The sequence below is a fragment of the Carica papaya genome, chromosome 6, assembly GCF_054855325.1.
Source record: "Carica papaya isolate Zhongbai chromosome 6, ASM5485532v1, whole genome shotgun sequence".
Taxonomy (NCBI): domain Eukaryota; kingdom Viridiplantae; phylum Streptophyta; class Magnoliopsida; order Brassicales; family Caricaceae; genus Carica; species Carica papaya.
In genome coordinates, this window is record NC_142314.1 from 33,699,093 (window position 1) to 33,843,271 (window position 144,179).

General features: G+C 34.1%; 11 protein-coding genes, 1 long non-coding RNA gene, 2 other non-coding genes and 3 pseudogenes across 16 annotated transcripts; 6 read left to right on the plus strand and 11 right to left on the minus strand.

Moving 5' to 3' along the window:
• Positions 1–9,273: 9,273 nt before the first annotated feature.
• Positions 9,274–10,837, minus strand: LOC110814901 (transcription repressor MYB5-like). Its single transcript, XM_022042482.2, has 2 exons — positions 10,548–10,837; positions 9,274–10,104 (listed from the first exon to the last, which is right to left on the minus strand). Exons 1-2 carry the CDS (start codon positions 10,835–10,837, stop codon positions 9,537–9,539), a joined length of 858 nt encoding a protein of 285 aa, XP_021898174.1. The 3' UTR covers positions 9,274–9,536.
• A 10,325-nt stretch (positions 10,838–21,162) lies between these two features.
• On the minus strand, positions 21,163–22,493 carry LOC110814900 (transcription factor MYB8 pseudogene; annotated as a pseudogene).
• Positions 22,494–25,655: 3,162 nt separating this feature from the next.
• On the minus strand, positions 25,656–30,646 carry LOC110814951 (uncharacterized). The gene is made up of 3 exons (XM_022042547.2): positions 30,419–30,646; positions 27,645–27,756; positions 25,656–26,097 (listed from the first exon to the last, which is right to left on the minus strand). Exons 2-3 carry the CDS (start codon positions 27,739–27,741, stop codon positions 25,883–25,885), a joined length of 312 nt encoding a protein of 103 aa, XP_021898239.1. The 5' UTR covers positions 27,742–27,756; positions 30,419–30,646; the 3' UTR covers positions 25,656–25,882.
• A 1,335-nt stretch (positions 30,647–31,981) lies between these two features.
• Positions 31,982–33,322, plus strand: LOC110814898 (ethylene-responsive transcription factor ERN1). The gene has a single exon (XM_022042480.2). It carries the CDS (start codon positions 32,258–32,260, stop codon positions 33,098–33,100), a length of 843 nt encoding a protein of 280 aa, XP_021898172.1. The 5' UTR covers positions 31,982–32,257; the 3' UTR covers positions 33,101–33,322.
• Positions 33,323–34,186: 864 nt separating this feature from the next.
• On the minus strand, positions 34,187–37,611 carry LOC110814856 (tubulin alpha-5 chain-like). Its single transcript, XM_022042438.2, has 5 exons — positions 37,352–37,611; positions 36,402–36,616; positions 36,115–36,314; positions 35,207–35,715; positions 34,187–34,759 (listed from the first exon to the last, which is right to left on the minus strand). The coding sequence occupies exons 1-5, from the start codon at positions 37,462–37,464 to the stop codon at positions 34,450–34,452; spliced, it is 1,347 nt and encodes a 448-aa protein (XP_021898130.1). The 5' UTR covers positions 37,465–37,611; the 3' UTR covers positions 34,187–34,449.
• Positions 37,612–39,684: 2,073 nt separating this feature from the next.
• CSD3 (copper/zinc superoxide dismutase 3) lies at positions 39,685–42,347 on the plus strand. The gene is made up of 7 exons (XM_022042600.2): positions 39,685–39,869; positions 39,971–40,072; positions 40,215–40,310; positions 40,394–40,425; positions 40,698–40,773; positions 41,714–41,767; positions 42,054–42,347. Exons 1-7 carry the CDS (start codon positions 39,773–39,775, stop codon positions 42,080–42,082), a joined length of 486 nt encoding a protein of 161 aa, XP_021898292.2. The 5' UTR covers positions 39,685–39,772; the 3' UTR covers positions 42,083–42,347.
• A 730-nt stretch (positions 42,348–43,077) lies between these two features.
• NCBP (Putative cap-binding protein) lies at positions 43,078–48,623 on the minus strand. The gene is made up of 6 exons (XM_022042538.2): positions 48,361–48,623; positions 44,939–45,034; positions 44,727–44,831; positions 44,496–44,573; positions 43,445–43,564; positions 43,078–43,352 (listed from the first exon to the last, which is right to left on the minus strand). Exons 1-6 carry the CDS (start codon positions 48,520–48,522, stop codon positions 43,221–43,223), a joined length of 693 nt encoding a protein of 230 aa, XP_021898230.1. The 5' UTR covers positions 48,523–48,623; the 3' UTR covers positions 43,078–43,220.
• Positions 48,624–50,441: 1,818 nt separating this feature from the next.
• On the plus strand, positions 50,442–58,953 carry LOC110814962 (5'-adenylylsulfate reductase-like 5). The gene is made up of 4 exons (XM_022042560.2): positions 50,442–50,937; positions 56,994–57,172; positions 57,808–57,932; positions 58,181–58,953. The coding sequence occupies exons 1-4, from the start codon at positions 50,770–50,772 to the stop codon at positions 58,603–58,605; spliced, it is 897 nt and encodes a 298-aa protein (XP_021898252.1). The 5' UTR covers positions 50,442–50,769; the 3' UTR covers positions 58,606–58,953.
• Positions 58,954–59,211: 258 nt separating this feature from the next.
• LOC110814937 (uncharacterized) lies at positions 59,212–60,709 on the minus strand. Its single transcript, XR_015821438.1, has 2 exons — positions 59,665–60,709; positions 59,212–59,558 (listed from the first exon to the last, which is right to left on the minus strand). It is a non-coding gene; the product is annotated as an uncharacterized LOC110814937 (long non-coding RNA).
• A 1,330-nt stretch (positions 60,710–62,039) lies between these two features.
• LOC110814963 (uncharacterized) lies at positions 62,040–63,674 on the plus strand. 2 transcript variants are annotated; one of them, XM_022042561.2, is made up of 2 exons: positions 62,040–62,978; positions 63,338–63,674. In XM_022042561.2, the coding sequence occupies exons 1-2, from the start codon at positions 62,208–62,210 to the stop codon at positions 63,455–63,457; spliced, it is 891 nt and encodes a 296-aa protein (XP_021898253.1). In that variant the 5' UTR covers positions 62,040–62,207; the 3' UTR covers positions 63,458–63,674. The 2 variants fall into 2 exon arrangements, with proteins under 2 accessions (XP_021898253.1, XP_021898254.1); XM_022042562.2 differs by having other exon boundaries at positions 63,341–63,674.
• Positions 63,675–69,860: 6,186 nt separating this feature from the next.
• LOC148253551 (small nucleolar RNA snoR138) lies at positions 69,861–69,997 on the minus strand. The gene has a single exon (XR_015812984.1). It is a non-coding gene; the product is annotated as a small nucleolar RNA snoR138 (small nucleolar RNA).
• A 153-nt stretch (positions 69,998–70,150) lies between these two features.
• LOC148253552 (small nucleolar RNA U19) lies at positions 70,151–70,284 on the minus strand. The gene has a single exon (XR_015812954.1). It is a non-coding gene; the product is annotated as a small nucleolar RNA U19 (small nucleolar RNA).
• Positions 70,285–72,245: 1,961 nt separating this feature from the next.
• On the minus strand, positions 72,246–72,821 carry LOC110814932 (arabinogalactan protein 13 pseudogene; annotated as a pseudogene).
• Positions 72,822–77,322: 4,501 nt separating this feature from the next.
• Positions 77,323–80,004, plus strand: LOC110814982 (sterol O-acyltransferase, putative (DUF1639)). Its single transcript, XM_022042596.2, has 5 exons — positions 77,323–77,731; positions 78,463–78,670; positions 79,063–79,354; positions 79,488–79,565; positions 79,710–80,004. Exons 1-5 carry the CDS (start codon positions 77,713–77,715, stop codon positions 79,758–79,760), a joined length of 648 nt encoding a protein of 215 aa, XP_021898288.1. The 5' UTR covers positions 77,323–77,712; the 3' UTR covers positions 79,761–80,004.
• A 5,988-nt stretch (positions 80,005–85,992) lies between these two features.
• Positions 85,993–87,412, plus strand: LOC110814941 (uncharacterized). Its single transcript, XM_022042536.2, has one exon. It carries the CDS (start codon positions 86,098–86,100, stop codon positions 87,211–87,213), a length of 1,116 nt encoding a protein of 371 aa, XP_021898228.1. The 5' UTR covers positions 85,993–86,097; the 3' UTR covers positions 87,214–87,412.
• A 229-nt stretch (positions 87,413–87,641) lies between these two features.
• LOC110814942 (FMN binding protein) lies at positions 87,642–97,308 on the minus strand. Of its 2 annotated transcripts, none has more exons than XM_022042537.2 (13): positions 96,919–97,307; positions 96,778–96,840; positions 96,556–96,642; positions 95,904–96,002; positions 95,345–95,440; positions 95,155–95,220; positions 94,967–95,057; positions 94,678–94,745; positions 94,483–94,548; positions 90,869–90,919; positions 90,603–90,667; positions 89,957–90,036; positions 87,642–88,016 (listed from the first exon to the last, which is right to left on the minus strand). In XM_022042537.2, the coding sequence occupies exons 1-12, from the start codon at positions 97,111–97,113 to the stop codon at positions 89,979–89,981; spliced, it is 1,005 nt and encodes a 334-aa protein (XP_021898229.2). In that variant the 5' UTR covers positions 97,114–97,307; the 3' UTR covers positions 87,642–88,016; positions 89,957–89,978. The 2 variants fall into 2 exon arrangements, 1 of the variants encoding a protein (XP_021898229.2); XR_015812924.1 differs by lacking the exon at positions 87,642–88,016 and adding an exon at positions 94,155–94,195 and having other exon boundaries at positions 89,972–90,036; positions 96,919–97,308.
• A 3,996-nt stretch (positions 97,309–101,304) lies between these two features.
• On the minus strand, positions 101,305–101,973 carry LOC110814897 (agamous-like MADS-box protein AGL80 pseudogene; annotated as a pseudogene).
• Between the last annotated feature and the right edge of the window lie 42,206 nt (positions 101,974–144,179).

The following is a 144,179-nucleotide window of genomic DNA, read 5'->3' on the forward strand; positions in this document are numbered from 1 at the left end:
TGCCGTCCACAGCGGCAGTTTATATCGGACTGGCTATTTTTAGCTAGTTTTATACTCATCCCTGTGAGAAAATACGTTAAAAGGTCTTGATTGGCCGAAAAAAATCGAAAATCAAAAACTTATTGGCGGCTGAATTTTCTGGTGCGGTGGCTCTACCGGCTCACCTAAGCGGCTGGATATTTTTCTTCAGTCAACCTGTAGAAATCAGAATAGTAAACACAATGGTAGAAAAACTGCACGATATGAAAAACAGAAAATGGCTCATCGGAGGTAGTTTCAGATTTTTCTTATGGCGGCGCCACCGGGCTTTGCCTGCTATTTTCGGCTCATCTACTATTCTTTTTGCTCTAATTTAGCTATAGGGGTGCTCAAAATCAAATTTCGAGAGAGTAGGAGAATTTTTACCTTTTTTGGCAGTTGGAAGCGACTCCGGCGCGGCAGCAGGCGATGGTTGGCTCCTTTCTCTGGCGATTGGTTCTTCTCCTCCAGCAGGGGGCTGGAGGCTAGGGTTTGGGCTCGATGTGAAATGATATATTTGTACCCGTCTTCCTTAAATATGGACCATTCATCCCGTTTGATCTCAACTGTTCGATTATATTTAAAGAGGAAATGAATCTAAATCGTTCATCGTAATTTGATCTCGATCGTACGATCACATTTAAAGAGAGAACGAATCTGAATTGTTCATCGCGTTTAATCGTGACTTTCCGATCGTGCCTGAGGAGGAAACAGATTCGGACTGTCCATGCGCACAGGAACGCATCCGGGTCGTCCAATCGCAGGCACGCAGATAGCCAGCGTGGCCTCCTGCGTGGCACTGAGTCAGAGTGCCTTGCTACGCGATGCGCTCTGATTCGTCGGGACTGCTGGCTGGACGGTCCTATGTTGTGCATTTTTTTAATTACGTTTTGACCCCCAATTTCTTATTTTTCTTTCAAAAATATTCCCTGAACCCAAATATTCACTCCTTTTTTTCAAAATTATTTTCAATTTCATCCTCTAACTATTTTTTCCTAATTTTACATTAAATAAAAATTTATAAATTTAAAATCATATTTTTATATATATATTTTTAATTTTAAAATTAATCTTGAGCCAAATTTCGTGCTCGGGTATTACAACTCTCCCCCCTAAAAAAATTTGGTCCGTCAAATTTATCCCTCTCTCACTCAATCAAACAGTTGGGGATACTGGATTCTGAAGTCTGATTCTACCTCCCATGTAGCCTCTCTTTGTGTGTGATTCTGCCATAAGACCTTAAGGAATTGAATTTTTTTTATTGCGGAATACTCTGCTCTTTCTGTCCACAATACCCACCAGTACCTCCTCATAGGATAGATCCTCCTGGAGTGAAAGGAGCTCGTGGCCAAGACATGAGGGGGGTCCGGGTTGTACTTGCGTAGAATGAAAATACGAAACACATTATGGACCTTTGATAGTTCTGGAGGTAGTGCTAATATGTAGGCAGCGGTATCAATTCTATCTAAGATTTCAAATGGCCCAATAAATCGAGAATATAGTTTCCCCCTCTTGTCAATCCTACTGATTCCCTTAAAAGGAGTGACATTAAGGAACACTCGATCACCTTTCTCAAATTTCAAATCCCTCCTCCGGGTGTCTGAATAACTCTTCTACTTGCTCTGAGCAGTCTGGATATTCTTCTTGATCTTAACTATCTTAGCTGTAGTCTCCTCCACAAAATATGGACAGGACAATTTTTTATTACTCACCTTTTCCCAACAGATTGACAATCTACATAGGCGGCCATATAACACCTCATATGGAGCCATACTAATACTTTCTTGGTAGTTGTTACTGTAGGCGAACTCTATTAAGAGTAAATGATCATCCCAATGGCCTCCGAATTCAAGAACACAAGCTCAGAGCATATCCTCCACTGTGCGGATCATCCTTTCTGATTGTCCATCAGTCTGAGGGTGGAATGCGGTACTAAGGGACAGTTTCGTTCCTAGAGCTTGCTGAAAACTAGAACAGAATCGAGAAGTGAACCTGGGGTCCCTGTCGGATACTATTGTCACTGGCACTCCATGTAACCTTACTACCTCCTGGATATACATTCTTGCAGGTTTGTCTAATGGATCGATCATCTTGATGGCTAAGAAGTGGGAAGACTTGGTGAGCCGGTCAACAATTACCCAAATGACATCATGTCTCGAGCGTGCTCTAGGCAATCCTATCACGAAATCTATTGTCATATGTTCTCACTTCCACTCCAAAATTGATAATGGCTGAAATAGTCCAACTGGGCGTTGATGTTCTACCTTGACTTGCTAACAGACCAGATGCTTGAAAACAAAGTCGATCATCTCTCTTTCCATCCCGTTCCACCAAAATCATGGTTGCATACTTTGATATATCTTAGTACTTTCAGGATGCATGGTAAACTTTGAGCTATGAGCCTCTATCATGATGTCCCTTTTCAGCTTACTGTCATATAGAACACATATCTTATCTTGAAATCTGAGCAACCCCTCAAGAGAGACTCAAAATTCTGAATTTACTCTCTATTCTGTATCTTTCCTAAGGGATGCTAGGGTGGAATCGGCGGATTGAACTTCCTTTATTCTCTATATCAACTAAGGTTGAATAGTCAAGCGGACCAAACATGTAACTCTCTTCACGTACTAAAGTCGTACTTGTTGTGCGGCCTCTATTACCCTACGTTCTAAAACCATTAGGTGAGCTAATATACCTGCACTTTTTCTACTAAGTGCGTCAGCTACCATGTTGCCCTTACCCGGGTGATACAAGATGTTGCAATCGTAGTCATTGAGGAGTTTTATCCCTCGTCTGATGTATGTTTCAAGCTTTTATGGTCAGTATAGATCTGAAAAATCTCCCCATACAAGTAATTGCTCCAAGTCTTCAAGGCGTGGATAATCGCGGAAAGTTCTAAGTCATGGGTGGGGTAGTTTTTCTCATGATTCTTCAACTGCCTGGACCCATAGGCTATGACTTTCCTATGCTATATCAGAACATAACCCAACCCCAGGTATGAGGCATCACTATAAACTGTATATCCACCTGTCCCACTCGGTAAGGCCAACATAGGTGCAGTAGTCAACCACTTCTTTAGTTCTGAAAAACTCCTTTCACAGTTCCCGTTCCACTCAAACTTGACGTTCTTCTTTGTGAGTTAAGTCAAAGGAGCAGCTAGGTTAGAAAATCCTTCCATAAACCTGCGGTAATAATCTGTCATCCCCAGAAAGCTACGAATCTCGTTGACTGATGTCAAGTTTTTCCACCTGAGCACTGCCTCAACTTTTTCGAAATTCACTGACACTTTATCCCTTGATATGATGTGCCCTATAAAAGTAGTCTGCTCGAGTTAGAACCCACACTTACTCAACTTTGCATACAACTTCTTCTCTCTAAAAACCTATAAAACCTTAGTCAGATGGTGAGCGTGTTCCTCTTTTCTTTTTAAATAGACCAGCATATCATCGATAAATACAATGATGAACTGATTGTCTGAAAATCCTGTTCATCAAATCCATGAAGATGGCTGATACGTTATTTAGTTCAAATGGCATGACCAGAAACTCATAGTGTCCGTACCTGTTTCGAAAATGTGTTTTGGGAATGTCTTCTACCTTTATCTTTACCTGATGGTAACCTAAATGCATATCTATTTTAGAGAAGACCTGGGCACCCTGCAACTGATCAAAAAGGTCATCGATCCTGGGGAGGAGATATTTATTCTTGATTGTGACCCTGTTTAGTCATTTGTAGTCAATACATAACCTTAATATCTCATCCCCCTTCCTTACAAATGTGACTCTAGCATCCCAATGGGACACTATGTCAGATGAATCTACTATCCTGCAATTCATTGATCTGGTTCCTTAACTCATCCATCTCCACACGACTCATGCAGTAAGGGGCAACCGAAATAAGCTAGGTGCCTGGTTGAAGATCTATGGTGAATTCAACTTCTCTGTCTACTAACAGTTCGGGTAGTTCATCCGAAAAATACCCAAAAAGTCTCGGACTACCAGAGTCTCTCGAATATAAATTTCTTTCTTAGATTTGCATAGTTAGAGAAAACAGTCGAGTTAAAGCACTTAACAATAGGAAAAATTGCCATGAGATAATAATGTTTAAAGAATTTTATTAATTTGTAAATGACCCTTCATTATGAGGGTTTAATACAAGTTTCTTATGAAAATAATTTACGATGGTGTGATACACCGCTATATTTATAATACAGGCTCTGTATATAACCTCCCCAATAGTGTCATACTCCCAAAAGTAGATATAAACAACACATAATCAAGTTTTCTAGGTAATACATTCAAGTTTGGTGTAAAAACATGTAAAATAAATGAATGCGAGACACCAATATCAATTAAAACATGTACAACATGATTATATATAGTATACGTACCATGTACCATGTCTGGATTGGCTTCTGCATCTTACTGAGTGAGGTTGTAAGCCATGCCCTAAATAGGAGGTCTGGTCTGATTCTGATTTCTCGGGCACTCTCTCCCGCAATGTTGGGCACTCCCACATATACGGCAAGTATTATTAAGGCGATAGCAGGGTTGGTTCCCATGATCATTGCCGCAGTGCTAGCAAATCCTACCGCATCCTATTATCAGAATCTGAGGAAGAGCTTGAGTCACTAGCCTAGATCTCTTGTTCTGCTAAACAGGTGCAGTGGGTACTGGTCTGCGATGTGAAACCAAGAGTCTGAGGTTCCTTACTGCTAGAGAAAAAATACGAAGGTTTCTCTCCACTAATTATGTCTTGGCCTGAACGACCGAGTAAGTACTGAGTTTGAACACATACAGCTGCTGTCTAATATCAAGATGGAGGCCCCACTCGAACTTTCTTGCCTTTATCCCTTCATCCATCATGCTCTCAGGGGAATACCGGCCCAACTCTAGGAACTTTCGGGTATATTTTAATACAATCATATCACCCTGGACCAGGCGTGCAAACTCTATTTTTTTCAAATGTCAGAGATGCTTTGGGAGGTACTCTACATTGAAGGCCATCAAGAACTGTTTCCAAGTGACTGGAACGGGCAGGGTGGCCTACTTGAGTTTCCACCAGCGACCTACTTCTTCCACCAACATGTAGGTGGCAAGTATGACTCTCTGTTCGGAAATCACCCCAAGAGTCGTGAAGGCCTTTTCTGTCTCAACTAACCAGTATTCGGTCTCTTCAAAGGAGGATACCCCTATAAAAGTATATGAGTTTAGTCTTTTATACCTCTTAATGTAGCTTGAATCCATCATGGGAGGAACTGGGTCCCGTATATGAGGGATTGGATTATGCTGGAGATGGACCGGATGACCTTGTGGTGGTACTAGATGATACGGTGGGGGCATCAAATTGTACTGTAGTGGTATCAGGTAATGCAGTTGGGGCACCGGGCTATACTATGGTAGTGTCGGGTGATGCAGTTAGGGTACCAGACCATACTGTGATGGTGCCGGATGGTACTGTGGAAGAGCAAGGTCGTACTGAGGTGGCTCAAGATCCTCCCATTACAGGGGTGGCTCAACTTGTGGCAGTGGGGGAGGGTCAGGTAGCTCCCTCCTTTCCTCATGGGCTTGTTGGGTAATGATGAGTCTCTCCAGCATTTCAAATAGTCAGTCAACATCCTCTCGAAGTGAATCCTCCGGGGCTGCTCGGTTTAGTGGAGGTATTCATTTCCTCATCTATCTGTACCTACATTTCATTAAGAATAATTGAATGATAATTCATTTTTTTGGTGTTTCTTAAGGTTTTTGTGTAACGAATAGTTCCAAGGAACGCGACTCTGATATCAACTGTAATGCTCGGAACTGAAAATGAGATAAAGATATGAATTGAAGCAGAAGCGAAACAATAGAATTTATGGTTTACATTTCTTACACAATAATTTAGAATGCCCAATAGGGTTACGGGAATGTCCATTCCAAAAGAACAAATAAAAATTAAGAAATAAATGAAAAGTAAACAACTGAGCATCTTAGGACGACCTTTACTAACTTTTGAAGGAGTTCAGGTAGTGAACTATTCACAACCCTCTTGTTGATCAAAATTTAGGTCTTAATCCTCTTGATCTGAAATAGTTAATAAAGGAGTGAGCTACATTAACCCAGTAAAAATATCGCACTACTCACCAATATAAAAAATGAAGGTTAGTAAAAATCATAAAAATAACTAATGGAGCTCTTAATTTAAGTAAATTCATTTATTATAAATAAAATCATTTATTACATATTTACTGTTGCGAGATTTTCAAAACCGACCTATAGAGACAATAACTCAACAACATCATAATCTTATATTCAAGTAAACAAGAATAATAACTTTTCCTTTTTATTTGTCTACTAGTATCCATGGGGGATCTATAGGGATGTCACACTATGCGTGAACCAATATCTAACCTTATCAACTAACCGACCATCCCCATACCCCGTCCGGTATGAGTGCCAAGAATATCAATCCTCGATACCCCATCTGGTATGAGTCGACGTTCACGGTAGGGTTCTCTATGTACCTGGTTCATCCACCATCTCCTAGGATATCCAGTAAGACTACCATTCATTCATTCACTTAACCAATCAATTTTCTATTTACCTTTAATTTTCAGTTTTATAATTTAACCATAAATCAACGCAAGACAAACAATACATGTATCAAGAAAACACAACTGAATCATTTTACCAATTCTAGTATATTATCATGCATTTAAAGCTATAAAATCAAACAATCAGTTAAATAGGACAACAATAATAAATAATCAGTTCTGACACCATTAGTAACCTGTAACTAATTCTCGAAGCTTTCTAAATTACGCAAAATACTGTATTATTGATAATTAGACTTCAATTCTATAACAGAAAATAAAGTGAAAGATTCTTATCTAAATCGGTGTCCGAAATACTAACTTTCTATTGCACCTATTGGCGGTCTCCGAATTTCCTGAATTTTCATGTGGAGGTAAAAACGCGCTTCACGTATCTAAAAATACCCCAAAAAATCAAAAATCGATGTTAAAAATCTTTTATGGCTAATTTCAGAATTCCAGCACAGTGGCACCGCCATGCTTCGGCGACGGCACCACCACCCGTAGCGGTGGTTTGCCTCGGACTGGCCATTTTTGGTCAGTTTTGGCCGATTTTAGCCGGTTTTAGCCAGTTTTATACTCATCCCTACCAGAAAACACGTTAAGGGACCTCGTTTGGCAAAAAAAGTTAAAAAACAAAAACTTATCCGCGGCAGAATTTTTCGATGCGACGGCTCCACTAGATCACCTTTACGGCTGAGTATTTTTCTTCGGTCAATCTGTAGAAAATAGAATGGTGAACACAATGGTAGAAAAATCGCACGAAATGAGAAACGGAAAGAGGTTCATCAGAGGCGGTTTCAGATTTTTCCCGCGGCAGCGCCACCGGGCTTTGCCCCCAGTTTTTAGCTCATATGCTGTTCCTTTTGCTCCGATTGGGCCATGAGAGTGTTCAAAGTCAAATTCTGAGTGAATAGGAGAATGTTTACCCTTTTTTAGCCGTCAGAGGCAGCTCCGGCACAGCGGTGGGTGGTGGTTGGCTCCCTTCTCCAGCGACTGGTTCTTCTTCTCTGGCAAAAACTGGCGGCTAGAGTTTGGGTTTATTGTGAAGTGAGACATTTATACTCATCTCCCTTAAATTTGGACCGTTCATCGCATTTGATCTCGAACGTCCGATCGCGTTTAAAGAGAAAATGAATTTAGACCGTTCATCGCGATTTGATCTTGACCGTTTGATCACATTTAAAGATTAAATGAATTTGGACCGTTCATTCCGTTTAATCGCGACCATCCGATCGCACCTGAGGAGGGAACAGATCCGGACCGTCCACGCGCGTGGAAACGCATCCGAGCCGTCAGATCGCGGGCACGCGGATTGCAAGTGTGGCCTCCCGTGTGACACCGAGTGAGCATGCCTTGCCACGCAACACACTCCAGTACGTCAGGGCTATTGACTGGGCGGTCCTACATGGTGCATTTTTTTTTAATTACGTTTTAACCCCCAATTTCTGATTTTTCTTTCAAAAATACCCCCTCGAACCCAAATTTTCACCCTTTTTTTTCAAAATTATTTGTAATTTCATCATCCACCTATTTTTTCCTAATTTTACATTAAATAAAAATTTATACATTTAAAAATTATATTTTTATATACATATTTTTAATTTTAAAATTAATTCAATGCCAAATTTTGGGGCCGGATATTATATTTATCATCAGCTGAAGCTGAACAAGTAGTAGCAACTCGTGCTGTCGCACTAGCAATCTAGTAAGAAATTATTCTAGAATATATTAGTGAGAAACTAGAAGAATCAATAACAATATTTTGTAATAATAAGTCAGCATTTAGAAGTAGCAAGAATCCAATTAGCCATGATAGAATCAAACACATTGTCATCAAGTACCATTATATATGAGAAACATTCCAGGACCAAGATGTACAACTTAAATTTTGTACAACAAATCTTTAGCTAGTTGACATTTTTATAAAAATATTAATTGAAGAAAAATTCATCCACAATCGAAAAACTTATATGTGTTAAAGAAAATGAATTAAAGTGAGAGATGTTAGAATATTTAATTCATTTCCTTTAACGGCAAGCATAACGATGGAAAATAGAGAAATGAAGAAAGATTTTGAGAAGTCTTTTGAGGCGATAAGAAGATGATGATGATGAAGCTGAAAATAGAGGATTACAAGGATAGAGAAAGAAAGAACAAAAAATCTAGAATGGTGGTTGACGAAAAAGAGAAGAAGACTCGAGAATGGTGGTAAAGAGAGAAGAAGAATAAGAGAGAGAACAACAATAAAATGAGTCAAGAATGGGAGTTCTCGTCAAAGGCTTTCACACACACACACACCCCCATATATGTAATATACGCCATGTATAAGAACATTCATTACCTTTCTGTTTTATATCCTTGAAGAGTTCGAATTATTTTTTTATAAATTACCATTACACCTTTTATTTTCTAACAAATATACAATTGATATCATTTTAGCCTTATTTATAATATCTCCCTTCAAAATATGTAATTTACGTTTTAACCCTAGCAATAGTTTAAAGTTTTCAGTTTCGTCCCAACAAGTATCTAGTTCACAGCCACAAAGCTTTGCACAATGCATTAACATATGGATTAAAACCCAAATTATAGGATAAAACCCTTCATTATTTCTAGGTTGACAGCAAAAATTGTTAACCCTTCAATATATAATTCCTTTATAACTAACCGATATCTATATGCATACATATAATACTAGCTAGGACAATCACTAATATAAAATCAACTTAGACGTAAGATAACACACCAAAGGGAACCATTAACTAAACAATCAAAAGTACAAGTTGTAACACATGAATTTTCTTACAACCAACTTCGAATTAACACATACAAATAAATAACTACATGTATGTAGCTAGTAATATAACCTTTTGATGCTTTCCAGTTTGCATCATGAGAGGCTCCATACATACATATATACATATATACATATATATATATATATTCAAAGAGTTTTTTCATCTCCCAACAAGGCAACAATTGTAGATTCAACTTCAGGTTCCCGTACGTTGGCATGAAAGAAGGTGTTTTCGGCAGAAGCAATACCATCAGGCTGCTGCTGTTGCAGGTTCATAAATGAATTTTCATTATTGGTTATCAAAGAGTCCAAGAATGCAGAAAACGAATCCTCATTGCAGTTTTGTATGTTATCTTCGTCGTCGTTGTTGTATCCATGGCCGCTTGATGATAACGGATCCACCATAAAATCATCAAAGTGATTCTCCATAAGTACCCCGTCAATCATTTGCTGATTATAGAACTGATCACAATCCGTACGGTCTTGATCATGGTCATGAACTCTTTTAGGAATGGGTGTTGTAGGTAATTCATGCAGTTTCAAAGAATTTGGTTGAGGGTTTTGCTGTGAATCAGGATTAGGGTTTAAGTTGAAAGGCTTGTGGGTTCTTGGATCTATTCCTTGGCTAATGAGCTTCTTGCTGATATGAGTGTTCCAGTAGTTTTTTATCTCATTATCTGTACGGCCTGGAATTCTTCCAGCTATCAAAGACCACCTGAGAGAGTGCTTAATTACTCTATATATATATATATATATATATATATATATGTATGTTATAGAAAAGATATATAAGCCTAATAACGAAGAGTAAAGGAACCAGCAGGACAGACACCCAGCTAACTAGAATATAACTAAGTGATACCAAAAACAAAGAACTCAAGAGCCCTATATATATATATATATATATATATATATATATACATAATTCTTGATATGATGTATACACACACACACACATCTGGATGTATATAATTATTGAAATCAGTTCCAATGATCCAAAACTTAGATATCTAAGCATTCAGGAAGAAAGAAATTACTGTTTCACAGTGTTGAATACCCTAACAGACCAAAAAGACTCGATGTGTACATATGTATATATGTCTGTATTGACACGGGTATGCAGCAGATGATTGAATCCTTGGGAGTTTAGGAGAGTACCTGTTCCCCAGCAAGCGATGGAGACGAATAATGAGATCTTCTTCATCTGGAGCAATACGACCCCGTTTTATAGAGGGACGCAGGTAGTTCATCCACCGCAGTCGGCAGCTCTTGCCGCACCTCTGCAAGCCGGCCCGCGAAGGCAGAGTTCGCCACCGACCTTCCCCTTCTCTCTTGATGTAGGTGGCCAAGAGTACATCTTCCTCCGCCGTCCACGGCCCTTTCTTTATCCCCTCCGGCGTGCTTCTTGTAATCGACGCTGATGAAGAAGACGCAGATGGCTTCCTCATATCACCGATTATTAATTTCTTAATAGTTTTTAGGGCAGATGTCAGCGATGGTGTTCCTCAAATGGAGCAAGCAAAAAGAGAGCTGGTCGATCGGGACACCAAGTAGCGTTGTATGCGAAATATATATATATATATATATATATATATATATATATATATATGACAAAATTCTTTGCGGAAATTAATCAGGATTCTATGGGTGCATCAATTCATGATTTGGGTTTGTCTTATTAATCACTAATTAATACATATTTTGTGGTTACATACATAGCAATTTACATCTAGATTAATCAAATTCCCCAATTTGATTAAAGGTAAATATGAGATTTTGAGAAAACTAGACTCTCTCTAATGCATGAAAATATTCTTGTTTTTGGTTTTTTTTTTTTTTAAGTTTATATTTATTGATATATAAAATCATAATTGAGTTAGTGAAAAATGAAGATAATGACTACAAAAGTGAAGATAAAAATTAGAGAAAATTAATTAATTTATCTTTTCATTTTAAGGAAAAAAATAGGCTTCATTTAATTACATAAATATAAAGAAATTAAAAAAAATAATAGTAAAAAAAATGAAATACTCATATTATCAATTGTTTATCACATTCTATTTCAATGAACACATGAATTAAATGAATTAGATAATAAGCATGAAATCTTTAACTAGTAATTTGTAAAATTGAAGTGCATTATATAGGATTATTAGTTCATATAAATTGAACGAGCATCTTAAAATTAAATTATTTTGTGATATACAACTTAGTTTAGTAGTATATTGATGAAACTATGATAATCGAATTTGATTAAATCCCAACAAATTTATCACGTCTCTGAATAAAAAAAATATTATGTGAATTGTTTTGAAAAAAAAAATGTCGTATCTAATATTATCAATTGTTTATCACATTCTCATTTTAATGAACCCATGAATTAAATGAATTATCTTGGATAATAAACATGAAATTTTTAACTGGTAATTTGTAAAATTAAAGTGCATTGTATAGGATTTTTAGTTGATATTAATTCAACGAGAACCTTGAAATTAGATTATATTGTGATATATACTTTAGTTTAGTAATGTGTTAATAGAATTCTGATGATAAAGTTAGATTTAGTCACAATAAATTTATTATATTTCTGAATGAAAAGAACATTATATGACAATTAAATTACATTATTAACTAGGTTATTAGAAGGTTGAAAGAGTTCTTAATTTAAATAAAAATATTATGATATGATACCCAAGATTAACATGCAATCTGAACCTATGCATATACAATTAGCATTAAAACTTAAACCTAAATAAATTCTCTCCACTTAATCTATAATTAATTTGTAATTGGAAATAGGGTGATTGGGATTAAAAAAATGAATTATTTAAAATGCCACAAGAAATCTTTGATAAGTTGAAATCAATTCTTAATATATAAGAATATTTAAAAACCTTACAAATCGTAAAAGATAATCTTTGAGTGAAATTATTTTATTTCAATAGCATAATAAAAAAAACACACATAAAAGAGTGTTAAACAGAGAATGATATATCCTAAACTTTGAAGAAGTAGGAAATAATCTTAATCCTTAGATGTAATCTAATTCCAAAAGTAAGATCTAATCTAATGTTAAAACTCAATTATAATAGGAAAAAAGAATAATAAATCCTACATGGAAACCAATTTCTAATCATAATAGGAAAATAAACAATTATTCCATGTGGATGAGTCCTTCATGGAAACAAATTCATATCATAATAGGAAAGGAATATTGATCAATATGGATGAGTCCTACATGGAAACCAATTTCTAATCATAATAGGAAAATAAACAATTATTCCATGTGGATGAGTCCTTCATGGAAACAAATTCATATCATAATAGGAAAGGAATATTGATCAATATGGATGAGTCTTACATGGAAATCAGTTTCTCATCATAATAGGAAAAAAAAAATAACTATTCCATGTGGATGAGTCCTACATGGAAATCAATTCCTAACCATAATAGGAAAAGAAATAATTATTCCATGCGGATGAGTCCTAAATGGAGACAAATTCCTCACATGAAAGAAAATGAATAATTAATCTATGTGGATGAACCCGACACAAAAGCCAATTTCTAATTATAATAGAAAAATACATAGTTATTTCATTTGGATTACTCCTACATGGAAATCAATATCTAATCATAATAAGAAAAAGAATAGCAAATCCATGTGGCAGAAAGACTCATAATTAAAAATAATCTTATGTGGTATATATATTTTCTACATAAGATCATTTGTGCTTGTAAAATTTATAATAAATATATATGATAGAAAGAATTTGGAATATAAAAAACTATCTAGTTTCAAGCAATAATTGATTGAGAGAAAAAAGAAGAGGGAGATAGAGTCACTAGACTATTAGTGGCTCTAATGCCATAATAAAGTTAAAGAATGAAAGAAGAGAGTGAAATATTTTTCACTTTTTATATGTTATCTCTATAGTTTCATATGTGGTATTTATGCACAAAAACTAACAAAAATATAACTTTATTCTTTAAAGTCTTGTCACATTTTTAAAAAGCTTATTAGACCAAATGTTGAGTTCTCATTATCGGTCAATTTAACCTAATAGTCATAAGAATAAATTTATTATTTTCATAAACCTGTAAAAAAACTTAGTAGCTTTTTGAAATAAGGAAAATGAAAAACAAAGAGTTTGTACTTATGAGAAAGAATAGTTTGATCTCTCAATTCATCATCTTTAAAATCTTTCATGGAAAGAAATTTCAGTGCAAAAGGAATGTTTTCCATTTGTATGTGTTCATTAATGGTAAGTACTATTGAAATAGAGATATTAAAAATTCTAGATGAATAAGTTACGTGCGTGATTCCTACTTTTTATGGATTAAACAATTTTAATTTGTTAGTTGTTTGTTTTATGTCTATATGCATGAAAAAAAAAATTGAAGAAAGATAGAATATTAAAAAAATAAAATAACAGAGAGTGAAAAATAGTAGAATAAAAAAAAGAGAGAAATTAAGGTTTAATTCATCTCTAATTTACTAGGAAAAAAACATTTAGAATGCATACATTGTCCATGACAAGTTTTAACCTTATAAATCCTTAAATAACTATAGTTATTTCAAATATAGCTTATTCGTTAAGATAGTTTTTCACAATTTTATGTACAGACTAAAACATGAATTGTATAACATAACCCTATATTTTTTTTAGTTAACGAGAAAAACTGTTAACTCTTCAGAACTTTGCTAACAAAGCCAAATGTCCTCTTTAGAGCTTTAAGCTTGTTTTTAACTAGAGACTTAGTGAAGACATATGCTAGTTGTTCTTCTAACTCGAAATGGATTAAATTTACTTTTCTATTCATCTCGGCCTCTCTCATAAAGTAGTATTTGATTCTTGACACACTTTGTTTTCCATGACTTGATTTTTGGCAATAGCGATAGTCAATTAATTGTCACACAATATAGTTGTAATATCACTTTCTTTTGGTTAAGATCATCAAGTTACTTTTTAAGTAAAATAACTAATCCATTACACTTGTTGCAAAAATTTTCTTTCTCCATTGTGGACTGTTCCACATGATCTTGTTTTTTTGAATTCTAACTAATCATGACTAAATGGATTTTGACTAAATGGATTTCAAACACATAATCGAGGTATTCTCTATCTAATCATTGTTTATCTATCCCTACATATTCATTTTAACTTTTTTTAATATTTAATTTTATGCTAATTATTCTCTTAGTGTACCTCAAAACTCTTATCTCATGTTTGTAATATAACTCACTTAGAGATTGCATGAAAATTGAAAGTAAGTTTGTTGCAGACATAACATGTGACTTAGTTTTAATTCTCTGAACAAATTTCGCTATGATGTTTCTTGTGCATACTTCTCTTTATTAATAGATACGCCATCTTTAAATTAGTATACCTCTGTTACATGAAATTAAGTCATCTCTCTTTAAAATTGTCATCTTATCATTAGAATATCCTCCATTTTAGCATTAAATTTATCCACCAACTTTTTATTTCTTCTTATCACTAAAAGATCATCCATATAAAGTATGATAACTAAGACATCTTTGCCTATTTGTTGCACATGGCTTTATAATTTTACTAAGCTCAAATTATAATAACTTATTTCAATCTATATAATATTTTTTTAATTAAAGAATACTATATTCATTTCTTTTAATCTCAAATACAGGTGGTTGCTCAACAACTAGTTGATAGATTTTCTAGTTTCTTTGAGTTGACAAAGAAATGATTAGCCTTGTCACATGCGTAAAGTTGATTTGCAACTTTGACCACCTTATCTATGAAATTATTGGTTGTTTTTTATTCACTAATTTTAAAGATCTCAAATTCCCTCTTAACTTGAGTATTTATATTTGTTTCATCTTCTAATTTTCTTCAAATCTCTTTTTTTATTACGTTTAATCCTCATTCATATTGCTTCAAATATAGATAAGTTTAAAAAAATGACCTTATACTTTTTTATTATCTTCTCTACTCAGTGCTTCATTTGTGTTACGCTTGGGTTTGCTTTTGAGGAGGGAGGATCTTCACTAAATACTACAACTTTCCATATATCTAGATTCATCTTCTTTAAAAGAACTTTTATCCTTAGCCTAAAACTGGTAATTTCTTTTATTAAAAGTGGTAGAGAAACACTTTTTGAATTGTTTGAGGCCATGTTCAACAAGTTATGATTTTATGTTAGTTGGTTTTGGTAGTTCTATTTTTTTTTTATAATACTCGAACCCGAAATTTGATTCAGGATTAATTTTAAAATTAATAAAAATATAATTTTCAATTTTATAAATTTTTATTTAATATAAAATTAGGAAAAAAAATAGGTGGATGATGAAATTAAAAACAATTTTAGAAAAAAAAAAGGTGAAATTTTGGGTTCTGGGGGTATTTTAAAAGAAAAATCAAAAACTGTAAGTCAAAACGTAATTTAAAAAAATGCGCCATGTAGGATCGCCTAGTCAGTAGCCCCGATGAACCGGAGCACACCACGTGGCAGGGCACGCTGACTCGTTGCCACACAGGAGGCCACGCTGGCAATCCGTGTGCCTGTGATCGGACGGTCCAAATGCAATCCCACGCGTGTGGACGGTCCGGATCCGTTCCCTCCTCAAGCATGAACAGACGATAACGATTAAATATGATGAACGGTTCAGATTTGTTCTCTCTTTAAACGTGATCGTATGGTCCAGATCAAATCATAATGAACAGTTCAGATTCATTTTCTCTTTAAACGTGATCGGACGGTCGAGATAAAACGTGATGAATAGTCCAAATTTAAGGAAAACGAGTATAAATATCTCACTTCATACCGAACCCTAACCCTAACTGCCAGCCCCCTGCCAGAAAAGATCGCCGAAAAAAGGAGCCGACCGTCGCCTGCTGCCACGCTAGAGCCACCTCTGACCGCTAAAAAAGGTAAAATTTCTCATATTCACTTGGACTTTGACTTTGAACACCTCCATGGCCAAATCAGAGTAAAAGAAACAGCGAATGAGCCAAAAACTGCGAGTAAAGCCCGGCACTACCGCCGCGAAAAAAATAAAAAATCGCCTTCGACGAGTCCCTTCCCGATTCCTGTTTTGTGCGATTTTTTCACAATTGTGATCACCATTCTATTTTCTACAAGTTGCTCGAAGAGAAACGCTCAACCGCGAAGGTGATCTAGCGGAGCAGCTGCGCCAGAAAATTTCGCCTCCTGTAAGTTTTTATTTTTTGACTTTTTTCGGCCAACTGAGGCCCTCTAATGTGTTTTCTTGTATAGATGATAAAATCGACTGAAACCGGCCAAAACTGACCAAAAACGGTCAGTCCGAGGTAAACTGCCACTGAAGCACGGCAATGCCGCTATGCCGAAATACTGAAATTAGCTAGAAAAGATTTTTAACACCAATTTTAGATTTTTTGAAATATTTATAGGTACGTAAAGTGTGTTTTAATCTTCGCATAAATATTTAGGAAACCCGGGGACCGCTAGTAGGTGTAGCTGAAAGTTTAGTATTTCGGACACCGATTCGGGTAAGAATCTCTCACTTTATTTCCTGTTATGAAATTGAAGTTTAATTATCAATAATATGATATTTTGCATAATTTAAAAAATTTTGAGAATTAATTACATATTACTAATGGAGTCAGAACTGGTTATCTATTACTGCTGTCTTATTTAACTGATTGATTGATTTTACAACTTTAAATGCATGATAATATATCAAAATTGGTAAAATGATTCAGTTGTTTTTTCTTGATGTATATATTATTTGTTTTATGTTGATTTATGATTAAATTGTGAAACTGAAAATTAAATGTAAACAAAAAATTGATTAATTAAGTAAATGAATTAATGTTAGCCTTACTAGATATCCTGCGAGATGGTGGACAGACCAGGTACATAGGGAACCCTACCGTGAATGTCGTCTCATACCGGACAAGGTATCGAAAATTAGTATTTTGCCACTCATACCGGACGGGATATGGTAATTTTTCTATTACTAAATGCTTTAACTCTACTATTTTCTCTAACTATGCAAACCTATGAAAGAAATTTGTATTTGAGATATTCCAGTAGTCTGAGACTTTCCGAATGTGTCCCCGAATGAACTAGCTGGACTGCCAGTGGACAAAGAAGTTGAATTCACCATAGATCTTCAACAAGGCACCCAGCCTATTTCGATTGTTCCTTACCGTATGAGTCGTGTTAAGATGGAAGAGCTAAAAAAATATATCAATGAATTGCAAAATAATGGATTCATCCGACATAATGTATCCCCTTAGGGTGCTGGAGTCATATTTACAAGAAAGAGGGATGAGATGTTAAGATTATGTATTAGCTACAGAGAATTGAACATGGTCACGATCAAGAAAAAGTAACCCCTCCTCAGGATCGATGACCTTTTTAATCAGTTGCAGGGTGCACATAATAAATTATCTGAATTTGATGAACAGAATTTTCAGATAATTCCTGGATCAGTTCTTCATTGTATTTATCGATGATATTCTGGTCTATTCAAAAAGTAGAGAGGAACACGCTCACCATCTGTCAAGTTATACATGTTCTCAAAGAATTTGTATGCAAAGTTGAGTAAGTGTAGGTTCTGTGTCGAATAGACTACCTTTATATGGCACATCATATCAAAGAATGGAGTGTCAGTGAACCCTGAAAAAGTTGAGGCAATGCTCGGCTAAGAAACATTAACCTCGGTTAAGGAGATTCGTAATTTTATGGGGATGGCAGGTTATTACCGTAAGTTCATGAAAGGATTTTCTAACCTAGCTACTCTTTTGACTCGACTCACAAAGAAGAACGTCAGTTTGAGTGGAACGAGAAATGTGAAATGAGTTTTTCATAACTAAAGAAATTGTTGACTACTGCACCTATGTTGGCCTTACCGAGCAGTATAGGGGGATATACAGTTTATAATCATGTCTCCTACCTAGGGTTGGGTTGTGTTCTGATGCAACATTAGAAGGTCATAGCTCATGGGTCCAGACAATTGAAGAGTCATGAGAAAAACTACTCCACCCATGGCTTAGAACTTGTCGTGTTTATACACGCCTTGAAAACTTTGTGTCATTACTTGCATGGGGAGACCTTTCAGATCTATACCAATCATAAGAGTCTGAAACACATATTCACTCAAAAGGATCTCAACATGTGTCAGAGAAGATTGATAGAACTCCTCAAGAACTACACTTATAACATCTTGTATCACCCATGTAAAGGCAACGGAGTAGCCGATGCACTCAGCAAAAAAGGCGCAAGTATATTAACTCACCTAATGGTTCCAAAATGTAAGGCAATAGGGGCCGTACAACAGGTACGATTTCAGGACCTGAAAAGAGTTACATGTTTGGCCCACCTAACTGTTCAACCTGAGTTGATCTAAAGAATAAAGGAAGTTCAATCCATCGATTCCACCCAAGTACCCATCAAGAAAGATGTAAACAGGGAGTAAATTCTGAATTTTGAGTCTTTTCTAATGGGTTGCTTAGATTTCAGGACATGGTGTATGTTCCATGTGACAGTGAGCTAAAAATGGACATCATGACAGAGGCTCATACCTCAAAGTTTGTCATGCATCCTGGAAGCACTAAGATGTATCAAAGTATGTGACTCCGATTTTTGTGGAACGAAATGAAAAGAGATGTGGCCGACTTTATTTTTAAGTGTTTAGTATATCAGCAAATCAAGGCAGAGCATCAATGTCCAGGTGGACTATTTCAGCCATTACCAATTCTATAGTAGAAGTGAGAACACATCACAATAGATTTATGACAGGATTGCTTAGGATACACTCAGGACATGATGTTATTTAGATAATTATTGACTGGCTCACCAAGTCTTCCCATTTCTTGGCTATCAAGATCACCGACCTCTTAGACAAGCTAACAAGAATGTATATATGGGAGATAGTCAGGTTACATGGAATGCTAGTGTTTCTATATATGTGAAGCGTATTTTAATCTCTGCAATAAAATTAGGAAATCCGGGGACCGCCAGTAAGTACAGCTGAAAGTTTAGTATTTTGGACACCGATCTGGGTAAGAATCTCTCACCTTATTTTCTGTTATGGAATTGAAGTTTAATTATCAATAATACGGTATTTTGCATAATTTAGAAAATTTTGAGAATTAATTATATATTACTAATGAAAACAGAACCGGTTATCTATTATTGTTGTCATGTTTAACTGATTGATTGATTTTACAGCTTTAAATGCATGATAATATACCAAAATAGTAAAATAATTCAGTTGTGTTTCCTTAATGCATGTATTGTTTGTCTTGCATTGACTTACGGTTAAATTGTGAAATTGAAAATTAAATGTAAATAGAAAATTTATTAATTAAGTGAATGAATGAATGTTAGCTTTAATGGATAGCTTGGGAAATGGTGGACTGGGTACATAGAGAACTCTACCGTAAACGTCGCCTTATACCGGACGAGGTATTGAGAATTAGTATTTTGGCGCTCATAACAGACGATATATGAGAATAGCCCGTTTCACCCTCATACCGAACGGGGTATTAAAGGATAGCATTTTTAGCGTTAATACCAGATGAGGTGTGGGGACAGTCAGTTAGTTGACAATATTGAATAATGGTTCGGGTGTAGTAGAGACATCCCTATAGACTCCATGGATACTAGTAGACAAATAAAAAAGAAAAATTGTCATTCTTACTTACTTGAATATGAGATTATAATGTTGTTGAGCTATTATCTCTATTGGTCGATTTTGAAAATCTCGCCACGGTAAATATGCAATAAATTGTTTTACTTATGATAAATGAATTACTTAAATTAAAAACTTCTTAGTTATTTTTATGATTTTTACCAATCTTCATTTATGTATCAATGAGTAGTGTAATATTTTTACTACGCTAGTATACCTCACTCTTTATTTAACCATTTCATATCAAGATAATCAAGATTCAGACCTCGATCAATAAGAGTGTTGTAAATAATTCACTACCCGAACTCCTTCTAAAAACTAATAAAGATCGTCCTAAAATACCTAATTTTTTATTTTTTATTTGTTTCTTGATTTTTCTTCTATTCTTTTAGAAAGATTATTCTCGTAACCCTATTGGATATTCTAAATTATTGTGTAAGGAATGTAAACTCTAACTCTATTATTTCGCTTCCGCATTCAATTTATGATTTTATTTTCTTCAAAATTTCGGGTCGCTACATTTTTTATCCTTCAAAGAATGTGCATGAACTCTGATACTATTTATTAGTTTTTTTCAAAATGGTAATAATCATTTTTATCAAATAAATAATAACAAGTTACATCATATCATTGAAACTATGACAATCCAGGAACAAAGAAGAACCACAAAACTGAAAATCAAATAAAGAAATATAACCCAAAATAGCCCAAAATTTTTCAAAATTTTAACACAATAAAATCAGCTAGATATGGTGCCAAATGGTGCCCAAAGCTTTGTACACCGAAGGTTAGCAATCCCCGAATCCTCCTCGCACAAATAAAAGGCAGCCAGAAGACATGCATAGCTAGGACAATCACTAATTAAAAATCAACTTAGATGTAAGATAATAACACACCAAATGGAACCATTAATTAAACAATCTAAAGTACAAGTTTGGAACACATGAACTTTCTTACAACCAACTTCGAAGTAACACATACAAATAAATAACTACTTACACGCCTGTATGTAGCTAGCAATATAACGTTTTGATTCTTTCCAGTCTGCATCACGAGAGGCTCCATACATACAAGCATACAAACATATATATATATATATATATATATATATATTCAAAGAGTTTTTTCATCTATCAACAAGGAAACCATTGTAGATTCAACTTCAGCTTCCCATATGTTGGCATGAAAGAAGGTGTCTTCAGCAGAAGCATTACCAGCAGGCTGCTGCTGTTCCAGATTCATAAATGCATTTTCATTATTAATTATCAAAGAGTCCAAGAATGCAGAAAAAGTGTCCTCATTAGAGTTTTGTATATAATCTTCGTCATTATTGTTGTGTCCATGGCCGCTTGATGGTAACGGATCCACCATAAAACCATCAAAGTGATTCTCCATAAGTACCCCATCAATCATTTGCTGATTATAGAACTTATCACAATCTATACGGTCCTGGTCGTGATCATCAACTCTTCTAGGAATGGGTGTCGCAGGTAACTCATGCAGGTTCAAAGAATTTGGTGGAGGATTTTGCAGTGAATCAGGATTAGGGTTTAAGTTGAAGGGTTTGTGGGTTCTTGGATCTATTCCTTGGCTAATGAGCTTCTTGCTGATATGAATGTTCCAGTAATTTTTTATCTCATTATCTGTACGGCCTGGAATTCTTCCAGCTATCAAAGACCACCTGAGAAAGTGCTTAATTATTACATATATATATATATATTATAGAAAAGATATATAAGCCTAATAACGAAGAGCAAAGAAACTCGCAGGACAGACACCCAGCCAACTAGAATATAACTAAGTGATACCAAAAGCAAAGAACTCAAGAGCCTATATATACATATAATTCTTGATATATATGTATACACATATACATCTGGATGTATATAATTCTTGAAATCAGTTCCAGTGATCCAAAACTTAGATATTTAAGCATTCAGGAAGAAAGAAACTACCGTTTCTCAGTGTATAATACCCTAACAGACCAAACACTTTGTGTACATATATATGTATATATGTGTATAGACACACGGGTATGCAGCAGATGGTCGAATTCTTGGGAGTTTAGGAAGAGTACCTGTTACCCAGCAAGCGATGGAGACGAATAATGAGATCTTCTTCATCTGGAGCAATACGACCCCGTTTAATAGAAGGTCGCAGGTAGTTCATCCACCGGAGTCGGCAGCTCTTGCCGCACCTCTGCAAGCCGGCCCGCGAAGGCAGAGTTCGCCACCGACCTTCGCCTTCTCTCTTGATGTACGTTGCCAAGAGTTCATCTTCCTCCGCCGTCCACGGCCCTCTCTTTATCCCCTCCGGCGTCTTTCTTGTAATCGATGCTGATGAAGAAGACGCAGATGGTTTCCTCATATTATCAATTAATTATTTCTTAATGATTTTTATGGCAGGTTTTTAGGGCAGATCTCAGCGAAGGTGTTCTTTAAACTAAGCAAGCAAAAGTAGAGAGATCTGGTCGATCGCGAGACTTAGAGTGCTGTATGTGAATTTTATATATATATATATATATAATATGACAAAACTCTTTATGGATATCATCAGGTTTCTATAGGTGCATCAACTCATGACTTGGGTAGTGTCTTATTAATTACTAATTAGTATATAGATATATAAATATATATATATATATATATTTTTTTTTTTTTTTGTGGTTAACAGATATTGCAATTTACATTTGGATTAATCAAATTCTTCAATTTAATTGAAGGCAAAAAATGAGATTTTGAGAAAATTAGGCTCTCTCTGATGCATGAAAATGTTTTTATTTTTTGGTTTTTTCTTAAAGTTTATATATATATATTATTTACAAAATCATAATTGAGTTAGTGACAAATGAAGATAATTAGGATAAAAATGAAGATAAAAATATAAAATTTTAAAACAGTATTTTAAATTTTTATTTATCTTTTATTATTTCACAACTAATATATAAGTCTTACAAATTTTTATACACATGTAAATTTAGAAAATAAAAACTTAAAAAATATTTTCATGTGCAAAATGAGACCTTTATATATATATATATATATATATATATATATGTTCTTAATTATATCTTTTAATCATTTCTTTTGTTAATTAAATATAAGATCTTAGACACACACACACACACACATATATATATATCCTTCTTTTTTTCAAGGAAAAAATTACGCCTTATTTAAGAACAATCAATTTACCATTTAATGAATCCATGAATTATTTTGGATAATAAGCATGAAATTCTTAACTAGTAATTTGTAAAATTAAAGTGCATTACATAAGATATTTTTATTTATATAAATTCATTGAGCTCCATGAAATTAAATTACGTTGTGACGTACAATTCAATTTTGTAATATGTTGAAAAAACTGTGATGATTAAGTTTGATTTAGTTTTAATAAATTTATTGAAAGTTAGATTTAGTCTTCAAAAAAATTTTTTATATTTTTATGTAAAAAAAATGTTATATAATAATTAAAATACATTATTAAGAATTTGAAAAAGATTGGCAATTCATTAAAAAATCAGTGCCTTCAAATAATTCACATATAAAACAATATAAATATATATATATGTATTTTTTTTATATAATATCTTCTAAAAACAAAACTAATGTCATAGTTAAGCACAATTAACTTAATAAAACATAGAAACTTAATAATTAAACTTATCTGAAATGGTTCTATTAAATCAGTACTCTTTAATTTGTTGAATTGTAGGTAACCTTCATGATGGACAAAAGTGACTGAAGTTGCTTTCCTCATCCCATATAGTGGAACCATACTAGGCATAACTTCTGCCTCCCAAATTGCGGCATCCATGTTCAAATGAGTTCTAACGAGGGAATTATATTTAGATAATTTCTGATTATATAAGGATGTTCCAGCTGATTAAGAAGTTGTGCATTTTATTTATCAAAAAATCCAAGAACGAAGAGAACGTTTCATCATCCGAGTTTTTGATTGTATAATCTTTATCATTGTCGTGCATGCATCCACTTGGTAACTTCATAGTCAAGTCATCATGGTCATCAGCAATTCCATTATGTTGAAACTGATCATCATGATTTCAAGCGTTAGATGTCATAGAGCAGATGGGTTTGTAAAGGATTAGGATTAGGGTTTTGATGTAGAATGAAGCTTGAATCATGGAGGATAGGGTTATCAATGTTTAAGGGGTTGTGAGTTCTTGGATCAGATCCTTGACTAATAAGCATTAGATGTCAAAGACCACTTGAGAGATGGATTCTAACACTAGAGATTAAATTATTATATGTACAGTTCATATATGTATGAAACAGTGTCCCAAAAGAAAGAACCTAATTAATAATGGTTGTCGATTTTGGAATTAATTATTCAATATAATTTGAAAAATATTAATAAGAAATATCCCAAAAAAGAAAGCATAAAAACACGCAAACAGAGGATATCTTTAGGATATGTATATATGTATGTGCACATATACATAGTGTCTTTGAGAAAGGAAATAAGAACTTCATGATTCACGGTTAAACCCCAAAAAAGAAAACCAATGCTATATATATATATACATATAAGAAGCGAAATATAATAATACCAGTAGCCATACGTAACTATTACACAGTAAGCGATGGAGGCGGAGGATGAGATCTTCCTCCATCAGAAGCAATACGACCCCGTTTAAGAGAGGGGCGGAGGTAATCCATCCATCAGAGGTGGCAACTGTTTCCGCATCTCTGCAAGCCCGCCCGGGCAGGCAGCGTGGGCCACCAGCCTTCGCCCTCTCGCTTGAGATAGTTGACCAACAACTCATCCTCCTCCGCCGTCCATGGCCCTCTCTTTACCCCCACCTTCATGTAACAAGCCCTACTACTTCTGCTCCTTGACGCAGAAGATGATGATATGATGATGGCAGGTTCCTCAAATAATATATATATACACACACACACATATAATACTACAGGGTTTGACGGGTGGTTTTGTTGGTTGGTTTGAGGATTTTAATTAGTTATATGGAGACAGGTGAATAGAGAGTTAGATAATGTATAGGGGAGGTAGGCAGCGAACGTATACATATAGAGAGTTAGATAATGTATAGGGAAGGTAGGCAGCGAATATATACATATATATATATATATATGTATATGGAGTTAGACAGAATGTATATTCTTCAATGTTTTCATTTCTCACTAATTTTATGGAATTTTGCTTCTTTATTTCTTTCCCTCAAGTATTATATTAATTCATGGTTTTTTGGGTTCTCTCTTATTAATTAAATTCATGTATAGTATATCCAATAAGCATATATATAAATGGATCGTCAAATTTTACATTTTGTTCAATTTATTAAAAATTTCAACTTTCATTTTGAACAATTTAAATAGATTGTGTTCTTCCTAAAAAGAAAGTACATTATATTGATTACACCCACAAGCCTAACATTTCAACTAATTGTGTTTGAGTCCGGTATCAGATGACAATGTCATATGGTAAAAAATTTCATATCAACATTTTTAATTACTGAAACAAAAATGTTAAAAATAAAAATTATTTTATCTTGTTATATGATTTTAATAAACAATAAATTAGTATAACATCTTGCTACCAGTTATGGTCACAAAAAAATAATATTATCAATATTAACATAAATTATAGGCCATTAGCAGCCATTTCCAATTTGTTTCAGCTCGTATGAACAGAGAAGACAGATTACACCTTGGGAAAAAATTGGTGCACTTGACATCAACATCAAATTTCGGCTAAATTAAAACAAAAACAAAATATGGCAACACATAAGAACGTATTCTGTGATAAAATAAAGACTTCATCTAATTGGAAATTTTCGGAATTTGGAAGTCTACTCTTGTTTCTTGAGGGCTTGATTAGCTTCACCTGCAGCAGATTGGTTTATGCTGGCTTTTGCCTCTGCAAGGAATGCAGGATCCGGCTCATGTTTGTCTGAAGGTTCTTTCATCGCCATGCAAATGTAGAATGCAATCACAATATTCACTGATATTACAGCAAGGAATCCGCTCAACAGTGTCAGAGAATGAGGAGATAAGCTGTCTGAACCTGTTCCAAAACATTCAAGTTCCAAACATAATGAATAGCGTGAGATATGTGAGTAGCTGATGTGGAATTCAAAGTATTGTTAACATGCACCGGCTTTAGATTCAACTCAGGTTTGAGGCATCACCGACATTGTTTGCTTAACAAGCAAATGTTAAAAGTAATATAATGTTATGATGCCCTCCTATAAAAAACCACAAGGAAAAGACTAATTGAGTCAATAGCTAACACCCATTTGAATGAATAAAAACCCCACCGTGCCTTCTATTTTTATAAATGTCTCCAAATTGTAGTGTTCGAAACCACTTACATGATAAGAACACAAAAGAAACAATTTTTTTTTTAAATACACGAAAGAAACAATTTTAAAGATGAAAAGCTTCAATTAGTATTGCAATTTGTTATAAACCCTTTTTCTACAGACCATAACAGTTCTCAGTGAAAAATCAGAACCTTGCCAGTCATCACACCATACAACAAACCGAAGATGTCCCTGCACCGTATAAGTTCATATACACTAGCAGCTCCTTTTTAAACAATTGATGCTAGACTTGCTAACCAATTCTTTAGTTTCAAGTAGATATGATGTACCTTAAACAATAGAGGAACTTGGACTTGGAAGGAGAGGAAAAGGATTTTTCTTTTTGAAATAAAAATGTAATGTGTATATTAACAAGGTACCAAAAATGCGAGAAAAATGATACTAGGGGAACATAAAAGAAAGAGATGTGAAAGAATGCTAAAATATTCACTTATTCTGATTTTCAATTGAAAGAGAAGAGAGGGTGTCCTCCCGTTCCCATTGGAAAGTGGACACGAGAAAGAAATATAAATATTCTGTGTAAGCCCCAGGTTTCCAAAAGTTTTAAGGTAACCCATAAGTAAAGAAACAGAACTCATAAACTGGAAGATTTCATGTTTTCTTTAGCTTAGAGATTTCCAATGCTTTCACATGCCATTCGTCATACCTTTTTGTATCAGTTTGGTGAAGACAAGAAAATAAGTCAAGCAGTTATTTTTCTCAAATTTTAAATAGATGGCAGCTAACAATCATAGCAATGCTACTTTCACTAACAGGTTAGCCAATGTTGTCTCAGAATTGATATGAACATTTTTAATAACAACAAACTGCCAAGGAATTTGCTTATATGGAGCATGCTGCTAAAGATTATGTAACATGAAAGATAAATTTTTGGAGAGAAAGTGATCCATTTGTTACATGAGAATATTTTCTAACTTTCATTTCCTAAATTACTATAACTAAAAACATCTAGGTTAATAATAAAGAAAAAAGATAGTAAAAAAAGATGCTGATGATTGAAATTTTCAAAATACTGTTTTTAATCATTTTTGGTCCTTCATTCCTTCATAAACACATCATCCTCATGGATGATTCATGAAAAAACATATACATAGAGAAACTTAATAAAGATATAGCAAAAGAAGCCTACTTTTTATTGAGGGAAACAGCAACATTCGTCTTTCTAAAACAAAAATTTCCCAATATTAGAACTGCAGGACTTGAATATTTAACAACACAACAAACTTACCAGGAAGCATGTTATGGTTAAAACCATATAAAATCACAACAGGAAGCATCCACATGAACATCGATGCAATAAAGAACTTCTTAATGACTGCTGCCATTATTACCACAAAATCCTAACATGAAATAAAATGCAATGTCAATCGTCAACACAGTTAGCCAAAAAGAAAACCTTAAATCAAACATTAAAAAGAATGAGAAAAGGAGAAAGTAAAAGGATAACTAAATAATGAGATTTAACAATTAAGAAGAGAAACAGAATTGTTTTCATGTACACTTGAAACTTACAACTGAAAACACAAAAAAACGGTATAAGAGGACTCGCAGGTTTTATGACCTATGGCATGATAACCTGGAGTCTGACCCAAGCAGATCTTGGGTTTGATCACACTGGTGTTTTTAAGGACATCTTTCCAACATGTGATTCTTTACTCTCATGTAGAAGGTTAATAATATATCTTTTCACATGTATAGGAATAGAAATCAAGTACTAAAGTTGAAACACAAAGCTTCTTTCTACTTTCTTCATTGAACGAAAAAGTTACCAATTTTTGTTCTTAATTTCTGATCAATCAAATGCAAGAGAGAGAGAGAGAGAGCACTTTCTTCTTAATCAATTAAACTCAAACCACCAACAAAAATACTTCCTATTTTTTCAGCCCTTGTATCTCATAGAAGTCATAGTGAAAAAATTAACGCCTTTTATCAGACAGATAATAGAATAGCAAACTCTCTGCTTATAACTTTTGTTTTGCAACTCTTCCTTAAAAGCAAATGCTATAGTACACGTCAGTGTCTAAATATTCTAGAGAGACCAATTCAAAGAAGGATTGCTAATGATGTTAAACATATAAACACCAAAAATTAACTGAAGGAACGGCAAAGAAATATTGGAGAACAAGTATAAGAAGTCAAGAACCATTAGGTCTCTCATCCAGATAAACAAATTTTGACCATCAACGAGTGATGTTAAACATATAAACTCCAAAAATTAACTGAAGGAATGGCAGAGAAATATTGGAGAACAGGTATAAGAAGTCAAGAACCATTAGGTCTTTCATCCAGATAAACAAATTTCGATCATCAACGAGGAAAGATGGTCAAAAACCTAATGGTTAAATCTTTAATATATTTGTTTTTTTCTAAAAAAGAACATATAGATTCAAATATGAGTTTGGGAACTTAACTAAATGTGAAAAGTGTTGAGCATCTCCCTGTAATGCTTAGTGATTGAAATTAGGACATTGTAAAAATTATAGACCTATCTAAATGCATGTGCAAAAGTGAATAAAAAATCAAAACTTACTTTATGGCCTAAATAAATCTCACCGTCACTTCACTCAAAGAAAAATTAACTAATTAAAGGGAAAATTTCTGAACAAAAATAAAATAGAGATTGAATATTCTTCTATTGCTTAAATCTCTGAGTTGGCTACTCTTGCATAATAACAATTAGTATGATCTCAAAAAATAACAAAAGAAAAGAGACGACACTACATTTGCAAATATAAAATGTTAACTTCATACAAGCACAAAAAACAAACAATGATGACAGAGAATGTTTGACAATAGGAAAGTCTCAACTCCTAAATATCAAAAAACTTGCACATAAAATAAAAATTTGCCGAAGTGTAAAACAGACATTATATACACATATATAAGCCATGACAAGCTGAGTCTAACAAGCGCAAAACGAACTTGTCAGTGGCTAGCTTAAAAATACTTGAAGAGAGAATCCTTAAGAATGTGTCCCCCAAAAGGAACAATTCCTTCTTCTGGAAAGGATTTTAGAAATAAGAAAACTACTAAATAGAGATTTTTGAAGGCTAAATTGGGAAGGAAAAAAATACAAGTATGATGCTTGATTCCCCTTTCAGAGGCACTCAATCCAAGTTGTAACATTGTTCCAGGCCTTACCATGTAAACCAAGTTGTAACATTGAGTTACTCCATGTTCTAAATCAAAATTTTCCTAGAAATACTGTTGAATGCATTTCAAAAATAAAAACTTTTCCAATTCCCCTTGTGAATGCAACGGGGTTGGATCTCAAACTCTAAGGAAGTTTTTGACACTAAATCTGCATATCAGTTCTGCTGCAGTAACTCTAATGCTTTAATCCCTTCTCCAAGGCTTGATTCTGATTCCAGAAGATTGAACGGAAAGATACAAGTTATTATAGTAGCGAAGTTTGCACAAAAGCCTCCCAGGTTTATGTACTCAATCTATGCAAAATCCTAATTGTTGCTATCTATGTGGCTGTGGTGATGATATATATGAGCATATCTTCCTTAAATGTCACTTAGCCAGAATATTGTGGCCAGAATCTGAATGAAGTATTTTTATTGATCCTCCTAGGTTTGTGTATTCAATCTATGCAAAGTCCTAATTGTTGCTATCTCTGTGGCTGTGGTGACGATACATACGAGCATGTCTTCCCTAACTGTCACTGAGCCAGAATATTGTGGCTACAATCTGAATGGAGTAATTTTATTGACTCTTGGACCAATGGAAGATTGATTTAACTACTTAATCAATCAAAAGCTCTCACTACAGACTGCGTTCACGGTATCGGAAGAATCCTCCTATATGCTTCTACTACAGTAGACATAATCTATTACCGAAAGAACAAAGCTACGCACGAAGGTTTCATTATCAATCCAACAACATGCATCACAACAATCAAATGTATCTACAGAAGAAAACAATCATCATCCTCATTTCCACATCCAAAAAGACGCAAATAACCATGAATATGAATAAAGGAAGACCGAGACTCACTCGCGATGCGGCAGTAAAGGAAAATGAAGCCTCCACAGCAGCGTTGTCGTCCGATTCCTACAGTTATCCGGCTCTTGCGTAGGTGAGACAAGTAGAAGATCCTAGTTTCCTTCAAGATGAGACTGAAGCTCTCCTTCTGGCAGCAAAACCGGCGGTAGATCCGGGATCGCCGAACGCACTACTGATCTGCAGTGATCCATTTCTCTCCTCTTCATCTAAACAATATTATCCTCAATCGGCGAATTGAACCAGCCGAGAATGGCATCCGACGGCTGGGCTCAATGTTGATGGACCTGGATTGCTACAGTTTAGTTGAGCCTAGTGGGCTGCAAGATATAATTCTAAGTCATTTCTATTTATAAATTATTAAAAATTAAAATTAAAATTAAAATTTTTAAGATTTAAATTAAAATAATTTTCTTACCTTTTTTAAAAAAAAAAATTAAGAGCAAAAGTCAAACTCAAATTTAGATACATGAATGTGTTAAATATTTAAATAAAATATGATGTAAATAAAAAATAAAAATTCATTTATTTAAAAAAATTAATTCCAAATAAATTAGGCATATAAATACAAACCAACACTTTTTTCTTATAAAATAATTTCATACACCAAATAGTCTCTTTCCAATACTTGAACCACCAAGATTAAAACATTATTATAATCTAATAATCAAATCAATAATATGTACATATAAATAATATTTTTTTTTTAAATTATATTTGTATTTATTTTATTATAAAAATATAATAATTTTTTTTATATTTAATCCAATTTATGTACCCACTTGGTGATAGAATTTTGTTATATATATATATATATATATTTTTATAATATAATATAAAGAAAAGGCAAGAGGGTTTTGGTATATCCACCCATATTCTTTTTTTTTTTTTTATGTCTATCTAACCTCTCCTGACATGACATATATATATATATATATATACACAATAAGTATTTATAATGGCGTTAAATATATTTATTTTGAATAAATTTAGAGTTTAGCAAATGGGTGTATGCATAGAATCTTCTTTGTGCCTCCAAGTGGCAACTCTTTGTGCCTTAACCATTGTTTTGGCTTGTGTGCTTGACTTGGTTTAGGAGACATGATGACAAAATTAAGCACTTAATTAATCTTATTTTTTAATTATTTTTGTTTAATTATCTTTATTTTATCATTCAATGACGTTTAAACCAAACAAAAAAAAAAATTATCTTTCATGTCCTTAATTAAACTTATTAGTTCTCGTCTGTTGAAGATTCTTATGGAATCATCAATCTTCTAAATCTGAAATCAAATGTAGAACATTAATTAATTAGTATGGTGAATTAATAATAATTTATGTAATTAATTGATATCAACCAATTAATTATTTTTTTTATGTTTATCGAAAGGTAGAGAATTTTATAATTTTTAATTTTAAATCTATATTTTGATTTTAGTTTTTGACAAAATCACGTTATATTTTATCTATTTCGATATAAAAATATTTTTAAAACGTAAAAACCGGAGTTAAAAGCTATAGTAAACAAACTCCAAGTATTGAAAAATAATTTGTCCACAAAGTCTTGGCTATAAAATAAAATAAAATTGTAAACCAACATGCAGAGAGAAGCAAGAACAAGTCTCTGTAATATTTGTATAAAAAACTCATTCATCAAACATATAAATCCCAAATGTCCATAGACATCCAAACAAGGAAAAACAACCATTTAGGGAGATGAAAACAATCCCATCTTCTTCTTTAAATCAAACCCTTAATCTCCATCTTCTCCTTCTTCCTCACCATCCTCTTTCTCTCCATTAATTTCCTTCTATCCAAACAGCTTTTTCAACTATGGAAATTCATTTCCAGCAACAGAACCAGTACAAAAGACCAAGTACTAGCAATCCAGCTGCTGCAACCAAAGTAAACAGATCATCATGCAAGTCCAGAAATAAAGCCAATGGTACTAACAAGTTTGTTGGTGTAAGGCAAAGGCCTTCTGGCAAATGGGTAGCTGAGATCAAAGACACAACACAGAAGATCAGGATGTGGCTTGGTACCTTTGAAACTGCTGAAGAAGCTGCTCGAGCTTATGATGAAGCTGCTTGTCTCCTCCGAGGATCAAATACCAGGACCAACTTCATTACTCATGTCTCCTTGGACTCCCCTCTTGCTTATCGAATTCGAAACCTGCTTAACAGCAAAAGAGGAGGTAAACAGCAACAAAGTGTGATTGACGAAGACTCACCATGTTCATCCAATAAAACAGCTACTACTACTACTACTAGTCCTAACATTGATGATCCAGGCAGTAGCAGTAGCAGTTGTAGTGAAAATTCACCTTCTGGTACTGATCAGACACTTCAAGATTCCCAGTTGTTTGATGACGCATATAAACCAGACTTGAGTAATTGCAGAGCGGAGTTTCAGCAGATGGGTTCTTCTCAATCTGATTTTTCTTGGGGGTTTGATCGGTTTTTGTGCACTCAAGAAGTACTGGAGCTGACAAATAGTGGTGTTCTGGAAGAGGGAAGTTCTAACCAAGAGTTCTCAGAATTTGAGAGAATGAAAGTTGAGAGACAGATATCAGCTTCTCTATATGCTATAAATGGAGTTCAAGAGTATATCGAGACTGTTCATGATCCTAATGAAACCTTATGGGATCTTCCACCTTTGTGTTCTTTATTCTGCTGAATTCTGAATGGCTCTATTAGATCACTAAACAACCCCTCTTTTCACTTTTCTTCTTCTACTACTTTTGTTTCTTTTTCTTGTTAAATATAAATTCAGAGAGCATATGATTTACAACTCCTGCAAAAGTAGAATGATAACAAGCAAAATACTTCCTTAGATGAACATAGGAATTCTCTGGGTTACTTTTGCTTCAGCTGTTTTAAGTCAGACTTTTCTTTTTTCTGTGAGGAAGGTCTTTTTAATCATAATATCTGCAAAGTCTAGGCAATCATATTGATTTAAATATCTTAACAATATCTATATAGACACGTCATACATATATATAAGGACAAGAAATATAATAAATTCTCAATATAATTTCTAATATTGTTTCATAGCAGAAGAGGAGAGAGTGGAGTTTGCTTTCATTCAATGAGAAAATAAATTGTTGATGACTTAGATGTGACATACAAGATGATGAATTCCAATCCAGTGCGTGTAGCTCTACTGATGGTGGGATTTAATAATGAATAATAAATTTTCTATCTGCAATGTCATGAACTTATCTTGATTCAGTTGCAACCAAACCTTTCACATGACCACAAACACTATCCTCTTTATGACTCAGAAAAAAAAAATCTTTTTGCTTCTCAAGTTTTCCGTGTTCATTTTATTCAGCTCAGAAGATAAATTCAGAAGAAACTAATACTTAAAAGGACTAATCTTCATCATCTCACATTGTTAATATCTTGAGAATTCGATCACAGTATAAGTTTAAAGAATTTTCAGTAATTAACACTTCTGGGTTATGGTCTGTGGAGTTCTAATGTTTTTTCTAAGAGCTTTTTTGGCTAAATGCTTTGAGAAACCCGGTTCTGGTTCTGGATCCAAGAAGATCTTTAGAACAGAAGAAGTCTATGAAAACCAAGAAGAAGACACAATACATATATGTATACATAATCAGAACTCTTTAGTCCCCCTATCACACATATATCTATAACCAAGAACATAAATTTATGTCAACCCTATTGGTTTCCCTCCCTTTAGTTTCTTGCTAATCAGGGAAACATTTCAATTGTTCATAATTAATTTTTGTTACAAAAGTCGTGTTTGAAGATGTATTTGTTTATTATGCGCAGCACAACGAAGCAGTTTTCCATTCAAATGCTTGATTCAGTTGATCAAGAATACAAACAAGTTATCGTACTTGGCTAACTAGTTTAAGCACAGAGCCAAAACACAAGAGGTGGACCCGAATTATAGATAGCGTTGCAAAGAAAGAATCGTGGAAATACACAGGATAGAAAAACACATCCACAAAGATGAGGACGAATTGGTAAACAGCTTCTGCTACCTTCAAATGATTACTACTAGTAATCTTCTGGTTCTTCCTCCTCGGTACCATCAGCACCAACCTCCTCATAGTCTTTTTCGAGGGCAGCAAGATCCTCACGTGCTTCTGAGAATTCACCTTCCTCCATGCCTTCACCTACATACCAATGAACAAATGCCCGCTTGGCATACATGAGATCAAACTTATGGTCAATTCGGGAGAAAACCTCAGCCACGGCTGTGTTGTTGCTGATCATACAAACGGCACGCTGCACCTTGGCAAGGTCACCACCAGGTACCACTGTTGGTGGCTGGTAGTTGATACCACATTTGAACCCAGTTGGGCACCTGAAAATCACAACACACAACAGTTTAGATTTAAAGGAAAAGACATGCTATATAAAGGGCATCTCTTCCTGACCCCGTGCAGACCCTGAATCCCACTCCCAATTCTGAGCCTAGCTCTGGAAATACATGTATTTAGATATCTGTTACATTGGATATAACTTTTAAAATGCATAATGTGCCTAATAACATTATCCCACAATCAGAAATTGTTGACGAGATCACTCGGGTTCGAACTGATATTAATAATCTGCTAAGTTAATGATCAGAGTCTTTCAAAGTTCCAGAGATGATCACAACATTGGATTATAAGACTAGACAATGATGCAGTGAAAAGCGAACAGAAGCTAAACTTGTAGAATTGAGATAGTGATGGGCCATAATATTATAAACCATGGCTGTTGTGACTATTTATAACTGTTATGCAAAATGCTAGGGATGCCTACTCACCAATCAACAAACTGAACTGTGCGCTTTGTCTTGATGGAAGCAACAGCAGCATTGACATCCTTAGGCACCACATCTCCACGATACATTAAACAGCACGCCATGTATTTCCCATGTCTTGGATCACATTTTGCCATCATATTTGAGGGTTCAAAGACAGAGCTTGTGATCTCAGGAACTGATAGCTGCTCATGATAAGCCTTTGCAGCTGAGATAACTGGTGCATAAGATGAGAGCATGAAATGGATACGAGGATATGGAACTAGATTTGTCTGAAATTCTGTAATGTCCACATTAATGGCACCATCAAATCTCAAGGAGGTGGTTAAAGAAGAGATAATTTGGGATATTAAGCGATTCAAGTTGGTATATGTTGGTCTTTCGATGTCTAAAGATCTCCTGCAGATATCATATATAGCTTCATTGTCCAGAAGCACGGAAACATCAGTGTGCTCAAGGAGAGAATGAGTGGAAAGGACACTATTGTAAGGTTCCACAACAGCTGTAGAAACCTGCATAACCAGAAAACTTGTCCATAAGGGAGTCCCATGCAGAGAGAGCAAGCCTTTGGAGAAAAAGCAGCTAATATAAACAAAGATTTCTAGGAAATATTCCATGCCAAAAGATTTGCTTTCATAAGTTTTTATCCTCCATCAAAATTTCAAGAAATTTTTGTTTATAAAGCTCACAGGAAAATCTGCACAGTCCAGATCTTCAAATTTGGGTGATTTCACCTCCTTCAAATTCATGATTCATCACATCCTGAGCATACAGATAACCAATGTTCCCTCTTTTCGCAACAAGACTCTCGTTCATGCACTAGTCATGAAGATAATAGTGCTTTACCTAGCAGAAAACTCCCACCTAACAGTAACATTCTGAAATCATTGTCAATGTCTTCAGGGAAGTACCTGAGGAGAAGGATAGATGGTGAAGGCAAGTTTTGACTTCTTTCCATAATCTACAGACAGACGCTCCATAAGCAACGAACCTAAACCAGAACCAGTGCCACCTCCAACAGCATTGAACAGCAAAAATCCTTGCAGACCAGTGCAATTGTCAGCTAATTTTCTCAGCCGGTCTAGGCAAATATCAACAATTTCCCTCCCAACTGCAGCACAAAACACAAAGGAGGTAACTTATGCAGACAGATTATGATTAAAGTTGACATGTTGAAATTGTGGTAAAAAAGGTGTGCCTGTATAGTGTCCCCTGGCAAAATTATTAGCAGCATCTTCTTTCCCAGAAATTAGCTGCTCCGGATGAAAAAGTTGTCTGTATGTTCCAGTTCTAACTTCATCAATGACAGTGGGTTCCAGATCAACAAATATAGCTCTCGGCACATGCTTGCCTGAACCAGTCTCGCTGAAGAAGGTATTAAAAGCATCATGTGCTACACCTACCGAGGTGTCACTGCAATTGATATGAAAGGAAAAAACTCTGTAAGCATACAAAATAAAGAAACGGCAAAACAATGGGGCGCAAAATTCTATTGTTCTGAGATTGATTCCAAATTTATATCCAGAAATTCCAGCTACAAAATAAAAACTAAGCGCAGCACATCATAAAGCCTTGAACCAAGCCAAAGAAGAAGCAAGGCATGAATGCAAATCCATGTGTAGGAGAGCCATATTGCAGGACATCTTATACAACAACCCAGATAATCATAAACAGACTCCTGTCTTTACTTGTGTATATATGTATATATTATGTCTTTTTTCCAAAGGCTGCCTCGTTGAATTGTTTGATTATACGGTATGTTTCAACTCCTGCATATCTATCTTTTATTGAATTTCAATTTCCATGAAACCTGATTATTTATGCATCTTTTTATCCAACTGAGAACAAAAAAAAAAGACTTTTTCCTAAAGTTGTTCCATAATTCATGCTATAAAAAAAAACATCAACAACGGGGAAAGGAGCTCAATTAGCAAGAAATAAGAGAAAATACCCATTCACATCATGTCAAATGAACAATCATTTGAATTTCTGTCCCAGAAAAACAAAGAAAAACATACCCATCTCAGAGAATCCTCTCATTTCAGAAGAAATACCATTACCCAATATTTTTTTTCCAAAGAAAAATTTATTAACAGATGATCATAAACACACAAATTCAATATAATATATATATAGCAAAAGATATACCCGGGCATCATTCCATCGGGATGAATGTCGTGTTCAAGGCAGTAAAGCTCCCAACAAGCATTTCCCACCTGAATCCCTGCTTGCCCAATATGGATGCTGATCACCTCTCTCATCTTTCCCTCTCTCCCTCTTTCTCTCTGGATGTTCTTGGGGAAGGTTAGTAGAGGAGGAGGAGGAGGAGGAGGAGGAGGAGAAAGTAGGGATCTTTCTTTATTTCCTCGTTCCTGGAAATGAACTTTTACACCCTAAACATAAAACTAATCCTCTCTGCCAATTAAAGAAATTCTTAACATTTGAGATTTTTATTATTATTATTTTTCTCTTTTTAATAAAATTAAAAATCTCTCTTTTTCTATCAACTCATTATCACGATTTTTTAAATTTTATATTAACAAAAATATTTCTTATTAATATCATATGCTAAAAAGACAACATCATAAATGATAATATAAGGATTTTTTTTTTTTTTTTTTCAAAGGGTTTTTATGATTCGAACTCAATTTTCCCAAAAATAAAATTATTTTTTTTAATTAGTGGGAAAATTATTTTGACATCATAATTACATCATATTTTCCAATTCCAATGTGGAGAACTTCCCGAGATTATAACTAATAAAAGTCTAGAGCTTCTTAAATTAAATTAACAATTAGTGATTATTAAATGAAGAATGTCAAAAGATGAATTGTCAAATTAATTTTCAGCCGTTAATTTAATTAATAGATAATCATGATCAGTTACCTTTCCGGGTAATGGGGCCCGCCACTTGGCGCCAACTTGATAGGCTATCTATCCAACTCTGGCAAAGCCAATTGTCGTTTTCGAATGGGCCCCACTTTATAAAAAATAATAATAATAATAAAATTATTTAAACTAATTAATTTTATTATAATATCTTCAATTATTTTAACCAAAGATGGAACATGCTAACTAAATATTAAAATTTTGTAAGTTTGTTTTAGATATTATTATTTTATTTTTTAAATTTATAGTATATTATTATTATTTAAAAAGTATACTATATATATATTTATTTCGTTCAATTTAAGTACATATTTATTTAATAATCTTCATCGTCTTTTAAAAAAAATTAATAATAATTAATTAAATATAAAAAAGTTGTTACATCAAATTATACTATTTTGGTAAATAATATAATTCTTCAAAGGGATTTTTGTTACATATATTGGTGTATTTTTAATTTATTTTAAAATAAAATAAAAATATATAAGTCTTTAAATGATAAATTACTTTTAATCTTTTTTTTCAAATTTAAAAGAAATTGAAATTAAATTTTCTATTAATTTTTTTAACAAAAAAAATTAGTTGAAGTTTGATAATGAAGTAAATAAGAGAGTAAACATTTATAGCTTACGAGATGACTTTTCACATGACTTTTTGTTTGTGAGAAGGAGGGCCCCACCCTTTATTGCTATTATGGAACCCCTTATTTTTTTATTTATTTCTTTTCTTCCAATCCATTTGTTATAAAATTATGATTACATATATATATATATATATATATTAAATTCTAATAATTAATATTTTTATTTCTCTTTAAGAAATATTAATTATACTACTAATTAATTTCTTGATATCACTAAAAATAATCATAGTTGACTATTATATATTATAAACTATTAACACTTATAATATTTTTGCATACGACTATTTATAATTGAGATGATTAATTTGAATAATTCTAAAATTGAAATTGTTAAATATTCGAATATGAATTTTTTTATAAATAGTAATAAATGAATAACGAAGAGGTTCAGTAATTAACATTATTTTTTTTATATCTAAATATTATTAATTTAAATTTCACTTAAAATATAGAGCACACAATTTTATCAATATATTATGCGTAAACATTAATTAATATATAATACTTAATTCGGTTGATCGATAATTTATTTATTAACATTTAAATAGAATTAGGATTAATAAATTATTTTTTTTACGAATTTATTATATTTTTAAATTAAAAATATATTAATAATTAAATTCTATTAGTAAAGATAATTATAACGGATTAAAAATTTGATATAATTTTTTTTTATTTATAAAAAAAAATTGTAATTATACATAAATAGAGACAATAAATAGACTAAATATGAGAATGAATGAAGGTGATTTAGTTCAATAATTATTGTCTTATATAAATTCAATATGTATTAAGTTGTGATTATTAAATGTGAGAATAGAATAATTATGAATATGTATAATTTTAAAATATTTGAAGGTCCATAAAGAAGATGGATACTAGGGTTTTTGAGCTCCAAAAGCAGCCCAAAGATCAAGATTAACCCATTAGGCTAATGAATCAAAAACCCATTAGCCTTGGATCCAATTGCGTACAACAAAATAATTAAGTTCAAAGAGAAACCAGGAAAATAAGAGGAGGAAGAAGGAAGGAATAAAATGGATAGGACAACCCGAGTCACGGCCAAGGCGGTGGCTATTATCACCGGAGAAGACAACGTCAGGGGATGTCTTCAGTTCACTCAGGACTCATACGGTCTCTCTCTCTCAGATTTCTGTAAATTTGTAAACTTTATGCATTATGTTAATATTACAATATTTCCATGGATATACATATATATATATATATATATAAAGGGACTACCCAGGTGACAGGGAAGATAACTGGGCTTACACCAGGCAACCATGGCTTCCATATCCACTCCTTTGGTGACACCACTAATGGCTGCAACTCCACTGGTACTATCTCTTATCTATTAATCGCTCTTGGTTCTTCTTATTCATTAATATTTCTGGTTAATTTCTTGGTTTTCCCCCTTTCATCTTACTATGTACTGAGTGCTTTCTTTTTTTTTTTACTTTTAATCTTAAATCAAAATAGGCCCTCACTTCAATCCATTAAACAAAAACCATGGAGCTCCAAGTGATAAAGAGCGGCATGCTGGTGATTTGGGCAACATTGTTGCCGGCCCAGATGGTATATGCAGTTTCTAATGTTTTGTTGTGATTGGCTATGTTTAGAGGATGAAGCATAGTTCTCTAATCTTAGGGTAAATGCAGGGGTTGCTGAGGTTTGTCTTAAAGATAGACTGGTAAGCATATAGTTGTTATTTGCAATTTAAAGAAAAAAGCATGTAGTTTTCATCCATTCTTGAACTACTGCTGATGGTTTAGTGCATTATCTGAATTGGAATTGGAATTGGTATTGATAGGTGACTAAGAGATTTTCAAAAGATATTTGAATCACAATGGAATGATTGGATATGTAGCTGCCTGTGAAGTTATTTTTCCAGTCATCCCAGTGAATGTTTTGCCATAGTGATTGTAGCCTAATTTGTGAAATTTTATCTGTTTTAACTTATAGATTCCACTGAGTGGGAGTCATTCTATAGTGGGGAGGGCTGTCGTTGTCCATGCAGATCCTGATGATCTTGGCAAAGGTTAGAGTTCTGGTTTTTGTCTGCAAAATGTTAGTCTGTCATGAGGAAGTAGTAATAACAGTTCTTGAAGAATAAGTTCCTCTGGCTAAATGGAATCCTTTGGATGCTTTTAATTGTTAAATTTGTGTCTGTTGATTATCTTTTTTATCTTTACTGTTACCTGGACTTACTTTTTTTTTGCTTCTTTTACTTTAGAGTTGCTTGAGTATATCTGCATGAAAAAGTTTCCTTCAAGTTGAGAGAACTAGAGTTCTAGGGCGAGATGGTTTTAGGTTTTCATATTCATGCTCATGCATATTTCTATGAAGATTATTCGGATAATTAAACAGATAGTAATGAGGATAGAAAATAAAGAGACAGAAATTTGGAGGCCAAACTGCTGATTTACGGGAGGTGGAGATAATAAATTCAAGCACATAATATTGGATTCTTCTTTTAATTTCGATTCTGTATATTATTTCTCAGAGTTGAATGTAGTATTTGTTTCAACATATTAATTGGATATTTTTCTAGTAAACTGTCTATGTCAAAGACACCCATTTTTCCGAGTCATTAAGAAAGAGAAGTTGGTTCGCCAAAAAAGATATTTAGGTTCTAGCTTTCTACGAAGCACAACTGTGTACCTCTTATAGATGGATCTGAAATAGAGATCTTGCTTTGATGCCTAAATATCTCGATTCAACAATTTTCTGAGTGATGGAACCATAAATTCTTGAATTCCACAAGACCAAGTTGTCAAACATGCAGGAATGTGGAGTAACTGATGTTTTCTTTGTTGTCTAAATAGACAAAATTCTGCTTCTCCTGTCTGCCAACGACCTTTCTGGTTGCGTTCAAGTCATTTCTACAGCATTCAATTTTCTTTTCCCCTTTTGTCACTTCATTAGCAACGATGTAGATTGATTATTCTTAATATTCTGCTAATATATGGAATGCACAGGTGGGCATCAACTCAGCAAGACAACTGGGAATGCTGGTGCAAGGATAGGATGTGGTAATTAATTAAAAATTTTGACATGTTTTATTTGGACAAAGCTAGGTTCATACTGATTGTCTCTAGTAAATTTGACTTGAAAGTACTCGATGCCTGTTTGGTTCAGTTCCTACAAATACACGTAATAAATGGAAACCGACTTAAACAGAAAACACAATCTAATGTTTGTTTTAATATATTAAGAATAATCTAGTTACCAAGTATTGAATCAAGGTCATCTTTTACTTTCTCCTTTCAATCCAGATAGATGCAGGAGCTTGAGATGTGTTAAATTGATTTTGAGCAGGTATAATCGGCCTTCAGTCTTCTGTTTGAAGAAGGACTTGCAGATAAGAGATGGTAATAATATTGTGATTTACATAGATCCAAAGTTATATAGCCGACGAGTTATCAAAGTGTTGAAGAAGTTCCGGGTTGGGATGATAATAAGTAGGCTTTATTGATGTATCTTGAAATTTACTAGTCTAAACATGGCTATTTCTCAGGAGTTTCAGTTGTAATTTTTTCCTTTTTTGTTGCAAAATTGAATTACATGTGAATTGGTAAGCACAATGCAATTGCCAAACTAAACTTATTATTATTACTTTTTGAAGAAATAAGAAATTTTATTAATAGATTGCTAAGTTATCACATGAGAAAAACAAAAATTATCAGGGATTAAACCCCAGTGCTTGTGTATATTAATTCATATAACTGTGGTCTAATGGCCAAATTAAACTTATACAACTATGACTCCAAATGTATATATTGCGTACAAATTGCAAAATTTTTGCTCATTAATAAGGTATCTGAGATAATTTATTCATAAATCATATATATTTATCTTCTTCCTGTTCTAATTATTAAACTTTCGGTAAGATAAAATTCTTAATTTATAAAATTTCATGCTTCTATTGTAAATTTGTGTGTGTGTGTGTGTATGTATATTTATTTATTTAAAAGACAAGCTAGTTTATTGTTAATTTGTTCTTATTTTTATTTTTATTTTTATTTCTAAACATACTTTCAATTTTTAAAGCGCTTTTCAATAAAATGTGGTTCCAAAATTGGCTCTCTTTAGATTAAAAAGGTTATATCAAATCCTAATGCTACCACACTAATAAACTAAACACCTCCTAAATATTCATAAGATAATCTTATAAATCATCTTTATATATTTCTTTCATAAATCTTTTTTAATTAATGATAATTGAGATTATAACAACTTGCTCTATTTTTCTGTTAAATTTTTAATAATAAACATAAGATGGAACACTTATTTAGTTCTTTTTTTTTTTTTTTTTTGGGTAAAGGCAGCATGAGATCCAAAATATAAAACGCAGCATTTCATCTGTAAAACTAACACGAAGTTAAAACAGTAACTGTAACAGTTCCACCCAGAAGGTTTATCCCCAATTAGGAATGAATTTCCATACCAACTTCCTAACTTCCACATCTTGCTTTTGCGATCCGCCTATCCTCTCAACCATGTGTTTCTGTACGAAGAGTTATCACGCAGAGAAGCATCATGGGCCTTGTACTCCATAACGTAACCATGAGGCAGCTTCAAGTGCCGTTTGATTGCATCTCTTAGGTTCATCACAGCCTGAAAACAGAAACCGACATCCAAACATTAGAATGCGATCATGGAGTATTGGACAAAACTAGGCAACTCCTAATCATCACATGAAAACACACCTGATGATCAGATGCATTGCGGTTCCATACACTTAATATATCCTCGTTGAAGCGAATACTTAGTACTGCACCACATATGTTATCGCCATCATCCAGTTGGTCGCCCACTAAGGCAAGAACCTGCTCAAGAAAAAATCCACAAAAACTTATACTCCACTGTTGAAAAGAGGAGGGTGAAGTCAAACTCATAGAATTCAACAATGAATTCTATTTCCAAAAATGAATTCTATTTCCAAAAAAGATATTACAAATCTAGAATAGATCAGAGTATATAACTAAATACCAATACTGAAGTAAAGAAACTTTTTAATAACCATCAAGAACAACAGCATTCTTCCCTTCCTATCTTTTCTCTCACCCCTCTACACCATTCTGTTGTAGTCCCTACAACCAAATATTTTATAATCAACTATTTCTTAGTTGTATGGTTAGTAGTTTCATCCATCTCTATGAAGGTGTGAGTTCAAGTCAGTTAAACGTCCCATGTGTTCTACTTTGTAAATTATGGTATTACTCAATTTTTTTGTTATTGGTGTGCATGTGCTGCTTAATTATTAAAATTTATATATTTTCACTACGAACGAAGATTATAATGGAAGATGCTAGCTAAGAGCATTATTTTATCCAAAATTCAGAACATCCTATACAATTTTCTAACTCAATCATCTCAGGTTGTAAATAGCCCGGTATCACATATTCCATTATTTCATTTCCTTTTTTGTTTTAATAGAGAAAAAAAAAAAAGAATTTCCATTTACGTAACAACTTCTTTAGGCCAAATGATTATGAAATCATACGGGTATCAAAGAAACTTCCATATCATAATCTGTGAATAACCTTTTAAAATAAAATTCGGGCAGCTTAACATTATCACACATCTTTCATGACAATGCAGAATGACATTGCCTCCAATCACTTTTTTTTCTAGAAAATATAAGCTAGCTGCCTTCAATTATAATTATATGTCACATATTTAAGCCTAAACAAAGAAAAAAAAATCAACTGCCCACCAATGATACTGAAACACCAAAGGAAAGGTTAATCTTCTTACCAGATCCTCCCAGAAACGTCCTGAAACAACCTTTTTGAACCTTATTATCCACTTCCCACCATTGCAGTTGGCAGAATCCTATAACAATTTTTACAACATTATTCCTATTGTTTGATGTGCAAGTTCCTGGTAATTCTGAAATAATACAAAAGAAGAGAGGAGAACAGAAGCGGCCAAAAGAATAGCCATGTAAAAGAAGAAGTATCACAAGATCTAGGCTTAGATGTTTACCTCCCACAAAGGGCGGATCCCCTCCTTGAAAAGATGCAAATCCGTTGGGCTTGGCAAAGAAGAAGGACGAGCCAAGTGACAGTAGCAAACCCAAAAACCTTCAACCTGTATAGGCATACTATTCAGAAACTAATTCATAAATTGAGCCAAGAAAAGCGACTTCAAGGTCATAGCTTTTCACACATTCTATGACCTTATGTAGTATAACTTACAGTACTGAATTCCACGATTTTCTTTATATTGTCTTCATAAGATGTTTGAGTTCGAACTCCAGGAGTACGGCGAGTGTACCAGAACACAAACTTGTTCTGAACATGATAATGCATAAACAAGATAACCACTATTAAATCCAGTTATTCTATACAAAAAGAAAGAGCCATGAATGTCAGACCTTTCAAAAAATTGAATAACCAGGCAAGCAATAAAACTAAAATAGCACATGGAACCAACCAGTAGGTGGAGCTTTAGATGTTTTTAAGGGGCCAAAAATGAAAACTTATCAACAAGGCACCAGGTTGAACAGTTTCAATATGAGTTTCATCCAACAAAATGCGGTGGTGATGAAGGAGAACTTTCTGGCCATACTCAAGGAATTCTATGAGTAAATGGTTTCTGTGTATCTAGCCTTAATTCAACTTTTTTGGTGTTTATACAAAAAATTATAACTATTTCAAACATTAGGAATGTTAGATCCATTAGTCTCGTGGGTGGTGTCTGCAAACTTATTGCTATGATGTTGGCAAGGGGGTTGAAAGGAGTAGCGAGGAGTGAGGCGGGGAAGTGTCAACACACCTTTCTTGGGGATAGGCTAATTCTGGAAGCTTCTTTGATAGCTAACAAAATCGATAGATTGCAGAGAAGTGGGACAAAGGGGGAGATTTGTAAGCTTAACATGAAAAAGGCTTATCATCACATGTCTTGAGGTTTGTTTATATGTTCAAAAGACTGGGTTGGGATCAAATGGTGCTCATAGATGAGGTCATGCATTACTTCTTCCTCTTTTGCAAGTATGATATGGCAGTCCTGGCTTTCTTAAGGTTTCTCCAGGCCTCAGGTAGGGAATCCTTTTCTCATTTGCTTTTTATCATAGTGATGGAAGCTTTTATTCTTTTCTCGTTTTCTTAAGGCATCTGGTCTTTGCTCATGGTATGTTATTTTGTGAACCTCATCCCGAACCTTATTGAATATTAGATGTATTCTTCAGTTCTTTCAAGTCATCTTGGGGCACAAGATTAACTTGGCCAAGTCTGAAAGGTTCTCAATTGAGGAAGGATGTGATTCGGCTACTTGGTCAGAATTTTGGGATGCAAATTCTCTAGTCTCCACTTGAAGTAGTTAAAACAACCACTTGGATGTAAACTAGATTGGCTGGGAGGAAAAGGAGTGTCCTCTCAAAAGGGGGCAGGCTAACATTTATAGAAGCATTTTTTTTTATTTACTGATTCACTTTTTGTTGTTGCTTTCTATATCCCAGCTAGTGTGGCGAAGAAGCTGGAGCCCATTCAGTGTTGTTTCCCCTGGGTTGACTCCAACGAGAGAAGGAGATTCCACTCGGTTGCTTGGAACGTTGTTAATCTTCCGTTTCACAGGGGTGGTCTTGCAATCAATCGGTGCTTGATCTTACAAACCTCTTCTGGGTAAGTGGCTCAGGAGATTTTTGAATGAGCATGTCCACGATATGTACACTTCCATATGGTATGGGGTTTTGGAAGAAAATCAACTCAGGATAGGATGAATTCTATGGTATATCAGATGACGGGTTGGGTCCAGCCAATGTTGAGGCTTTGGAAGGAGGAATAGGGTGAATTCCATATGGTATGGGGTTTTGCAAGAAAATCAACTCAGGATAGGATGAATTCTATGGTATATCAGATGACGGGTTGGGTCCAGCCAATGTTGAGGCTTTGGAGGGAGGAATAGGGTGAATAAAATCTTTAACTTGACAAAATAGTAATCCACATAATATTTATGTCAATAAAAATTATAAATTTAAGAAAACAATTAAATATTATGAAACGAGCATATAAAGTCATAGTTTCTATAAAATTACAAAATTGGGCAGTTACGATTTTAAGAACTATAGTTAATAATTTTATAAATCTTTTTAAGTTCAAAACAAAGTTAAACTTTTAATAAAAATAAATCACTAATATATATAAAAAAATTAAAACTATCTGAAGAGCAGCAATACAATTATCACTATATACTTACTTTACTTTTATAATTTAATTTAGGAACAAAAATATAAAAAATATATCAAAATTTTCTTACAATAGGAAGTTACTATTTTATAGAAAAGACTTCAAAAGATTTTTCCCTTGAAAAACTCCACATATGGGAACAGCCCCGACAGCATCCTAAACATTCATTCAGCTTCTGAAGCATATACTTTCCTTCAAATCATTTATATCTCCAGATCTACCATTTAAAATAAGAGTTAATATTCTGCCTGTTCAAGAAGACTGGAAGAATTTTTACCTATTTATCCAAGAAAGAGAAGCCCCAACTCTAAATAGGGAAGCTACTATAAGTATCTCTTAAAGTTGTAACCGCAATTGGATGAACGAAATTAAGAAAGAACTTAGTATTGGGTTATCATGGACAATAAAAGAAATGACATTGGAAATGTTCCTAAAAAGGACCAAAAAATGGCATTGGATAAGCTGCGCAGTCTCAAGAAGGAAAATCTTATCTGCACAAAAGAACATGTGAACTCTTAAAAAAGATGGATTTCGTATTATAGCCTTTGAAGCATTTTATCGTAAGAGATGCTCCTTGTTTCTCCATTGGGCATTAACAACTAGAGTCTCATTCCACCATCACCTCCATGTCAAGAACACCCATATCAAGATGTAATTTCACCACATAATGCAGGATAAAAGACAAGGTCTCTATCCTGGCTTACTCATCTAAACAAAATTCTTATAGCACCTTTTAGAGATTTACTGCTATTATTTTTCAGGTTTTTCATTGTGAAATGTGTGTCCGATTAAGACTTAATTCTTGTAAGAAAGGATAATCACTAAACTTTTGGTTCTCTAACAAAATTTCACAGACTTAACTAGTCTGAAAATCTTTGCCCTTCAGATACCACAAGCACAAGGCATTTCTCAATCCAGGTTACGATAACTCATAATTTCTCAAGTAGTAAGAAGTGATGTTTTAAAAAAAAATGATTGGTCCATTTGCAAAATGATTTTTAAAAAAATTACACGCTGGAATTTCTTCTAAAGACAAAGATGAATCAATCTCACATGATCAGACAGAAAAAATATACAAATTTCTGGAAAATTCATTTGAGTTAAAATCGAATTTTTTTTGGCGAACAAGTACTTTAATTATGCATTTTTCAGAAGTCCTACAGTGTTGCTCAAAAATTTAAAGTCCCAATTAATTTAAACAAAACTATAAATCCCCCTATTCGATCACAAGAAACAGACTGAACATTCCATAAAGAAACCATTTAAAGTTCGAAGCAAACAGCGACCAAATGAAACAAAACTAAATCTCCAGATTCGATCACATGAAACAGAGTGAAACATTCGACACACATCAACCGTCAGTTAAAGCAACGATGTACAAAAACACATACACAACATGCGAGAAAATACAGAGTGAAGGACAAGAGACGAACCTTGAGAGGATGTAAACCGGCCTTAAGTTCACGAGCTTGGCGTTCTTCGGCTTCTTTGTTGTTATTGTTATTATCAGAAGTAGCTGACGTAGAATCAACCGAAGATAGTGAACTGTTGTTGTCGTTGTTGTTTTGGTGTTCCTTCTTCTCAGTAATCTCCATTTCTTCTCAGACTTTATCCGAACAAACAAAAAAAAAAAAGCCCTAAAATCCTTTCTCTGCAAGACCAGGACGGTGATTGAGAAAGGAGAAGGAAAGGTAGAAGCGTGAGCAGGGGAAACTTCTACCAGAAAAAAACTCTGTCCGAGTCTCTGGGCTTCGGCCCATTTCAGATTTTCAGAGGCCCAATATATGTTATTTTATATTACATTAAATTAAAAAATTCATATATTTAATTTAAATTTCCAAAAAAAATCTACGCCAGATATTTTTTTTCCCCAATTGTATAAAATTAAATATCTAGCGAGTGTGGATTTAACTTATAATAAAAAAAAAATGTATACACGCATTGACTAAGGAGATAGAAAATGAGAAATAGCGACTTAATTTTTTAAAAAAAAATAATGGCTATATATGGAATTTCACAAAATTAAATTTTCCAATATTTTAAATATGAAAACACAAATTACAAATTATTTATTATAATAAGTTTATATATTATATTTAAAGTAAAACTATTAAGTAGTATATAGTTAGACGAATTTCGGAGGCATAAATATAGTCCAAAATATCACTTACCCTTGAAAAATATTAAGTAATAACTTATAAAATAATTTAACATTAATTAATTCATATTTTATTGATAAACTAGTGGGATATAATTTGTTTTAATGAGTGCAAGTGACAATTTTAAATTAAATTATGTTTAATTAATTTTGTTTTCGAATATTTTCCTTCTTATTTCTATATAATTTTTTAAAAAATAACAATGAATTTTAATCCAACATACAAATTAAAAACAAATTGTCGTTTAAGCACGCAAACAAGCCAAAATTGCTACTCTAATATGATTAATTTTACAAAATAAAATGATATGATATTTATGATAAAAATTATAGAAAATAACAATAAAGCATAATAAATATAAATTTTTCTTTGTCGTTATAACTCTATAGTTAATTTATGTGAATAAATACGAATAAAATTATATTTCAAATAATCTCATATGAAATTTCGTGTGGGTTTATAAAATATAATTTAAATTTTATTAAAATTAATAAAAATTAAAATATATTGTCTAATTCTATATGAATTTAGTATGTGAATAATAGACGTGTTGGTTTTATCATAATGTCTTGCATCAATACGAATTAAATTTGTTATTTATTAGTTTAAATTTAAATAAAATTTTATTTTTAATTAAATTTATTATATATTTATTTTTTAATATATCATATAATTAATAAAATTTTATCTTTTAAAATATTTTAATGATATTTATCTTTTAAATTATAATATATTATTTTTAAAATAAATGAATTCAATAAAAAATTAAGTTTTATTTACATAAAAAAAAAATCCAACATTATAAGAAATTTCGGATTTTTCAAATCCCTTATTGGCGAAATTATTGTTTTACAATGTTTAATTAATTAAAATATTGTTTTCCAAAAATTATTCTTTGCACAAATTTTTTTAATTAAACTAATAGTGAATTTACAAATAAATAACACATTATTTTTAGATTTATTCAAAAGAGAAATCAAGAGAGGAAAGAAAGTGGAACAAATTTAATTTAATTTTCACATTTAAAAGATGTACGATTAAATTTCATCCATAATTTAAAAGGTCTCTCAATTTAATTATTATTACAAATAAATTGAATATATAAATGAAAAAAGAGGGTGAGGGATAGAAGTTGGGGAAGGAAGGCAGAAGGGGTTGATGGGGGTAACAAATGTGTGTGGGTCAACCACATGTATTTAGTTATAATTTTGGCCAAGGACATGCTACACCTAACCCATTTTCACTATTAACAATCCAAGTTTTGTTCCTTAAACAGCATTTATAATTAATTAATTAATTTAATTATGATGATTAATTATATACATACACACAAAATATAAGCATCTCCCTTACAAAAATATGAGGTAACAAATGGTTGAAAAAAGAAACAGAGAGAAAGGAGTGAAGGGAAGAAGAGGATAAAAGAAACAACCAAGGGAGAGAGAGAGAGAGAGATTAGTGATCTATACAACAGTGAGGGAATGGTATTTTATAAGGTATAAAACGCGGACACCAAACACGCTATATACAGACGACAGAGAAAGAGGAAGAAAGGAAATAGATCAGTTTGCTTTTCATTTTTTATCGTGGATTCCGATTTTGTCCTTCCTTTTTCTTCCTAATTTCCGTCGCCTTGTCTTCCCAACCTCCTGCCATAGCTACACCTCGCCACCCGTTCTATCTATGGATTTTTCTTTCTCTGGCATCTTCCTATTTCTTACCTTCTTGTCTTATTTACGATTCGTTTCGTCTTCGCCGTCGCCGACTCTTTGCCCTCACCAATCTCATGTCTTCCGGAATGGAATCTTGTCTCAGTGCCCTCTCGAGATCTCCCCAATTCCTCCGCTAGAGGTACGCTTTCTCTTTTCTCTCTATCTCTCTCTATATATATATATATATATATATATATTTTTTTTTGTATTTTTTTCTTTTATTTTTATTTATTTATTGCATGTGTTTTATCAGTTTCTGTACGAGGACGGCTTGGTTTAGCTTAATTTCTTGAAATTTATTTTTGATTTATCGTTTTTGGTTTTTGATTCGATTTGTTGTCTTGCGGTGGCAAGCGGCCTTTGGCTTGTCCATAATCGGTCTTGTTGATATTTGTTTCTATTGTAATTAAGGTCGTTAGGTTTTGTTAAGAGAGTGTTTGAATTTGTTCTTCTCATTCGAGGGTTTCTTGCCGCTAACCCTAGCTTTTGATTCTCGAATTTGTGGTCTGTGAAATGGAGAATCAGAATCCTTGTTAATGGTTGACTTCTGTTGTAAGGATTCACGTGGTACTAATAAGGAACCAGAAGAGAAAAGAGTTGTGTACCGTTTGGAAGAAAGAAGTTGAAATTTGTTCTGTTTCAATAAGATATAAATCTAAGTCCTGGATATGGAGAAGCAAAGAAATCTAGTAATTGTAAGTTTTGGCAACAATTCTTTTGGAATTTTAGGCAGCTCTTTGTGCATGGCCTTTTTCTTTTCGAGCATTATAGGAGGTCTAGGACTGTTAACTAAGAACTAGCTACCCGGGAGTTTATAGGATAAGCAAAAGCCACTAATGTTGTGGTAGAAAAAGGTTCTTTTTGTAGACAAGAAGGTTTGGCATTTTCGAAGATTTTGCGCTGGGTAAGTTAGAAAAGAGGCATTCCAAAAAATACACACTCTTCTGCTTTGGCTATTCACAGGAATCATTCTTAATCTTACTCGACAAACTACGAATGAAAAAATTTTGAAGTTATTCATTCACACGGATTTTATTTTGAAGTAAACTCCCCCATTACTAAAAGCCTTATGTACAAAAGTAAAATCCAGCATTACTAGAAGCCTTACTAATAGGAAATGTGGATTTATATGTTTTTTATTAAGATAGTTGAGAAATAGACAATTGCCTATATTTAAGTAATGAAAAAAATTTTGCTGCCATTTATTTAGATTAATGCCATAAACAACAAATTTGAGTCATGACAATGGGTAGGAATTGTCTCCCACGAAAAAGAACATGCGTATGAACTTTGTCAAATTGTAAAAGCTTTAGTCAATTAGCTTATTTTCAGAGTTATAAACTTGATAAATAAATAAATAAATAAGCTAGTAATGCAGAATAAAAAAACTCGTAATTTGGAATATATTTTTATCAAAGATATGTTTGGTGATAATAACTATTATTTTGTATTTTAAAGTTATTTATGTTATTTAGGAATTATGATATTTTAGTTTCTAAATTATGTAGATATTAGATTAAGAATTAGAATCTTTTAGATTTTTTTTTTTTGAGATAAAAAGAAAGAATAGTATTAAGTAACGGCACCAAGGGGGTGCTACCTCTGTACAAGATATTTACATTTCCAAAATCTTCCACCTTATAAATGTAATGATCCAAAATAACAGACCCAAACGTGTATAACTATCTATCGCTGACATTTTAGATGTTTCTTTTTATAATTTTATTAACTGTAGCTAATGTTTATAGAAAGGTCAGTAGCTACTAAGAAAAGAAGAATGTACATTTGATGAATTAAGAATTTCTTTGTTAGAGTTTTGTTACCTATTATTTCTCTTTATATTCGTTCTTCATATTATTGTTTCGTCTAACCTATCTTGTTCTGTCAGTTTCTTCCTAATCTTGGTCTCTTATTTCCTCTTACTTGTCTTTATTCTTTTGTTTCTCATTTAATTTTCTTCTATTCCTCTTACTTGTCTTTATTCTTTTGTTTCTCATTTAATTTTCTTCTATTTCCAAAGTATCTTTAGAGTAAATTTAATCATTGCTTGTCCTGCGTTAGTTGGTATTGGAGCTCAACTTCTATTATATTTACCTTCTCCACTTTTATACTACATAAAGAAAAACACAAATAGCTCCAAAATTTCCTACCACATCTGGCCAAGAAAAGTTTCTATATTGAAAAAAAAAGGAATCAACCAAAGAAAAAAGTTCTACATCCTACCATATCTCATATCACTGGCAACCACCAGGCAGTAGCTTACACCACCAATACCATCAGAACCAAAGACCTTCAACCAACCTCTTCTAGGGATGATATTGGGGTGGGTTTGGGATAAAGAGAAAAATCAACCTGCCTTGAGGCCAGGTTAGGTTGAACTTTTTTTAAAAAAAATTTCAAACCGTGTTGACTTTGTGGGTTGTCTAAGCAGAACCCGACTTGATCATTTTATTATATTAATATAAATATGATTATATTTATATTAATTAAAAATTAAAAATATATTTATTGATGTATATAATAACATATACTAGTTATATTATTATTTAAAAAATATACTAGTTATATTATAAATATAGTTATAATTATATTTATTAACATAATAGATTATATCTATTAATTTTTATATTAATAAGAATTAAAAAATATACAGATATATACATAGTGGTTGGGCTTGGAAGGGTTTTGAAGGACCAAACCCGAACCTGCCCAAACCTGTCCCTCTTTCCCTATAATTCGAGCCCAGCCTGACCTGAACTTGTACTTTAACTAAAAAATCGATCGGATAAGTTTTGGACGAGTTAAATTAGGTGGGTTTAGATACAAAATGTCATCCTATTCTCCATCAAAATTCAATTGTTAATTATGCCACAAAATATTGATGATGTTGCAGTTGCTTTTATTCATCCTGATGATATTGATTGACTTCCTCATTTCAATAATCTTGTTCTAACTCCTGCTATTGAAGTAGTTTCCATCCATGATGACTGCGTTAAAGAGATTTATTGGGATAAGTTGAGTCTTTTGCTTGTATGTGAGTTGGCATATCACTCTTTGTTATCTTATTTAGTAAAATCACCATTCCTCTTTTTTGTTGGATCTAACATCTTGATTGTTGGAAGTTTTTTTTTTTCCCTTTTGAAGTCCGATCACTAGTACTTAGGCTTGTTTGTATTGTATCCCTCTATATTATGTGTAAATATCTTTTGTACATGGGTTGGCACCCCCTTGGTGCCGGTAATTAATGAATACACATTATACCTTTTTTTGAAATGACAAGTATAGTATTCTCATTAAGTATAGGCACCAAGGAGATGCCACCCATGTATAGACTTATTTACAAGTCATTAAGTACATTAATTAATTCAGCAAGAAATTCCATAGATGGCATTGGTTGACCTAAAACCAAAATACCAAGGGTCTCATATACTATTTCCGAAAAAAAAAAAAGGTATTCCTCTATATTATCTTTCTCTTTCTAAAATCTGTGGTTGTCTCTAATAGACTTGAGAATTCTATGAGGAATTTCATATGGTTGGTTGCAGGAAGATAATGAGAGATCACCTTGTTAGGTGGCATCTGTGCTCTCTCTCAAGGAAGGATGCAGGTCATAGGTTTGAGAACACAATGTCGAAGGACTTGTCTAATTGGCTATGTGTCTTTGGCATTTTCCTATGAAATCTTTTTCTTTGTGAACTGTGGTGATTAAGAGTAAGTATATGCGCCAGAATGGATGGTATTTTAGGATCAGGAATATTATGACATACAGGAGACCTCGGGAAACATATCTTAGGTTTATGCTTCTTTTTCTGCTCTTCTTTGCTAAGTTTTGGGGATGGCAACCGTATTTTATTTTGGGAATATACTTGGGCGATTCTTCTTTGTCCAATCACTCGCACTGCTTGTCCAGGCATAATAATGCCCTGTCTTCGAGTCTCGACCCATTTGGGAGACTCAAAACTTGATAAGTTTGATTTTTAGAGACACCTTAATGATTAGAAAACCTGATGAATTGATGTTCTTTGCTTGATCTCCTTTAGTCTTTTCAAATTGAAACTAGAGACCAGCCTACTAATGACAATCTAACCTTTACAAAAAAGACTATGCACAATTGCAGAGTAGAAAATTACCCACCAAACACAAAAACAAGACAAAAATTTTGAATAAGAAGAGGAAAGATTCGTGAAAGCTGATCATCAAAGACTAAACGAGCAGCAAACCACTAGCAATGGAGAGAGAGTGGCACTTAAATGAAGGCAATGTAAAAGGCTTAAAGACGAAAACAAAGTAGCTGCAACTGAACTTGAAGTCTGAAGCAGAGCTCCAGCTATTGAAGCTTGAAGAGGAACCAGAGCAATGCTGGTGGAATGGATGATGAGTGATGATTATGGAGTAGCGGTGGTAGAATAGATGATGTTGGTGATGGAAAGAAAAGAGGAAGGAAGAATACTGTCGTCTGTGTGTTAGGGTTAGGAAATAATAAAAATTATAATTTAATTAAATATTGAGTAATGTATATTAAAGATAACAAAGTGAAAAAATATAAAATATATTTTGGAATTGAGTTGGGTGAGGCATAAATTGATAGGTCCTAGGCTTTACCTTAAGTTTTCCTGCCCAAATTTTGTATCTAGCTTGGCCTGCAAGTTGAAAATATATGTCCAAGCCCCCTAAATTGTGGGCCTGATTCATGGGCTTGAGCATGCCATTGGGCTTGTGAATAAGTCTATCTGAATCATGCGTTGACCAGATTCTCCATTTTGATGTGGTCTGGCTTGGAGACTGGGCTGCTTTATGGGATTTTATATTGAGTTGTGTTTGTCCCCCATCTCTTGGTGTCTTCATGAGTAAAAGGATCAGACAATGTTTTGGAGAAGGGGTTGTTTTCACTGGGTAGTGAATGTTTTCGTTGGAAAGCAATGCTGGACTTTCCGAAGGTTGACTCCTATCTGCTCTTTTGTCATGGAACAGATTAGTTTTCTTGGCGTCTGTTTGAGTTGGAGTTCATGGCCTTTTCAGGTGTTTCTTTAGGTATTTCACAAAGAGACTGGGTTGTTGTTCTTGTACTGATTTTCCTTTTCCTTTGTTTCCTTGTGGTTTCGAGGTTGTTGTGTGATGATCCCTGTTTGCGTTTGTACACTATTTTATTATCTTTTCCTATATGTTTGCCTTTTGCCAAAAAGAAAGCCAATTAAAATTCCAAACATGCTCTTGTTGTCTTTTTCTTTTTTAAATAAAAAACATTTGTATTACGTATATGACACCAAAGAGAAACAATAGAGTGTTCTATGGGTGTGCAAGGGACATTGGTAAAATTAGAGATAGATGGTTAGCTACTTTTAGGACTCTTGTTCTTGAGCATGATATGTATGGATGAGATGATTTTGGGAGGGTTTTGGATGCACTAACTGATTTGTAAATACTTTTGTATAGGGGCTCTTGTTGTCTTGTTACTTGGATTTTTAGTTGTATGGGTCTCACATTGTGAGTTTAGATTATTATTTGAACATGTTTGTCCAAGTACTCTTATCTCCAAAAAGGTTATGAAACAATAACCTAATGCTAGCTAACAATATTTATTTAAAAAAACAGCATAAAGTTGTGGCAAGTAATAAACAATTTATGTTTAAAAAGTTAATACATGTGTTGCTGAACTATCTAAAACCAGTAAGTTATTACTCATACCATATGAATCATATTATGCAAACACCAAAAGCTTTGTGGCTTGAAAAAGGTGGATGAAGTCAAAGAGGGGCATGAGAAATAATTTCAGTGGCAAGCATTTGAAAAAATAACTAAGTTCCCTTGATTGCCTTCCTTTGCAGCAACTGAAAATACTATTTGGTTTTTATGATTCTCATGCCTCTCGATTTTAATTTATTAAAAACCTTGTTTATTAGTTTCTAAATAAATTCAACTTTTGTGACTTTCTGCTTGTACTTTATGGTATCCACTGTACAGTTATCATGCTTGTCAATGTGGACTCGCTAAAGCTTGCATCTTATGATCACTTTTATGTCTATTTATTTTAGTACCATATATTTATACCATGCTATTAGTGGTGATTCTCTAATGAGATGTATGAGATTTATTTTCCCAAATGATTCAAATTTTATTAGGCTTGCTATTTTTGATTAGGTAAATGACAAGTTTGTTAACATTTATGTGTATTTTCTTTGCATTTTTTTCCTTAAGGTGGATGGCAATTTCCTAGACAGAGTTATGAATTCCAAGCAGAAAGCTTATATTTCTGTACTTTTTTATGCATCCTGGTGCCCATTTTCTCGTAATATGCATCCCAAGTTTGAAGTCCTTAGCTCGATGTTTCCCCAAATAGAACATTTGGCAGTTGAACAATCAGTTGCTTTGCCAAGGTATGGAGCCACTTACTTGACTTGCTATTCATTGTGCGTATAATTGGGTTATTTTCTTACGTATTTTTAAAATAACGTACTTGGATTGATTTTGGAACTCAAAAAAGATATTCAAATTAAGTGGGCACAGGTACCATGTTTGTTATTTGTAAGAAGTGATAGTGAGATTTTTGATGCAATCCATTGTTTATGGTTTAATGCTATCCTTGTATCATTAGATTCAGTTCAGCTTATGGTTTGCTGGGTAGTGTAAATATTGGGAACATCTTGCACACAGCATTTTTCCGATATTAAATAGGTTGTTTCAATCATTCATTGCCTATCTTGTTATTTCAAAAAAAAAAAAATTCATTGCTTATCTTGTGTTGGTCCTTTTGTCTGCATGTGGTGAAAATCATGACTTTCTTGCAGATGTTCTAGGAGTTCGGTGCATCCCTCATTTTCAACCATTTAGTTTCTTTTTTTTTATTTAATTTTAAATTTTACACTTTCAACCTAAAGTATGTAACGGCCTTGGGTGTTACAAAGTAGGTTTCTCGTTTATCACAATTCTCTTAATAGTGCACGGGGAGTTTCTTGCTGTAGTCGATACAGTCTTTTGCCTACCAATAACTATGTTGGTGTATTTCTTGCAGTGTGTTTTCTAGATATGGAATTCATAGCTTGCCGTCCATTTTAGTTGTAAACCAGACATCAAGGGTGCGTTATCGCGGTCCGAAGGATCTTCTCTCCCTTGTACAGTTTTATGAGAAAACCACCGGTAACCATTCTCCTTACTCCTTAAGCCTTAGTTTGTTCTCCTCTTCTCTTTTTTCTGCTCCAGCTGTATACACATGTTAACCTATGACTTTCTTACAAGAAATTGTCTATGCAAACTCATTATTAACAGCTTCAGGCTAATGGCAGCATAGAAAATGAAAAAAAGTAATTTAAAGCTCAGTGGTTGAGTTCCTAACACCATTGTTTTGTTAAATCATTTACATAATATTTGTTATGATTCACTTTCAGGACTTCAACCCATTCAATATCTTGCTGAAGATGAATTAATGAGTTTGGCAGATAGCAATAAATCGACTGTGCAGTTATGGAGTGGATCATCTACAAAGGGCATAATGAAGAAGGAACCTTATTTGGTATATACCATGCTCTTTCTTATTGTAAAAGTGCTTATGTCTATATTCCCGGAGGTGTTATCACGTCTTAAAGCATTCTGGTTCTCATATGTTCCCCATCTGAACTTGGAAATATTTGGTGAGACAAACCAATTATTTGAACGGGTACTTAACATGATTGATGTGAGGAGGGTTTGGACGAAGTTAAGATTCTGCAAGACCAGGAACTTCCATGCAGGTGCCAAAAATGCGCGGGTTTGGGCATCTTCCCTGGCTTCAGTGTCTCTGGGTGAACCATCATCGGCGAGGTCATCTTCTTAGAGTAACTGAAATTCAATATTATGAGCCAAACACTGAGGGTAGCAAAGAGCATAATTAATGAAATGGTATGTATTGATGGTGTTGGACAGGTAGTCCTCTTCTCATCTTTTTTCTAAATCTTTTTCTCTCTAATCTTGAATTTATTGATAGTAATGATAGTTGAGATGTATCTGTTTGAGTTGGGTTTTTCGGTTTTTTGGCCGGGGGGAGGGAGTTGTGGGGTTACAAACAAGCATGTAAATTTGAGAACAGCTTGTTTTTCTATCTTTTCCTTTCTTCTATGTATATTATTTGTCAAGTAGTGGAACATCTCTATTCTGCACAACAGTGGAATGTAAGCTTGTCGAACCTCTCTCTCTCTCTTTTCTCACTCCCTCTCTCACACCAGGAAGTTAAACTTACAACTAGAAACAATTTACTTATGATATATAATTGACGATCATAAAAAATATCTAATGAATTATGAGTTCAACATGTTATGTTAGATAGAAAAATAGATATTTTTCTCCATCGATGCTTGGGCATGAATGGAGCTTGCTTGATAGAAAGCAGTTTTTTGTTCTATTTCCTTATTTGCAAATTGAAAACCCTAAACCTCCAATGCACTTTCAAAACCCAAATTTAGAGACCTTAAATAGAATCACAAAATGGTTCAAGACAAGGTTTAGTATTTTCGTATGTCAATCAACCGGCAACTCTGAATTCACTTGCCACCAGCGTACAAAGAACAAACAAGAAAAGGTAACACTGCGTCTGGAAGGAACTTGACTGCAATACAATTAAGGCTAGCAACAGAACTCCACACAGCAGAATAATAATCAGGTTGTCAATCCAACGTGGAAATTCCCTCGCAATCAATCTGAGTTGGCTGCCATTGAAAATATTTGCACCAGATGGGCAAGGTGGAGAAATTTCTGATCTTTGCCGCGTTGGACGGCTAGGGATTTCAGTGCCTGGTAATTAGGGTTTATAAGTTAAAATTTCATGTAAACTGAAAACAATTAAAGTAAACTGACTAATTTAGTTTGGTTTGATTTGATTTAGGGCTACGAAACGAACCTGAAATATAAATTGGTATTGAGTGAGAAGAACCGCCGGCTGTTGCACAAAGAGGAATCAGTTTCTGGTGATGAATTGGAGATTTGCATGCGGGACATTGATGTGCTAGCGAGTAAAAATGGAGCCATGTATATAGACAAGGCCAGCAGAAAAGGTGACCGCAAGAAGCTCACAACTGCTTCTTTGGGAGATTGAAAGCAGATGTTGCACTCCAAATGCTTCTCCTCTTCTTCTTCTTCTTCACCATTGCTCTTGCTTGACCGATTACAAAAATCATTCAATGATGGTAAACCACTGCTCTTCTCCATCTTTTAATCATTAACTTCCACCGCTTTCATCTTCCTGCACATTATCATAAACTAAACTCGATTTCATTGCAATCTTCAATTTTAATTGTCATATATATTCGTCTTCAACTTTAATTTATGGAGTTAATGCGTCTCTTCATCATCCTGTCTCTTCTCGATTCTTCCTTTTGAAAACCCGAGGGGTTTTCCTATTTCTTCGCTTCATCTTCATTAAGACGGAACGGATTTTGCGGCCTAACGTCACGGAAGTCTCATCTCCTTCCTTATTCCTCTTTTAATCTTGGGACGGCGTCGTTTTATATTGTTTGTTAATGGGCTTGTTTGACGGGCTTCGTTTGATCTTTTTTCATTTCTCCTTTTTCTTTTATTCAATGAGATGTGTTGAATTAAACTGGTTAAAAAGAATTAACTAAAAAATAGATAAAAAAAAGGTTTATATCTGAAATAAAATTAAAAATTTAATACAATATAATTCTTATTGGTTTAAAAATATTATAAACTAACGATTAAATTATAATAAAAGTTATTTGGAATTAAATTTAGAACATGATGGTAAAATAATAATAAATTTTTAAAAAAGAAAATGAATAGTAGGTACAGAGACAGGAGGAGGATGCAGTGTATTTTAGTTGGGGGTTGGAACTGTGCATCTTCGTTTTCCCATAAGACAAGACTCCAAACATCTACGTGTTTGGTTTCACTTTGAATTGTAGGGTCCACTACAAGAAAACATAAAGTCAAAATTTTTGTGCTTGTAGACCTAAAAATTATATATATGTATATATATATATATATTTATGTAAAATCAACAATTAACATTTAATTTTTGAAATATTTATATATTTAATTATAACGATATATAATTTACTTATTTATTTTAAATGTAAAAATAAATTTTGAATATTTTAAATTAATATTAGCATAATAATATAAGTAATTACTTAATTTGATAATAATATATAATAATTATCTATTTAAATATTTTAAGTATAAAAATAAAATGTGATTATACAATTATGTTAGTTACAAACTCAAAAAAAAGTTGTACATTATATAAATTGTCGATTGTATTTTTTTTTCACATTTCATATATTATGTACATTTTTAACTAAAAATTAAGATGTAATAATTTTTTATTCTTATATAATTATATTAACATAAAATAATGTAACCTGAAATATTTTATGTTTATTTTGTGATATATATATATATATATGTTTTTATTTTTAAGGATATTTTATATATATACCGAAGAATTTTATGATAAAAATTTTTTATAATTTATTTATTAACGGGCTGTGTTCTCTTATTTTTTAATTAAATTTATTTTGTTGTAATTTTTCAGACATTTATGTTGTATTTTATATAATTATAAAAATTTATATTATGTATATAACACATAAAAGGAATCTAATGAATAGAGGTATATACATATACACACAATAAAGATACCAGTCTATGGACAGTTGTAAGAGCCTTTCACTTTCATTTTTAATCCTTCAAACAAAACCTACCCCACTCCTTTTCATTCCAAAGCAAACTTCTACAAGCAACCCTTTATTCTTTCTTTTTAAAATTTCATTTTTATATTTCTACTCTTAAAAAACTTATTTCAACCAAATTAAAATAATTAGATTAGATTATCCCAAATTATATCTAATCCGGTTGCTTATTTCAAAAATTATAATTATGATTTGATATTAATTAAAATAATTTTCTATGTGATTTTCAAAAAAAAAAATTAAAAGTTATCCAAAGGTTCAAAATTAATGATATCTTAATCAACCTCTTGATTTTTTAAACTATTTTTTATTATTTTTTTTTTTATAAAAAAAAATTCCAATTAATAATTGAAAAGAAATATCAAGGAAGCCCATCTCTGAAGGAATTCTCTTCTTCGGTGGGTCCCGGTGGGACCGCCCGCCCTTTTGTCAGCTTTTACAAGGATAAGCTCTTCTTTATAAAAATATTTAAAAAAAATAACAAAAGAAATTGTCAATAATTTATTATTTTTAATTTCTGATTTCCCTTAAAATGGGTTTCAAATTTCAATCTCTCACTCCAGAAAGCTAGAGAGAACCGAAACACCATCATCATGGTGGCCTTTCCTCCTCCTCCCACTCGTCTTCTTCTCATTCGTCAAAATTACTCCGTCAAAACTCTCACCCAGTAATCCCACACACCCATCTATTAATACCCACTTGCCAAAATCCAAAAGATTTAATCCAAAAAACAATGGATCTTGACGAGTGGGAATTCCTCCCCACTGATGGCTTCATCGATTTCGATCAAGATCGGGATCACCCTCAACCAAAAAACTTTGTGGGTAAACGAGATAATACCCAACCTAAATCCATGTTGAACATGGATTACTTCATCTGTCCTTCCTCACCTCCTTCCATCCCTAATCAAATTGTTCGCCTTCCCCTCCTCCCTGATGATGATCATCATACGGCGTCGTTTCCCAAACAAATCACTAACCTGCCTACCCAACCGACACCACCCTCCGCCGATCAGATCATCATCAACCCTCCTCCGAAAATGATGGGATCTGTTGAAGCTGAGTCTGATCAAGATGGGGTTTCGCAGGTTTTCTTCAAGAAGAAGGAGAAGGACCAATTAGCCGACATGAAAATTGAGAAGAAGGAAAATGATCAATTAGCCGACATGAAAATTGGCTCGCCGAGAGCCGCTGTGGGTAGAGTGATTCTGCCTCAGATTGACAGTGTTCCACTCAAATTTGATAGTGATCAGACCATGGAGAGTAAGATCTGTGGTAGTAGTCCCCGAAAGGGGGTGAAAGGGGAACGGGATGAGTTGGATTGTTGTGATGGTAACGATGGTGGGTTTGACTTGTGGAAGTGGAGTTTGACTGGGATTGGAGCTATTTGCTCGTTTGGGGTTGCAGCTGCTACCATGTTTATTGTTATTTTGGGAACTAATAATCACAGAAACAAACAGCTGCAGCACACCCAGAAGCTTAGGTTTGAGATTTATGATGACAAGGTTTTTACAAATTCTTCACTCCGTTCTTTCATAATTTTTAGATTTTTTATTAGAATTTCATTCTATATACATCAATCGTAGCACAACACAGACTGAAAACACAAGACAACTCAAACTAAAATCATCTATTCAAGTAAATAGTAGTTGACTTTTCTAAATTTTTAGATTAATTACTCATTTCATTAAGATCGCACATAATGGAATTGTATTTTGCATCTGGGAACTTCTGCCTGTTTATTTTCATCTGGGTTAGAAGTTGTTTAACTTTTTTTTTTTTTTTTTTTTTTTCTAATTTTGTATTTTGCAGGGAGATTAATTTAAGTATATTATGATTAATTATGGGATTCTTTTGTTTTTAGCAGAGGATTAAGCAAGTGGTGCAGCAGGCAAGCAAGCTGAATGAAGCAATTTTTGCAGTAAGAGGAGTGCCCATAAACAGAGCTCCAATATCAATTGGTGCTCACTATGATGGTCTTTAAGGCAATGGAATATTGGAATTGGATGGAGCTGGCTGTGATGGATTAATTAGTTAAATAAATAATTAAGCTAGTTTTTTGTGGATTTATTATTAATTAATCAATTAGTCAAATAGGGTCTTTTCAGTTTTGTACATAATAATATGCTACCTATGCGTGTGTGTTTGTGTGTGTATATATATATATAAAAGGGATTTGCATGTTAGGGTGCGTTTGTTAATGTTTGAGTTTATTAGTAATTATGTATAGATTAGATATTAAAGGCACTTAATTAAAAGTTTGGCAATAACTTTATAGTTGGCTTTTAGTGATTTGTGTATTAATCAAGCACTGCCTAATTTAATTAAAAACTTATACATGGGAGTTTGAAGTATCTAATCCTCTATTATAATGTGGTGAGGTTGCCCACACAAACGTGGAAGTTAACCCAAATTTAGTGTGTGTGTATATATATATATAAAGTGTGTAAGCATTATTTTGATGCATGTGGAAATAAAGGGACTAATTAATTTTTTTTAAAAAAAAAAATCTAGTTGACAATACACAAAATATATAAGTTACAATATTAATAATCATTAGATGTCAACTTGGCCACGATATATATATATCTATATATCTATATATATATATATATAATTTCTTGAAATCTTTAAGATATTTTTTATAAGCAATGAAAGGAATGGAGTGTACAACCAAAGCCATCCAAATTAGATTTATTGAACCATGACCAACTTGTCAAAGCCATTATTGATCTTGCAAATGTCAAACCGATTTGGTACTTTTTATTGTCTTCATTTATTAAATTATTTTTAACCTCATATGAAATTTTCTTTTTTTTTTTTCATTTTAGAACTCATATATTATATAACATGTTGGAGTTATGTGAACATCTCTAAAATAAAAAATCGAATCAATAAAACCAAACATTACAAAAGTGAGATATGCATTTAGTTTCTAAAATCCAGTGTTCATTATAATTTAATTCTTAATTTTTTGTTTTATAATTTGATCCTAATTGTTTTATTTTTATCTTAAAAGTATAGTTTTTTAATTTAAAAAAATAAGATAGTTAAGTTATATTTGAATATTTTAAAAAAATAATTGATTTTAAATTTTCAAATAATTAAAAATTAAATTTCTATTTTTTAATATTTATAATATGCTTTAACTGTAAAAAGACTGGAATTTAAAGTAAATGAATTAATATTTTAAATGCGTAAGTAAACGATAAAGTTAGGATTTACATTTCTTACACAGTAAATTAGAATGTCTAATAGAGTTACTGGAATATTTATTCTACAGCGATTCATAAAACAAACAATTAAATTATTGAAAATAGATAAATAAATGTCCTAAGGTGTTAACTTCTACTAGTACTTGATGAGATTCGAGAGTTAAACTACTCACAACCCTCTTATTGATCGGGATCTATATTGTGGATTTCTTGATTTGAAATAGTTAATATAAGGGTGAGTTATACAAGCTTAGTAAGAATATTACACTAATCACTGATGCGAAAAACGAAAGGTTAGTAAAAATCACAAAATAACTAACAGAGGCCTTACTTTAAGTAAATTCATTTAAAATTAAAACGTTTATTTCATACTCACCGCTACGAGTTTACCAAAATCAACCTAATAAGATAAATATTCATATGACATTATAATTTTATGTACAAGTAAACGAGATCAACAATTCTCCTTTTTACCTGCTTACTGGAACCACTGAGGGTCTATAGGAATATTCCCCTACCTGTGAACCTAATATCTAAATTTGTCAATTAACTTGGCCTTTTTTCATAACCCATCTTGTAATAGGCGTCAAACATATCATCATTTCGATACCCCGTCCAGTATGAAGGTGAACCATATCTTCCAAACTCTTCCGGTATAGGACTTCTCAGCTCTGTCTGAGTGAAATAATGCGCACAGTAAGATTATCTATGTACCAGGTTCATCTAACTTTTTCCAAGGTATCCATTAAGCTTTTTTTACATGGAATCCCAACACAAACCAGTTATCAATTACATGCTAATATTTTATGTTTCCAGATTAATGATAAATCATACAAATAAGCGTTACGTACATCAATAATATAATTGAGACATTTATTGCATGACAAACCAGAAAAGGAGAATGTGCAATGAGGTAAACCAAACAACCGAGAAAATAATTAAAACCATTAATTTAGTATGCATAATATAACAATAAGCAAATTAAATAGTACAAGAAAAAAAAAACAGTGAATCAGGGTAAATATGAATTGATCGGTTCTGACTCCACTAGTGACATGTAATTATATTTAGAATTTTTTTAATTTTTACAAAATACAATATTTTAGATTATTTAAGCATCAATTTATCGTAATAGGAAATAGGGAAAAAGATTCTTAGTAGATCGGGTTTCGAAACATCGTGTTATCTACTACGCCTCCTCACGGTCATTGGGTTTCCTGATTATTTTTCTACGAAAATTAAAATACTCATTATGTACCCAAAAATATCCCAAAAGGCCAAAATCAGTATTGACAAATTTTTCTGACAAATTTTAGGGTTTCAACAAGGCAGCGCCGCCGTGCTCCAGCGTCGGCTCCACCGCCCAAGGCAGCGGTTCACCTCGACCTAGCCAGTTTCGATCAATTTATGCCGATTTTACACGTATACTTATGAAAAATACGTCAGGGAACTTCGTTTGGTCAAAAAAGTTAAAAAAATCAAAACCTACTGGTCGGGAGGGGGTCTCCAGGTGCAGCGACTCCGCCGGTCCTCCTCCACGGCTAGGGTTCCTCTTTGGCTAACCTGCACCGGAAAAAGATGGTTAACATGGTGGTCAAATAATCGCGTAAAATAAAAAATGGGAAAGGGGTAATCGGAGAGAGTTTCAGATTTTGGCCGCGGTGGCTCGACCGAGCTTTGCCCGCAATTTTTGACTCACCCGTCGATCTGTTAGCTCCGACATGGCCATATAGAGGCTTGAGATTGAATTCCAAACGGGAAGGGGGAAAAAAGTATCTACTTTAGCATCGACTGTGGCTCTAGTGCGGCAGTAACAGAGGTCAGTTTCTTTTCTGACCGCCCTTCTTCTTCTTCTCCAGCAAGGACTGGTGCGGCTAGGGCTAAGGTTCCTTAGAATGCGATATTTAAATATCATCTCCATGTTGATCTGGATCGTCTGTGCGGGGACAAGTGGCTCTCTCCTGTCCGTTGGATCTCTCTTATACATGGAATGAATCTGGACCGCACAATCGGATTGAATCGACTGTTCAATCGTACACGAAGGGAAAACCTATCTGAGTCGTCCGTACGCGCGGGACGTGATCTAGACCGTCAGATTACTCGTGTGGTGCCGATGTTAATGTGTTTTTCCACGCAGCGAGCTCAGGGTTGTCGTGGTTGCTGAATAACCCGTCTCGCGTGATTAAATTTTTCTTTTTTACGATTTTACCTTATGTTTTCAAGTTTTCTTTTAAAAATACATCTCTTATTCAAAATTTTACCCGTTTGCTCCAAAATTATTTTCAATTTCATCCATAATTCATTTTTTTCCTCAAAAATTTAATAAAATTTAAATTGAAATAATTTTTTAATTATTTATATATTTAATAACTGAAAAAAAAAATTATCTTGAATTAATTTTTGGATCCGGTTATTATGTTAACTATTTATTTTTTGAAAAAATTAAAATTTTAAAAGTATATGTGAAATAGTAAGAAAATATCGGAAAATAGATTATGATGAGTATGAAACAAATTTAGTAATTCAAACTAATTTAATAATTTTGCAATGAAACAAGAAAAAAAGAAAATTGGAAGATGGAGAGGAATGTTCACCGTTCACCGTGCACAGTGCATGATTGTGATGGTGGTGGGTGGGTTCCATGGATTGTTTGTCATGTGGCCAACATTTTTACGATAATCATGATACTGAATTTGGAATCTTCAATCGTACCATCTGCCCATGTGAATTTTGTTTTGCTTTTCGTGTAATTAATTATCAATTAAATGTCAGATTACAACTATTAACATATATATATATATATATATTTATATAAAGAATTCTGTAAGGATGGTGGTAGTCCAACTTGATGGTGCTTGCTATTCAATAAATACACATACTCGGAGGAAAACATTTTGTACATACATACATACATACATACATACATATATATATATATATATATTACAAACACAAACACATTTATATATGTCCTGTATTTTTCATGTGTATTTGTGTGTGCGGTAAAAATGGTAGAGTTTATCCCTCCTCCTCCCGGGATATAACACGGTTGATGCGATGAGATTTGATTTCTTGTTCTACCAACGACAATAATAAGGTCAGGGTGTTAAGTTAATCTTATAATTTACTAGTTATAATTTACTACTTACGATTTAATATTTTTTAAAAAATAAAAGTTGCATGTTTAGCGAAAATAACTTTTAGTTTTTGGGTTTCAAAAGTACTTTTACAAAAATTTAGTAAAAAATAAAATATTCTTATTAATTGTCTGAAACCAAAATAAGTTTAAATTTAAAAACTATAACATGTAAGTTTTAGAAAATAATTTTACTTTTTACTAGAAATTTATACATAAAATGATAAAAAAATTATTTTCACCGATACGGTAGTTTAGTAGTTAAAATTCTTATATTTTACTTAAAAGTCATGAATTCAAATCTCACTGAAAACACAAGAGTTGTTACTTACTTGATATGTACATTATAAGTTGGTGGTGATTGATATATCATGTTTGACTTATTAATGTTAAATATTTAACTCCTTATTGTTTGGTTTTAGAGCCATGACGCAGTTGAACAAAAAAAAAAATGATCTACCCAGTAAGTTTTTTTTATTGGAATATCTACGATGATGCCAAGAACCTGATCTAATTTGAGAGCATTTTTAAGACTAATAGCAAAAACTATAAGTGCTCCAAACAATGACTTAATTGTGGTGAAGATTTAATATGATGTCACATATATGATGAAAGTCATCTTCTAAAGAAATATGAAACTACTTTTGGGATTTATAGTCCTAAAGGAGATTGATATTATTGTATTAACTTGAGATTACTATAGCACAACTATGCTATAATTGTCAACTATCTACTCATATTCCCAACTTTGCATATTAAAAAATGTCTCATTGAATTGTTAGTCGTATAATTAATTTAGTAATTAGTGGGTGTATTATTTTATAAGATCATGAGTTTAAAATTAAACTATTGTTCTTTAAATATGTTTATTTAGATATAATTAATATATGTATATCATTTAATTAGTAGATATATATATGTATATTACTAAAAATGAACAAGATAACCAAAATATGCTCACATTAAAACTGGGGGAACTGAAGATATTTGGGGATTGGTCCTACTGGGCACGTAAATGTTTGGTTGAGGTTAGCAGAGGCTTGAAGGTGAAGTTATGGAAAGGATGGCAACAGCAATTATTATTGCGGCCAACACATTCAACAAGCGCCATTACTATTGCCGGCTAACTTGCTCTTATTTTAAACTTTATCATATACAAATATAATAATAATAATCTCTCTCTCTCTCTCTCTCTATATATATATATATATATATGTACACACACACACACATATATATATATGGTTGTTTAATGGTGCACATCAGATGTTCACGTGAAAGATAAGATACTTATATTTACAACTGCAAGTTTGTGGAGAAGATCACATTATGAGATTTGAACACCACCTAAATTATTATTATTATATATAATTTCTTTTTATAAAAAATTTAAAATTGATTAAAATTAAAAAAAAAAAATACAGAGAATAAAATGTACCAAATTTGAAAAAACATAAATTTGTAAACTACTCATGTGAAATTGAATTATATTCTTCCCTGTGAAATTCCTTGCAGCTTCTGTGAAATTCATCAAAATAAATTCTTCCCTAGGGTTTCAAATTAATTCTGACAATTTAGTATTTTTTTATTATTATTATTTAGAAAATGTTCTTCATTGTTTTCTTTTTCGAAATTCAATTTTCTTTGGCTTTAAAAATTTCAAACCAGACCCAACGAGAAGAACAATTACTAAATTGCAATTGCTGTGCAATTTGATTTACAAACTAATAGGATATAAAATGGAAAAAGAAAATGTTAAATATTAAATAATATCAGAAAGTGGAAGGAACAGAAATGGTGGATACAACAAATTCATCCCTAACCTTAAGACACTTTCTGATTTTTCAGCCTCTCTTTTCAATTCAACCCATTTCTGATTTTTCACTTCCTAATTTTGGGTCGTTTTTTATTTTTATTTTCTTAAAATGGATGCTTTATAAATTTTCTCCTAATCACTTTTTAATTTACTTTTAAGAGAAAAAAAAAAAAAAAAACAGTGATAGAATTTTTATGCGTACATGCATGACACTAGTAAGAAATATTCAAACCAATCTAGGAAAGGATCAATGGAGGACTGTTCCTCACCCTCAAACTGGTTCGATTTTGCTGTCAGCCTCTGTCTGAACCAAACGGTGTCGTTTCATTTCCACCTTCTGGTTATTCTAAAGGCTAATTTACTCTCCTCTCTACACAACCAAATCAAAACAAAAACCATTTTCAATGCACAAAAAGTACAATCAGAACAATCAATTCTTCTCATCTTCCTCCTTCCCTAGAACAAAATTATTCAACTCGATTAACGAAAAACAATCGAGAGAAGATGAGATGATGTCCGAGGCTGCTTGAGGGACAATTCATGGAAGAAATTTTGAAAAAAAGTCCCCTCAAAAGGCCCGAATAAGATTACGTCAAGTATGTTGACGATCCTAATTAATCTATGCCTCCTAACTAAGCCTAAATATGACAGTCACTTTATCAGGCTACTCAAAGAGGCAAATCGTCGGCTATTTCTGCAATCACCAAAATCATTCGAAACCCTAATCCGAATCTCAAACCAAAAAAAAAAAAAAAGCACAAACAGAGATGGAAGACAACCAAAAGAAACAAAAATAACATACAAGACGAAGAAGACTAGTGACGGCTGCTTTGCCAGCAGAAGTACCTCCGCCACTGAATCTGCTGGTGTTTTATACTTTTATTTTGACAAGAAACGAGAGCTAGGGTTTTTCAACTGAGGAGATTCGAGGGGGTGTCATATAATGACTGTCATGTCCTCAAGATGGTTCCGAAAATTACAGGTTTACCACTCAGTTACATGCCGTTATTGGAATTTTTTTGGAAAAAAAAAATTATTTAATTGAGATAATACATTTTAAAAAAAGTTTAAGTTGCTGACTCACTATTTTTTTTTTTCAAAAATAACTTAAATTTTTAAATTTTACCTGAACATATTATTATTGTCAACTATATATCTAATACCATTAAATAATTTTTTAATAAAAAATATTTTTGTGTGAATATCAATTTTTAAAAATATTATTAGCATCACGTTCATTTCGTAGTTAACAATCTTTATATCACTTCTTTTTTTTTAATTCATTTTTTATATCTTTAAATAATTATAAATTTATAAAATACTATAAAAATGACATAAAACTAAATTACTTTATCCTATTTAAATAATAAAAATTACACGTTATAATTATAAATAATTATTAAAGACGTCAAAAAATTGAATATATAGATATTAATAATTTTAAATCTTAAATGTACTTATTAATATCTATATATTTATTTTTTTGGCATCTTTAATAATTATTTATAATTATAACATGTAATTTTAAAGTAAACATCAAAAATTTGAGTTGTACCAAATGTTTGTTAATTTTTATAGAAAATTTTTAAGTAACTGTTATTTGCATTTCAACTTAACTTTTAAATACAAATGATTTACTCTTTAAAAAAAAATTTAAATTAATAATACTTAGACATAAAACATTTGATCGTGTTATACGGATTTATTATAAAGTATCTATAATTATAGTTGAGGTAATGGGTCAAACATTATTGTAGAGCGATGATAATCTTAGGAAGGAATCAACGGAGGCTAAGATTAAAATCTTAAGAAGGCTTTGTAATAGATAAACTACGATGAAATCAAGAACAAACAACGATTATAAGATTATCGTCAACGGAGTTTAACAAAATTATAAAGAGAATGAATCTTAAGCAAAAAAAAATTGAGAGTTATAGAAGAGTAAAATTAGCGATTTGAATTTTACTCAATTTGGAGAGTTCCACCTGTTACATTTAGATAAATTTATGAATTATTATAATAGTTAATTTGATACTTATATGTCCAAAAAATTAATGAATTAAGTTATTAGTTCAAAAGTTATTATAGGGTTACAAAAAATTGTATCATATTTGCCTTTAGATTTTATTTCTCCAAGCTTTATGGATATTATTCTATGCATATTACCATTAGAATTTCTCAAAGTGTGTTATAATTTTTATATCAATATATTCGTTGATTTTGCAATCTACAATTCATTAATGAAAACATATATATATATATATATATATGTAAGCACGAATGCTTGTATATAATTTCATAGTGTGACTGATAAATACATTTTTATGAATTTAAAGATTAAATTTGAATATTTATCTTCACAAATAAATACTAAATCATCTTAAACACATGATTTTAATTATATATATATACATATACACATACATTTAGGGACTGCAATTCATCTCATTTTATGAAAGACCTGAATTTTCATTAGAATTTGAAAAGAAATTATTTTTGATCTCTATAATTATCGGGTTTGTTTAAGCTTAAATATAATTAATTTAATAACAGAAGTTCTTAATTAAAAAAAAATTAGACAGAAAATAAGAGTGAATTACTCAAATACAAAACAAAATAAATTCAAAATATTATTATACACCGAAGGCCAATGATAACAATGTACTCAATCAATTGGTCACAATATTAACAATAATAATAATCTTAGTAATAATAACAAAAAAAAAATTAAATCTCGCAATCGATCAGGTTAAAAACCTTCTCAATCTCATCCCCTTCTGCCTCTCCAGCTCGAGACGTTTGAATTCTTCCATCAACCCATTCAATTACAAATCAAAATGGAGTAAAAAAGAAAAATCAAAATGGGTTTATGTAAATCAGATCATTTAGAAGAAGAATCCGAAGGCAAGAGCGACGAGAGAAGCAAACACGGTGGGGACGAAAACGGCGGCGTCAGAGGCAGGAGAGGGGGCTGGAGCCTCTTGAGCAGCGACGTTTTGGACCACAGAAGCGGCCATAAAGACCACAACAATGGCCATGAACAATCTCATTTTCATCGCCTCCATCGATGAAGATTTTCTTCTCGTCGAGAGAATTTTCCGGGGAAAGTCGAAGTTAGAAAATCGGGAGAGGGTGAAAAAGAGAATGCGAGGAGGAGTGGTGGGGAGATGGGAAGAATAAATTAGGGTTTATATAGGTGGCGGAGGAGAGAGAAAAAAGGGTCAGCTGCCCGGAGAAACCGTTTGTTCAACCACATACACGCCTGAGAGTTGCCCAAACTAACCGGTTGTCGACAGGGTGGCCATTGTGTGTCATGGTGCTGTACAGCTGTCGCCAACGGTTTGCGATCATTATTGCGTGCTTTGGTGGGTCCCATTTCCTTTTTTTAAGCAAATAACTTTATCAACATCCACTCTTTATTCGCCACGTCCAATATTTTTAAATTTAAAAAATAAATGAGTGAAAAGACATTTTTGCCCCCAAACTACGGCATGTTCCACGGCCATACTTCAAAATAGCTGAGGGTATTTGGGATTTTCACAGTACAGATATTTCGTGTGTGTTAAGATTTTCAAATATTGAATTTGGTGAGCGGCACTTATTGAATTTTGCTACATTGTTCTGCTAATTAAAATATTATTATAATCAAGACGTCCAATAATTATTGGAATTTTATTTAATGATATATTATACTATAAAGAATTGAAACATTATTATATATACTAATGAAACAAATTTTTTGGAAAAAAAATTTGAATTAACTGATTTCAAAAATATAATAAATTCATATATTAATTAGTTACATAATATATATATCAATTATAATAAATAATAACAATAATTTCTAAATAAAAATACCCATAAGGGTATAATCTGATTATTATTTATAAATTTTTTAAATATATATATATAATAATTATAGTTGATAAGATTCTATCTTTAAATGCATGAAAACAAGAGGACAAAATAAAGCAATATAAATTCTACAATTTTCAGAAATTATATTTTTACAAGAATACAAATTTGTTTCACGGGCGACAATCTACGGCCATGTATCCCATTAACAATTTAAACATGTTTTTGGTGAGAACATAATGTACATGAAAATTTAGTGAACCGTAAATTCATATATATATATATATAATATTATAATTACATAATGTGTATATAATACCTCATCGCAACATTAAAATATATTTCAGTGTCATTTTATAATAATTTTATTTTAACTTACACAATGCTTTATATTTAACTAGGTATTAATATAATATTCACTTATTATATATGAGTTATAATATATAGTGTAATTAATGATATTCTTAACAATTGGTCGAGCGATGTATTTTTTTATTTATTTATAAAAAATTAATTAATCTATATGTAAATATTAATAACAAAAGTGTATGAGATTATTAAAATTAATAAATGTGTTAAGAAAATAAGAACATTTTAAGTTATTATTTAAAAAGTTAATAAGTTACACATTTGAATAAACTACTAATTGCAAAAATTAAATACTTTTTTTTAACACGAAAAAATATTTATATAAATATTTCATAACGTATATTATTATTACATACATAATGTTAATTTTAAGTGTGTATATTAATACAAAATAAAGTAAATTTATTGAATAAAAAATAAGAATATAAGAATTCGAATTATAAAAAAAAAAAATTTACAACATAATTATAACACATGTCTCTCATTTTTCATTTAGCAAGAAAAAAAGAGAGATGAAAAGGTGTTGGTGATGATTATAAGCAAACAAAAGTTAAGTGTGATTACCATGTCGGTCCATGCCTATTTACATAAACCAAGAGTTATGCGAAGGAAAATATTAAAGTCTCAAAATGAAAATCATAAAATTCTATTTATTATTTCAATTATTTACAAAATGATTAATAATTACATCATTAATAATGAAAATACGTAATATGTTAAATTAATAATTTTAATTTTATATTTTTATAAAAATAATTAATCAACCGACTAAAAAATATTTGGTAAATTTAAAAAAATAAATTATGTATAAACTAGTAAATTGAAACGAAAAATAAAAATTAATTGGTCAAAACATACGTACCAAAACAAAAATAATATATTGTATATCTATATATATATTATGTTAATCAAGTAAATAATTACCAAAATATATAGTTCTAAATTTTGTAATTCATATCATAATGATGGTACGTTGAAGAAGATGATATAAATGTTAGGCACTGTTGCTGAAATGTTTGACTTTGACCAGGCTATTATCTGGATTGTAATTATGATTAATTCAGCTTCAATTCAAATTATTCGCTCTTAACCCAAATTAACTCACTAATCTCTAATTTATTTTCATAAGCTAGTTTTATAATTTTCTTAATTGATTTAGGGGACGTGAGATGACAAAAATACCCATCGCTCTCCATCTATTCTCTTATCAAAATTATTTATTATTTTTGTGTGGTTTTAAGAATTAACTTTTTCAAAATTTTAAAAATCATTAATTAAAATAATTAATTACTTAATTGGGTGAATAATGCAATTTATTTATTTTTAAATCCACATATAATTGGGGGTGGGGTCCATTTTATGCTCCATATACGTTGAACGTTAAAACTCGTGCCTTCACACCAGTAATGCACACAGTTTGATACAATATAATATAATATATTTATTTAAAATAATATAATATATATTTATTTAAAAATTGTCTACTTGTGACCAAAGAGAGAGCAAACAAGAAGTAAAAAAAATAAATACTAATATAAATTTTACTAATTTGAATTTTTTAATCAATTAATTAATTTTTAAATAAATAAATTATAATATAAGATATTCGTAAACTCATATAAATTAGATTCGACTATTTAGATAAAATACTTAAATATTAATAAATCTAAAAAAAAAAAAAACATTAAAAACATGCACATATAGGGTTATAAAAGTGTAAAAGCTAATTTTTACCATAATTATGTTTTCCCTATGTAATTAAGGCAAGATTGCACGTGCTAATTTTGTCTATTTATGTCTAGAGATTCTCTAAAATTCACGTGTGTTGTAATAATTAATTAGTTGAAATTGATTAGTGTAAAAATAATTAATTTATACTTTTGTATAATAACATTTTTTAGTATCTCAAAATATTTTTCTTCTTAATTCTAATGGATTATTTTTAGATGGCTTTGTTGTTTAATTAAAAATATGAAATTTTAATTTATCTATTTCAATCTTATACACACATATATATGTATATATTAAAAGTATTATTAGATTTGTTTAGTGTTATATAATATATAGTGATTTTTTTTATTTTATAAAATAAGAGAGTTTAGCTAATTTTAAAATTATTTGGTAACTTATAATATTTATATATTTAAAAAATTAAATTAAATATGTACGTGGGTGATAAATATAATAAGATATATACACGTATCATAAATAATATTACCCTTTGATAGTTGGTATTTTTTCAACACTTACACATTGAATAAATAATATTACCATTGAATAATAATAAATTCGGATCAAGATAGATTTCGTAAAAATCAAACTTGATTTTTTTAACGAAACTGAAATTTGACTCGCCCTAATCAAGTAAAACAAAAAACTCACTTACATTAAGCTTGATTCAAATAGAATTTAATTTAAAATTGTAACAAAATTAATAGATGGGAACGAGTTTCACGGGTCATGATTCTTTTTTTGACGTTCACAAGGAGAATGTATATCAAACTTTCTAAATATTAGTAAAATAATTTATTCATAAAAAAATTATAAAATATACAGATTACAGTAAATAGCTTACTCTAATCGATATATATATATATATATAAATTAAAAATATAAGAAATAGTTATATGTATGTATATATAAATGTATTACATTATATATATATGTGTGTTTGGATTGAGTTTGATTCGTAAGATTAAATTAAATTTAAACTTCATTTGATCTGAGCATGTATATGCTACAATATGAAAATAGTCAACTTTAACCAAATAGTTGTAAAAATAAAATATGAAAAGTAACTCTTCATTAATTCTACGTACCAATTGTTTGATGTATTTTGAGAATTATAAATTAATAAATATTTTTTAATCCTCACTCAAATTGCACTTCCTCAATTAACAATAAATTAAAAAAAATATTTATTTTAAATAAAATAAGATATGCTTATGCTTATTTAAAATAGGCTGTCTGTTGCTCTCACCTATTTACCCTTATGAGTGAGGATAAAAACTATATATATATATACATATTTAAAAAAAAAAATTTATATAACTCGAGTTATTAACTCGGATACATAACGAGTTAGGTTTTGAATTTAGTCCGTCGGATTTAATGAATCGATCGTGGACTAATTACGAGTCATTTTTAATATCTTAAAATTATTTTGTTATTTATTTATTGTTATTATTAAAATTTATTATTTTATTTGGGCTTCTACTAGTTTCGATATTTTCACCTGCTCTGCCTAATTTGGTTTCAAAAGAAACTTAGCCGCAACTATTTTCTCTCTGGACTCTGGGCCTGATTGGATCAATTTGAAGCCCAAATAGGAAGCCCGTACCCAAATCAAAAGCTAGACCCGACCCGAATAATTTTAGTAGGAAATTTTTTGAAAAAGAAATATTAAAACCGTGATGATTGAGGTGGGATGTGAAAAAGAGGAGATGGGAGGACCCATTACCCTGTTTAATCGCAAATGAGATCCCGCCGTCCATTTCTCAATCCGACGGCTATCTTAATCTTTAGTTATTTTTGTCTGTGGCAAGGCCATCCAAGATAAATACAGAAATGGAGTGGAGAAGATGAATTCACACAGAGAAAGAGAGACATTGGTATTACAGAAACTCAACAAACTGCGAACTGAGAAACACAGAGAAAGAGAGAGGGACCAAGAAGAGAATCATTTCCTCCTTATCTTCAGTTTCAATTTTACATACCCACCGGCAAGATAAACTTATAATCGTTTTCTCAGCAATTATCTGAAACCAGAAAACAAGGATCTCTTCTATTCTCTTGTTTGCATGAGAATTATCTGAAATCTCTTGACCGGTGTTGAAGATTTCTCTCGCATGGAATTATCTTCTCGTTGTAAGATCTCTCCTCCTCTTCCTCATTTCCAGCTTCTATCTGTCTTTCTGGGTCTGTAGGTACCTCTCGTTTTGGGTTGGTTCCTTAAGCTCTCGATCTTAGTTGAATAAATTTTTTTTTGGATTTCTTTTGTTGAAGTCCTAGATCTTGAAATTGTATATATCTCAGGCTGCGATTTGCAGCTGACTTGGTTTTTTTCTTCCTTTTTAATTTGTTTTCTCTAATTAAGAGAACCCAGGCGGCTGTCTTCAAAATCCAAGCTCGGGTTTCAGTTTTCTGAGATTTTTACTTTCTGGGATTTCTTCAAGTTAACCAGAAAACTCAAATGGGTGTTTTTTAAAAGGTCGTTTTTTTTTCTTCTCAAATTGGCGGTTCTCACTTCTCAGCCTTCTCGATTTGCATAGATTAACCCATATGGGGTGTATCAGAATGTCGTTTATCTCATCTCAATCTAATTTCTAGTTCTGGGTCTTCTTTGTTTCTTAGAACTCTTTTCGTGTTTGGTTTTCTACTAAGATTTCATCCTTCCCCATTTTATTTGACTCATGGATCTTTCAATTTAGCTCGAGAAAAGTAAAAATCTCAGACGGGTTTGTTGGAAATCCGCTTCTCTTGCCTTTCGTCCACTTAATTTTATCTTTTCTATAATTGTCAATTCCAGAGTCTCGTAATTCCAGTTGATAAAATCAAATCGGTTAGGTAAATGACTTTTTTTGAGTATTTTTTTACAGCTGCGGATAAGGAAGACAGAAACCAGAGAGCTTGCAAATCTCTAGAGCCTGAGATTTTTCTACAGTGGGGAAACAAGAAGAGGCTGAGATGTGTAAGAGTCAAGGATCCTCAAATCTCACAGAAATCCAATGGTGTTGTACGTAGGAAAATCTCATCTCGGTTTCTAGTCAAAGAGAGTTCTCTTCTCCAAACCACTCGCCTCACCAGGTGAGAGAATCCTCGTTTCTGTTCTTCTTACAAAAAGAGAAGAGGAAAAGGAAAAAAGAATTTTCTGATGGTTTCTGGGTTTTGTTGTTTTTGGCTTGTAAGAGATGAAAGGCCCTCATCTAAACTGAGCCTCTCGTTTTTATTGCGTGAGGCTTTGTTTGGTAGAGAGAGATTTACCAAAAAAGAAGGAAGTTTTCTAGGGTTTTGTTTTATTTTAATTGTTTGGGAGACTTTTATTTTTCTTTTTCTTTTTCGTTTATTTCACCCAAAAGAAAAGCACCAGAAGTTTCTTCTCATCCAAACAGAGTGCCAACTGCTCCGGAGAAAATGAGAACAGAATCTTCAAAGTTTGGTAAAATTGGAAATTTATTCTTGATGGGGATTGGTTGCAGGAATTCCGAGGCAGCCACACTCCGGTCAGGTGGACATGAGAACAGGAAATCGTCGTCGCCGGAGAAGGAGGACAGGTACTACACGACAAGAGGGTCAACGGTAGGTGCGGTGGATGAGAATGGCAAGCTTTCAACAGATAGCAACAATGGAGAAGATAAAGGACTTGTTTGGCCTAAACTCTACATTGCTCTCTCAAGCAAAGAGAAAGAAGAGGATTTCTTGGCCATGAAAGGATGCAAGCCTTCTCAGAGACCTAAAAAGAGAGCCAAGATCATCCAAAGAAGTTTGCTTGTAAGTACATAACCAAAACTATATATATATATATATATAAAGCTTCCAACTTTGATTGTGTAAAGAGAATTTGGTTTGTGGGTTTGGTTTTTTTGGGTTAATTTTTCTGATTTTTGATGATTTTGGTTGGTAGTTGGTGAGTCCGGGGGCATGGTTGACTGATATGTGCCAAGAGAGGTATGAAGTTAGAGAGAAGAAGAGCACCAAGAAGGTATTTTTCATTGGATCTGTTGTGTTGATTTATAAACCTCTTCTGTTTCTCTCTCTCTCTCTCTCTCTCTCTCTCTTAATTTTCCTCTCCATTTTTGGTGTTGAATTGATGATGAGTTAAGAGATTGAATTTGATGTGATGCAGAGACCAAGAGGGTTGAAAGCAATGGGGAGTATGGAAAGTGATTCAGAATGAGAAACGTGATAGTTGCAGAGGCTTTTCGAGTTGCAGGAGGAGGCAGCAGCAGCAGCAGCAGCAGATGCTTTTCTCTTTTTAGGGTTGTGTGGGAGAATTTTTTGGGAATGGAGGAGGAGGAGTGGGAAAATGGGGAAGAGTTCTGCTGGGTGGGGGGGATTGTCGTTGTGTTGTTGTATAGAAAGTAGAATAATTCCATTTTTACGAATTAATGAATGAGAAAATGAAAAATGTTTTTCTCTCATAGTTGGTTCTTTAGATTTTGAATTGGATCTGGTCAATGATGATATTCAAACTTGGATTTTGATGATGCAGGCTATATAAAACTTGGATTTCCAAGCCTATAATCAAATACCTTTAAAACTAAAGGCCTTAATTTTCAAAATTAAAATCTAAATAAATCATGTCAATTAAGAGATGTTAATATGTCTCGTGATAATAAAGATTAGTAATTCTTCAAACTATCCACACCCAAAAAAAAAAAAAAAACTATACATTTACTAAATAAGTAAATAAACAAATATACCTTTTATCTCCAAAATATTTCCAACATTATTTTTAATGGGAGACTATCAAAAAGTGTCATAAGTTGTAGTAATAAGTAACTTTGGTTTTTATACAGAATGCAATACATATATACATATTTAATAAGTAGGATCAAAGTGTCACAATTTTTATAATTCATATCGTTAATTCTTTTCCTCAATTTCATATTTACATTTACAAATTATAATTCAATAATGTCTAAAGTCTAGGTCATACTAATTTGGAATATCAAATTCATACGCGTTTTAGTATAATTTTTGATGTCTCAAACCCAAGTATTGTCGAGTCAACAAGTATTAAGTTCTCGTATAGAACTAAAAACATGTATTTCTTACGTAAATTAAGGTACTACAATTTTTATAACTTGGATCATTAATTTTCTTCTCATCAATTTTATACGTCATATTTATAAATTATAATTTAGAAGTGTCTAAACCGGAAACTACACTATTTCAAAACACAAAATGTTTTAATGTCCCGTACCCAAATATTTTGAGTCAATAGATATCCATTCAAGCCGAAGTCGTTAGAGCCAGTGACTTGGAGCATGATTTGAGAGTAATAGTCATAAACATAAAGTTAAATAATTATGTCTTTATATCCTTACCAATACCATGTATCATAGAGTTAAATAATTATGTCTTTATGTCCTTACCAATACCATGTATCATAATCAGATATCGGAATCCAAAAAATCATATTAATGCAAAAATTATCGATTTAGATCTAGTCGTTAGTATTATTTGCAATACTTCAAACTAAAACATGACCTAACTCACAATTTTTGAACTTGAATCATTATTAAGTTTCAAAGTTTAAACTCAAATTATTGATAATTTATAACTTGAAAACAATTTATGTATATCTTTGCATGATATGTATAGTGAGTATACATATGTATCTCAGTATGTATATCTGTAATGGCACACATTACAGCATACACGAATAATTCATTATGTATTTGGATAAAATAACCGAAAAAGTTCTCTCAAACAAAAGCTCAAAAGATTGATACTGAGAGTGGATCTTCCTGTCACCTGACAAAGACCATGAAACTACAAAGAACCTCCCAAAGCAGAAATTTTTTTCTTATTCTCTCATAAAATTCTTGTCTTTCCCACATCAATCTTCTTCTCGAGACAAACCAAATTTCTTAGTCTCTTTTCATCCCATCAATCGAAGGCTAAGCTTAAAACTATAGAAAATATTCGAAAATTGGAGATGGTAGAATTTAGGTACTTACTTTGTACCACAAACTTCCATTGATGCTCTCCCAGCTTCTGCAGGCAAATATCATCCTTAAAGATGAGATCAGACCTGTCTAACTTGCATTCAGCAGTCGGCCTTCACTTTTTCATTAGAAGCATAACTAGGGGCGAAGTTGTCAGAACAAATTATTAGCCAAGACCGTTTTCCTCAATCAATCTTGCTTAAACAAAAGATTCTTGTAAACCATTCGAACATGAATTTAGATACATGATTAATGATATCTCTACTTTTTTTCTGAACATATAATTTCTACCAACTGAATCAACTTGGATAACACATCAAGAGAAGCCCAAGTTACACATGTATCAGATTAGCTCATAGATTCCAAGTCTCTACTATTTCCAAACTTTACTAATTTATAAACGAACAACTGGCTTTTGGAAATAGGGATAAGGAAAAACACTAGTCCAAAATAGCACTATCTGTGGAACTTGCAGCAATTCATTAGTTTCAAATTTCCCAATCACTCAGAGTAAAAAAGATAATAATAAAAAAGATAATAATATATGAGAAGGAAAACAATGGAAAAGACACATACCTCTCCTCACAACTTCTGCACCTGAAACACCCACGGAGAACATAGAAATGAACAGAACAAATTATGGGTGAATTATGCAAAAGATCCTAAATTATGCAAAAGATATATCTATGTCACCATATGATGATTTCTCAGTGATAGTCTAGAACCATTTATTTCAATCAAGACCACTTCACACAATAAAGAAAAAGAACATACTTCTAATTCTGGCTTGGCACTGTTATATGTTAAGAGATATTTTCCCTCTGAAGAAAGTACACCATGATAAGCATTGAGAAATAGAGTGGAGTAAGAAAGATTGGTTACAGCCAAATCCAGAGTGGCTTTAGTCTTAGCAGCGCATACAAGCAACAGTATGAGAGGCAGGAAGAGCAGACAAAGTCTGCACAGGGATCTTTGTAGAAAATATCGTGGGCAACCATTTTTTGATTCTCCTTACCACAAGACTTCACAGTTGCAAGCTCCAATCCTAGAAAATGATCAAACCTACTTGTAATCTCTCACTTTTATGTCCCTCTTTGTAACACGAGTAATAATTTTATGCCAGCATGCCAATTACATAAATTTGCTAGTTCTTACTAACTAGAATAGGCTTATTAGCACTTAGAGAAAGAATTTCAAATGCAATTGCTAGCTTTTCACTGTGACGAACAAATTTGTCCTCTTCTTCAAAACAGAAGAACTAGATTCTGCATGACATCCATTTTTACCATAGACAAGTAGTTCATCTAGTTTCTGGTTTGTTTGCCCAGATTGTGGGTGTGATTGATCACACCAAGCAACGGATGAACAACCCCATTCGTCTTTACCCAATTACTTCCTGGACTTTTCTTAAATCTTCTGCGTTATTCTAAAGCTTGCAGCACCATCCATCTCCTAGAAGAACTCTACATATTAGATAAAAGGAGAAAATTTTCTGCTCCTTCAGGATATAGGCTCTCTATATTCTTTGATACTTCATCCCCAAGTTTAATATTTCCATCTGTCCTGCTAGCAGAAATGAGTGTGCACCATACACAAATATAAGGCTCAAATGGCATATTTTTTTATAAAATCACGGGCCTCAACCAGAAGTCCACTCTTTGAAATAAACAAGTGTTTCCCTTCCTCCAAAATGGCTACAAGAAAATAGGAGACAAAGAGAAGTGATGTTATCTGGTTTTAAACCAGTGACCTGCATACTATGGAACAGAAAAAGAGTTTCAGTGGCAAGTGTATGGATTCCATTACTCAGTATTATTGCATTCTACGGGACAGTTTCCCACCTATGCATCCTATTGAAAACTTCCCTAGCAAAACGGATGTTTGCACACTTTCATTACATGTCAATAAGAGCATCCCAAATTGGTATATCAATTGCGAAGCCGTAGATAATTGAGTGGCGATGGTAACAAAACCCATTTTGTAGAGCAGCCAATTGCCAGAAAGCTGGCAGGACTCCCAGCATGGTTGCTGAATCTGGCTTTACCCCAGATAATTGTACTTATGAAAGAAACTTAAAGCCTCTTCTTCATTAGCATTTTGTATGTACCAAGAACAAACAATATGATGCGGAACCCAGGATCAACAATGCAATCTGAACTCAAACATGCACAATGCATGTGAAACTCAAGATATAACTTGCTATCTGAACCCACACATACACCCTTAATATAGAAACTTAATCCCTAAATAAACCATTCCTATTAATTTACAATCAACTAGTGATTAGAATTAAGGTAGTTGTAATAAAGATAAATGAATTGACTAAAACGCCATAAGGATACCTTGATAAGTTGAAATTAATTTAAGAAAAGAAGTTGATTAGAAGAATGCTACAAAATTTTTTTGATAAGTTAAAATTAATCCTCCATGCAACAAAAAAGTTGAAGAAACCTTCAAGAAACAAGGTAGCCTTCGGCTACATTGTGAATAACTTTTTTTTTTTTATTCCTTGAATTAATTAAAAACAAATACAATGAGACCTATTTATAGAGATAGGCTGTGAGACTCCAAAAGGAAAAAGACTCCTAATTAGTAATGATTCCTAACGAATGCTTATCTTAAAGACCATAATTTCCTAATGCTTAATTGTATGATAAAGATCCTCTACTCTTGGATTAAAGAAGAACCAAATTACAAGGACTCTTCAATTAATCCAGAACTCCCACATGGCATATGACTCTTTAATCTTCATGATGTTGAGGTGGAAACCCGACCATATCTTTGTAGAAGAAAGGATGGCAAGGATTCCAAATTTAATAAGATTGTGTGGCTTGTAGATGAGTTGAAATCCAGCCATGTTTTGATAGAATAAGAACTTTTACTCCTTATGAAATTTGGGCTGAGACTGTCCATAATTGATGGGATAAAGCTCCTTAGTGATCGGTCTCCATGTAGGATAAGAACTCATTCATAATCGGCTTCCATGAAGAACAAGGACTCTTTAAAGAGTAAGGACTCTTTGAAGATTGGTTTCCATGACTTACAGAGGAATAAGGATGCTTAATAATCAGCTTGGAACAGTCCTACATTCGGCCATAACTTGTAGGAGAGTTTGCTTGAGAATCCATAAGTTGTAGGAGAGGAACTTGGCTTGATGGATTCGGCCTCCATGTTCCCATGGGCCTCCAAATCCGGCCCAAGCCTTCCTTCTACCATTACTCCACTCTTGAACATAAGCTTGAAAGACTTGCTTGAGTTTCTTGGCCATGATCTTGTGATGCTCCACTTGACATAATGATAGTCCTCCCATGCGGCCAAGTCCATCTTGAATTGTGTCCATCTTCTACTTGTCTCCATGAGGGTGATAAAGACTCCCATATTTTCTATGATGATAGATGCCTGGATCTTCATCACAATAGCCCACGAGATCATCAAAATGCCTGATTGAATCACCTGCGATCCCACACTTTGCACACAGAGAAAGTAGTGTGTTGCTGACCATCACACAAAGAAACAAACCCTGCTTTCGTCCCATAACCATGCAGGCATCTCCCTCCAATGAGATCATCAATTAACCTTGCAGAAACTCTAACAACAAACAATCCCGAGAGTCCTTGAAGATAGAATTGTTGCATTGATTTGATTAAACAGCTCTAATGCATCAGATTATCCGTAATGCAAGCTCCAATCATAGAGGTACAAGTTACCTCATTATTTAAACCCACAACCTTTCGAGCCTAAACTATGCACTTACATTTGGGGCAAAAATGGTGGAATAATTGTGTCTAGTTTAACCTCTTTTTCTGCATATCCAACAAGTAACCAAATCGAATGGATATAGATCCCGTTAAGTGAAAAACCATCAAATATTGCATTCCATGAAATAACAACTCTGTAAGGCATTCTATCGAACAATTCAAGTGCATTAACCACATACCAATACTAACAAAACAAACCAATGAAAATTTAGACAACAGACTCCAGAGCGAGTCCCTTAGTATGATCAGGCACCTTTTTGCCATCTTCCACAGCTTGCAGACCAGAACACAGGAGTACACTTTTTAAGGAAAAAGGGTACAATCACTTGGTGGGTTTCAAGCATCTCGTACCACAATGTTGCTTGCTCCATGGGTCTGTTTCCCGGGTGCGCTTTCATCATCAAGTTGGACAGAACTTCAGATTGGGAATCGTATCGGACAACGTGAAGCGCAAATAATTTGTAGAAGAGTAAAAAACTCAAAAAGAGGAAACTTTTTCAAATAATTTATAAAAAAAATAATAAGATATTCAAAAGAATAACCTTTTTTTGGACATATCCCAAATAAATAATTACCTGGATAGAGTATGATTACATGGCGCAATATGATTTGTCCTTGCTACTAAACGGTCACCAGAGAAACGTTATAAATCACGGACCTTTAAGAACCGACTTAAATTAAAAAAATGGGAAAAAAAGAAATCCTAATTTGAGTAGGAAAAATTATTATATTCTCTATTCCCTTTTAAATAGCATCAGTTGTTCCTACCTTCATCAAATCATCATCATCTTCTGGTTCTTCTATGTGCCGATTTTCTCTGAAAATCGTTGCACAGGGTAATTTATTTTCCATGGAGGAAGTCGATAATGCCTCGGCAGGCATCGAAGCGAGGAAGGATGCAGAGAATTTCTTCAAGCAAGGAAATCTCGACAAGGCTCTCGAAACAATTATGAAAGCCGCCGAACTCGAACCTAAGCAGCCCGATAACCTCAAGTTCTTCGCCGCCTACATAACTCACAAAGGCGCCGCCATGAACAGGAGCTTCTATACGTTACTTCGAATTAAGGATCCATTCACCGATGTGGATGCCATTGAGGAAGAGTACAGGAAAATTGAGCGGTTGCTTAATCCCGGAAAGAACGAGTCTATTGCTGCCGCGAATGCTTTGAAGATTGTCAATGCAGCATATGAGGTTTTGTCAGATCCCGATAAACGCCTCGCTTACAATTCTCGGATGGGGTTTGTGCCCAAGGATAATGCAGAATATTCTTCTGCATCGGAGAAGAAATCCCTTGCACCGGCCGCTGATGTTCCACCTCCGGCTACAGTGAAACACCAAACGATGCCGTATAATATCAAAACGGAGATAGATCAATCACCATCGCCGAGGACAGAATCGGCCTCGGTTTCTCCGACGACGCCGTATAATATCAAAACGGAGATAGATGAATCACCATCACTGAGGAAAGAATCGGCCTCGGCTTCTCCGGCTACAGTGAAACACCAAACGACGCCGTATAATATCAAAACGGAGATAGATGAATCACCATCACTGAGGACAGAATCGGCCTCGGCTTCTCCGGCTACAATGAAACACCAAACGACGCCCTATAATATCAAAACGGAGATAGATGAATCACCATCACTGAGGTCAGAATCGGCCTCGGTTTCTCCGGTTACAGTGAAACACCAAACGACGCCGTATAATATCAAAAGTGAGACAGATCAATCACCAAGTACACGATCGGCGTCGGCTTCTCCGGCTACAGTGGGACGTCGAAAGACGCCGTATAATAGAAAAAGGAAGAGATATCAATCACCAACAAGAACAGAATCATCGTCGTCATCGACTCATAGTCCTGAAAAAAGTTTCCAACCATCACCGAAACGCTGCGAAGGGTGTAATCGTTTACTCTGATACAAGTTTACCTCTCCGCTTTAGGATTGGGTTTAAATTATAATTTAATGTTAGTTTGGGTATTTAATTTATCAGTTCATTAGGAACTGATTACTTTTTTTCTGGTTAAATTTTCGAATCATCATTTTCAGCATGTACAATGTGACCGGATATATGTTTTTACTATATCCCATTATAAATCACAGTTTTTGAGTTTAAATTTCTTTGTTAATGTTAAAAATATTGAGAAGATGATTCCAATCTTAAGATCACACGGTTTTTGAAATACTGTTTTTCAAAATAAGTGTGTTAAAGAGTTCGTAACAAGAACTTTTGATAGTTCTTGTATCGAGAATACACAAATAGCTGGTGAACTAGACATAAGAAGTAACTAATTTGTTGTAAGAACTTAAAGATAAGTAGTAGAAACACTAGTTGAGAACGAGGACTTATACACAAGTAATATGGCTGAATCTTTATAAAAGAGTTTGAATACTCTTCCTTCTTTAGTTTATCTCCAACATAAAACAACCATGTATATTTCAGAATTCTTACTTTGAGCACATACGAGAATAATTAACATGTCCATTTCTTTCATATTGATATAGTATGGCTTACTTTGAGCATATATGAAGATGATAGTCATTAAGCATCAGATTTCTTCAACTTTAACTTTCTTTTCACGTTCATACCACTAGAATTCTGAACTTTTGCCCTATTTGATGAAATGTCCTTATGACTCGGGATAAGATCCAGCATGGAAAATGAGGTTCTTTACAACGTGCAATAACACAAGAGGAACAAATTTGTCCATCATGAAAGTGCTGCAATATAGTCAAGAATGAGCCAAAGTTAACCAACAATGAAAATAGTCAATTGTCGAATCAAACCAACAAATAGAGGGAGTTTAAGAGGCCAAAGTTCTTCATTTTGCAACACCATCAATAGTTCAAATTTTGTACAAATCATTTAAGAAAGTAACCTTCATTAGGGCATAACTTAACTAATTTCCTTTATAACTGATGTTAATATAAAACAGATAGATCATAGTAGGGGCGCATTGCAATACAAGAGATATTTAGGTAATGATGTTTATGTAAGATTTCCAAAATCCTCCATTAAATAAAAAGCATGACCCAAAACCAAAAAACTTAGGGTCTGGAACCTACTACCTCTAACTTATCAATATCTTTGTCTATCCGCTCGAAATCTCTCATGTTTCTCTCTTTTTACACCATCCAAAAGATAATAAGGGAAATGAGATTCACATGTTTCTTTCCATTAGTAATACCTTTTCAGACCCAAATCTCATCCCTTATCAACCCAACCATCGCCCAACTGATTCCCAACAACCTGTAAGCCATAGTCCGTAACTTGTAAGGGAATGGACACCAAAGTAGGATATGATTACAAGATTCGACCTCCCTTTTGCATAAAAAAACAACCATTCACCATAATCTTACCTCTTTTCATTAATTTGTCGATAGTCAGGATACACCCACGATTACCTCCCCACGCAAAGAAATAACTCTAGGTGAGGTATTGACCTTCCATATCTGTCAAAAAGAAAACTTGGTTTCTATGATATCATACTTCACCAAATAATTATAAAATGATATGACTCTAGGTGCAGCATGGAGGCTCCAAATTGATTGATCACTGTTACCATCCATTAACACGAGGGAGAGAGTCTTGAGGAGAGTCTTATACTCATTAATCTCTCAGTCATTGAAATTGCTCAACACATTCACCAGCACTCTCTTTCCCCTCCTATGTCTCTGAATGAGTCAGTCACTGTAATATCATTGTCTTGCGATAGCAAAAATATGAGGAAACTAGTCTTTGAGCGCCCCCCCTTTTTTTAAGCCAAGGATCCTGCCAAAATCTAATTCTACCTCCCCTACCAACCCTTCTTCTGATGCATTCCTAGAACTTATTTCTGCCTATGCCTATTTTTTCCCACAATTCCTTCTCGTGTGGTCTTGCCAAAACACTGGAAAACCATCATCTATCCACAGTACTAAATTTTGCCTCTATCACCCTTTACCAAAAAGTACTGTCTTCTTTCAAGAACCTCCATAGCCATTTTACCTTGTAAAACCCAATTCATCTCCACAAAAGATCTCAACCCCAAACTTCCTTGAGACATTGGCTTTTTAATCTCACTGGATGCTACTAAATGGTACTTTCTCATCTCCTCAGAATCACCTCATAGAAATCTATACTGAATTGATTCCAGTCCCTTGGCAACGCTCATTGAAATTATCAGAAAGGACATGTAACAAATGAGTAGGTTAGTCAGCATCCTTTTGATGAGTGTGAGTCTCTTAATTTTTTTTTTGAAATTAAAAAAACAGTTGTGTTTTTTTTTTATGAGTGTGAATCTCCCTTAAGACAGGAGGTTTTCTTTCCATCCCGCTAACCTCCTTTCAAGCCTCGCCATAACAGAATCCCATGTCCCCACCTTTGTAATTCCCCATCCTAGCTTAGTTGTTAGTTTAGACTATTAATGAATGACCAGATAATGTTATTAAGATATTAATTGATTATGAAGATCCAAGGTTTCTGATTTGGTTGTTTGCTAATACATATATTTTCTAACATTGTGTTCAAAAGCTCCCTCTGTGCTGCTTATCCTTAATTTCAACCCTAAATATGACTCTTCAAAAGATGTGAAATTAAAGCAGGATCATATCATTGGAAAAAAAAATTAACTTGCCAAGCAAAAAGCAGTATTATATTACTGGAATTTTGGAAATTAAACCTTTTTTTATCTTCCTTGGTGATCAATTGACTTCGGCCGTGGCAGCTTGAAGCATATCCACTATTAGAGTCTTCACATCCCTGAGACAAAATTGAGAAATGTATGAAATAACAAGGCTTGTGCATATACTCATCAAATAGCTGCGACAATCACCCTTCTTCCCTCCCCCCGAATGGTAAAAGGAAAATTATTGTCATTTTAGGAATTTTTTTTGGTATTAATGGATCCTCAGTAAAAGGCAACTAAAATAGTTTGCAGCTAATTATATGGTTGAAAATGGCCACATTGCCTCCTACTGGGGAACTGGGACAGATGTTTTTGTCATATCTAGGGTCACATGATCTATGAAATAACTGAAACTTAAAGCAGACTGATCATTCTAAACATAAAAAATGCATTGCTGCTTGTTACAAAGTATATAGAGATATATGTATACACATATGTATACATCTGTATATCTGATTAAATCAGAAACTACAACTGCTAAAAGAAACCCTGTATTCTGCAAAATACAGTTATTTCCTTTATTATAGTGAAACACTCACAGTATATGAACCTAAAAAGTTTTGTCAAAGGACACAAGAAGAATCAAATATCAAGGTAACTTTCACAAGAAATGAAAGCTTGTATAAATAGGATGCCTCACTTTCTATTTTCAGCACGTCTACGAAAAGGAATTCGAAGCTTGAAGGTACTCCCTTTGTAATCAGCCTAATGACAAAAACAATAAAGAAACATTAGCAATTACATGTAACAAGAGAATAACACTTGTTTCGGAGAGGAGGAAACATTCACGAAGTTATTTCAATTGAACTACCAATTCCCGTTTCTATTCTATAAAGTTAGAGAAAATATGCGTTTAGAGAACAGTTGGGAGCAGATTTTCAAGGAAGTTATCAATAAATGCATTACCTTAACATTGAATCCAAGACTGTCCAGATCCACAATGTATGCGTTGTCCACCTGGATGGAAATACAAAATTAACCAAGAAGCTAGTTAAACTCCCTCAATGAGAAATTATTTTTGGAAGTTCTAGAAGAGAAAAGAAATTGCAAGTCCAACCACAAGCATTGGTTTCATGGGATGATGGTAAAGGAAGTTTGACTTAGGAAGTTAAATTAGTTATGGCACTCAAGTACTATCCCTCAAAGCATCAGAGTTTTCTGAACTTTTAGTTTTCCATAGAGAACTAGGTGTTTTTTTCAATAGAAGAAGTATTATTAGGAATGGAATGAAATTAATACAATTGTGGAGAATAAAACATCCCCCTCACAAGAGCAAATAAGGAAATTAGAACACAAGCAAAGAAAAAAATAACATGAAAAAGATCATCCATTCCTCCTGTGGGGAACAAAATTATTGCCTCCCAATTCCAATGAAGCTCGGAAATAGCAAGATCGTGGTAATTTCCATTAGCTTTGGCCGATAAGGTGGGAAAATACCTTTCACACAACTCCCGGAACGATAAAAGTGGTGGTAATAAAAAATCCTATGCTTCCATTTAAGTTATAGAATCCATAGTCCTGCAAAAAGAGCCTCTTGCCATAAGGTGGCCAAATTATTCCTAATTTTACTATTTTTCTCTGAATATTTAGGATAAGTTTTGTCTTAGGCTTTTTTGTTTTGAAGGAAAAGGGAACAATTCACAGAAAGTTGTAGGGTCAAGAGATGTCGATTTGTATTCATCATTTTGAGAATGAAACAGCTGTATCTAAGCAGCCAAATACAACTTAGTGGTAATTAATTATAAGCTAAGAATCAGTAAACTAACCAATTTTTCTAACTACTAACAATTTAAAATCCCCAGAATATCCAAATACAATTTGTTATATAAACAATACCTGATATTACTCTCAGATCCAAAAATTATCCTCCCCATGAAAGATTATCTTTGTCCTCAAGGACAAATATCTATGGATATACAATTAGGTGCAGACATAACACCAGTTTCTATTATTGCAGAAGCAATTGACTCACTGGTATCTTCAAAATATTCCAGTACATCAAAGTCTTCATAGACCTTATTGTTGATACAATATATTAAGCTTCCTTTATATTTTTCATTCCCAGCAATCTAGTCAATTTCAAGTCTGAGATCAACTGAAGAGTCTATGAGCGACATAACACCTGCAACTACACATAGTGCTTGCCCAGGAATTCCATCAAGAACCATCATGAGTGTATTATTGTCTGCTGCCAAAGTGATTGCAGCTAGTTGACTCTTGTAGCCCATTCTCCAACAAAAACAACAGGTGACAAGAACTGTGTGAGGAATGAGCTTGGAGGCAAGGAGTCTTAGTGTAGGAGGGGTTGGATTCCAGATTCTATCTGACACAAAACTTGAGAATTTTGCGCACCTGATGGCTGATAAGAATGGTGAAATCTCATGCACCCAAACATCAAAAGGGGAACCCATGTGAATCTTAGGCAGAGTCGTCAATTTTTTCTTAAATAGTGCATATGTTTGAGTTGTCTTCTCAACCTCTATAGAAAATTTATTCTTCTTGCTTGCTGCCAGGCTGCATTTCAGGTTCTCCGTAAATGAATTGTGGTTCTTTGCTACTCTGTAATGTGGCCATAATGATACCAGATAAGGACCGGTTCAAATATGATTAAAAAATCAATACTTTGTCATGAGCACTACAATAGGATTTTCTACAAAGGACCTTATCACTCGTATTTAAAGCAGGAATCCTTCTCCTTGATGCAACCCACACCTCATCTCTTGCAGTCACGACGCAAAAAGCTTGCTTCTTTCCTAGCGTGCTGAACAGATCAAGATTGAACTCAGACTTTGGAGGTGAATTGTTTCCTTTAATTAGGATGCTAGATGCATTTCTAGAATCAAAACCCTCCCAAACTTGACAGAAGTAAATGCCCACTTTATTTTTCATAAAGTTGAGAACCAATGGTTTTCCAGATAATGGACATTTATATGGATAGAATCATATATATCTGGTCATCGGTCAAACCACAACTACTACATACAATTTTCTCATAATCAGTACACACTATCCAATTTTTTGATTGCCTAGTTTTAACAAACACTTAGTGTGAACTTGATTGTTTCCAGTTTCAATTATTTTCCTTCTTGCTATTAGTTTCCCCATTTACGTTCCTACTACCACGTTTGATTTCCTAATTGATTCAGGGTCAATGATTTTACCTGTTATCTTCAATTGATTTGGCTCATCCACTTCAGGAGAAGAATTAAAAGTTACTGTCTTGATTTCCTCCTGGCATGAATCAATCAGATCCACCTCCTCTGTGACGAATAACAACTAAGCTGCATATGGACTTGCTCCAAGAAATGAAAAATCTGAACTTGCCATGTGTAAAGTGTTTCCAAGCAGGATTGAGGACAAGCTGGTGATGGAGGATTTTGTTCCAAACAAGGGAGTCAGGTCGTGCTCGGTGAAGCTGACACAGATGGAGAGGAAACACTGCAGCTCCTTGATCACTACATCAACTTCAATTCCTCAAATTTCTCGTCCACTCAATTTAGGCTCTCGTAGAGCAGCTTCCTTCTCCAATTGAAGTTCTCTCCATCATATGAAACAAGTTTTGGAAAGCTTTGTTTTAAACTCATCCTATTTCTGATGGAAATTCATATCCAGAATTGGGTGGTTGATTTTGCATTTGTGGCGGCACTTCTTTTTTATGTTTGTGTTTGAGAGAATTATCAGAATTGGAAGAAGACAGAGGAAATAAAGAAGAGAAGAAATTGAAGAAAATAGATTGGAGTTTACATGGAGGAGTAGAAAGAATGGTGGAAAAACAAATATTCTGATATCATTTGTCAAGTTCCTGAATCCTGATGAAATAAGAAAGAGATGAAGAAAGGAAAGATTTAAAGAAGAGAGAAGGGTTTGCAGAATGTTGCAGGGTCAAGAGATTTCAATATGTATTCATTTTTTGATAATGAGCAGTTACAAGTTAGAGCTGATATAGATGCATCTAAGCAGCTAAAAACAACTTAGCAGTAAGTAATTATAAGCTTATTTCAGCAATACCCTGCAGTACCCTTAGGTCCTGAGACGGAATTAGGATTTCCTTCTACATTTAGAATTATATGTAAGCCTATATGCTGAACATAAAAAGTTATACCAAAGAAGATTTCAGGCCTACATTTTTCTTCCAAAGCAATAGAATGTGCAATTCCTAGTTTAGGCTACAAAAGAGAATTGCTCCACTGACCTCCTAAATCATCCCATCCATCCAGCTCTCTCTGTATGTATCTGGTTTAAAATTCGGGCATGATCAAACTAGGATGAATTATTAAATGAATCATATATGAACCCAGACAGATAACATAATTGCATACATAATGCTTGTAGCAGTGCAACCTAAACCATGGGAGAAGTTTGCTATAGAATTGGCACTTGCTTCATAATTTTGGGTTTTCAGGCACCATATTATCCTAAAGGGCCAATTAATGTTCTGATCTGCTTGCTAAGACAGGTTGCATACTTCCATTTCTCAGTCAATGTAAATATTAAAAGCTAGAAATAATGTTTATGCTCACTGGAACTGATGTCAAATGCTGCACAATGAGTTTTGTATCTTCAGCATGATCTTTGTTCATGTGAGACTGAAAAATAATAAGGCACTGGTTAAAAAGGATATACACTGATTTTATAATTGTAAAAGGATATACACTGATTTTATAATTGTAAAAATATAAAATGGTATAACAAAAGAAGTGATGATAACACATTACTGCAACAGGCTTAGTGAACTGCGCTATTTGATCAACTTTTGCAGCTTGGTACTCCACTTTGCTGAACTCTTAAGAATTAAAAGATTGAAATTAGGGGTTAAAAGAATTAAGCAAAACTGAAGAAATCAATCAGAAGCGTTTAGCACATAAACATCTAAAGGAGGTCTGAAGCAAGTTTCTCATCCTGGATCTCGATACTTCTCTCAAGGGTGATAAAGTTGCAAATTGTGGGACAAAGATTAGCAGGAAAGGAAAAAACAAAAATGGAAATTAGAGATGCAAGGCAAACCTCCAGATCCTAGTAAAGCAGTTGCAACCCCTGACACATATCGTACAGCCTTTGGTTCAATGCGCATAAATTGGAAGTCACCAAAGTCAACCTTCAGAATTGGAAAAGTAAATTCATTTCTCAAATAATTTTGACAATAAACATAATGCAAAAGGAATAGAAGCCAGATAGTTAGAGGCTAAATTTACCCAGAATGCATTTGGATGCTTAGCCAAATATGCAGTTCGAGTGGCTGCTTGATCTTTTTCAGGAACCTAAATCATTGATGCATGAGGAAAATTTTCACATATGATAATCACGCAGTTAAGGCTGGTTAAATAAGAACATATTCTTACAAGATAAGATCAGAAACAGACTCCGAAGGCACTAAGAAATTACCACAACTGCATCACCATGCAAGGTTATTACTAAATCAGTTCTATCCTCAGGATCTCTAGCAACAAGCAATGAACATTTTGGATTGGCTAACAGATCCTGTTGAAAGCAACAAGCTTTTAGAGTGTATAGGATTTAAGAAAAAAAATTACGAACTACATTAAAGAAATGAGTGCAAGAAATGATATAGGATAAGTTGCAATGCAACAGAAATAGAATTAATAAATGGATCCAAAAGTATGCTGGAACAAAGACTGGCAAAAATACTCTATCTATATGAAGTTCATCAATTCCAAAATAAAGGCAATTGAACTTTACTCTAAACAGCATTTGGCAGGCATCATCCCCCAGGACCCCTCACAATGCAGTTATCAATTCACTTCACAGTACATTGTTTTCAGATAGGATGCAGTTCTTTTCTTCTCTTTTCTTTTTTAGTTGGTAGACATAATGGTGTATCAATATCTAACACATGACACAGAGTTCCAAAGAGGAAGGTTGTGATGGGGTTGTGAATGGGAGGAAGGTACTTCAACTGAAAGCATGAATTCAGATACCGGACCTTTGTATGAACTGCCAAGCTGCTGACTGCTAATATTGGTGATCCATCAGCATCACATGCGTAGTCCACCATCGACCCTGAAGGATATCCCTCATACTTCTGTGCAGGAAATGAATTCACAAGATTAAGCAACAGTGAAGAATAATAGTTGTCCGATGAACGAAACACTCAATCATCAACCGCTATGTATTAGAAGGCTTCCAAATTTAGTGCCATCAGATCCACACACACACACACACACACACACACACACACACACACACACACACACACACACACACACACACACACACACACACACACACCCACACACCCGCGTTTCAACACACAAACACATGTATTAGCAGGCCTCCAAAATAACAGAACCATGATATACTCTTATTTTATTTTATTTTATCAGACTTTTTTCTTTGTTACTTGTTATATAACATAAAAATCCCAGGCATAAAAATAAGGAAATGGAAACTAAAAGGCATACACTAAACGCCAAATTTAAATTACTTTGTACCGACTTGGTCAATTTCTTAAGTATTTACCACGAAAGAAAACTTTGGGGATAAAAATGAGGTAATTTTAATTAGACATGGTTCAAAATTCTCAAAAAAAGTCCACTCCGACCTGTTAACCACTAGTCAGAAATGCAGTCACAGACCTCCGAAAAGGTTGAAAGCATGCCGCGTATGCTGCGATCAAGCAAAGTTCGAATTTCCTCAACCGGGGGAAGACGAGCAGCCTTTTCCTGCAATTACACAAACCAGCCCAACAGCACTGACGATTCATCTTAATGATGATTCCATCCATCTAGAAGCACCAACAACTAACAAAAAGTGTATATAACTACATCCATGTATAAACACATACAAACATAAAATACCTGATGAGCTTGAATCAACTGAAAGACATCTGCGTCTTTGTTAACATCTCCAGGTGACATTATCTAATTGAAAAGAAACAATTATATGACTTATTTTTCATTATCAGTAAAAAAACCAAAAGGCGGTTCAGTCGGAATTACCTGAGAAGAAGACTGAGCTGCGAAGGTCATGGAAGGAGAAGTACGAGACCGAGTAGTCGAAAGGAAAGAGGAATTTGAAAATCGAAAAGGGAAGAGAGATTGAGGAATTTCATTGACATTCAAGTGAGAAATTAGAGAAAAATTAGAGTGTAACGCCGCAGTCCTCATCTGTAAGCAACCTCCAAATGGCAACATCAAATTTATTTGATATATAAATTATTTGACAGATTTAATTTTTCTAATTTAAAAAATCAGTTACTTGCAGAAAGGAAAAGAAACGGTTGTTTGGAAAGAATGAGAAGAGAGCAGGAGGAGGAAGAAGATGCCCAATCTTCTTGTAGCTCTTTACCAGATGGCTTACCCACTTCTTGATTGAACCAGATTGAGATAAAAATTATAATTATGTATTTATATTGAATAAATTATTATTCTGTTTTTTACTAATTTTATTGAATATGAAGTTAATGAATGATAATAATTTATGAATTTATTGTTTCTTTTAATTTTTATTAATTTCATTAATAAAGATATAATAATAAAAATAATCATTTTCGATAACGTTTACATCCTCTGTATTACTTCGTCTATTGACATAGAGTTAGTCTATACTTATTCCTTATATATTGTTATTGCTTCTTTTTCTTGAAAAGAAGTTCACGACCTGTAGATGTTCTACCTCTACATGGCATTGTTCTATCAAACTTTTGCCAATTACAAAAAATTCTCCATTGTTGCCTCTCGTATGAGTTTGGGTCATATCTCAGTACTAGTGTGACTGATCATCCTCTCGAACCAATTATTGATAATTGGTTTTAACTTTTATTAATTTCATTAATAAAAAAATAATAAAAATGATTATTTGACAAAATTTTATTTCCTTAATGTTTTGGAGAATTTTTTGTAATTTATTATGTCAAAAATGCATAGATTGTACATACTTTCATAAATAAACACAAATAAACATTCAACATACATGAACATTGAGAAATATTATTTTTGATTTATTATCATCTTCATTGTTAACAAACTAGTATAATTTTATAAATGAAATATATTACATAAATTTTAAATTAAAAATAATAAAATATTTTTATATATTAAATTAATTGTTGTTGTAATAGTGATTTATTTTCAAAGTAAAATATTAGATTATATGCACTTTGTAATATATGAATATCATTTTATATGACATATGTAATAACAAGGCCCAAGAGGGAGAAGGGAGCCCAAGCCCATGCCGGGAAAGAAAAAAAGGAGATAAAGAAACCCTAGTAGAAAAAGAAGGAGGAAGAAGGGGGAATGGTGTGCGGCACCTGAGGCCGAGAAAAAAGATGTTAGGCGCGTAGTGTTGGGTGCGTGGCGCGAGCTGCCGAGGAAGAAGAAGAAGAAGAAGAAGAAGAAGAAGAGGAAGAATAAGAAGAGAAAGAAGAAAAAGAGGAAGGAGAAGGAGAAGGAGAAGGAGGAAGGAAGCAGGGTGCGCGATGCTAAGCGTGCGGCGCGCGGTGCTGAGCGCACGACGCGCGATGCGCAATACTTGGCGCGTTGTACCAGGCACGTGATGCGCGTTATTGAGGAAGAAGAAGCAGAACACATGTTAGGTGGACTTGATCCACATGAAATAAACCATGGCGCAATGTTCCAGGTCCGTTCAAAGATTCGTGCAAGGCCAAAAATTAGGAAACCGGAGAGAGAGACTGAAATTGCACTCTTTTGGATAGAAAGCCTGAATTTGACACCGATTTCGGTAAATTTTCTTCCACCTTACATTCGGTTATTACTTTAAATTAAATCATTAATTATGTGTACAAAAATTTTAAGAAAACTGGGAATATGAAACTGAAAAAGGGAGCCGATTGTAAACCAAAATCGTTCGAAAGCTTTGCAATTTCTTCTTTCATTGGAGATCCTAGTAAGAATTAAGTTAGTTCTCATGCGGGGATTTCATGTTTTCATAAAATGATTTATTGATTTCAAAATGGTTAATTTAAAAGTTTGATGGATGATTTAAATGTTGTCTTAAAAAGCATTTTGCAAAGTTTAATAGGTATGTGAGTGAATATGTATTGAGTGTCGGTGTTGTATATGGTATATGTATAAAAATATAGATAAAGATGTCGTGTGAATGAATAGATAAAAATGTAATATACATAGGCTGCTGTTTGTTTAATATATAGGATTCCATCTATAAAAAAGTAGATGGATTCTAGGACGTGTTTACATATGTAGCTATATATATGAGTATGTAATATGTGTTTACATATATATATATATGTTGATACATATGAAGCTGTACGAAAATGTAAATTGATATATATGGATGTTGGTATGAGAGTAAATAGTCCTAGGCATTGAATTTGTATGTGTGCAGGTATAAAATAATATAGGTAGTTACGTAGGTGTAGAAACCACTTATATGCATATTTGAAATGGGAATATAGATGTATGTATTTTGTATGAGTATAAGTGATTTATGTATGTTAAATCATAATTAGATGAAATATGTATATTGTAAGAAAGTATATATATGTACATAATTATAATAGATTTATGGTTAAATATAATTGTGCCAAGATAAATTTAAGTAAGCAATCTATGTAGATATGGATTGCGGTTGCTTATTGCTTACTTAGTACATTGGGTGTATGTTTGATACGATATAAATTATATATATTGGACATATATGTATGCATGTGATTGCTTGCTCAAATGATTTTATGTGAGTAGTTTGTTGTTATGTATACTCATTATGGGTGGAATGAGTGCGCGTCTCAGTTGTGTAAATAGGTGTGTGAGAGTCATGAGATTAGTTGTTGGTTGTGTGATTGAGAATATAAATTGATACCATTGTTGAATGTGAATTTTTCTTCAAAAATATAAATTTAATATTTGGGTAGAAAAAAATAAAATATCAAGAATGTTTGGGTTTCTGAAATTGAGATATGAAATAGAAATAATTTTTAAAGAAGAAAAAGCTTACCGAGTATCATTAGAGCGAGTGTACGGACTTGGTACATAGGGTGAACCTTACCATAGATGTGTCTTCAGTCGTATGGGGTTGAGAAGTCCCATACCGGACATAATTAGAAATTAATTTAATTACGCTCATATTGAACGGGGTATTTAGACGATCTATAATGGTAGCGCCCATTACCGGCCGGGATATGAGAATAACTGATGAACTGTAAAAGAAATATTTGTATATCCGTGTATAGCAGGGATCCCTATGGGCCCCCACTAATACCGGTAAGGAAAATGACAATACGTAATAGAAATGGAAGTGATTTAGATACGTATCTGGTGTGATTGATGATATTTGTGAATAAAACGAAATTATTTGAATATGAATCTAATACGGTATGATGATATTTATAAATGAGAATGATATGTACGGTATCTAGATATAAATATGTTGGAATTGGTAATGAAAAATATGTGGTTCTTGATTGTTTCTTTTGTTATAATTTATGATAATGATGATGAGAATGGTTGTCTTACAAATTGAATTTTTATGAATATAAAATTTGCATTGGTTTTATTAAACTTGTATAACTGTGTATTTGCATATCTCTGTTTTGAACACTACTTTATTCTTATTGAGTCCGTGAAGCCCACCTCAATTCACACCCTCTAATGCATATTAGTTCAAATCAGGAGAGAGTTCAAGATCAAAGGAAGACTTCGAGGAATCCTTTAGGTACCTTGGATACTTATTGTAAAATAGATTTAAATGTATTATTATGATGTAATTTCGAAAGATTGTTATGAGTCTCATGAATTACGACTCCGTACAAGGGATGTATTATTGATTTATAGAGATCAGTATAATATTGCACAAAAATTTATCAGGTTTACATGTGAGGTAATGCTCATTTCTCTTCAGAGAAATCATGTTGTTACAACATATTAGATTTTATCATATACTTACTCTTTGTTAATGACTTTTAATATCATGTGATTTTGTTATCCCACATAGTACCTTAGTTACATTATAAAATTTTCTTTTTATGCCAAGTACAATATATTAAATAGAATTAGTATTTATAGGATAAAGTTGATTTTTATGCCTGGAAGGAGAGCCCAATTAAGCAAAATTTGGGCTAACTTATTGTTATATGCAAAAGTGAAAACCATCTTATTTCAAAATGGGCCAGTTCACTTTTTGACTATTTTTTCTTTTGTTAGATGGTAAAAAAAATATATTTCTATGTGTATGTGTTAGTAGACTTAATAATCAAACATAATGAAACTTTATTTTCATATTTTAAATTTCAAAATAAGAGAACAGTATCACCATTATCGATTTATTGATAGACATTATATCTAAAACAAAAAAAACATAGAGAGAAACATGAACTGTAAATAAGCATAAATTCTTAATACAAATCCTCAGGTAGCTCCATTATCATTGTTGTTATTATTGTTGTCGATGTCCTTGTTGTGCTTGTCCCCCATAGGCATAATCATCCTCTCAAATCCTAATTCCATGAGCCATGAATGATTCTTCAAGGAATTCTGAAGGTTGTCTCCATCATTTAAGTCAATACCTGATGTCTTTGTTTGTCCATTCTCAAATTTTTGATCAGTTGTAATATGTTTATCAATCATTTTATCGATATCATTTGAGAAATATTTAATCTTACAATCAAGATCTTTTAAATCTTTTGCTGTTAAGTTTGTCAAAGGCTTACCATTCAAGCTTTCGCTCATGAATTGTGTAATTTCCTTATCACGATTGTCCTTACGTAGTTTATTGAGTTGATCATTGGCTTTTTTGATAGACTGCCTAAGGTATGTCCCTTGGTTCAACATCTTCTTGTTCTGATCTCTCTTTGACATTGCGCTGAAATCATTGATTACACTTTGGACTCCTAAAGGAGAAGGCCAAATTTCAGGTTGAGTGTTGTAAGGACTGTAGATCATTACACATAGGTTAATCCCACATAACGTCGCTAATTCACTGGCTTTTTTCATTAATCCCTTCTTCCTTTTCTGGAATGTTATCTTTCTGGATGACTCATCAGAAATGAGATCAAGCTTCACCTTCCTTCCCTTCATAATTTGAAGAGAAAATAAAAGATTTTGAATAGAATTGAAAGATTTTGTTTGTTTGTGTTAAACAACCTAATACTGTACATACATATTTATAGTTTTGAAATGACATCTAATTATTAATTTCAAGATTTTTTTGAGAATCTACATATATGTTTGATATATCTACTAATATTTTTGCAAAAATTCCTGATATAAAAGTTTTTAGAGATGGTGTCAACCTTGGTGCTTAACGAGCAAAATGCGTAAGTTTTTAATGTAGGATTATGAAAAAATCTGAAGATAAAAATTATATATGTAAACAATAATTAAGAATCCAAAATTAAGATTTGATTATTTATGTAAGTTATTCTTTAATGAGATATTGAGCAGATTCTACATACAACGATGAAAATATAAAAATAATAATAAATCAGATTTGGATTGGCTCCGTGCTCTCTATCTCAACCTAATCCTAAAATAAAAATTTTTACCATCATCCTTAATTACCTAAATACGTGAACTAAAGTTTCATATTAACTATTAAATTTTTATTTTTTATTTTTAGTATATTTAAACAGAATTGCATAATAATTTTTGTTCACCACTAGTAAAATACGACAAAGTTTTTTTTTTTTTAAAAATTGTTATAACCAAGGTTCTAATTTTTCTTACATTAGTTTATTCTTATTAAAAAAAAAACCTAACAAATGTTAAAAAAAATCTTATAAATCTTTACATACTAATATTAAAAAAAAGTCTTTCTTTTGTACTTGTTTTGACCTAATTTATGTTTTTTCTTACATTGTCAAAACAAAAGTAGGAATAAAGGGAGAGACAGAACGTCAGATGAAAGGAAAGAAGAACTAACTCTCTTCTGTTGATGTACATTTTTATTAATATATATATATATATCTTAAAATGATAATAAATTTTCTCCAAGTTATACCACTTAATTATTTGGAAAATGATATTTTAGAAAAAATTATTTAAAAATAATTATAATTTCAAACATTATTAAATTAAAAATTATTAAAAAATATTAGTTAAATGCAATTAAAAATATATAATACATAATTTTTCAAAATAACATTTGCATTCTTAATGCTAAAGTTTGACACTTTCAGATGCATTTTGTCAATATTGTAATAGAAATATAAAATAAAAATTTGGGTCTGACTGATTTTTCTTCTCTCAAATGGAAAAAAAAAAATATTTATGTGTGTGTGTATTGGGAGACTTAATAACTAAACACAATGAAATTTTACTTATATATTTTAAGTTTTAAAAATAAGAGAATTTTATTACCATAATCGATTTATTGGTGAACATTACATATAAAACACATACACATAGAGAGACATATGAATTGCAAAGACATATAAGCCCTCAGTGTAAAGACTCAGAATTTAAATGAAAATAAAGTTATAAATTAAATGAGAAAGTGAAATAATAGAATTAGAGTTTATATTCCTTACACAATAATTTAGAATGCCTAATAGGACTATGAGAATATTCTTTCTAAAAGAACAAACGAAAAGAGGACTTTCACTAACTTTTAAAGGGAGTCCGGGTGGTGAACTATTTATAACTCTCTTGTTGATCTAGATCTAGATCTTGGTACTCTTGATATGAAATAATTAATGAAAGAGTAAGCTACACTGACCCAGTAAGAATATCACACTAATAACATATACAGAAAACTGAAGATTGGTAAAAATAAATAAAAAAAAACTAATGGAGCCCTTAATTTAATGTAAATTCATTTACTATAAAGAAAGCTTTTTACTCCATATTTACGTAATAAGTTTTTTCAAAAATAATTTGTGAAGACCCATATCTATACACTTTTTATTTTCATATATAAGATAACAAAAGACAATCATTTTTCATTTTTACCCGCTTACCGATACTCCTGTGGGTCTATAGGGATGTCTCCTACTCGTGAACCCAATATCCAATTTAACAATTAACCGACCGTCTCCATACCCCGTCCGGTAATGGGTGCCAAATATTCTACCAGTTCGATACCTCGTCTGGTATGAGGGTGGACCATATCTCCCAAATCTTAACAGGTAAGGGACTTTTCAACTCCGTCCGACTGAGGTAGTGTTCACGGTAGGGTTCCCTATGTACCGAGTCCGTCTGCCCTTTCTCAAGTACCCAGTAAGTCTTTCCCATACAGATTTCCATCAGCATAACAATCAATCACACAATACCAATAGTTCATTTTATACTCACAGTTTACTTAAATAACAATATAGTTTAACATAGCCAAATAACTAATAACCGGAATACTGACAAACAAAACAGTGAAAATAAATAACCAAATAACCAAAATGACCCTAAAAATTATCAATTTAGTTATACACAGTATAATAGTAAGCAAATATAGGCAATACAGGAAAATAAACAAAAAATCGACACGATTGTGAACTAACCGGTTTCGCCTCCACTAGTGACATGTAATTATTTTTAGCATTCTCTAATTTTTTATAAAAACACACAATTATCGATCATCAAACCTTAATTTGTTATAACGGAGAAAAGGATGAGGGATCCTTACCCAGATCGGTGTTTTGGGATGCCACGTTATTTACTATGCTTCCTAACGAGTACTAGGTTTCCTGAGTTTTTCATGCGGAACCCAAAGCACTTGTCACGTACTTAAAAATACCATATAAATCCAAAATTGGTGTCCAAAACTCATTCTGGCCAATTTTGGGGTTCTGACACAGCAGTGCCGTCGTGCTCTAGCACCGGCTCGGCCACCCATGATGGTGGTTCCACTTGGCCTAGCTGGTTTTGGCCAGTTTTTAGGTAATTTTGACCGTATCCTTGCAAAAAAATACATTAGGGGTCTCGGTTGGCTGAAAAATCACAAAAAATTGAACCTACCGGCAAGGGAACCTTCGGGTGTGGCAGGTTGTAACGGCCCCGAAAATTAAAAGAAAATATATATATTTATTCTAAGTGCGGAAGTGAAATAAAATAGATTATGATTAACATCCCTTACACAATAACCAAAACAAATTAAACGTATGAAAGAATAAACTAACTAAAGGAAATACTATGACTGAATACTATAAGGAAAACTAATAATGTAGCACCCGGAAAGGAGGAGGAAAAAAAAAAAAAAAAAAAAAAAACCACGTCAGCAGCCACGTCAGCAGGCCCGGTCAGCAGTCCCGGCCAACCGGGGCTTGCCACGTGGCAAGACCATGTCACTCCGAAAGGTAGCCACGTTGGCGATCCGCGTGGGTGAAATCCGACGGCCCAGATCAATCGCGCGATCGGACGGCCCAGATACAATCGCACGGACGGCCCAGATTCAATCAAAAACGAACGGCCCAGATTAAAACAAAATGGACGGCTGAGATCAAAAGGCAAGGGGTTATAAATAGAACCCCCACACCAGACCACAAACCCTAGCCGCCTGCCGCTCGCCGGAGAAGACGAACCAGAGGCCGACCGTTGCCACCCGCCGCCGCACCGGGGAAATTTCTGACCGCCGATCGAGGTAAATTTCATACCCCTGACTCGTTTTTCCATGCTGATTCCTCCTATGGCCAAATCGAAGCCAAAATCCCGGCCAAACGGCTGGAATACGCGGCCGAAGACCAGCGGCGCCGCCGCGCCCCCTCTCGGTTTTTGCATCCGACGAGGCCCTTCCCGGCCTCCGTTCGATGCAATTTTTATATCACCGTGATCACCATTCTTTTCTCTACAGGTTGACCGGAGCCGAATCACCAAAACACGAACCTCGCCGGAGAGCCGCCGCACCCGAGAGCGCCGCCGCCGGTAAGCTCCGTTTTTCTGTGATTTTTTGGCCCCCCGAGGGCCCTAGGGTTGTTTTCTCACAAGGACCGATGCGAGTGTGGCCGAATTCGGCCGAAAACGGCCGAAAACAGCCAACCCGAGGCGACTCGCCGCTGCCAGCGGCGGCGCCGTCGCCGGAGCACGGCGGAGCCGCCGTGCCGGAGTTGCGATTTGGGCCGAAAGAGGCCCTGGGCCTAATTTGGATTTTTTTGGAACACGTGCAGGTACTGTTAGTGTGTTTCAGTTCCCCGGGAAAAATTCAGGGAAAATTAGGGACGGCCTGCAGGCGCACTGTGAATCGTATTCGGATCCCGAAAACAAGTAAGGACCCCTCACCCTATTTCCTATCACGATATTAAAGTTCAAAATGATAAAACGGTATTTCTTGAATTAACGAATGTGTGAAATTGCTTAAGGTGGCTAATGGAGCCCGAGTCTAGTGTGATTAGTGATTTACTGTTATTTGGCCTGTTTACAGCTTTAAATGCAAAATGAGGTTTGATGTGTTCATTTTACAGATTTGTGTGCATATACTACGTTTTTATTAATCATGGGTTGAATGACTGAAAAACTGATACTGTATGTTGTCTGTTTGGCATAAATTCCTGTTTTGCTTGTTTGTATGTGAATTGATGATGCTGACTGAGGAAAAGGAAAATGAAAGATTGTGTAGACTGATAATTGTATTATGGTGGACGGACCGGGTCCGTAGGGAACCCTACCGGGATTGTGGTCTCACATGCCGGACGGGGTATGGAGATCTTATGGTTTTGGCGCCCATACCGGACGAGGTATGGGGACGGTCCATTTCACCCTCATACCGGACGGGGTATTGAGGTTTATGGTTTTGGCGCCCATACCGGACGGGGTATGGGGACGGCCCGTTTCACCCTCATACCGGACGGGGTATTGAGGTTCATGGTTTCGGCGCCCATACCGGACGGGGTATGGGGACGGCCCTGGAAACTGATTATGAATGTTAAAGGTTAACGGGTAGCGGAACCCCTATGGACCCCCACGGATACTAGTAGGCTGGTAAATGAGAAAAAGATATGTTGTACAATGATTGAATTACAAGAGGCGTGATAAGTGTTATGTTTTACAGCTTATATTATTTAATGATTATGATAATGTTATTGTTTTTCTTATATTTTTTTCATAAATTCCACCGAGGTAAGTGGATGGTAAAGGTTTTCATGTTAATAAACGAGTTTGTTGTAAATTATGCTCCATTGGTCTTTTTGTGTTTTTCTACCCACCTTTACCTCCGTGACGGTGAGATATCGTGATGTTCTTACTGGGCTAGTGTAGCTCACTCCTTATTTAACCATTTCAGATCAGGAAGACATGGTTCCCGAGCCCATTCCGCAGGAGGACGACGAAGGGGATGCCTAGAGACTCTGTAGTCATACTCATAGTTTTATTTTCGAGTTTCTCTCTTAGTTAGTTTAATCTTTTATATTTTAAGTATGTTTTTGGTTTTTCGTGTAAGGGATGTTAACTGAAATTTTGATCTCGCTTCCGCATTTGATATATTTAAATACTCATTTCATTTTAATATTTCCGGGGCCGCTACAAATAAATTCTTAGGCTTCTACTCGTCGTCTTCCTGTAAAACGGGCTCGGGAACCAAGTCCTCCTGATATGAAATGGTTAAGTAAGGAATGAGCTGCACTAGTCCAGTAAAGACATCACACTATCTTACTGTTACAGAAGTAAAAGTTGGTAGAAAACAAAAATGACCAATGGAGCATAATTTATAACAAACTCATTTATCAATAATAAAAACCTTTACTGTCCACTTACCTTAGTGAGATTCATGAAAACAACTTATAAGAAACAATAACATCATAAATATCATAAGATCATGCACACTTTGTAACATAACACATATCATACTTTTGTATTTCAATCATCAGGCAACAAATTTCTTATTTTATCAGCCTGCTAGTATCCATGGGGATCCATAGGGGGTCTCCACTACACGTGAACCATTCACATTAATAACTTAATTTCAGGGTCGTCCCCATACCCCGTCTGGTATGGGCGCCAAAATCATAAACCTCAATACCCCGTCCGGTATGAGGGTGAAACGGGTCGTCCCCATACCCCGTCCGGTATGGGCGCCAAAACACATAAAGTCTCCATACCCCGTCCGATATGAGAGACCACGATCCCGGTAGGATTTCCTATGGACCCGGTCCGTCCACCATCTCCCAAGATATCTAGTCAGGCTGTCGATATTATCCATTTATCAATTCACATACATTTTTCTATTTTTTTCTTAATCTCAATCATCCAATCAAACATAAACACGTAAACTAGTAATGGGCACAAAATAAGGCAACACAACATCGGGTTTACAATGATTCAAACCATAATAAATAAAATCGTGATTCATGTATACGAAACCATATAATAAACACATCAGGAACCATACTGCATTCAAAACTGTAAAATAAATCAAACAACACTTGACCGAAAAATACATCAAATTCAGGCTCCATTAGCAACCTTAATTAATTATACATATCTATTAATTCATAACATACCATTTTATCATTTATTAAGCTTTAATGCCGTAATAGAAAATAGAGTGAGGGATCCTTACTTATTTCGGAGTCTGAAATCGGGTTCTCACTGCGCCTACGGACAGTCCATAAATTCCCTGAATTTTTCTCCGGAAACTGAAACACACATTCTGGTACTTGCACATGTCCCCAAAAAACCCTAAATCAGACCCAGGGCCCTTTCAGCCAATTTTGGAATTCCGGCACGGCGGCTCCGCCGTGCTCCGGCGACGGGGTCGCCGCCCACGGCGGCGACCCGCCTCGAGTTGGCTGTTTTCGGCTGAATTTGGTCAAACTTGCATTAGTTCTTGTGATAAAACACCCCTAGGGCCCTCGGTGGGCCAAAACATTCTAAAAAATCGATACTTACTGGCGGCGAAGCTCTCGGGTATGGCGGCTCCTCTGGCACGAGTTACAATTTGGTGTTTTGCTCCAGTCAACCTGTAAAGAAAAGGACGGTGGTCACAGTGGTATAAAAATTACATCGAACGGGAACTGGGAAGGGCCTCATCGGAGGCAAAAACTGAGGAAATCTGCGGCAGCGCCCCTGGACTTCGGCGGTATTTTTCGGCCATCGACCGGTGGTTTGGCTTCGATTTGGCCACAGAGAGGTTCAGCATCGAAAAATGAGCCAAGGAGAGAAATTTTGCCTCGTTTGGCGGCCGAAAAATCCTCCGGTGCAGCGGTGACTGGTTCCTCCCGTGGCTGGGTCATCTTTTCCAGCGAGGGTTCTGGTGGCTCGGGTTTGGGGTTGGGTGTGGATGTGATTATTTATAACATTTTCTTTTTAATCTGAGCCATCCATCATGATTTAATATGGACCGTTCGATCGCGATTAGATTAGAAATAAATTTAGGCCGTCCATTACGATGCAATCTGAACCGTCCGGGCGTGATCAAATCTGGGCCGTCCGCATGCATGAGATCTGAGCTGTCCGTGCGCACGGGAACGGATCTGGGCCTTCCAATCGCATGCCCGCGGATTGCCCACGTGTCTCCATCTCGCGTGGCTTCCCGCGTCATCATCCCTGCCACGCGGCTTGTCCTGGTTGGCCGGGGCTGCAGACCGAACTGTTGACGCAGCTGCTAACGTGGCGCTATTTTTTAAAATTTTATTTTGACCTCCAGTTTTCGATTTTCTTTTCAAAAACACTCCCAGAATCCAAATTTTCACCCATTTTTCCCAAAATCAATTTCAATTAAATCCAAAAAATAATTTTACCCAATTTCATTATTATTATTATTTTATTTCTATTAAATTATATTAAATTAAATTAAAACTTTATAAAATTATTAAAATAAAATTAAATTAACAATATTAAAATAAAAATAAAAATAAAAAAATAAAAGAAAATTTTTTGGGTGTTACACGGTTCCACCGGTTCTCCTTCGCGCTAAGGTTCTTTCTTTGGCTAATCTACAAAAAAAAATACGGTGAACACAATGATTAAAAAATCACGTGAAACGGAAATCGAGAAGGGGCTCATCAGAGGGATTTTGGGACTTTGGTTGTGGCGACTTTGTTGGATTTCGTTCGCGGTTTCTGGCTCACTAGCCATCTCTTTTAGTCCAATTTGGCCATGGGGGTGCTCAGAATCAAATTCCAAGTGGGTAGGAAATTTTTTACCTTTTTTGGCAGTCAGTGGTCGACCTCCTTCTCCAGCATCTGGGTTTTCTTCTTCGGCGGGGGCTGACGGCTAGGGTTTGGGTTCCCATGTGATGTAAGGTATTTATATCCATCCCGCATTGATCTAGACTGTCCATCGCGATCGATCACGCTTAAGAAAAAAATGAATGTGGACTGTTCATTACGATTTGATCTCGACCGTCTGATCGCACTTAAGGAGAAAATAAATTTGGGTCGTCCATCGCAATTTGATCTCGGTCATCTGATCGTACTTAAGGAAGGAAACAAGTTCGGGCCATCCACGCGCGCGGGATTTATCCTAGGCTGTTCGATTGCAGGACACGCAGATTTCCCACGTGGTATCCCGCATGGCACTAACGTCAGCGTGCCTCACCACGCTGCATGCTCCGGTTCATCGGGACTGCTGACTGGACAGTCTTATATGGCACAATTTTTTTTTATTTGTAGTCCGACCCCTTGTTTCCAATTTTTCTTTCAAAAACACCAACCGAACCCAAATTTTCATATTTTTTCCCAAAATTATTATTGATTTCATACATAACCTATTTTTTCCAATAAATTTAACAAAAATTAAAGTAAATTAATTTTAAAAATAAATTATATATATTTTTGAATGTTTAAATTGATCCCGAACTAAATTCTGGGTCCGGGTGTTATAACTTTCCTCCCTTAAGAAGAAATTTGATCCCTCAAATTTATCTCCCTCTCACTTAGTCAAACAATTGGGGATACTGGGTTCTAAAGTCTGATTCTAGCTCCTTTGTGGCATTTTTCTGTGTGTGATTCTGTTATAGGACATTGACGAAGAGAATTTCTCTTTTGTGGAGTACTTTTCTCTTTCGGTCTACAATGCCCATTGGTAGCTCCTCATAGGATAGATCCTCTTAAAGTGAAAGGGGCTCGTGGGCCAAGATGTGTGAGGAGTCCGAGTTGTACTTGCATAGTATGGACACATGAAACATATTATAGATCCTGGATAGCTCTAGAGGTAGTGCCAGTCTATAAGCGGCGGTACCAATTCTGTCTAAAATCTCAAATAGCCCAATGAATCGGAGATTTAGTTTTCTCTTCTTATCAAACCTACTGATTCTCTTGAAATGGGTGACCTTGAGGAACACTCGATCACTTTTCTCAAATTCCGAATCCATCTTCCAGGCGTCCGTATAACTCTTTTACCTGCTCTGAGTCATCTAGATGTTCTTCATGATCTTAACTCTCTTGGCTGTAGTCTCCTTCACAAGATCTGGGCCGAACAATTTTCTATCACCCACATCTTCCCAACAGATTAACGATCTGCATGGGCGGCCATACAATACATCGTACGGAGCCATGCTGATACTTGCCTAGTAGCTATTATTGTAAGCGAACTCTATCAAGGGTAAATGATCATCCCAATGGCCCCCGAAATCAAGAACACAAACTTGAAGTATATCATCTAGTGTGGAATCGATCTTTATGATTATTCATCAGTCTGAGTGTGGAATGCAGTACTAAGAGACAGTTTTGTTTCCATAGCTTGCTGAAAACTAGACCAAAATTGAGAAGTGAACCTCTGATCTCTGTTAGATACTACTATCACTGGCACTCCATGTAATATGACTATCTCCTGGATGTACATTCTCGCTAACTTGTCCAAGAGGTCGATCATCTTGATAGCTAAGAAGTGAGAAGACTTAGTGAGCCGGTCGACAATTACCCAAGTGACATAATGTCCTGAGTGTGCCCTAGGCAATCATATCACAAAATTTATTATGATGTGTTCCCACTTTCACTATGGGATCGATAATAACTGAATAGCCCACTTGGACATTGATGCTCTGCATTGACCTTCTGACACACTAGACACTTGAAAACAAAGTCGGCTACCTCTATTTTCATCCTGTTCTAATAGAACCGGGATCGCATACTTTGATACATTTTAGTACTTCTGGGATGGATGACAAACTTTGAGCTATGAGTCTCTGCCATGATATCCTTTTTTAGTTCACTGTCACTAAGAACACACACCCTGTCCTGAAATCTGAGCAACCCATCAGTAGAGACTCGAAATTCTAAATTTACTCCCTGTTTTACATCCTTCCTGAGAGTTACTAGGGAGGAATCGGTGGATTGGACTTCCTTTATTCTCTGAATCAACTCAAGTTGAACAGTTAGGTAGGCCAAACATGTAATTCTCTTCAAGTCCTGAAGTCGTGTCTGTTATGCGGCCCGTATTACCCTGCATTTTGAAATTATTAGGTGAGCTAACATACCTACACTTTTTCTGCTGAGTGCGTCAGCTACCACATTGCCCTCACCTGGATGATACAAAATATTGCAATCATAGTCCTTGAAGAGTTTTATCCAACATCTATGACGCATGTTGAAATTCTTCTGAGTGAATATGTGTTTCAATCTCTTATGGTCGGTATAGATCTGAAAAGTCTTCCCATACAAATAGTGGCATCAAGTCTTTAAAGCGTAGATAATAACGACAAGTTCTAAGTCGTTGGTGGGTTAGTTTTTCTCATAACTCTTCAATTGCCTAGACTCATAGGTTATGACCTTTCCATGCTGCATCAGAACATAACCCAACCCCAAGTAGGAGACATCACTATAAACTGTATATCCACCTGTCCCACTCGACAAAGACAACACAGGTGCAGTAGTCAACCACTTCTTTAATTCTGAAAATCTCATTTCACAGTTATCATTCCACTCAAACTTAACGTTCTTCTTTGTGAGCCGGGTCAAAGAAGCAGCTAGGTTAGAAAATCTTTCTACAAATCTGTGGTAATAACCTACCATTCTTAGAAAGCTACGAATCTCCTTGACCGAGGTTAATTTCTCCCAAGCAAGCACTGCCTCAACTTTTTCGGGGTTCACTGACACCTATCCCTTAATATGATGTGCCCTAGGAAGGTAGTCTGCTTGAGTCATAATCCACACTTACTCAACTTTGCATACAACTTATTTTCTTTGAGAATTTGCAAAACCTGAGTCAAGGGGTGAACGTGTTCCTCTCTGTTTTTTTGAATAAATCAGGATATCATCGATAAATACAATGATGAACTGATCCAGGAATTATCTAAAAATCATGTTCATCAAGTCCATAAAGATGGCTGGCTCATTGGTTAGTCTAAATGGCATGACCAGAAACTCATAGTTTCCGTACCTGGCTCGGAAGGCTATCTTGGGAATATCCTTTGTCTTGATCTGTACCTGTTTGTAACTTGAACGCAAGTCTATTTTGGAGAAGACCTGGATACCCTGCAACTAGTCAAAAAGGTCATCGATCCTAGGGAGGGGTACTTGTATTGATCATGACCCTGTTCAATCCCCTGTAGTCAATACATAACCTTAACGTCCCATCCCATTTCCTTGCACATGTGACTCCAGCACCTCAAGGGGACACACTATGTCCAATGAACCCACTATTCAATAATTCATTGATATGTTTTCTCAAATCTTCCATCTCAATACGACTCATGTGGTAAGAGACAATTGTGATAGGCTGGGTGCCTGGATAAAGATCTATAGTGAATTCAACTTCTCTGTCTACTGCCAGTCTGGGTAGTTCATCGAGAAACATATGTGGGAAGTATCAAACTACTAGAATCTCTTGAATGTAAATTTCTTTCTTAGGTTTTCTTAGTTAAAAAAAAATAACTGAGTTAAAACACTATGTAATAAGAAAATTGCTATGAGGGAATAATATTTAAAAGCTTTATTAGCTTGTAAATGACTCTTTGTTAGGAGGCTTAAATACAATTTTCTTGTGTAAATAATTCACAGTGGCGTGATACACTGCTAATCAGTTCATTCCTAAAAATACATCAAGGTCCCCTGTGTCAATCTCTATCAGGTCCGTCATGGGTGAAACCGAGTCCTGTGGAAGAGGGACCGAAAGTTGCTGGGGAGGGACTGAGTGGCTCTGTGGTGGTGCCGGATGATATGGTGGGGGCTCTGAATTATATTGTGTCATGCCAGATGATATGATAGAGAGCAGGATTGCATCGAGATGGCGCTAGATCCTCTCGTTGTAGGGGTGGCTAATACTGTAGCAGTGAGGGAGGGTCAGATAGTTCTCTCTTCTCTTCCCTGCCCTGTTGGGCAGAGATAAGTCTCTCTAACATCTTGAAAAACCGATTGACATCCTCTCGAAGCAACCCGTCTCGGGCCCTGTTCAGTAGGGGCCCTCATTTTCTCATGTCCTTGTACTTATTTTTCATAAGAAAGGGTTGGACGATAGTTCATATTTGGTGTTTTTAAGTCTTTGTGTAAGGAATGGTTCCGAAAAACTCGACTTTGATACCAACTGTAAAGGCCCAAAACTTAAATAGAAATAAAGTTATAAATTAAATGCGGACCAGAATACCGCCAAACAATATAGGAGAACCAAATAACCAAAAGGACCCTAAAAATCATCAATTCAGTTGCGGATAGTATAATAGTAAACAAATATAGACAATATAGACAAATAAACAGGAAATCAAAATGATCATGAACTAACCGGTTCCGACTTCACTAGTGACCTGTACTTATTTTTAGGGTTCTCTAATTTTTCATAAAAATATACAATTATTGATTATCAAACCTTAATTTGTCGGTACATTAAAAAGGGTGAGAGATCTTTACTTGGATCGGTGTTTTGGGACGCCGCACTGTCTACTACGCTTCCTAACGATTACCAGGTTTCTTGAATTTTTTTGCAAAACCCAAAACACTTGTCACGTACTTAAAAATAACCTAAAAATCTAAAATTGATATCCAAAACTCATTCCGGCCAATTTTTTCAACACGGCGGCAGTGCCTTGTTTTGGCACTGGCTCTGCTGCCCACGATGGTGGTTCACCTCGGCCTAGCCAGTTTTGGCCAATTTTGGTCGGGTTTTGGGCAATTTTGGCCGTATCCCTACAGAAAAATACATTAAGGGTCTCGGTTGGTTGGAAAATTATAAAAAACTGAACCTACCGGCAGGAGGGACCTCCGGGTGCGGCGGCTCCGCCGGTGCTCTTTCGCGACTGAGGTTCTTTCTTTGGCTAACCTCCACAAAAAGGACGGTGAACACAATGATTAAAAAATTATGTGAAACAGGAATAGGGAAGGGGCTCATCGGAGGAGTTTTAGGACTTTGGCCGTGGTGGCTCCGCCGGATTTCTTCCGCAGTTTCTGGCTCACCTGCCGTCCCTTTTACTCTGATTTAGCCATGGGGGAGCTCAGAATCAAGTTCCAAGTGGGTAGGAAATTTTTACTTTTTTTGGCGATCGGTGGTGGCAGTCGAAAGTCGGCCTCCTTCTTCGGCGTTTGGGTTTTCTTCTCTGGCAGGGGTTGGCGGCTAGGGTTTGGATTCTTGTGTGGTGCGAGGTATTTATATCCATCCCCCGTTGATATAAGCTATTCATCGCGATCGATCTCATCTGTCCGATCGCGCTTAAAGAGAAAATAAATATGGACTGTCCATCACGATTTGATTTCGGCCGTCCGATCGTGCTTAAGGAGGAAATAAATATGGGTCATCCATCACGACTTGAACTCGGCTGTCTGATCGCGCTTAAGGGGAAAATAAATCCAGGTCATCCACGTGCACGGGATCGATCCTAGGCCGATCGATCGCGGGGCATGCAGATCGCCGACGTGGCATCCTGCATGACACTGACGTTAGCTTGCCTCACCACGCGACGTGCTCTAGTTTGTTGGGGCTGTTGATTGGGCAGTCCTACATGGCACAAATTTTTTTATTTGTACTTTGACCCCGTATTTCTAATTTTTCTTTTAAAAATACCCCCGAACCTAAAATTTCACTTATTTTTTCCAAAATTATTTACGATTTCATCCTTAACCTATTTTTTCCAATAAATTTAACAAAAATTAAAGTAAATTAATTTTAAAAATAAATTATATATATATTTTTGAATGTCCAAATTGATCCTGGGCCAAATTTCGGGCCTGGGTGTTACACTCAGTGTAAATCCTTAGATAGCTCCATTATCATCGTTATTATTGTTGTCAATGTTCCCTTTGTTATTGTCTTCAATTGGCATAATCATCTTTCCAAATCCTAATTTCATGAGCCATGACTAGTTTTTTTAACGAATTCTAAAGGTTGTCTCCACTATTTGGGTTTATTCCTGATGTCTTTGTTTGTGCATTCTCAAAATTTTGATCAGGATTAATAGGTCTATCAATCATTTTGTTAATGTCCTTTGAGAAATATTTAACCTTGCAATCAAGATCTTTCAAGTCTCTTGCTGTTAAATTTGTCAAAGAATTACCTTTCAAGCTTTCAAACATGAATTGTTTAATCTCTTTATCACGATTGACCTTACCTAGTTTGTTGAGTTGATCATTAGCTTTTTTCATAGGTCGCCTAAGATAAGCCTCCTGATTCAACATCTTTTTACGCTGATCTCTTTTTGACATTGCTTTGAAATTGTTGAGTTACACTTTGGACTCTTGAAGGAGAAGATCAAATTTCGGGTTGAGTGTTGTAAGGACTGTAAGTCATTACACATAGGCTAACACCACATAAAGTCGCTAATTCACTGGCTTTTTTCATTAATCCCTTCTTTCGTTTCTAGAATGTTGTCTTTCTGGATGACTCATTAGAAATGAGAGCAAGCTTTACCTTCATTTCCTTCATAATTGAAAGACAAAAGAGAAGATTTTGAACAAAAATTGAAAGATTTTGTTTGCTTGTTCCTAAACAACACAAAACTTTGTATACATATTTGTAGTGTTGAAAAGACATTAAATTATTAATGTATATCAAATTATTAATTTCATGATTTTTTGGAATCTATATCTATGTTGGATGTATCTACTAATATTTCTCCCAAAATTCCTAATATGAAAATTTTTAAAGATGGTATAAGCTTTAATGCTTATTGAGCAAAATGGGTAAGTTTTTAATGCAGGATTATGAAAAAATTGTTGGAGATATAAGTATTATGCCCACGATCCAATTATTCATGTAATATATTAAATATATTATTATTTGACAGTTTATTTTAATATATGTCAATAGTATTTTTATTATCATATTTATTATATGATCGTTTAATTTATGTGATAAAGTTTTTGATTAAATTTGTAGGTTTTACATCAAGATGGAGATCTTGATAATGAGAGTAAAACTTTTTATGATTTAATTTAAAGTGTTCTTAGTCGTTGGATCATCAAAATAGAACATTAATGATCCGGTAAGACTAATATATATATGATAATCTCTATAAGATAAAGATTAGTTGATCTCATTAACTAAATCATATATATAGATGATGCATATAGAGATATGATCGTTGAACTGATCCAATTGAGAATTTTTAATGGTTAATATTATCTTAAACTGTCAATAGAGTATTCTCTCATTTTGATGAGACGTAAGAATTTTTTTAGATCTGATATCATCATAGTAATTGACAAGTCATTTATTATATTTTGATTATGAACACCGATAGTAATAGAATTGTAGTTGAAAGGATATTGGGTGTGATTAAATATTTGTATAATTAATGATTGATCAAGACAAAATCTCTTAACTTTGGTAATAAGTTTAAGCTCTACGTTGTCATTTATTATAACGATTAATTAAGATCTTGCCAAAACAGTTGAACGAAAGAAAAAAAGAGTTCTTATGTCATTCATTAGTCAAGTATAATTGATACGAAATATAGTTGGTTACCTCTTAGAATTTGACAGTTAAACCATATCTTACGTTTAACTCGGAGCAATAATAACGGAAGAAAATATTACATCTTTCTTTAGCATATTCTTAAGAGTAATTATAAATTTCATGCTATCTGGTCGTTGAAGAGTGTTTTTAGATGCAAACCTTAATTAGTAAATTGGTTTGACCAATTTGCTACTGGTTTATTATTGAACCTATGAGGTCGCACACTAACGAGTGTTTTGACTTTTGTTAAATAGATTAATTATTTTAATTATTTAAGAATTAAATTAGAGAATTTAATTTAATCAAATAAATAAATTTTTTGGTCTAAATAGAATATTATTATATTCTTTACTAGCACCAATGATATAATTAATATTTGAGACAAATTAAATTTTTTCTATTTTGAAATAAAAAATTAATATTTATATTTTTAGATTATTATATTATTAGTGTAATAATATAATATGTGCGACTATTATAATAATTGAGATTATTATAAAATTTAATTTGAAATTAAATTGATGTATAAAATTATTTTATTAAGTAATAATAATTAAAAAAGTGAAACATATATACATGAGATATATATGTAAATATTTGGGTGTTAACAAGAAAGAAAAGGGAGAGTTCAAAAGGAACTCACCACCCTGTATATATGAGTACGTATTGAAAAAGGTTGAGAGGTGAGTTGAAAAAAATTGGCCACACACCAAAAAGAAAAATTGGAAAATTTTAACACATATTATTCGATTTGTTTGTGCATTCCGTTAATAAAAAAGTTGAATAACAAATGTTGGTTTCAGTGTGGATATGCTTAGAGTGTTTGTATTTTTGAATAATTTTAATTTAAGAATCCGTTATCATGTATGTTTAAATTTGATCTTTAACTTACAATATAATTTTTAAGCATAAATAGACCAGATTGAATTATTTTATATCTTCCACTACATATTATGAACGTATTACAATTCTGCAAAAATATCAAATTAAATACTATATATGAAAACAATAATTAAGAATCCAAAATTAGAATTTTATTATTTAAGTAAGTTTTTCTTTAATAAAATATTAAGTAGATTGTGTATATACTAGTGAAAATATAAAAATGATAACAGATCGTATTAGGAATGACTCAATAGTATTTGTCTCAACCCTAGCCCTAAAAAATTCTATTTGAAAAAGTCCCATTATATTAAAGATATTTTGTTAATTATTGAATTTATATCTTGCAAATCTTCACATACTAATATTAAAAAAAGACTTTATAAATGTCATTACTTTATACTAGTTTTGACTCATTTTATGTTTTTGTTTATATTGTAAAAACACATAAGTGCTAAAAAAAGGGAAGTGTTTTAAGGCAAAAACAAGATAAACTCTTTTTCTTTTAATAAACTTAAAATTAGATGTTTAAAAGAGATACTTTCAGAAAATGGCTAGTGTTATGGAAGTTAAATAACATTTTAAATATTTTTGTTAATTTTAAGTTTGATTAATTAATTAATTTAATATTTTTAAAATAAAAATATAATAGCAATACATTATCAATAGATTTATATTTATTATTTAAAAATTAAATAATTTAGTTATATTAGATCAAATAAATCAAAGTAAATATTTTAAAATGATTTTACTTATGAAAATAATTTTAAAAATATGATATTATTTAAATAACTAAAATTATTATTATTTTGATTGTGATGTAATTTTTTTTATTAGTCCAATATTTATTACTAATTGTATAACATAGCAACTGTATAATATCATATTTTACTTTCTAATGTTTTTATAATAAATTTTATCGAATATTATATTATTCGTTATCTTAAATTGTTATTCTTTTCGTTTACTATAAATTTGTTTTTTTAACAATAAAAAGCGTGAACTTATAGGAAAAGAAAACCGATAACCATGTAAGAGGAAGAGAGTTTCTCACTTTTCAAATAAATTTTCTTTTTCAGATTAGTTTATCATCCCAAATACCTTTTTTTTTTCTTGAGAAAATTGGTTGATTCATTCAATTTGTTAGATTTTCTTTAAAATCGTTATAAATTGAAAAAAGAAAAAGAAAGAGAAAGCTTTTCCTTGGATCAAACTCAAAAAATTCAGCTATGTTGTTAAACCAAGCTGTTAGATGCCCCCGAGTAGTTACAATATCATCTAGATGGCTCTGAAGCATAAAGGAGTTTCAATAGACTCGGCCCAACCAGTCTCCATGAGATCCTAAGAGATAACCTGGGGTAAGGTGGAGGGTTTTCCTATTGGACTAAATCAAGATATACATAGATTCATTTCTTAAAAGCTTCGATGGTCATGCCTAGACTGCAACCTCCTGAGAAATAGTAATAGTTATTGGATTAGTGGTTTTATGGTTAATATGGGCATCAACAATCCGATATACGCAGAGATTAAGAGAGTCATGGAGGGACTCTAGTTTGAATATGATTACATTTTCTGTAATGCCATTATTGAGGTGTACTCTTTACAACTTAATCACATTTGGAGGATCCTATTAACAATAAGTGTAATAGTACGAGGGATGAGTCGAGGTTCTTAGGTCTAATGAGAAAAGATTTGAATGTCAGAGTCTCTCACATCTATTAGGAGGACAATCCTTGACTGCCTTATTTATTTGCCAATCTAACCCCCCCAATGGTATACTTATTTCGTCTAGACAACTCTCACACTGCTTTGGCACATCTAATGAGATGCTGGTCTTCCTCCTTAATGTTCTTTTATATCCCTTCACTTAGCCCAAAAAAAAATCTATGGACCCTACCTCAAATTTTATTTTTTTCATGTTCCACTACAACTAAAGTTAAATAATTTGTCTTTCTATCATGAAGATGTATGGTTGTGAAACTTTAACTGCTTATGTAATTATTTCTTTATATGCTAGAAAGATATGCAGCTTCATTCATAACTATTTGGAAAACGTATCTTAAAAAAATGTTTGAAAATAATCACAATATCTAACATTGTTAAACTAAAAATTAGAAAAAAAAATACTTAATTAAATGCAATTAAAAATATACAATACATAATTTTTCAAAATAAAATTTGCATCTTAATTGCAGAAATGCTAAAGATACACCCTTTGAGATGCATTTTCTCAATATTATAATAGAAATTTAAATAAAAAATTATTTCTGACTGATTCTTCTTATGTTAAATCGAAAAAACAATTACTTCCCTATGTGTGTATTACTAGACTTAATTACTAAATATAATGAAATTTACTTTGTTATTTTAAATTTAAAATATAAGAGAATGATATTACCATAATTAATTTATTGGTACACATCACATGTAAAACACACACACACACACGCACATAAAAAGACATATAAATTGCAAAGAGACATAAACCCTTAATGTAAATCCTTACATGACCTTATTATCATAGTTGTTATTACTGTTGTCGATGTTGCCATTGTTATTGTCTTCCATAGGCATAATCATCTTTCCAAATCCTAATTCCATGAGCCATGAATGATTCTTCAACAAATTTTGAAGGTTGTTTTCACCATTTAGATTAATTCCTGATGTCTTTGTTTTTGTGTTCTAAAAAATTTGATTAGTAATAATAAGTCTATTAATTATTTCGTCGATATCCTTTAAGAAATATTTAACATTCCAATCAAGATCTTCCAAGTCTTTCCCTGTTAACTTTGTCGAAGGCTTACCATTCAAGTTTTCGCAAATGAATTATATAATCTCTTTATCACGATTGTTCTTACGTAGTTTGGTGAGTTGATCATTAGATTTTTTGACAGATTAACTAATGTATGCCTCTTGATTCAACATCTTCTTAATCTGATCTCTATTTGACACTTCCTTAAAATCATTTATTACTCTTTAGACTCCTGAAGGAAAAGGCCAAACTTCAAGTTGAGTGTTGTAAGGACTGTAAATCATAATACATAGGCTAATACCACATAAAGTCACCGATTCACTAGCTTTTTTCACTAATCTCTTATTCTTTTTCTGGAATATCTAGATAACTCATCAGAAATGAGAGCAAGCTTCACTTTCCTTCCTTTCATAATTAAAAGAAAAAAGAGAAGATTTTGAACAGAATTGAAAGATTATGTTTTTCCAAAACCCTATATACATATTTATAGTTTTGAAAAGATATCAAATTATTAATTTCAAGATTTGTTTTTTGGAATCTACACCTATATTGGATATATCTACAAATATTTCTGCAAAAATTCTTAATATAATAATTTCTAAAGATGGTGTCAGCCTTCGTGCTTGATGAGCAAAATGCGTAAGTTTTTAATATGCGATTATGAAAAAATTTCAAGATAAAAATCATATATGTAAACAATAATTAAGAATCCAAAATTAAGATTTGATTATTTATGTAAGTTATTCTTTAATAAGATATTGAGTAGATTCTATATATAGTGTTGAAATTATAAAAATAATAATAAGTCAGTTTTGGAATGACTCCATACTCTTTATCTCAACCTAACCCTAAAAAATTCTACCATCGTCCCTAATTACCTATACACGGGAACTAAAGTTCCATATGAAGTATTGAGTTTTTCTTTTTCATTTTTAGTAAATTTAAAAAGAATTGAATACTTGTAGATTTGTAAAAGATACCAAATAATTTTTATATACACTAGTAAAATACAACACAGTTTTCTGAAAAAAAAATTGTTAATACCAAAAATATATTCTTCAATTATTGAATTTACATCTTGCACATCTTTACATACTAATACTAAAAAGAAATCTTTATAACTAACATCGCTTTTTACATGTTTTGACAAATTTATGTTTTTGCTTATGTTGTCAAAACAAAAGTATGAACAAAGAAAGAGACACAAAAGCTCATGAGCAGACACGTAAGAAGAAATAAGAAAGTGTTTGTTGCAAGACTGCTCTCTCAACCCAAGTGTATTAAGAGCCTAGGTAGGTGGCATTGGGTTTACTCCATAGGCCAAAAAGCTTGAAAAACTTGCCCAAAGGAAATGTGGCTATGCTAGTTTAGGGAATATGGCAAGATGGGGAAATATGAAAGATGGATCTATAATTGTAACATAATTCGTATATCCTTTCATGTTGAAAATGAATCCATAATTCTTCCACATTAGCTAAGATAATGAACATACTAGAGGTAAGACGAGTATTAAAATTGAACTCTACTTTGACTCTCAAATAATCTGACCGTCGACCCAAGAGATCATTGATTTCAACATCCAGGATAGGATTGAAAAGGTTTTTGATCTGAAAAGCCTTGTAGTGAGTCATCATTCCAAGTAGTGAATTCTAAGCCAAAGTAGCCAATTGTGAAGTCAGGTGCTTCAATGATTATGTGCTAAGAGCAAGGTTTGACACTGAGAGCTTTGTCATGGATGGACCAAACACGCCAATTTAAGACATATTTAGGTGAGATTGGAGCTAAAAAGGCAGGAATAGGAATAAAGTGAGAACCAAAAAGTCAAATGAAAAGAACAAGAAGACAAAGGTGGGAATTAAGAGGGAGACAGGGAAAGAAAAGACAAATAGGGAAGCCTTAAATAGCAAAGTTGCAAACTTAGTACTTGACTCGTAAGTACAGTCCCTAGGGGATGAAAAACTGATTTTATAGACGTACATTTTTATTAATATATATCTTAAAATGATTATAGTTTTTCTCCAAGTTATATTGCTTAACTATTTGGACAATGATATCTGAATAAAAAAACTATTTGAAAATAACTATACTTTTCAACATTTTAAAATTAAAAATTAGAAAAAAAATACTCAATTAAATACAATTAAAAATATACAATGCATAACTTTTCAAAATAAAATTTGCATCCCTTAATTACATAAATGCTAAAGATTGGCCCTTTGATATGCATTTTGTTGATATTTTAATGGAAACATAAAATAAATATTTATTTTTGACTATTTTTTCTTTTGTCAAATGGCAAAAAAATTATTTCTATGTGTATATATTGGTGAACTTAATAATCAAACACAATGAAACTTTACTTCCATATTTTAAATTTCAAAATAAGAGAATGATATCACCATAATCAGCGTATTGGTAGGCATTATATATAAAACACGAAAACATAGAGAGAAATATGAATTGTAAAGAAACATAAACTCTTAATACAAATCCTCAAATAGCTCCATTATCATTGTTGTTATTATTGTTGTCGATGTTCCTGTTGTGATTGTCTCCCATAGGCGTAACTATCCTCCTAAATCCTAATTCCATGATCCATGAATGATTCTTCAACAAATTTTGAAGGTTGTTTCCATCATTTAGGTCGACACTTGAAGTCTTTGTTTGACCATTTCTAAAATTTTGATCAGTTGTAATCTATCTATCAATCATTTCCTCGATGTTCTTTGAGAAATATTTAATCTTGCAATCAAGATCTTCCAAATTTTTTGATGTTAAGTTTAATAAAGGCTTACCATTCAAGCTTTTGCACATGAATTGTGTAATCTCCTTATCACGATTGTCCTTATGTAGTTTGTTGAGTTGATTATTGGGTTTTTTGATAGATTGCCTAAGGTATGTCTGTTGATTCAACATCTTCCTATTCTGATCTCCTTTTGATATTGTTTATAAATATCATTGAGTACACTTTGGACTCTTGAAGGAGAAGGCCAAACTTCAGGTTGGATGTTGTAAATAATCATACACAGGTTAATGCCACATAAAGTTTTGAATTCACTGGCTTTTTTCGTTATTCATTTCTTCCTTTTCTTGGATGTTGTTTCCCTGGTTGACTTATTAGAAATGAGGGCAAGTTTCACCTTCCTTCCCTTTATAGTTGGAAGACAGAACAAATTTTTTTGAATATAACTAAAAGATTTTGTTTTTTTGTCCTTAAACAAATATTTATAGTTTTGAAAAGATATCTAGTTATTAATTTCAAGATTTTTTTCAGAATCTGCATCTATGTGGATATATCTACTAATATTTCTGCAAAAAATCTTAATATAAAAATTTCTAAAAATGGTGTTAGCCTTGGTACTTAACGAGCAAAATGCCTAAGTTTTTAATGTAGGATTATGAAAAAATCTCAAGATAAAAATTATATATATAAACAATAATTAAGAATCCAAAATTAAGATTTAATTATTTATGTAAGTTGTCAGATACTGAGTAGATTATGTACACAATGGTAAAAATATAAAAATAATAATAAATCGAGTTTGGAATAACTCCATACTCTCTCTCAACCTAACCCTAAAAAAGTTACCATCGTTCCTAATTACCTATATACGGGAACGAAAGAGTTCCATATGTACTATTCGAGTTTTTCTTTTTATTTTTAGTATATTTAAAAATAATTGATACTTATATATTTGTAAAAGGTATCAAATAATTTTTATTTACCACTAGTAAAATACAACATTGTTTTTTGAAAAAAAAAATTGTTATAACAAAGGTTCTCCTTGTTCTTGCATTAGTTTATTCTTACTTAGAAGAAACCTAACAAAATTAGAAAGAAAAACGAAATTTTTTAAAAATTCCTTTAAATTAAAGATATTTTTCAGTTATTGAATTTACATCTTGCAAATCTTTACATACTAATATTAAAAAAGAAGTCTTTATAAATGTCATTGCTTTGTGCTTAATTCTACTTAATTTATGTTTCTGTTTATGTTGTCGAAATAAAAGTAAGAATAAAGGTTGAGATACAAATGAAAGGAAGACTCAGTGGAAACAAAGTTATAAATAGCAAAGTTGCAACCTTAATGCCTAAATAGGAACCCTGGAGGAAGAAAAACTAACTTTCTTCTGTTGATGCACATTTTTATTAAAACATATTTTAAAATGATTATAAATTTTCTCCAAGTTATAACAATTAACTATTTGGAAAATGATATTTAAAAAATTATTGGAAAATAATTATAATTTCTAATATTACTAAATTAAAAATTATAAAAAAGATATTTAGTTAAATGCATTAAAAAAATATAAAATATATATTTTTTCAAAATAAAATTTGCACTACTAAGGCTAAAGATGGGCTCTTTCGGATGCATTTTATCAATATTGTAATCGAAATATAAAATAAAAATTTGCATATGACTGGTTTTTCTTCTCTCAAATAGCAAAAAAAAAAAAAAAAATTCAATGTGTGTATATTTGGAGACTTAATAACTAAACATAATAAAATCTTATTTATGTATTTTAAATTTACAAAGTAATAGAATTTTATTACTATAATTAATTTAACTAAACATATAAAACACACACACATAGATAGACATATGAACTACAAAGAGACATAAACCCTCAATGCAAATCCTTAGGTAGCTTTTATTATCATCACTGTTATTATTGTTGTTGATGTTCCCTTTGATATTGTCTTCCATAGGAATAATCATCTTTCCAAATCCTAATTCCATGAGCCATGAATGATTCTTCACTGAACTCTAAAGGTTGTCTCCACCATTTAGGTTGATTCTTGATGTCTTTGTTTGTGCATTTTCAAAATTTCAATTAATAATAATAAGTTTATCAATTATTTTGTCAATGTCCTTTAAGAAGTATTTTAGTTTACAATTAAGATCTTTCAAATCTTTTACTGTTAAGTTTGTCAAAGGATTACCTTTCAAGCTTTCACACATGAATTGTGTAATCTTCTTATCACAATTGGCCTTACATAGTTTATTGAGTTGATCATTAGCTTTTTTTGTAGATAGCCTAAGGTAAGCCTCTTGATTTAACATTGTTTTACTCTGATCTCCTTTTGACATTGCCTTGAAATCATTGAGTATACTTTGAACTCTTGAAGGAGAAGGCCAAATTTCAGGTTGAGTGTTATAAGGATGGTAAATTATTATAAATAGGCTAATACCACATAAAGTTGCTAATTCACTTGTTTTTTTTCATTAATCATTTCTTTCTTCTCTAGAATGTTGTCTTTCTGGATGACTCATAAGAAATGAGAGCAAGCTTCACCTTTCTTCCTTTCATAATTGGAAGATAAAATAAAAGATTTTGAATTGAATTGGAAGATTTTGTTTGTTTGTCCCTAAACAACTCAATACTCTATATACGTATCTATAGTTTTGAAAGAACATTTAATTATATATTTTAAGATTTTTTTTGGAATCTACCTCTATGTTGGACATATATACTAATATTTCTACAAAAGTTCATGATATAAAAATTTCTAAAGATGGTGTCAACCTTGATGCTTAACAAGCAAAATACGTAACTTTTTAATGTAGGATTATGAAAAAATCTCAAGACAAAAATTATATGTAAACAATAATTAAGTGTAACGGCCCCGGAAATTTAAAATGAAATATGTGTATTAAAAGGTCAAATGCGGAAGCGTAATAAAAATTTTGATTAAACATCCCTTACACTAAAACCAAAAACGTGCTCAAAGTATAAAAGAACAAACTAACTAAAAGAGAAACTCGAAAATAAAAGCTATAAATATGACTACGGGGTCTTCAGGCGTCCCCTTCGCCGTCTTCCTGCGGAACGGGCTCGGGAACAATGTCTTCCTGATCTGAAATGATTAAATAAGGAATGAGCTACACCAGCCCAATAAAGACATCACACTATCTGTAACGGCCCCAAAAATTTAAAATAAAATGTATATTAAAAATATCAAATGCGAAAGCGAAGTCAAAATTCGATTAACATCCCTTACACTGAAACCAGAAAAACGTGCTCAAAATATAAAAGATCAAACTAACCAAAAGAGAAATTTGAAAGTAAAGCTATGAATATGACTTTGGAGTCTTTAGGCGTCCCCTTCGTCGTCTTCTTGCGGAACGGGCTCGGGAACAATGTCTTCCTGATCTGAAATGATTAAATAAGGAATGAGCTACACTAGCCCAGTAAGGACATCACGATATCTCACCGTCACGGAGGTAAAGGTGGGTAGAAAACACAAAAAGACCGATGGAGCATAATTTACAATAAACTCATTTATCAGTAATAAAACCTTTTACCATTCACTTACCTCGGTGAAATTCATAAAACAATATACGAAAGCAATAACATTATCATCATCATGAAATCATATAAACTGTGTAACATAAAACTCATCACGCCCTTGCAATTCAATCATTTCACAATTACTTTTCCTCATTCACCAGCCTACTAGTATCCATGGGGATCCATAGGGGTCCCGCTACCCGTTACCCTTAATACTTGTAATCAGATTCCAGGGCCGTCCCCATACCCCGTACGGTATGGGCGCCGAAACTATAAACCTCATTACCCCGTCCGGTATGAGGGTGAAGCGGGTCGTCCCCATACCCCGTCCGGTATGGGAGACCACAATCCCGGTAGGGTTCCCTACGGACCCGGTCCGTCCACCATCTCCCAGGATATCTAGTCAGGCTGACCACATTATACAATTACCCATTTACATAATCTTTCATTCTCTTTTCCCTCAGTCAGTATCATCAATCCACATGCAAACAAGCAAAACGGTAATTTATGTCAAACAGACAACATACAGCATCAACATCCCAGTCATTCGATCCATAATCAGTAAAACAGTAAAATATGCACACGAAACTATAAAATGAAAACATCAAACCTCATACTGCATTTAAAACTGTAAAACAAGCCAAATAACAGTTAACCGACAAACACACTAGACTCGGGCTCCATTAGCGACCTTAAGTAATTTTCACACATTCGTTGATTCATGAAATACCATTTTATCATTTATTGAACTTTAAAACCGTGATAGGAAATAGGGTGAGGGGTCCTTACTCGTTTAGGGGTCCGAACACGGCTTCGCAGTGCGCCTACAAGCTGTTCTCAATTTTTCCTGAATTTTTTTCGGGGAACTGAAACGCACTACTGGTACCTGCACGTGTTCCAAAAAATCCCAAATTAGGTCCAGGGCCCCTTTCGGCCAATATCACAACTCCGGCACGGCGGCTCCGCCATACTCCGGCGACGGCGCCGCTGCATGCGGCGGCGATTCACCTCGGGTTGGCTGTTTTCGGCCGTTTCTGGCCGAATTCGGCCACACTCGCATTGGTTTTTGTGAATAAACCAACCTACGGCCCTCGGGGGGCCAGAAAACTACGGAAAACCGAAGTTTACCGGCGGTGGTGCTCTCGGGTGCGGCGGCCCTCCGGCGAGGTTCGTCTTTTGGTGATTCGGCTCCGGTCAACCTATAGAGAAAAGAATGGTGATCACAGTGATATAAAAATTGCATCAAACGGAGGCCGGGAAGGGCCTCATCGGAGGCAAAACCCGAGGAGGGGCGCGGCGGCGCCGCTGGCCTTCGGCCATGTTTTTTGGCCGTTTGGCCGGGATTTTGGCTCTGATTTGGCCACAGGGGGAATCAGCATGGAAAAACGAGTCGAGGGTGTGAAATTTACCTCGATCGGCGGTCAGAAATTTCCCCGGTGCGGCGGCGGCCGGCTCTGGTTCGTCTTCTCCGGCGAGGGCAGGCGGCTAGGGTTTTTGTGGTCTGGTGTGGGGGTTCTATTTATACCCTTTTGCCTTTTGATCATAGCCGTCCATTTTGATTTAATCTGGGCAGTCCGTTTTTGATTAAATCTGGGACGTCCGTGCGATTAAATCTGGGACGTCCGTGCGATTAAATCTGGGCTGTCCGTGCGAGCGATTGATCTGGGCCGTCTGATCGCGCGCACGCGGATCGCCAACGTGGCCCGTCTTCGGTCGACGTGGTTCTGCCATGTGGCAGGTCCTGGTTGGCCAGGACTGCTGACTGGGTCTGCTGACGTGGCTGCTGACGTGGCACTCCCTTTTTTTTTGTCCCTCTTTCTGGGCATTACACTATCTCACCGTCACGGAGGTAAAGGTGGGTAGAAAACACAAAAAGACCAATGGAGCATAGTTTACAACAAATTCTTTTATCAATAATAAAATCCTTTACTATCCATTTACCTCGGTGAAATTCATAAAACAATATACGAAAGCAATAACATTATTATCATCATGAAATTATAGGAACTGTATAATATAATACTTATCACGCCTTTTGCATCTCAATCATTACACAACATATTTTTCATTATTTACCAGCCTACTAGTATCCATGGGGATCCATAGGGGTCCCACTACCCGTGAACCTTTAACAATTATAATCAGATTCCAGGGCTGTCCCCAAACCCCGTCCGGTATGGGCGCCAAAACTATAGACCTCAATACCCCGTCCGGTATGAGGGTGAAATGGGCCGTCCCCATACCCCATCCGGTATGGGTGCCAAAACACATAAGGTCTCCATACCCCGTCCAGTATGAGAGACCACAATCCCGGTAGGGTTGCCTACGGACCCGGTCCGTCCACCATCTCCTAGGATATCTAGTCAGGCTGACCACATTATACAATTATCAATTTATATAACTTTTCATTCCCCTTTTCCTCAGTCAGCATCATCAAATCACACAAAAACAAGCAACCAGTAATTCATGTCAAACCAGACAACATACAACATCGGGTTCTCAGTCATTCAACCCGTAATCAATAAAACAGTGATATATGCACACGAAACTATGAAATAAAAACATCAGACCTCATACTGCATTTAAGACTGTAAAATAGGCCAAACAACAGCTGACCGACAAACACACCAGACTCGGGCTCCATTAGCGACCTTAAACAACTTCACACATCTATTGATTCATGAAATACCGTTTTATCGTTTATTGAACTTTAATACCGTGATAGAAAATAGGGTGAGGGGTCCTTACTTATTTCGGAGTCCGAATACGGCTCTACAGTGCGCCTACAGGCTGTCCCTACTTTTTCCTGAATTTTTCCCGGGGAACTGAAACGCACTACTGGTACCGGTGGCGGTGCTCTCGGGTGCGGCGGCTCTCCGGTGAGGTTCGTGTTTTGGTGATTTAGTTCCGATCAACCTGTAGAGAAAAGAATTGTGATCACGGTGATATAAAAATTGTATCAAACGGAGGCCGGGAAGGGCCTCATCGGAGGCAAAAACCGAGGAGGGGCGCGGCGGCGCTGTTGGGTTTCGGCTATATTTTTTGGCTGTTTGGCCCGAATTTTGGTTCCGATTTGGCCACAGGGGAACTCAGCGTGGAAAAATGAGCCGGGGGTATGAAATTTACCTCGATCGGCGGTCGAAAAACTCCCCGGTGCGGCGGCGACTGGCGGCGGCTGGCTCCTCCGGCGTCTGATTCGTCTTCTCCGGCGAGGGCAGGCGGCTAGGGTTTTTGTGGTCAGGTGTGAGGGTTCTATTTATACCCTTTTGCCTTTTGATCACAGCCGTCCATTTTGATTAAATCTGGGCCGTCCGTGCACGATTGAATCTGGACCGTCCGTGCGCGTGCATCTGGGCCGTCCGTGCGCTTGCATCTGGGGTGTCCGTGCGCGTGGGGACGCATCTGGGCCGTCTGATCGCGCGCACGCAGATCGCCCACGTGGCCCGTTCCCGGGTCGACGTGGTCTTGCCACGCGGTAGGACCTAGTTGGCCAGGACTGCTGACTGGGCCGCTGACGTGGCTGCTGATGTGGCGCTGACGGGGCACAATTTTTCTAAATTGCGTTTTGACCCCCGGTTTTCGATTTTTTTTTCAAAAATACCCCCAGAACCCTAATTTTCACCCCTTTTTTCCAAAATTAATTTCAATTAAATCCAAATAATATTTTTACCCAATTTTACAATTATTGTTATTTTTATTAATATTATTTTTTTAAAATTATAAATTAAACTAAATAAATAAAATTAATAAAAATAAAATTAATAAAAATAATAATAAAAATGCTAAAATTATTGGGCGTTACAACTCTCCCCCCCTTAAAGAAATTTGGTCTCCCAAATTTGCCTCTTACTCTTGATCGAACAAATTGGGATACTGGGCTCTAAATTCTGATTCCAGTTCCCAAGTAGCCTCCCTGGGCGTGTGGTTCTGCCACACGACCTTTACAAATGATATTTCTCTGTTGCGGAGTATTCTGCTCTCTCGGTCCGTGATACCGACCGGTACTTCTTCATAAGACAAGTCCTCTTGGAGTGCAAGCGGTTCATGAGCCAAGATATGAGAAGGGTCCGGGTTGTACTTACGTAGCATAGATACGTGAAACACATTGTGAACTCGGGAGAGCTCGGGAGGCAGTGCTAGTCTGTAAGCAGCGGGACCAATCTTGTCTAAGATTTCAAATGGTCCAATATATTGGGGGTTTAATTTTTCCCTCCTGCCGAACCTACTAATTCCCTTGAAAGGAGTGACCTTAAGAAACACTCAGTCGCCTTTTTCAAACGCTAGATCCCTCCTCCGGGTGTCTGCATAACTCTTCTGTCTACTCTGGGCTGTCTGAATGTTTTTTCTGATTTTAGCTATCTTCGAAGTGGTCTCCTCTACCAACTCCGGACCGAACAATCTTCTGTCGCCCACTTCCTCCCAACAAATCGATGATCTGCATGGGCGTCCATATAACGCCTCATATGGAGCCATGCCAATGCTCGCTTGATAGCTGTTGTTGTAGGCAAACTCTATCAGGGGTAAATGGTCGTCCCAATGGCCCCAAGAGTCAAGGGCATAAGCTCGGAGCATATCTTTCAGTGTACGAATTGTTCTTTCTGATTGTCCATCAGTCTGAGGATGGAAAGCAGTGCTGAGGGACAACTTTGTTCCCATGGCTTGCTGGAAACTATTCTAAAACCGAGAAGTGAATCTGGGGTCCCTGTCGGATACCACTGTCACTGGGACTCCATGCAATCTGACTATTCCCGGATATACATTCTTACCAACTTGTCCAAAGAATCAATCATTCTGATGGCCAGGAAGTGGGAAGACTTAGTGAGTCGGTCAGCAATTACCCATATAGCATCATGTCCTGATCGTGCCTTGGGTAGTCCCGATACGAAGTCCATGGCGATATGTTTCCACTTCCACTCTGGAATCGGTAAAGGCTGAAGTAACCCACCTGGGCGTTGATGTTCTGCTTTGACCTGCTGACATACCAAACACTTAGATACAAAGTCAGCTATATCTCTCTTCATCCCATTCCACCAGAACCGAGGTCGCATAGTTTGGTACATTTTTGTACTTCCTGGATGCATGGCCAACCTTGAACTATGGGACTCCGTCATGATGTCTCTTTTTAACTCACTGTCGTCTAGGACACACACTCTGTCCTTGAAACGAATCAATCCGTCGGCAGAGATCTGAAATTCTGAACTCACTCCCTGTTCTGCATCCTTCTTGCGGGTTACTAGGGCGGGGTCGACTGACTGGGCTTCCTTTATTCTTTGGATTAGCTCAGGTTGGACTGTTAGGTGGCCCAAACATGTGGCCTTCTTCAGATCTCGCAGTCGAACCTACTGCGTGGCTCCAATTGACCTGCATTCTGAAACCATCAAATGGGCTAGGGTGCCTGCACTTTTCCTGTTGAGGGCATCGGCTACTACGTTGCCCTTACCTGGATGGTATAGGATATCACAATCATAGTCCTTGAGGAGCTCCATCCACCTTCTCTGACACATGTTGAGATCCTTCTGAGTGAAGATGTGCTTCAAACTCTTATGATCGGTATAGATCTGAAAGGTCTCTCCATACAAATAATGGCGCCAGATTTTCAAGGCGTGTATGATTGCGGCAAGCTCCAAGTCATGGGTAGGATAGTTCTTCTCATGATTCTTTAGCTGTCTGGACCCATATGCTATAACCTTTCCATGCTGCATCAGGACACAACCCAGGCCTAGATAGGAGGCATCACTATAAACTGTATACCCTCCTGATCCACTCGGTAGAGCCAGCACGGGTGTAGTAGTCAGTCACTTCTTCAATTCTGAAAAACTCCTTTCGCAGTCCTCATTCCATTCAAACTTTGCATTCTTCTTTGTGAGTCGGGTTAGAGGAGCTGCTAGGCTAGAGAACCCTTCGACGAACCGGCGGTAATAACCTGCCATCCCCAAAAAGCTGCGAATTTCCTTAATTGTTGTCAGCCTTTCCCAACTAAGTACCGCTTCAACCTTTTCGGGGTTCACTGATACCCCTTCCTTTGATATAACATGTCCCAAGAAGGCGGTTTGCTCGAGTCAGAATCCACACTTGCTCAACTTTGCATACAACTTCTTTTCCATCAGGACCTGTAGGACTTGGGCAAGATGATGGGCATGTTCTTCTCTACTTTTTGAGTAGACTAAGATATCATCGATGAACACGATGACAAATTGATCCAAGAACTCTCTGAAGATCCTGTTCATTAGATCCATAAAGATGGTCGGGGCGTTGGTTAGCCCAAACGGCATGACCAGGAACTCATAATGTCTGTACCTGGTTCGAAATGCCGTCTTGGGGATGTCTTCTGTTCTTACCTTTACCTGATGGTAACCTGATCGTAGATCTATTTTAGAAAAGACCCGTGCACCCTGCAACTGATCGAAAAAGTCATCAATCCGGGGAAGAGGATATTTGTTCTTAATTGTTACCTTGTTTATCCCTCTATAATCAATGCTCAGTCTCAACGTTCTATCTCTCTTCCTTGCAAAAGTAACCCCAGCACCCCAAGGGGAAACGCTGTGTCTAATGAAACCACTGTCTTGTAACTCAGTGATCTGTTTTCTTAGTTCTTCCATCTCAACGCGGCTCATTCGGTAAGGAGCAACCGAGATGGGCTGGGTACCTGGCTGTAAGTCTATGGTGAACTCGACCTCTCTGTCCACTGGTAGACCGGGCAGTTCATCCAGAAATACGTTTGAAAAGTCTCGGACTACTGGAATCTCTTGGATACAAACTTCTTTCTTGGGTTTACCTAGTTAGAGAAAATACAAGATTAAAGCACTGGGAATTAAGAAAACTTGCCATCAGGGAAAATCAATACTAAATGATTTTATTAACTTGTAAATGGCTCCTCATTGGGAGAATTAAATACAACCTTTTTGTTAAAGCAGTCTATGGTGGTGTGGTACGCCACTAGCCAATCCATTCCTAGGATTACATCAAAATCTCCCGTGTCTAACTCTATCAGGTCTACCCTCAGTTTTTTATCTGCTATCTCCACGGCACATGCCCTGTAGATAACCTCTCCTAGCAATGTCTCCCCCCCAGCGGTAGATACAAGCAATAATGAATCAAGTCTATCAGGTGATACACAAATTTTGGAAGCAAGAACATGTGAAACAAAAGAATGTGATGCACCAGTGTCAAACAAAACATGAGCAATGTGGCCAGAGATAGTATACACACCATGTACCATATCCGGGTCTGCGTTGGCATCCTTCTGGGTAAGGTTATAAACTCTGCCCTGGATTGGAGGCCTTCTTTGATTCTAGTTCCTCGGGCATTCCCTTGCATAGTGTTGGGCACTGCCGCATATGCGACAGGTGTTGCTGAGGCGGTAGCAGGGTCGGTCCCCGTGATCCCTGCCGCAGTGTCGGCAGATCTTCCCACGTGCTACCCCTGTAGCCTGAGGAGGGGCCTGGATGGCGGGTCTGGGCCTCTTACTGGGTTGGACAGGCGCGGTAGGTGCTGGCCTGCGGAGCAGGGCTGAGGGTCGGGAACTCCCCGCTAGCTGAGGGTGGTTGTCGAAGCTCCTTTCTATGATCTGCGCCTTTGCTAGGACTGCTGAATATGTCTCGAGCTCCATTACCAGTAAGTGCTGTCTGATCTCCGGGCGGAGACCCCACTGGAATTTCCTAGCCTTTCGGCCCTTATCCATCAATGTCTCTGGGGCATATCGGCCCAGCTCCAGGAACTTACAGGCATACTCCGACACTGTCATGTTTCCCTGGACCAATTGAGCAAACTCCATTTCCTTCAGGTGTTGGATGTATTTAGGGAGATACTCCGCGTGGAAGGCGGCTAAGAACTGCTCCCAAGTAGCTGGTGTGGGCAGGGTTGTCCGCTTGAGCTCCCACCAGTGTACTGCTTCCCCTACTAGCATGTAGGAGGCAATGGCAGCCCTCTGCTCAGGAACTACTCCCAAGGTCTCGAAAGCTCTTTCGGTTTCTGCCAGCCAGTATTGGGCCTCTTCAAAAGAGGATCCTCCTGCAAAAGTAGAAGGGTTCAGTCTTCTGTACCTCTCTATGAAGCCGGGGTCGATCAAGGAATGAGCGGGATCCCTGGGTAGAGGGACTGGGGCCGGCTAAGGGTGAACTGGGGGGCCTTGTGGTGGCACTTGCTGATGTGGTGGGGGTACTGGAATGTGCTGTGGCGGTGCCTGGTGGTACCGTGGCTGTGGTACCGGGTCGTACCGCGGCTGTGGTGTCGGGTGGTACTGTGGAAGAGCAAGCTCTTGCCGGGGTGGCTCGAGATCAGCCTGCTGTAGCGAGGGCTCAACCTGCGATAGCGGAGGAGGTTCAGGTAACTCCCTTCTCTCCTCTCGCCTTTGCAGGGCAGTTACGAGAGCTTCCACCATCTCAAATAGTCTGTCTAAATCCTCCCGAAGTGAATTATCTTGGGCTGCTCAGTTTAGTGGGGGCCTTCCTCTCCTCATTTTCGTGTACCTGCATTTACAAGGAATGGTTGAGTAATGATCTATCGGTAAGTATTTCTCTAAGGCATTATTGTGTAAGGGATGGGTCCGAGGAAATGCGGCTCTGATACCAACTGTAACGGCCCCGGAAATTTAAAATGAAATATGTGTATTAAAAGGTCAAATGCGGAAGCGTAATAAAAATTTTGATTAAACATCCCCTACACTAAAACCAAAAACGTGCTCAAAGTATAAAAGAACAAACTAACTAAAAGAGAAACTCGAAAATGAAAGCTATAAATATGATTACGGGGTCTTCAGGCGTCCCCTTCGTCGTCTTCCTGCGGAACGGGCTCGGGGACAATGTCTTCCTGATCTGAAATGATTAAATAAGGAATGAGCTACACCAGCCCAGTAAAGACATCACACTATCTCACCGTCACGGAGGTAAAGGTGGGTAGAAAATACAAAAAGACCAATGGAGCATAGTTTACAGCAAATTCTTTTATCAATAATAAAATCCTTTACTATCCACTTACCTCGGTGAAATTCATAAAACAATATACGAAAGCAATAACATTATCATCATCATGAAATCATAGGAACTGTATAACATAATACTTATCACGCCTTTTGCATCTCAATCATTACACAATATATTTTTCATTATTTACCAACCTACTAGTATCCATGGGGATCCATAGGAGTCCCACTACCCGTGAACCTTTAACAATTGTAATCAGATTCCAGGGCCGTCCCCAAACCCCGTCCGGTATGGGCGCCAAAACTATAGACCTCAATACCCCGTCCGGTATGAGGGTGAAACGGGCCGTCCCCATACCCCGTCCGGTATGGGCGCCAAAACACATAAGGTCTCCATACCCCGTCCGGTATGAGAGACCACAATCCCGGTAAGGTTCCCTACAGACTCGGTCCGTCCACCATCTCCTAGGATATCTAGTCAGGCTGACCACATTATACAATTATTAATTTATATACCTTTCATTCCCCTTTTCCTCAGTCAGCATCATCAAATCACACAAAAACAAGCAACCAGTAATTCATGCCAAACCAGACAACATACAACATCGGGTTCTCAGTTATTCAACCCGTAATCAATAAAACAGTGATATATGCACACAAAACTATGAAATGAAAACATCAGACCTCATACTGCATTTAAGACTGTAAAATAGGCCAAACAACAGCTGACCGACAAACACACCAGACTCGGGCTCCATTAGCGACCTTAAACAACTTCACACATCTATTGATTCATGAAATACCGTTTTATCATTTATTGAACTTTAATACCGTGATAGAAAATAGGGTGAGGGGTCCTTACTTGTTTCGGGGTCCGAATATGGCTCTACAGTGCGCCTACAGGCTGTCCCTAATTTTCCCTGAATTTTTCCCGGAGAACTGAAACGCACTACTGGTACCCGGGGCGGTGCTCTCGGGTGCGATGGCTCTCCGGTGAGGTTCGTGTTTTGGTGATTTGGCTCCGATCAACCTGTAGAGAAAAGAATGGTGATCATGGTGATATAAAAATTGTATCAAACGGAGGCCAGAAAGGGCCTCATCGGAGGTAAAAATCGAGGAGGGGTGCGGCGGCACCGCTGGGTTTCGGCCGTGTTTTATGGCCGTTTGGCCGGGATTTTGGCTCTTATTTGGCCACAGGGGAACTCAGCGTGGAAAAACGAGCTGGGGGTATGAAATTTACCTCGATCGGCGGTCGAAAAACTCCCCGGTGCGGCGGCGGGTGGCGGCGGCCGGCTCCTCCGGCGTCTGGTTCGTCTTCTCCGGCGAGGGCAGGCAGCTAGGGTTTTTGTGGTCAAGTGTGAGGGTTCTATTTATACCCTTTTGCCTTTTGATCACAGCCGTCTATTTTGATTAAATCTGGGCCGTTCGTGCGCGATTGAATATGGACCGTCCGTGCGCATGCATCTGGGCCGTCCATGCGCTTGCATCTGGGCCGTCCGTGCGCACGCTTAATTTGGGCCGTTCGTGCGCGCGGGGACGCATCTGGGTCATCCGATCGCGCGCACGCGGATCGCCCACGTGGCCCGTTCCCAGGTCGACGTGGTCTTCCCACGCGGCAGGTCCTGGTTGGCCAGGACTGCTGATTGGGCCGCTGACGTGGCTGCTGACGTAGCGCTGACGGGGCACAATTTTTCTAAATTGCATTTTGACATTCGGTTTCCGATTTTCTTTTCAAAAATACCCCCAGAACCCTAATTTTCACCCTTTTTTCCCAAAATCAATTTCAATTAAATCCAAATAATATTTTTACCCAATTTTACAATTATTGTTATTTTTATTAATATTATTTTTAAAAAAAATTATAAATTAAACTAAATAAATAAAATAAATAAAAATAAAATAAATAAAAATAATAATAAAAATGCTAAAATTATTGGGCGTTACATTAAGAATCTAAAATTAAGATTTGATTATTTATGTAAGTTATTCTTTAATAAGATATTGAGTAGATTCTGTATACAGTATTGAAAATATAAAAATAATAATAAGTCAGATTTGGAATGGCTACATACTCTCTATCTCAACCTAACCCTAACAAATATTACCATCGTCCCTAATTACCTATAGACGAGAACTAAAGTTCCATATGAACTATTAAGTTTTTCTTTTTTATTTTTAGAATATTAAAAGAATTAAATACTTAAATACTTGTAAAAGATATTAAATAATTTTTATTTACCACTAGTAAAATACAATATAGTTTTTTTAAAGAAGAAATTGTTATAACAAAGATTTTCTTTGTTCTTGCATTAGTTTATTTTTAGTCAGAAGAAATCTAACAAAATTAGAAGGAAAAATGTATTTTTTTTTATAAAAAGTCCCTTTGTATTAAAGATATTTGTTAGTTATTAAGATTTAGATCTTGCAAATCTTTATATACTAATATTAAAAAAAATGTCTTTAGCAATGTCATTGTTATGTATTTATTTTGACCTAGTTTATGTTTCTGCTTATGCTGTCGAAATAAAAGTACGAATAAAGGGACAAAAAGTTAGATGAAAGGAAAGAGAAGACACAGGTGAAAACTAAGTTATTAATAACAAATTTGCAACCTTAATACCAAATTAGGAAGTAAAATCAGTAGAGGAAGAAAAACTGACATTCTTCTGTTGATGTACATTTTTATTAATATATATCTTAAAATGATTACAGATTATCTCCAATTTATACACTTAATTATTTTTCAAATGATATTTAAAAAATATTTAAAAATAATTATAATTTCTAACATTATTAAATTAAAAATCACAAAAAAATACTTAGTTAAATGCTATTAAAAATATATAATACATAATTTTTCAAAATAAAATTTGCACTCTTAATTGCAGAAATGCTAAAGATTGGCACTTTCATTTGCATTTGGTCAATATTGTAATAGAAATATAAAATAAAAATATATTTCTGCCCGGTTTTTCTTCTCTCAAATGACAAAAAAGTTATTTCTATGTGTGTGTATTGGTAGACTTAATAACTAAACATAATAAAATTTTACTTCTATATTTTAAATTTTAAAAATAAGAGAATTTTATTACCATAATCAATTTATTGGTGAACATGACCTATTAAACACGCACACACACACATAGAGAGAGATATGAACTTCAAAGAGACATAAACCCTTAGTGCAAATCCTTAGATAGCTCCATTATCATCATTGTTATTATTGTTGTCAATGTTTCCTTTGTTATTCTCTTCAATAGGCATAATCATCTTTCCAAATCCTAATTCCATGAGCCATGAGTGATTCTTCAACGAATTCTGAATGTTGTTTCCATCATTTAGGTCGATTTCTGATGTCTTTGTTTGTGCATTCTCAAAATTTTGATTAATAGTAACAAGTCTATCAATCATTTCATCAATATCCTTTGAGAAATATTTAACCTTAGAATCAAGATCTTTTAAATCTTTTGCTGTTAAGTTTGTCAAAGGATTACCTTTCAAGCTTTCGCACATGAATTGTGTAATCTCCTTATCACGATTGGCCTTACATAGTTTGTTGAGTTGATCATTAACTTTTTCAATAGATTTCCTAAGGTATGTCTCTTGATTCAACATCTTTTTTCTCTGATCTCCATTTGACATTGCTTTAAAATTATTGAGTACGCTTTGGACTCCTGAAGGAGAGGGCCAAACTTCAGGTTGAGTTTTGTAAGGACTAAAAATCATCATACACAAGCTAATACCACATAAAGTGGCCAATTCACTGGCTTTTTTCATTAATCCCTTCTTCCTTTTCATGAATGTTGTTTTCCTAGTTGACTCATCAGAAATGAGAGCAAGCTTCACCTTCCTTCCCTTCATAATTAAAAGACAAAAGAGAATATTTTGAATTGAATTGGAAGATTTTGTTTGTTTGTCCCTAAACAACCAAAACTTTATATACATATTTATAGTTTTGAAAAGATATCAAATTAATAATTTCAAGATTTTTTTTTAATCTACATTTATGTTAGATGTATCTACTAATATTTCTCCAAAAAATCCTAATTTGAAATTTCCAAAAATGGTATCAACTTTAGTTCTTAATAAGTAAAATAGGTAAGTTTTTAATGCACGATTATGAGAAAATCTTAAGATAAATACTATACATGTAACAAATTAAGAATCCAAAATTAGAATTTGATGATTTAGGTAAGTTTTTGTTTAATGAAATACTAAGTAAATTGTATATAACATAATGAAAATATAAAAATAACAGCGAATCGGATTTGGAATGACTCCATACTTTCTGTCTCAACCCTAACCCTAATTTTTTTTTTAAAAAAAAGTTCCTCCATATTGAAGATATTATGTTAGTTATTGAATTTATATCTTGCAAATTTTCAAATACTAATATTAAAAAAATATTTTACAAATGTCACTACTTTGTGCTTATTTTGACTTAGTTTATATTTCTGTTTATGCTATCAAAACAGGTAAGTGCTAAAAAAATAAAGTATTTTTAAACAAAAAAAAAATAAACCTTTTTCTTTTTGATAAATCTAAAATTAAAAGTTTAACATATATACTTTAATAAAATGGCCCATGCCATGGGAGTTAAATCATAATTTAAATAAGTATTTTTGTTAATTTTGTGTTTGATTAATTAATGAATTTAATATTTTTAAAATAAAAATATAATAATTATACACTATCAATAATTTTATGTATATTATTTAAAAATTAAATAATAATTTAGTTATATTAAATAAAATAAATTGAAGTAAAAATTTTAAAATGATTTTACTTATCAAAGTAATTTTTGAAAAATGTGCTATTATTTAAATAACTAACATTATTATTTTTTTTTATTGTGATGTAATTTTTTATTATTCTAATATTTATTAGTAATTGTATAACATAATAACTAAATATAATATCATATTTTAATTTCAGAATACTTTTTACAGTAAAAATACTATATTATTTTTTATCTTAAATTCTTATTTTTTTTGTCTTGTATAATTTGTTTTATTTTAATAATGAAAAGAGTGAACTTAATGAGATTAATTTATCTTCCCAAATACCTTGTTTTTTTCCTTCAGCAAATTAATTGATTCATTCAATTTGCTAGATTTTCTATAAATTATTATAAAATGAAAAAAGAAAAAGACAGCTTTTACTTGGATTAAAATTAATGAATTCATCCATGTTGTTAAACCCAGCTTCCAGATGCACGAGTAGCTACAATATCATCTAGATAGCCCTGAAGCACATAAGAGTTGCAATAGACATGGTCCAACTGATCTCTACGAGGATCCTAAGAAATATCTTATAGTCGAATCCCTATTGGAGTGGATTAAAATCTACACATATTGATTTGTTAGAACCTTGGATGGTCAAGTCTCAGCTGTGACCTCCTTAGAGATAGTAATAGTTATTGGAATACTGATTTTATGATCAATATGAGCATCAATAACAAAATCTAGGCGAAGATTAGCAGAGCCATGGAAGTACTCCAAATTGCATAAGATTACAGCTTCCACAATGTCATTATTGAGGTTAACTCTTCACAATTTAAACACATTTGGAGGAATGTGTTAATAGCAGGTATAATGGCATGGGGGATGAGTGATGTAAATGCCCGAAACTTTAAAAAAATGAATTTATAATTTAAATGCAAAAGTGAATAAAGAGTTGAGGTTTACATCCCTTACACAATAATTTAGAATGTCCAATAAGGTTACAGAAATATCTCTTCTAAAAGACAAACATTAATTACAGGAAAAAAACGAATAAATAAGCATTCTAAAACAATATTCACTTGCACTTAAAGGGAGTCCGGGTGGTGAACTACTCACAACCGTCTTACTGACCGGGATCTGGATCTTGGTCTTTATAATATAAAATAGTTAATGAAAGGGTGAGCTACACTAGTCCATTAAGAATATCACACTAATCATAGATACAAAAAATTGAAGATTGGTAAAAATCAGAAAAAGAACTAATAAAGCCATTGTTTTAATTAAACACATTTAACATAAAGATGTTTATTTGATACATACCGTTACGAGTTTTCTAAAAACAATCTATGAAGATCCATATCCATACCATTTTTCATTTTCACACATAAAAGAACAAGAGACGACAATTTTTCTTTCTTACTTGCTTACTGGTACCCCTGGGAGTCCATAGGGATGTCTCCCTTCTCGTGAACCCAATATTCAATTTTCACAATTAACCGGCTGTCCCTATATATTGTTTGGTAATTGGCACCAAATATTTCATCGCCTTGATACCTCATCCGGTATGAGGGTGAACTATATCTTTTGAACCTTTCTAGTAAGGGACTTCTCAGCCTTATTCGAATGAGGTAACATTCACGGTAGGGTTCCCTATGTACCGGACCCGTCAGCTCTTTCCCTAGGTACCCAGTAAATTTTTCATATAAAGATTTTCATCAATAAAACAACCAACAAATGTATACCTATATCTCATATTATATTTATAGATCAATTAAATGACAATTATACAAACGATATACCTTATCATAACAAGGATTGAGTAATAAGATAACTGAATAAACTAGATAAATCGATAAAATTATTGAAACTATAAATTAAGAACATGCACAATATGATAACAAGCAAGTAGGACAATACAGAAAAATAAATAAGAAATCAGGACAATTGTAAACTAACTGGTTCTGTCTCCACTTGTGACCTGTAATTATTTTTAGGATTTTTTAAATTTTTACAAAAATACAAAATTTTACATCGTTAAGTATCAATTTATCATAACGGAGAATAGAGTGATGGATCCTTATCCGAATTGATGTTTCGAGACGTCATATTGTCTATCACACCTCCTAATGGGTACCGAATTTCTTGAATTTTTTTTGTAGAATCTAAAATACTCGTCACGTACCTAAAAATATCTCAAAAATTTAAAATCGGTGTTTAATACTCTTTCCGGCAAATTTAAGGGTTCTGACACGGCGATGCCGCCGTGCTCCAATGTTGGCTTTGCTGCTCACAGCGGCGGTTCACCTCAGTCTGGCCAATTTTGGCCGGTTTTATACGTATCCATACAGAAAAATACGTTAGGGAGCCTCGGTTGGTCAGAAAATCACAAAAAACCAAACCTATCGGCAGGGGGGTCTTCGGGTGCAGCGACTCTGCCTGTTCTCCTTCATGGCTGGGGTTTCTTCTTCAGCTAACCTGCACAGAAAAAGATAGTGAACACAATGATCAAAAAATTGCATGAAACGGGAAGCGGGAAGGGCTCATTGGAGGGATTTTTTAATTTTGGCTGCGGCGGCTCAGTCGGGCTTTCATATTTTAAGTTTCAAAAATAAGAAAATTTTATTACCATAATCTATTTATTGATAAGCATTACATGTAAAACACACAAATATAAAGAGACATATGAACTGTAAAGAGATATAAACCCTTAAAATAATTTCTCAGGTAGCTCCATTATCATTGTTGTTGTTATTGTTCTCGATGTTCTTGTTGTCATTGTCTTCCATAGGCATAATCATCTTTCCAAGTCCAAAATCCATGAGCCATAGATGATTCTTGGACGAATTCTGAAGGTTATCTCCATCATTTAAATTGATACCTGATGTTTTTATTTATGCATTCTCAAAATTTTTATCAGCTATAGTAAGTCTATCAATCATTTTATCGATATCCTTTGAGAAATATTTAA

Excerpts from the sequence above, each read along its gene's own strand:
- LOC110814901 (XM_022042482.2), bottom strand. The coding sequence starts at position 10,837 with ATGAGGAAGCCATCTGCGTCTTCTTCATCAGCGTCGATTACAAGAAGC. Across the intron at positions 10,105-10,547 it reads CATCGCTTGCTGGGGAACAG|GTGGTCTTTGATAGCTGGAA; the intron begins GTACTCTCCTAA and ends GCACTCTCTCAG.
- LOC110814951 (XM_022042547.2), bottom strand. The coding sequence starts at position 27,741 with ATGGCAGCAGTCATTAAGAAGTTCTTTATTGCATCGATGTTCATGTGG. Across the intron at positions 26,098-27,644 it reads TAACCATAACATGCTTCCTG|GTTCAGACAGCTTATCTCCT; the intron begins GTAAGTTTGTTG and ends GTTTTGGAACAG.
- LOC110814898 (XM_022042480.2), top strand. The coding sequence starts at position 32,258 with ATGGAAATTCATTTCCAGCAACAGAACCAGTACAAAAGACCAAGTACT.
- LOC110814856 (XM_022042438.2), bottom strand. The coding sequence starts at position 37,464 with ATGAGAGAGGTGATCAGCATCCATATTGGGCAAGCAGGGATTCAGGTG. Across the intron at positions 36,315-36,401 it reads TGCCAGGGGACACTATACAG|TTGGGAGGGAAATTGTTGAT; the intron begins GCACACCTTTTT and ends TTTGTGCTGCAG. Across the intron at positions 35,716-36,114 it reads CCATCTATCCTTCTCCTCAG|GTTTCTACAGCTGTTGTGGA; the intron begins GTACTTCCCTGA and ends CTGGTTATGCAG.
- CSD3 (XM_022042600.2), top strand. The coding sequence starts at position 39,773 with ATGGATAGGACAACCCGAGTCACGGCCAAGGCGGTGGCTATTATCACC. Across the intron at positions 40,426-40,697 it reads TTTGTCTTAAAGATAGACTG|ATTCCACTGAGTGGGAGTCA; the intron begins GTAAGCATATAG and ends TTTAACTTATAG. Across the intron at positions 41,768-42,053 it reads TGGTGCAAGGATAGGATGTG|GTATAATCGGCCTTCAGTCT; the intron begins GTAATTAATTAA and ends GATTTTGAGCAG.
- NCBP (XM_022042538.2), bottom strand. The coding sequence starts at position 48,522 with ATGGAGATTACTGAGAAGAAGGAACACCAAAACAACAACGACAACAAC. Across the intron at positions 44,832-44,938 it reads AAATCGTGGAATTCAGTACT|GTTGAAGGTTTTTGGGTTTG; the intron begins GTAAGTTATACT and ends ATGCCTATACAG. Across the intron at positions 43,353-43,444 it reads GCAATGCATCTGATCATCAG|GCTGTGATGAACCTAAGAGA; the intron begins GTGTGTTTTCAT and ends TTCTGTTTTCAG.
- LOC110814962 (XM_022042560.2), top strand. The coding sequence starts at position 50,770 with ATGGATTTTTCTTTCTCTGGCATCTTCCTATTTCTTACCTTCTTGTCT. Across the intron at positions 50,938-56,993 it reads CCCCAATTCCTCCGCTAGAG|GTGGATGGCAATTTCCTAGA; the intron begins GTACGCTTTCTC and ends TTTTTCCTTAAG. Across the intron at positions 57,173-57,807 it reads CAATCAGTTGCTTTGCCAAG|TGTGTTTTCTAGATATGGAA; the intron begins GTATGGAGCCAC and ends TATTTCTTGCAG.
- LOC110814963 (XM_022042561.2), top strand. The coding sequence starts at position 62,208 with ATGGATCTTGACGAGTGGGAATTCCTCCCCACTGATGGCTTCATCGAT. Across the intron at positions 62,979-63,337 it reads TTGAGATTTATGATGACAAG|CAGAGGATTAAGCAAGTGGT; the intron begins GTTTTTACAAAT and ends TTTTGTTTTTAG.
- LOC110814982 (XM_022042596.2), top strand. Across the intron at positions 78,671-79,062 it reads CAAACCACTCGCCTCACCAG|GAATTCCGAGGCAGCCACAC; the intron begins GTGAGAGAATCC and ends GATTGGTTGCAG. Across the intron at positions 79,355-79,487 it reads TCATCCAAAGAAGTTTGCTT|TTGGTGAGTCCGGGGGCATG; the intron begins GTAAGTACATAA and ends TTTGGTTGGTAG.
- LOC110814941 (XM_022042536.2), top strand. The coding sequence starts at position 86,098 with ATGTGCCGATTTTCTCTGAAAATCGTTGCACAGGGTAATTTATTTTCC.
- LOC110814942 (XM_022042537.2), bottom strand. The coding sequence starts at position 97,113 with ATGTTGCCATTTGGAGGTTGCTTACAGATGAGGACTGCGGCGTTACAC. Across the intron at positions 95,441-95,903 it reads GCTTGGCAGTTCATACAAAG|GATCTGTTAGCCAATCCAAA; the intron begins GTCCGGTATCTG and ends TGCTTTCAACAG. Across the intron at positions 90,668-90,868 it reads GTCTTGGATTCAATGTTAAG|GCTGATTACAAAGGGAGTAC; the intron begins GTAATGCATTTA and ends TTTTGTCATTAG.